Genomic DNA, 135,118 nt, shown 5'->3' on the forward strand with positions numbered 1-135,118 from the left:
TGTTGTCAAAGACAAATTTGTAAGATAGGATGCTTCACAGTACCTAAATTGTGAGAGACGATAACTATGCCATTCCTGATCTTTCAAAGTTGTATTTGGCATCCTTTTTGGGGTTGTTTTTATCAAAGTCTTTGGGGTGTGCATCCACCAAACTACTTCAGGACTTTCAAGTTCTTTCTGGCACCAGTGGTGCTTATTCCTGCCAGATCTTCCTCTGGCTTCACCTTCCCCATCTTGCCCCGTCAGTGGTCCCCAAATGCTATAACTTTTCTTTGGGTCTTTTTTTTGTCTCTCTTCTTCCTTTCTCTGGATAAAATATTATTTTTCTTTTTTATTGTATAGTTTAGGTACCAGCTTTTTCCAGTCACAGTGTTGAAGTACCAATGACATACTGTAAAACCCTTAAAAACAAATGGACCTCAACTTTTCACATAACTCCATTACAGTAGTCTTTATGTATGGCAAAACGGGGGGTGTCATGATTATGCTGATTTTAAAAATGTTCTCTTTCCTCTTGGGATATCTTACCGGTACCCTCAACCCCACATTTTCTGTGTACTGCCCTGTCATTGGTGGGTGAAATATGAAGCATCCTAAGCATCAGCGCCGACATTGAGACCGTTGGAGAAATCCTGCTAAAGATTATCCCGACACTGGAAGAGGTAAAGACTTGTTGACTTTGCTTTTCTTTTTGGTTTACATCACAGAATGTGTACTGTTACTGCCAAGGGGTCCGCAAGTCCAATATCTAAAAGCTGATTTCCAGATAGATTTCCAGTGCATGAGTTTGATGACTAAAAAAATACAGGCACATGCCGTCTCCAAATCCTGTCACATATCTGTCATTGGTCATGAATGTTGAAAGGAAGCTAATTTCAACATTCAGCTTCAAGAGGTCATAATTTTACAAAATTATGAGTTAGAAATATATGCAGACATACGATCGTCTGTGTGTCTTTGATAGATGGTTTTTCCAGAATTAAAAGAAACACATCTTGTGTAGGCTTGGTTCTGTCCGAGATCAAAACAGGTTGTGTTGAAGTCTGAATAATATTCTCCCTCAGTACCAGCAGTACAATGGCATGGATTTTGACTGTGAGCTGCGTCTACTGATCCACCAAAGCCTCGCAGGCTCCATCATTGGAGTGAAGGGAGCTAAGATTAAGGAGCTCCGTGAGGTATGTTCATGCAGCGGATGAGGAGATTTGTGTAGTGAATTTTGAACAACAAATTCAGGTGTGAATAATGTACTGCATGCATTCTCGCAGCCTTCTGTCGGGTAGTTAATTGAAACAATATACAGTATTTTCCGCACTATAGGATGCACTGGACTATAAGGCGCACCTTAAATGAATTACCTATTTTAAACCATTTTCATATATAAGGCGCACTGGATTATAAGGTGCATTGAAGGTGCACCATTCATTGAAGGTGCACCTTCAATGAATGGACTATTTCAAAACTTTTTTCACAAATGACGTCCACTGGATGATAAGGCGAACCATCGGTGGGTTTTTGAGAAAAAGGCTTTTAAGTGCGCCTTAAAGCGCGGAAAATACTGTACACACCTTGAAATGACTTGGGCCTAGCTGGAATCACCATACAGAAAGCAACTTTCTCTTGTGAAATATTTTTTTAAATTATTTGTGTTTGATTGTAAACAATTTTATTTGGTATGTGTTGGAGTAATTATTGTACCTCAAGAGATGGGGGTGGGTCTAATGTAAAATGACACAGAAGCACCAGTAATTTGAAGGGTAAAATGTTTAGAGTTTCTACATTATAATCAACTGCTGTGTCATTTGGTGGCTTTTCTTTATCCTCCCCTGTGCTCCTCTTAAATGCCCTTACCTAATGTGCCATCAGAACACAAAGACCAGCATCAAGTTGTTTCAGGAGTGCTGCCCTCAGTCGACAGACCGGGTGGTACTGGTTGGCGGAAAAATGGAGAGAGTAGTGGAGTGTATCAAGACTATGCTGGAGCTTATTGCCGATGTAAGTATTTAACAGTGGTTTATGGGCATTTTTTATATCTTAAATTGAGACTTATCAGTTTTCCGTTAAATTGTTTTTCTGATAAAAATGACTTAAGTACAGGAAATTGAAAGTGTTGACCAGAGTAGGACAGATAAATGATGTTAATATGCCGTGTCACATCTTTGAATTTTGCTTTTTATTGCCATTTCATCAAAATAGATTTTATGTTAGAAACAATTATTTTTTTTAGATTCACCTTTATTCCCAGCAAATACATGCAATACATGCCTCTGCGCAGATCAGAATGTCCCTCTCTCTCCTCCTCATTAGGCTCCAATAAAGGGCCGCGCACAGCCCTATGACCCTAATTTCTACGATGAAACGTATGAATACGGTGGTTTCACCGCGTTGTTTGAAGAAAGGGGAGGTGGTCGCAGGCTTATGGGAGGATTCCCTGTGCGAGGGAGTAGGTCCAGCGCTGGAGACCGTGGGTTCGAACGAATGTCCTCAAGCAGAGGGGCGCGGGGACCCATGCCTCATTCCCGCCGCGATTATGATGAGATGAGTCCCCGTCGTGGTCCTCCTCCACCACACCAAAGTAGGGTTTCCAGGCCAAGTGTCCGTGCACGGAACATGTCTATGGGACACCCACACAGAGGGTAAGACAAGATAAGCATGAATCATTACTGTCTGTGATTTTCGTTTCTCTGTCATCACTAGGCTCTTATTTGTGTTTCTTTGGCCTAAGTGTTTTCCCTCTAAAACATTTTACCTTACAAAAGGTATGATCATGGTGCCAAATGCAAACAAGTTTGTTTGTTTTTTTCACCTCAGCATTATGGGGCTAAATAATCACATGTTCCCATTCATCAGTTTGTAGTTGAGTCTTTTGCTTCTGTGAAGTTTTTAAGATATAATGTTATTTTAGAGTTACTATGCTCTGTTTAGTGGTCCATGCAGTTCAGATTCTCTTGGAGAGAACTTGTTCTTTTCCTTCTGTCTATACTGTACAAAGCTTAGTCTTTTTCAATGGGCTTAGGGTGTTTCGACCAGTTTCATCAGTCCTGCTTTACATTGTGTAAGTCATACGATGAACTGAGTCCAGTTATTGTATGTAATCCACAGTCACTTTGTATTACTCTTAAAACATTTGTATTCATGGTTATCATTCCATTAATTTTATGTGCTCATCAATGTATGTCTTGGTGTGTGTCTGTTCTTTTCCCATTTCCATCCTGCCCACAGAGAAGACCGTTACTATGACTCATACCGTGGCTCAGATGAGAGGTCAAAGTAAGTTTCTGTCCCCCGAACCTTTGCCTGAACCCTTTAGTATATTTTAACAGGGATACTTCGACATTCTGAAACTGTAATTTTATTTTCTTCATTTGCTTGTAAATTAGATGGAGCTCTGTAATGGTAATTCACTAAAGCAAAGATCCTCATTGATACCACTGGGTAGTGCTTCATATCGAGCGGCATTTTACCCTTTGGTCTTTTGAAATTTTGGCTAGATTTTAAACATATAAAATAATTTATGATGGATCAATAGTAAATTATAAGTGTTGAGGTATTCCTACATGTCCCACACTTCCTTGCCTTACTAGTTCATTTTTGCAGTTTTTTAAAAATATTACTAGCTACCCACTGCATAATAAAACACTTCCTTACTCATTTTGCCTTGTCTTTTACTTCCTTACTTTTTAGAAATTCATTGATTTAGCAACTCTTGGATTCAGTTGCCCTAGTCTGCATACATCCTTTACCCAGATCCCCACTCATTTATATCCACTGCACTTATTTGAGGTGCTTTTTAATGTTTTATGACTTTCTTTCCTGTAAGAAATAACCCATCTAACATGGTATTCACACCCAGAATTTTCCAGGTTTAGAGAGAGTATTGGTGGTGGTTTGTATGAGAGTCATGTGCTGATGTGACACTGATATTTGACAGTTGAGCCCTGGAAAAAATCGCATGCTTTCATGAACTGGCTTCAGTGTAACCATGTAGCAGACATACCTTACAGTAGTTAGCATGGTTAGCTGTACATGCAAATGAGTGGTATATCGCCCACCCGTTCAAAGTGACACAAGCCAGTGTCATGGATTATAACAATGCCATTTTGCATCGGTGAAAGTATTTGGTTGTAATCTGTGTACAGGTGTTTCGGTAATAGAGTCATGGCAGTGAAGTCCATATATCTGTCCAGCTAAGTTGCAATTTTCGAATTTTATGATAAATACTTAAACGTCTATGATTATGATAAGAACCACTTAAGTTGACCACAAAAATGTTTGATACAGGGTTTTGTTTTATTTTTGTCCCGGTTTCCAATCTAGAATTTATTATCATTATCATTTATTATCATATCAACTAATTGGGTGAAATACATGTTTAACACTGATTACCCTAAGGTAGATGAGGTGAATTAACATATAAATAGTTTGATCTGGAATTTAAACAGATCTCTTTGAATAGCAAATAAATACATTTGATGTGCATATATACATTAAAAAATGGAAAGCTTTGTACCCCCAAAACAAGAAAATTCTCTTATGATCTCAGGTTCAAATACTTAAGTGTGCTGTATATCCATGTTGTTAAATAGTCCCAAGTGGGAATTATGTTCACATATGCCCAGGTTATTTTCCCAAAAAAAGGTTGCTGAATTGAGCTAAATCAATTGAATGGTTATGTTGAATCAAAATAACCCTTAAACTGTATGGAACAAACAGATGACCTTAGATGAGCATCAGCTGTCCACATTTACAGAAGATAATGGTGGTATCATCAAATTCACATAAAAATAACTTTGGTGGAAAAATATGCAAAAATATACTGCAACCTTCTGTTACTCTTGGAAATTAGGGGTTAATTTTTGACATTCCTGTTTCATCCTAGCTTATGAGACCAATATATAACAGATGAATACTGGACAATGAAAGCAACAAGTGTTAGGGACTCAATTTGAGGCTATGGTTTGACATGGCATGAAGAAACAAATCCAAAAACATTTTTTAAGCTGTAGAGGGAAATCAGCAGCACTTGGCTCTGATCATCACCACCACCACCTGTCACTTCTCTCACTGTAACACTGTCAGAACTGTTCCTGTTACTGTGTGGGAAGATGGCTGTGAGGAAATGTGTTTATACTGTAATCTTGCTCAGCGTGTGTGCAGTTTGACCTAGACCAGAAATTTCCTCTGAATGTTGTCCAGGTTTTTATTCTAAACAATTTGTTTTTCTTCAAACCCAACATTTCTGTCTGCCTCTTTTTTTCTCCATCTTCCTTTCCATGTCCCAACCCCCCACCTCTTGATGTCCCTCTATGCCTATGACATGCTTTCGTCACCAGTGAGAGAAGAGGCAGACCGGATCGCTATAGCGATAACATGGTTAGTGACCCTTTGCTAAATACATGCAGCTCTTGATTAAGCATCTCATTGGCAGTATCCTCGGGGTAGCATTGGTTGGTCCCATTAAAACACAATATGTGCTAAGTGTCCATTGTGTTGTAATGATAATTATAGTTTATGGACAGTGTGACCATGGCTGGTCATTCATGCACATCCGTGTGCACACATTCATTTGAACCCTGACATGCATTCAAGTTACTGTTGGCATAGTGCAAGTCTTCCCACCAAATGACCATAATAACCACAGCTGGAGACACCCCATAATAATCAGCTGTAATTGCCCTCTTACTGTGTACTGTTCACGGTCAGCCTGTTTTTCGTGCAAAGAGATTGAGGATGTTGGGGGTGGGGAAGGTGGTGGTGGCCATGGTTGGTTGCTAGGCAATAATAACGCGTTGTTGACAGACTGGAAGGTCTTGCTCGCTCGCTCTCCCTTCCTCACTTTCTCTTTCTCGGCTGGCAGGATACTGCCTGCCGTTGCTTAGCAACAGCATTTTGAATTGCCTGTTGCCCTGGTGACAGCAGCAGGTGAAAATGGAGGCTGATGGAGATGCAAGAAGAGATGAGAAAGGAGAATGGAGGGAGGGGAGAAGGAGGAGTCTGGCTGATGGCTCAAAACTGGGTGGCTTGTAGTTTAGTGTACTCCGTGGATGAGGCGGCTATATCATCCATACATGATAGTATGGCTTACTATTCTGTCTGTTCTTTCGGAATATAGAAAGAAGGAATATGGCGGCTGTACTTAATTTGACATGTTTGTGTTTTGTTTTTTTTACAGAGCGGAGGAGGATATGGTAAGTACTAAAACCTATTTTTTGTGTCATCATATGGATGAGCTTTCAAGGCTGCTGGGGGGGGTCCTGATGTGCAGGCCTCTCTTTTTGATTTGCTGCTGCTTGCAGCATTTTGTCTGAATGTCATGTTTTCATAGCCAAAATGACAGTATGTGCAGTGACAACCTGGCTGGAAGGACAGTGCATTTCAGTATTTGTCGGATTGTGAGTTGCAGCAATATTGTGATTTCTTTGCGACTTGGATGATATTTCACTTAAAGTATCTTTTTTTTTCAATAAATTTGGACAATAACAACTTGGTCTAATTGTTAAATACTTGCGAAGATCTGGTCTTATCTATATGATGAGTACAATATTTTTTTTTCAATTTCTTTTGCTTTAAAATGTCGCGGAAATACCTTGTCTTAATGCTCATTACTGTCCATGATTTTGTTCTGCTCAGACAACAGTTCCTCCTGGGATAGCTACCAGTCAGGTCAGTCGCGACATTGTTTCAGTATGCAAATGGTGTGCATGTGTTAAACTATGGCAACCAAGTTCCTTTTTTTTTCTTTTCTTTTTTTTATCGACACACACTAATGTATGTATGTACACTAATCTTTTTTTTAATTTTTGATTGAGTCTTTATTTCTGCCCTCTCTTCTGCCATCAGGTGGTCGTGGCTCTTATAATGACATGGCGGGACCTGTCATCACCACACAAGTGACGATCCCTAAAGACGTGAGTAAATGATAACAGCTACATGCAGATACACCAAAGACATATACGTCTCCCCACCCACTGTACTGTTGTGTTAAAAGTTACGTTTAGGTCAGGATGATCAAAAAGCCAGCATTACCTATGTGATTATGTCATCTACACACTTATTATTGCATAAAGGCCATTTTGGCTTGTGTGTGGAAGCTAGATTTACAGCACAGTGTTCAGGTCCATGTCATTTACACCAAGACGTATATTTTCCAGAACAGTTTATGTTTTTTACTGTGTGCTTCTGTTTCACATTGTAAGCCTCATGTGTATCCTTAGTGGCTAAAATGTTTTTCTGCTTGCCTTTTTTCATTACCTTCTCCATCCCTCTCCTTCTCTTTTGGGTACTACACCAACAGTTGGCTGGTTCCATCATTGGTAAAGGAGGTCAACGGATCAAACAGATCCGCCACGAATCTGGAGCTTCCATCAAGATTGATGAACCACTGGAAGGTTCTGAGGACCGAATCATCACCATCACTGGCACCAAGGATCAGATCCAAAATGCCCAGTTCCTTCTACAGAACAGGCAAGTTTTGACACACTCGCTGTGTCACATGGTCTTCTGTTTTCTAGATGTATGGAGTTATTGGTAGATTTTGAGCTTATAAATAAGCATTTCTGAAATTGTATAATACCATTAACCCAGTTTTTGTTGAGGTATGCAGCTCTGGTGCTTGCTGTCTCCACTAATTCCTTTCCTTTCTTCTTCCCAATACAACCTGCATCTAGTTCAAACCTTCCTTTTGCATGAAATGGCTGTAAAAGAATAGATAAAATTAATCAGTGTACATAGTTTGTAAAGGGACAGTGTGATTGTTTTTTTGATCACATTTAGCCCTTAAATATGATTTTATAAAGAAAATGTCAATTTGTCTTCTGAGCCGTTTCACTGTGAAGCAGGGAGTGGATTGACTCTTCCCTTGGCTGCTGCTGTGTGGAAGACTAGTGATTTTGTTGTTTATAGTTAGATGAACCAACAACAAATCACAGTCTGCCAAATAGCATGGGCCCCACCTCTTCTGTCTCCCTTGGCACGCCGTAAGCACGTATAATACACACTTCCACTTCCTTTTTGATGCTATCCAAGATTAGGTTTAATGCTAATACTGCTTGCCACCATGGTCTCATTGCCACGGTAACTAACCACGCCCCCTCTTCCCCTCCTTCAGTTTGCTCCACCTGCTTGGACACAAGGACTGTTCATACCTTTTTTTTTTAACCTTGGCTCCTTCCTCACTTTCACTGTATTTAGTTCACCTTTCCCTCTTCCCGCACTTTCTGTTCTTTATTAATACTTCCGTCTCCAGCTATTACATAGCTATATATATATATATATATATATATATATATATATATATATATATATATATATATATATATATATATATATATATATATATATATATATATATATATATATATATATATATATATATATATATATATATACTGCTGTTTATCTATGAATTGTATTTTCCTCGTCAGTTTGAATAATTCTTCCACTCTTGTTTTATTTCAGTGTAAAGCAGTTCTCGGGCCATTTGATGTAGACCCGGGAGACTCGGATTGAAGCAGACACAGATTGCCCCACATCCCCACCCCACTCCATCCCCTCAACCTTTTTTCTCCTGTCCAGCGTATCCCCTTTAGACTATTACTTTGAATTGTGGATGTTTTACATTTGTTTTTGGTTATTTTCTTAAATTTTATTTTATTTTTTGTATTTTTTAATTAAACAACTGCCCAACATTCCTGTGCATAAAAGAAAATATAGTTGGTATTCTTAAAACAGTAGTCGCTTACTATATCAGTTTGTTTTTTTTCAAAATCTCACCTCACATCTATCAAAATATTTAGTCTTCTGACAGGTGAAAATCCACATAACCTTTAATTGTTGATAGTTTGGGGGTTTTTTTTATCATTTGGATGTGTATGTTTGTGTTTCCAGTTGAAATCTGTTTCATTTGTACACATGGATGAACATGTAAGTGTGTGTGGGTTGGTGTGCTTTTTGTTCTTATCCGTCTGAAAAAAACGCTCAGTTGTACTACATTAACATTGGCAACATGCAGAATGTAAGCTATGCTTCTTTTCATATTGAACCAACTTTGTTTTAAAAGACGTGGAAAATTTTACTCTTCCAAATGGATTTTGCAACCTTAGGTTTGGAGTCTTCTACACACAGGATAGTATGAATTTGTAAGAATATCCATAGTTGTGGGATTAAACAACAATTTGAGTCATGCTTCACAAACGGAAATGTGTAGCTAGACATTTGTTTTGACATTTCATTGCAGGTTTGAAAAATATTGAATTTATCTACTTTGTCCCTACAATTGTTTGCTGTCCACGCTGTAGACTCAACATTGTCAAATAGTAAAATGAATAAAGATGGTGCCACTTTATACTGAACTATTTTGCTTTTTAATTTTTTTGTATGGAACATTGTAGCTGGATCAGTCTTTAGTGCATAGAGATTAGCCATGGCTTCATGATTTATATTTTTTTCTTCATTGTTAAAGGATTGCAAATACGATTGATATTTTTGTTTAAAATATATCAATGTATACATTTTTGTTTGGCGAGCTTTTTCAGTTTGATAAATTACTTTGTATCACATTATGAAAACCACTGTTTGATTGGCAGGCGTTAACTTTAAATCATGTTCATTGGTTAGTGGTTCATCGGATGTATTTGTACCTAAAATCATGTCATACATGAGCAAACTTGCCCAGAACATAAACGACCCATATATCTTGGAGACAATTCGAAATCCATGACAGCATAAACAAGTCAGCAGAAGATACCTTTTCTGAGATTTGTCTGTAATTGCGAGATCTGGAGAAGTGTCTTGGTAAACACTTGAAAGATTTATAGCAGTCGAGCTAGTTAAAGTAAGGCTCAAAAATTCGATTTCTGATGTAATCTAGCTTGATGTCAGATGGTGATGGTCCGCTTTGTTTTGGCGCCCCCTGGACTTGGTGGGCGTTCCCATGGGAACCACTGCTCCGGAGCCTGCTTCAAACATGGAAAAACTACCTGACTGATGACGTTTGGCACACTCAAGTGCTTCGAAACGGTAAGCGCTCCATTCACCGGGTGAAGCAGTTTAGTGGTCCGAATCAATGGATGATCCAAGACACCGACGAGTCCCAGATGTGTTAGAATGGATGAAACAGTATGCTGCGTATCTTGTCAATATCCCTTGAATAGATCAGAAAAGCGTGCGGATTGCTGATAGTTTGCGTCGTAATTGCTTTACAATGGATTCCACCGGAGATCTCAAGTCTGGGAAAATTTTGAACTGGTGCCGCCGAACAAAGTAGATTTTAAATTTCTGAGAAACTTTTTTTCAGGGTCTGTTGCTCAAAGAAAATAATAAACCACACACATGTCATTTTCAATTTGCAGGTGAATTATTAGCTTTGTACAGCAACAAGTCGTCACCAATGATGAGGTGTTACCGAGCCAGACATGAGGATGAAGCCGGTGATGCTGTGATGACGTCTCAGAATTCCAACTTTTATCTCACAACATACCTTATTTTTTTCCAGTGACGCTAAACATCCTATGTAAGCCACGCACACGCAGGAATGGTTATGGAAAAATAGACTCTTTTTTTTTTCTTTTCATTTGACTCTATTCTCTGTTTAATGTCCATTGACAAATACAGTAAACACACTGTACACAAAAAAACTGGTTTTCTTGGTCGGCGTCAACCCGGAAGTTCGGGCCCCTAGCCGAGTTGGCTCCGGTCTCTACATTTGTCCATGTCTCTCACTCACGGAGCCGTTTTGGCTTCGTCAAACACAGCGTTTTATATTCTCTGATTGTAACGGACCTCACGTTGTCGTGTGGGGAATCCCGATGCTTTATTCACCAGGACCGAACTCCCCAAGCCAGCGTCTACCCGGATGGCCGGACCGTAACGCCGAAGCGGCCTTCACCTTGGCGTTCTTGTGTCCCACACACACGGAGCCGTTACGGCTTCGTCGGACACAGAGCAGCTTTCTTGTGACAGCAAAGAAAACAAACAAACTAAGTCTGATATTATTGTTTTATTGTGGAACTTTCACGGGTTCCCGTTAGTTCACATATAATGCAAACACACTGTACACATAAAGGCTTTGCTACTTTAATCGAATACATGTAAAATAAGCCTTTTACCATTTTATTTACTATCTATCTTGCTCCATCGAACAAGGTAGCTATTTATTCTTTTAATATGTTTGTCATGAAATCGTATTGTTTTATCGTGGAATGTCCACGGGGTCCCGCTAGTATGTATATATTGATGTTAAATATACATGCATGAACATGTCATCTCTTATTGCTTTATTGAACCCTGCAAGGACCAATGATCATAAAACAATTTCTTATAATGTATGGCTACAATATAGCAAGCAAGGATTAACACATTGAATTAGATTATATTCGGTTTTATTCAGACAATACATGCAATACAGGAAACGTCAAAGCGCTGTTTCCTGGTGTTATCGACCGTTGTGTGGTTGCAGTACAGTCACCCTGCCAAAGAGGGCGCCCATGTTCCCAATGAATGAGGCGCCGAGTAATGAAACAGTTTTCGGCACAATTGTTGCAAACGGTTCGAAGCCCCACGGGGCGCCATTCAGACCTCACTAGTCACGGACAAACGCCATCCATCAGCACTGCGTTAAAATGCCCGGTTGGGATGTGGCGGAAAGACCAGCGGCCACGATCACGTGACGCCCAATAAGAAGACCGGAAGCGGAAAACATTTTTGTTCCATTGGTGCTGCTTTATTAGTCATTGAAATAAAAGAATTGATGCTCACAATGTAATCGATGTACATTTTGATGTTATGTACAAATATTTTTTTTAAAAATAAAATAATGTGATTTTCCAGTTTCCGATTTTATCGTTTGTCAGCCTGTGACTTACCAGGACGAACGTTCTCATTGGTCAAAACCTGGATATCAGCTCGCGGAAATACTACCACGTGTACCAGACCTTGGACTGTACCGGTCCTGTGTCCACTGGTAAGTTTAGATGGACATCTGTTAGTATTGGAATACAATAATCAGTTATCCATAAATAATAAATTTGCATTATATGCGTTCGCATTACTCCAAAATTTTGTGAACGCTCAGTCGTGGCTGTGTTAGTAGCGATAGGTTTTATTACAATGTTCTTCAATCATGTCTCAGATTATACATAACCTCAATTTCAAGTTTCACCCTTATCACTCGATCTGACACTATTTTCACCTCTAAGACACTCTTAACTAACTCTTCTTTTAAAATGATCACTACTCCATTTCTCTTGACATCAACACCATAGTGAATTAATTTGAATCCTGCTCCTTAGCTTCTACACTTACTGCTTTTCCACCTGCTCTTCTGCACACGCAGTAAATCTTCCTCCTGATCATCAGGTCAGCCAACTCCCTCGCTTTTACTATCATAGTGCCACATTGAATGTCAGCATTTTCAGATCTTGGGACTTTCCTCTTCTCTTTCCGTCTGAGAATCCACTGATCACCTCTTCTTTGTCTTCGATGCCCTGTAGGTTAATGGTAGCTGTGGTGGATGTTTTGAACCTGGGCTACATGCGATCTAGTATAAAAATTCTTTAGATTAATGTTCATATTTGTTTTGCAAAGTTTTACTCTGGATGTCCCTCCTGCCATGACCCTCTTCATTTATCCGGGTTTGGGACTGGCCTACAGTTGATACTGACTTATGCCCAGTAGGGCTACTTTTTTTTTTTTGTTATGCCCCTTCCATTTCAAATGTCTTATTGTAACCTAAATGATAAAGGAAGTGATATTATGTCTAAAATGACTTTCACTTATTTCCACATCAGGCATATTTCTTCTCATCATGAATTCATCGCTGTCTCCCCGTGAGTCCGGACAATTCATAGCTGAGCGGAGCCAGGATGTGTTTGTGGAAGCGCAGGGAGTGCAGAAGGTGGCAGAGATTCTGTACAAGCTGAGACACAGTGACAGTCTGACTGCCAGTGGTTGGAAGAAGGCAAATCCTTTGGCTCCGGCACCAACTTCTGATGAGGGGAGTCATGCGATGTTAGTGTTGTGTTCAGTGGCAGAAAACCAATGTGACATTAAAGAAGTGCACAGTTCGTGTCTTCTTCCTGGAAAGAAGTGAATGATGTGTTGACATGTTGTCTTGAATTTTCCCAAAAAACATTTTTTAAATTAAATTAGTAAATATAGGCTATCCTATGATCATTTCTTTTGTAAGGCAGTGAATGTGAAACTTACATCCAGTGACCAACAATGTTCCAGTATTCAGCTGTCTGAAAAATCTTAAAAGAAAGCCTGCTAATTTGACTAATTTGCCATTTCAATTTCCATTATTCAAGACCTAATCAGTTTGCAGCTAATTTTTTCATTAGAAGACATACAGTATGATATACTTAGCGATATAGTGCAGGATCATTATCTCAGTTGCTGAATTAGCTCCAAATTGACAAACCAATAATGTAAAAATGATCTTGCATGTATTCAATGAGGATTAAAAAACCTGAAGAATATGCCCTAATAATATCACGTCATGAATCCCTTTTGGATTGTGAATGTTTTTAAGTATATTTCACTTATTTCTCTACTTTCTCTTCAAGTAAAACTTCAAAATCATGAGATTTAATTGTAATGGACTATGGTACGTTTTTAGACTATGGTATGTTCATCCATTTTTTTGAAGACTACATGATCACAACCGCCTTGTTCTCAGCTGCTTATCCACTTTCCTGGTCATGCTTCATATCAAGCTTTTCTGTCTTTAATATTGTCATTCCATGCTTTCTCGTGACATTTAAGACATTTTGGTGGAGCTGTCAGATTTCCAAGGTATTTCTGCTTTGTAGATAATTTCTGTTTTTCTACATTACAGGCCTTGAACTGGATTTTTGTGGTTGACACCATGAACTTTTCTTTTTGGCCAGTGAAAGAAACTCAACAGTGTGAGGTGACCTACAAAGGGACCACCTACACTGGATACATGACTCTGTGTGCTGCTATCACCAGAGCCTTGGATGAAGGTGAGAGCATCCAAATCAATGATGTGTGGGTGGGCTCAGCATTTATTGTTGGTTTAATATGAAAATACCTCTAAAGTACACAGAGACGTCATAGCCAATCCAAAATGTGGTGGGTAACATTTATGCAGAACAACATAACCTTAGACAGAAAATCAACCAGGTGCTACAAAAAAAAAAAAAAAAGCACTTTCAGTGCTAGAGAGACAAACATAAGGTTGTGTTTTAACTGTGTAATATGAAAGCTTCTTCTATCAGCTTGATCATTTAAAAGAGGGATGTATGTAGATTTTATTTTTTTGATGTCTCCACTTTTTCCTTCTTTCTGTGTGCTGTTGTCGTGTATTGCCTTTACGGGTGAGTCCTTTACTTTAATAGGAACTGTTTGAAAATTGCTTGTAGCTCTCCATGTACCTTTGAATCACTCATAATGAGCATGAACATCCCCACTTTTGAATCAATTATGTCTCATATGGAATAGTGCTCTCAGTATGTGGTCACTCTGGCCCTTGCAGTTACAAGAGATTATCTCAGAATAGCACAGGTAGCTTTTTCAAATAGAGGGTTGACAACCAATCAACCCTGTAGATCATAAAAAAATAGTCTCCTATGGAGTTTCATTTTATTCACATCAGAACTTGTTCTTCCTGTAATGTAAAAATGTATTTTCAGTCATGTTATTATGCAATCATCAGCTACCTACTGACTTAAGGTGTATCACATGGAGGTCCATGGAGAAATTGCAGCAACACTTGGGAAGATCGTCCCATCTTACAAAATGGCCAAAAAAGAGCATTGAAGATGAACCCTGCCCTGAAATGTCAGTCACCACCACCACCCAACAGGAGGCAGCTGACAAGACCCATGACATGATGATGACAGATGGACAAAAACTAGGATGGTACAATTCCACAGAACTGCATATCTTCCAGGAACATGTTGATGTTGTTATTCATAAAGAAGTCCAAAGGATCACCGTATGGGCCTGCTGGGCCCTGAAAATCCTTGAACCTGAAGAGATACGGATTTAGTACAGCATTTCAAGGCACAGTCTTGCTTTTTTGTGGCGAATCTAACAGATTTCTCCAGCAAATCATAAGCAGACTTGGGACCGACACTGTTCAACACAAGCAAAAGAGCTTTCTGAAGTTTCAGGTATCATCATCTGTGGGTTCCAACAAAGTCAATTTGTTGAGGTTGATAGGCAAGATGGTGGTATTTGTCTTTTGGGATGGAAAGGCGGCTCTGCTGGTGTGCTGACCCATAAAGGACTGCAACATTAGAAGACCCAACCTCTGAAAAACAAACAGTTTAAATAAGTCTATGCTCCCTCTTTACATATGAGCATGCATAACTTAAAAACTTGGCACAAAGATTAGTAATGCTGAAATAGCAGTAGCACATTATGTATGAAGTACGTGACGTGTTACTTGCGTACACACATTTTTGGGAAAAATTTGAATGCAGAAAAATTACTGATAAGGAAGTTTTTTTAAAAAAAAATTTTTCTTTGAGTAAAATAAAGGATGTGGATACTTGTTCCATCACTGTCCACAGGTATACCCATCACTGATCCAAAGTACTTCTCTCAGATGAGTATGGAGGAGTTGGCACATGTTCTTCGATCAGACAATGAAACAACCATGCCAATGCTTCAGCAGCGCCACCAGGTACTGGTCTGTGTCTGTGGTTGAAATGTTTTGACCGTATTCATAATTCAGACATTGTTTCAATAAATATACATTTTATTATTACTTATGTGTTAGAGCATTATATATTATTTTATGTTTAAAATTTTTAATAATCTTATTTGTGACATGTATAATAAGAAGCTGCTTCTGTGTGAAGTCAACCACTCAGCTTTCATATTATGTATGTAACAAAACAAACGCAATGCTTTCCAATGTAAAGACACTCATATATGGTTAGAGCAAATGCATGCAGCATCTCATCTCTGAGCTGTATTACATTCTTACAGAGTATGTAGTGTCAGATGATGTTTTGATTCCTTATATTTACAGTTGTGTTCAAAATAATAGCAGTCCCACATCACTAGCGAGATAAATTGCTGTTTTTGTTAGAACTTCAACTTCTACAATTAAAGTAAGTTTCTACAAGGTTTAGTAAAGGCATACAAAACCAACAGACCCATCAGGAATGACCTGCATGCTGCTGATTCTGTGAAACTAAGTCATTTACCAAAAGAGGTGTGTTCAAAAAAATATCACTGCGGAGTTCAGTTAGTAACGTCATTGATTATGTGGAAAAAATAGGTGTTAAACAGGTGGCCCTATTTATGAATCTAGGCAACTGATACCGCATATGCTGGCTGTGCATTTGTCCTTGAAAACACAGTAAAATGGGTCGTTCAAGGCTTTGGTCAGAAGAAGAGTGTTCTGACCAATGTTAATAGAAGAGGGGAAAATATATAAAGAAGTGCAAAAAATGAAAGGCTGTCCAGCTGACATATCAAATGCTTTAAAATGGCAGCTAAAATCAGGCAAAGAAGGAATAAAAAAGGACTGTTTGAATGGATCGGAGTATAACCAAAATGGCAAAGGCTCAGCCAATGATCAGCGCCAGGAGGATTAAAGAATATCTAAGGTTGCCTGTGAGTACTGTTACAATCAGATGATGTCTATGTGAAGCCAAGCTATCAGCAAGAAGCCCCTGCAAAGTCCCATTGTAAACCATGGTTAAGCAACTAAATATTAGTTTTAGATTCTCATGAAAGTTCAGTCTTCAAGCATTTCTTAGTTTATACTGTACAATTTTGAGTTTGTAAATAAAGATGCCCACATTCATATTATTATGAACATAACTGTATATATGACAGCTGTGTTAATACAGTAATACATAAATGTTGAACCATTACTTCTTCCAAGTTACATCTCTATTCTTTTAATGCATCCCGGCATTTATTTTGATGATATCTCAGTATAAATCTGTACACTTTTAATCTGCATTTTAAACTTGCTTTGTTACAAATGGAAGTTTTAATTACATTACTGTTATACTCCCACCATCATGAAAGTTTAATTTAAACAGATTTCTTATGCAATTTCTCTAACAAGGTTCTGACAGAAGGTGGTCGGGTTTTGTTAGAACACGGAGGAAGCTTCCGGAGTTTCATTGGCCAAGCCGGGAACAATGCTCGAAAGATGGTGGAACTGATCGTGGAGAAGATCCCCTCCTACAGGGATGAAGCTACCTATGAGGTTAGACTCCGACATGGTTCATGTTAAATATGTTGTATATGGACATCTCATGTCGCTGGGATAGGTTCCAGCAACCCCCGTGACCTGCAAAAGCAGAAGAAGTGGTTTGAAAAATGAACCGCATGTTTGCCAAATATTTTCCTGGCAAATTTTTATTGGTAAAGAATTAGCTTTTGAGTTTTTAGCACGGCAATGCATGCACTGCTTGGTTGTACCAATATTTAAATGTTGATGGAAGTATAAAACATCAACTATCTTAGAGGTACATAAGATGTGTTTTACGATGTGAGATAAATCAGAGACTTCGAGATTAATTGTGATGCAAGGGCCCCATCTTCTGGCCAAAGACAGTATGGCATTGCTATTTTAATTTGCAGACAGATACAGAAAATTGTATTCTGGGCACATGCAGTGATGCCTAAATGCTAGCTTTGTGCAAGAACTATATTATTAAAATAATTAAAATAATGGCCTAAGATTAAATTGTCAGGTGAATGAAAACCACATACTGCGTGATTAAAGTATGGCACAACTGTTGCTTCTTTTAGGGTATGAGAGTTTCTTTTTTCAAGCGAGCTCAGATCCTGGTGGCAGATTTCTGGGGCATCATGGAGGTGAGAGGAGAGGGGAACATCACTGACATGGACTGGCTCACCATGTTTGCAGACTACAGGGTCCCGCAAGCTCTCGTCTACCTCGGCGCACTACGATACTCTGATGCGCTGATGCAAGCACTTATGGATGGTGAGACAGAATTTGAATTTCAATTGATTGCGGCGTGCACATGCACTGTGTGTGTGTGTGTGTGTGTGTGTGTGCGCGTGTGCGTGTGTGTGTGTGTGTGTGTGTATACTATGCACCATGTGTTTGTCTACCATTTTTTTAGGGGAGCTGCTGAATTCAGGGGACAGGAGAGAGGTTGAGATCCGAGGTTGTTCGATTTGGTCTGTTGAGCTGATCAAAGATCATCTTTGCAAACTGGTGCAGGAGCGAGACGGACAGACGTGCAGCATCAACTCTGCAATCATTGACTTCTACCTGTGGCCTTATGCCAAGCAGCACCACAAAGAGATGTCTCACATTCCTATACACCACACACGCTGTGTTTACTATTGATGCGCTGTCTGATAGTACTACATAACAGTTTGTGGCACCTCAGTATGGATTCTTGGCACTCGTACCTTTCCTTGGCAAAAAGCCAATCATTTTATTTCTCAGTGCCAGATATACTGTTTATGCAAATCATGTTTTACTGTATTCAAAATAGGTGTCAAGATTTAATGTAGCTTGTTATTCTGTGTGGGCAGCAGCATTACTTGTCACTTACAGGCAGTTACAATGTTTACTTTTAATGTTGTACATAACCTCAAAGAGTGCTGCTGTAATGGAGGGCAAATGATTATATACTGTTTGCAACAAGATACAACAGTATTATGCAACATTTTGAGTTTTTAAACCAATGAAACTGAAGATAAAACATTTTTGATTTGATAGTGTATGTTTATTTTATAAAAGAAATAAATGGATTTTTTGAATTTATATTGTCTTTCACATCAGCACTGTTTCCCCTAAGAATGTCTGCACTTGTTTAACAGTCATTTTCTTTGTGTCTGCCAAGGTTCTTTGATGTTGGTTTGTTTCCCCCTTTAAGTGAGCAGAATTTCACAAAACTACATGGTGGCTATTTATGAAACTTGGTAGAAAAGACTTGCATGTGAATTGAAGAATCCTCTTAAATAGTAGAATGAATTCATACAAATGGACAGACAAGATTTAAGAAATGCTTATTTCTATCAGCATAGACTATCATTCACACTTACATTACTTTATTGATTGAAATTTAAGTTTTTGGGGGAGTTGAGCATAAATCAATACGTGAACACTGAATTGTGGAACAGAAACAGGAGGACACTTTTTTTTTTGTCAATAATATTTAACTCACATCGACCTGTGATCTGGTTCAAAGTAATTCCAGGTCTTTCCAATTCCAAGACTCTGTCTAAGAAATGTTTAAAGTGAAAACAGTATTTGGAGGTATTTGTAATATATGATTTTTTTAGGGGGGATGTTTAAAAGTTAGTAATATTCAGCATAAAATATTTAATATGTAAAACATGCGGATCCCCGAAGAATATAATAAAGGTGTGTGACAATGTAACAGATAGTACATTAAATTAATCATTAATACAAAACTTTTTTTAAATCTTAATCGTTTATTTATTGACATTATTAGTTTCCAGCCAAATACTCTGCAGTTAAATTCCTATTTTGCTTCTTTAAAAAAAATCTTTTTAACATGTTTGTTGTAACGAAGTAAAGAAAAAGAAGAAGAAACGAGTCCACCCATCTAGGAAGTTTATCGTTGCGGGGCAACGGCGGAGGTTTCCATGGTAACGGAGTTGCAAACATACGGCAGCAGGGACCAAGTCAGAAGCCTTGAGACAAACAACGGAGCGCAAAGAGAACAGAGATATATAACCCCAATATCATCCTGCTTCTTCCTGTAAAATGTAGAACTGGAATATTTTTATTTTCCAAAGTTACACCTCGTGGAGTCGTGAGCACCTTCTGACCACATTTTTGGGGGGCAGTTCAGCGACATGAGCGAGGTTTGCGTCAAAGTAGCGGTCCGTGTCCGTCCATTGCTGCCCAAAGAAGTCCTTCATAAGCACAAGGAGTGTGTGCGGTTGGTACCGGGTTCCTCCCGGGTGGTGCTGGATTTGGATCGAGTCTTCTCCTTCGACTATGCCTTTGGACAGAACGCCAGTCAGGAGGAGGTTTACGAGTCCTGCGTCCAGCCACTGGTGCGGTCGCTGGTGGCCGGATACAATGCCACCGTGTTCTGCTACGGCCAGACCGGCTCAGGGAAGACCTACACCCTGGGAGGGGAGAATCTGGGTGTGTTAATACATGATGCTAGATTGTTGTTAACTAACTATATACAGTATATATTAATATATATTAATATACTGAGTATCACCAGGCCTATCTTAATGTTAATTTCTCTTATCTATAACATTAATTTGATGACTCTCCTCTAGATGATAAGGGTGGAATTACTGAATATGTGGCCCAGGATGTGTTCCTGTTTCTTGGGGAGAAAGTGAGGAATGGTGATGGTGTAGAAGCTAAACTGCGGGTTTCGTATCTGGAGCTGTACATGGAGGAACTACGAGATCTGCTGGAGCTGCATACCATTCACAAAGAGCTGCACATCAGAGACGATGACAAGGGGAACACAGGTACTGTAGCCCCATGAAAAAATGTTTCTGACTGGTAAGCAGATGTGACAAAATTAGTATTTCACTCACAATTCCCCATTGATTACGTTAGGATTGAGCCCATACTTTAAAATTAAAAAAAAATAAAAATTACATGTTTTTTCACAAGAACGTCAGTTTTGTTACTTATCAAATTTCCAGCTATTTCTTTCTAACAAACCTGTTTAAAGATATTCTTTGCAGAATTTGAAAGGTGAACTTTGTTAATACACGGAAGCTGTGAGCCAGAAATGTAGTTTTCACCATTAGTATTTAAATAATTGAAAAATGAGATTCAACATCACCTACGTTGATGTAGATTTATTTTCCTCCAGGTGATCCAGGTAATCTAGGTAAGGTTAATTCTTCTTCCTCTGTCGTATGTCATTAGACCTCCAGCTCCGTTGCAGCAAGCCAGTCCAGTGTGTCACTGTCTAAGTCTATTAAGCCACAGTCTCCATTTGGTGGCCGGTATATGGAGCAGCTTGTAGTCACATGCTCCAGATTCTGTGGTGTAGCCCCACATTTGCAGTGGGCACTCTCTGTGAGACCGCACTTCTGCATTGCTGCACCAAAGCGTCCCACACTGGTCCTCAAGCGATTGAGGGTTGTCCACTCCTTACGGGGGAGATGCTGGCCAGGAACATCTATTGGGTCCTCAATGAATAGATGAAGCCGTGATGGTATGGCTGCCTTCCACTGTCGTATACAGCTGTGAGGTCCAGGAAGACAGCACCAGCCTTCTGTCCTGCCTTGAAGCTTTCCTCTATGTCGTAGCACAGAAGGGTCACCTGGTCTGTTGTCGACCTACCGCTACGAAAGCCAGCTTGTTCTTTGGGCAGCTGGGGGTCGATGACAGGGGTGAGGCATGCCAGGATGAGGCATTCCAGGAGTTTAAATGGAACACACAGGAGGGAAATGGGTCGTTATCCCTTAGGGTCATTACTTGGCTTGTTTGGCTTCGGCAGGGCAATCACCTTGGCACGGCACCAGATATTTGGCAGCTGTGAGTACTGGAGGCATGCAGAAAGGAAGGAACGGAGCCAGTCATTTGGCTTCTTGCCTTGATGCTTTAAGTACGCCGGGTGGACGCCTTCTAAGCCTGGTGCCTTGCCAGTCTTTAGGCGTTGTATGGCCAGATCCATCTCATGAGCCATGAAGTTGGTCGACAGGTTGTTGTTGCATTCTGGGGCTCTGAGCAGCTCTTGGACTCTTTCTGATGTTTTTCTAGTGAAGTCCTTGTCTGCATTGGGGAAGCGGCCATTACTCAGCTGGAGCGATGCGATGGAATCTGCGGTGATGGGGCATTGTGCTGGAATTGTTGATCTTCCTGTCAGTTTGTTCAGAGTCTGCCACCCCTGTCGGCTTGAGTGTGTGAAGTTGATTGATTCCACCATTTCAATCCAGGGTTGCCTACGCATGTCGTTCAACCTGCAGAATAGGTCATCTGCTGCTTTGTCCCTGCCTACAGTGGTTTGTGCTTCTGAATGGGCATGAAGAAGGTGTTCACATTCCTCGTCCTAGCAGGGAATGTGCGCTTGTGTACACCGCGGGGGATGTTTTTCTTGGCGGCGGCCAGCACCATAACACAGTAAGAGCCGTAGGCGTTGTTCAGGTTATTAGGGTGCGGGTGTGGTAGATCAGGAGCTGCCATGTTCAGTTGTTTAGTGAAGCCTGCCCAGTTAGCTTTCGAGAAGTTCCACCTCTTGTCATCTCTCCCTGGCACAGGCTGGACCAACGTTAGAATGGTGATGAGTGACGGAAGATGGTGTGACTGAGGGAACATGTCCAGGATGTGTCTCACAGGGAGGGACTGGTTGTTACGGCATTTCACAAATGCCAGGTCTGGATTGGTGGTGCTGTTCCATCGTGCAGAGAATGTGCATGGTTCCTTTGGGTCGTACAGGAGTGTGGCATCTAACGTGGAGGCCCGGTCTACCAGGAAGTCCCCATCAGCATCCGTGATGCTGTAACCCCAGTCTGTATGGTGGCTATTGAAGTCGCCAGTGTACACGGCTGGGGCTGGGACTTCTGGCAGGGACGATGGGATCAGTCTGCTGGGTGGTGGTTTGTAGACGTTGACGATAGTGGTGTCTTGTACTTTAGTGGCAATCCATTCGGTCTCTGTGTCTTCTGGGGATTGTCCAGTGGCTGACCAAGCCATGTCTTTGCGGACAAATGTGGCAAAGCTATGTTGTTTATTGGTGGTGTGGCCGGCTAAAATGTACCCAGGGAGCCTCAGGATGTTCTTGTTTTCCTGGTGTGTCTCCTGCAGGGTGATCACTGTCACATTGTTTTTGCTGGCTACTTGCTCAAGGATGTTGATCTTGGCAGTGGTGAGACCTTCGACATTGAGCTGGAGAAGCACTAGTGCTGGAGCTGTGGTTGGTAGATGTCGTGAAGACATTAGTTTCACTTAAGAGCATGCAACCTTGCAACTACTCTTTGGCTACTTGCAGGGGCGGCCACGTGGAGGCTGTCTTCTTCTGCCCCAGGTTAATTCTGGTGCAACTGCACTCACTTTTGGGTTTCAAGATGTTTTATCTCTCAGGGGGGTATGAGTAATGGTTTTCCAGAATCACTTAGAAATTTCCTAATGCAAGAAAATTTTAAGATATTAATAGATTATAGGTATTAGAAGTTATGGGTTGACTTACCACCCATTTAGAAAAGTGACAGAATCTTGATTGTGTGGTTGTGTTTGTTTTTTCAGTGGTGATGGGAGCCAAAGAGATGGTTGTTGCCTCAGCAGAGGAGCTGCTAAGCGTTGTAGAGATGGGCAATGCTCTCCGCCACACTGGCACCACTGGGATGAATGAGCACTCTAGCCGCTCTCACGCCATCCTCATGCTTCAGCTTATCCAGCGTTGCCCCAGCAACTCCTTAAAATTAATCAGTTCGTCCAAACTCTGTCTGGTTGACTTGGCAGGCTCGGAGCGAGCTGGAAAAACTGGAAATACTGGTATGCGACTTAAAGAGTCTGCTCATATCAACACAGGCCTGCTTGCGCTGGGGAACGTCATCCGTGCCCTATCCGACCCAGGTCGGAACCGTGGCCGTAACCGCTGCAACAGTGCATACATACCATACCGTGATGCCAAGATTACCCGACTCCTTCGGGATTCACTGGGAGGAACCGCTCATACGCTTATGGTTGCATGTGTGAGCCCTTCTGACCACAGTTTAACTGAGACTCTGAGTGTCCTGCAGTTTGCATCCAATACTAGGCACATTTATAACCATCCCACAGATAAATCCACACCTATTGACAACAAATCATGTCTCACAAATTGGGACTCTAGTGAGACTCAACATGGTGAGCTTGAGTATCAAGTACAAACATTGAGAGAGCTACTGAAAGAGAAGGAGAGAGAGGTAGCAATAGAAAGGGAGAGGACAGGTAGAAAACATGAAGAGGAACACAACTTCAAACAGCCCAGTCATATGATGATGTCTGATCCAGAACAGAAGGTAAAACAAAGTGAGCTATCACAATACTACATTTTGGCACAAGAAGCCTCAGTGCTGCTTGCAGACGTCTCTGGCTCCATTTCAAGTAATTCCTTCAGACAGCGATGGCAGGATTGGCAGGAGAGACTGGCTGCAGTGGATCACTCACATCAAGCTGAGACAAACTGTTCAGAGGACGATGGAGACCAACACGATCATGCCACCGTATTGACCCTCAAAGAAGAGCTCAGCAAATTCAAGGTAAGCCGATCAATACATCACTTCTGAGAATCTCTGTTCTGTCTGGTCCATCTTATGAGACATTCAAAGAAAAACTGCAGGGAATTCCACACAAGTGTGTGTTGCTGTTGTGGTTATTATTTTTTGATTATTCTTGTATGTTGTTATATTTGTTTATGCTGTTGTATTGTATTTGTGACCTGCAAGGGACTACAGATGCAAATGAACTTGAAGCTACAATCTGGTACGGTACATCAAGTCAAGTGGCAACAAATGTTTAAACTGTACACTGTCCCTTTCAAACAATTTAAAAATACAGTTAAAATGAATTAAAATTATTAACAAAAAAAGCAAAGAACAAAAACATATAGAGTCAAATAAATTTTTGGCTTTGAGTATTGTTTGTGTTGTTTGTGTTGTGTCTCTTCTGTCAAATAAATTGCACAATTTTTTGAGTGGGGAGAAATGAACCAACCTCCTCTCTCTGTCTGTGATTCTCAGGAAGCCCAGGCTTTGAAGCAACAGCTACTGGAGCAGAAGGATGCAGAGCTGAGACACATCCAAAATGACATGGAGACAATTCTTCAAGAGAAAAAAACTCATCTCCAGGCCTTACAAGAGGAAAGGGACCGAAATCGTATAATGGTGAGAAGATTCCTGAGTGTGTCTCTCCAGTAATGATAGTGCAGGTCTGTCATTTGCAGTTTAATTGGGAGGCTGCTTGGAAATTTAGTGCAATTTCTGCTGCATAATACTGTGTGAATTCTTTCAGACTGAAAAACTGGTGGACCAAGAGATCATCATCGGTCATCTTAGCAGCCACCCCCTGACCGTTGGGGATGGTACCCCAGAAGCAGCAGTTGAAGCAGAGACTTCTGGGAACGCAGGCAAGAGACCCCACAGTGTCCCTCTTATCAGACACAGCTGTAGACACGGACCCACCAGGAGGGTAGGTAGTTCCACTGAATGCTGTGTGTGCAGAATCTCTTGCGTGATTAATGATTTTACAAATTTTGAATTCTATATCTTATATCTTTTTCTCGTCTTAAGATAACTTCTAAGCAAAGTTTCTGCATTTATTAATATATGCATGTCTACACCTATGATTATAGATTCGCACCAGTCCTCCAACCTGTTCAATGGACAGGATGATGGCAGCCTTTAAGGTGCGCAGTAATCTCCTGCTGGCTGAGTCTAATGAAAAGAATAAGGTTTACTGTCCATTCATTGAGCAGCAAACAGAGATTAAAGACAGGGATCAAGAGAACGAGGTGCAGGAGGACGCCTTCGTTGGTAAAATGGAGTTAAGGTAAAATGGTGACACAACTTCCGACAAAAAGATAAGAGCTGTGGGCAGTATGTAATCATCAGTAAAGTCCAGTTGAATCATCAGATGTGAATGTATTCACTTTTTCTCTTTTAGTAAAGTTTGCATGTGCATTGCAGATGTAGTGTGTATCTCAGAAATACAGCAAGAACTGAATTTAGTTTCACACACAAAAAATTCATTCTGAAAATAGTTTTTTTTGGTTAATCTGAAATTATCATCCTAATTATATGTTGTGATGATATTCCAGGCATTCTTTGAACCGAACATGGACCAGCCAACAGAACACAGACAAAAACACTGGAACATCTAATGGAAGTCATTCAGTTCAACAGTCTCAAAAAGCCACAGGTAAAATTTTCAAAAGTCAAACTTTCTTTATTTGTCATTATACACATACACAGACAGTACAACGAAATTTCAAAGGCCAGATGGGGTGCTATTCCAGAGCTGCTGCACCCCGGGCGCGCCGCCACTACGGTCCAACATGACCTAATATTACGTAGATGCATGTTGTTGTTTTTTTTCTGATAATGGGGGAAACCAGAGAACCTGGAGGAAACCCATTCAGACACGGAGAGAACATGCAAACTCTTCACAGAAAGGCCATGTTGGAAATGATGGGGTTTGAACGCCTGACCTTCTTGCTGTGAGGCAGCAGTGCTAACCACTACGCCACCGTGCCGCCTTTTGTGTCCTTTTGTTTTGATCATGGAATGCTGACCTGTTTCAGATCTCTTTTTAGTGACTTTATAGGGAGTTAATTTAAATAGTGAAAAAGCAATTGTCACTACATCTTCAGATTGCAAGGAACCAGGAACCAAGAGAATCCATGTTGTGCAAAGCCCTATGAAGAAAAGAACAGGAGCCTGTGCTATTCAGAGAATGATCCGAGATCTGTCAGTCAATATATGCATGAAGGAGGAACTGATCAAAGAGATTGACAAAACTGGTAGGATTTTATATGACATACACAAATGTAAGTTGTTTTTTTGTGTCACATTTAAACTAAGGACTTTTGGGTTTCTCATTCTTCTTTTGGCTGAATTTGGACAACAGCATAACAGTAGTGTCATCATTTTTCAGTCCTTTGAGCAAATAATATGTGAATCATGATGTCATTTCTTCTTTAAACGTTTCTATTTATTTACCATTGTTGTTCGCAATGTTTACATGTCTAAATGTGTGTGTCTGAACTGACAGAAAAGAAAACGCAGGCAATGGTCAGATATGGCAGGTACAGCACTAACAGCAGAGAGGCTGGCGTGTTGGAAAGGTTGTCTATGCAAAGCCAGCAGGTCCAAGCAGAAGTGTTCCGCAGCCTCCAGCACATGAGAGGGCAGAGAGCTCAGCTCCAGACCAGTCTGAAGCAGCAGAGGGAGAACAGCAATGATAACCAACAACTTTACAAAACCGAGGTTGACTGTTTGACTTTTGTTAATTGATTGAAATAACAAAAGAGATAAACACATATTGTGTTAACTGTTATGTCGTATGTGTTGATATGAATTTTTAAAAGCCTTTCATTTGTTTGATGGCACAAAATCATCAAATGTTATTGTTTTTAATCACTATGATCATCGACTCTTTCTGGTACACACATAAAAATTTTGTGAAGATGCACTAGTTAAGCATTTTGTTAAAGAAGGGTAGAACAATTACTTCTACTAACATATCTTTGTTTTGTCTTTGATATTCCTTCTTTATTATAGCATTAATGTCTAACTAGGTTAACTGAAGGTATCTACTTTTCCATTTACAAACTAGTCTTTTGAAAAATCCAAAATCTTACGACACTCAACATGGGAACATTATCAGGAATCATCAAAGGAAAAGGTAAAACAAATGTGTGTGACATAAATCCTTTGCACTCGTACCCTCATCCTATAAAGTCTCTGACCTTTTTTTCTCTTACTATTCTCCTTGTGTCTCTTTGTACTTCCTCATAACTCCAGCAGCTGCATGAAGATACTTGGCTGGAGGATGAAGAGGAGCGTGTGCTCCAGAGGAGGGCAGAGCTCCAGGTGCTGGAGGAGGAGCTGAAAAGGAGAGAAGAGGTGCTACTTCACAGGGAGGCCTACCTGCAACAGAAAAACAACCTGGAGACAAAGAAGCTCCGTTCCAGTCAGGTCAGCACACGTACTGTATGCACAAACATACACATGTGATGGTGACCTGTGTGGTTTTAAATGAGCTTTTCATTGTGCCTCTGCTGAGATAGCTTAATGATACAATTACAAGGTGGTAATAACATTCATGAATGAGGACAACCTGCAGAGTTTTCTTTTTTAAACGATTTCTTTTCAGGCTCTGAGTCGGGACCTGTTACGTTCGTCAATGCAGTTGGATTCTCTGGAAGAGCAACTGCGGAGAAGCAGCACTAGAAGGCAGTCTGAAGGAGTCACCATAAAAGAACTGCAGGAAGAGAGAGACATGCTTCAAAAGAGAAGAGACATTCTAGACGCCCAGCTAAAGGACAACAGATTGCTTACTGCGGAGGTCAGAACAAAAAGAGCACTGTCTATATAAATGTAAATGTGGGTGATATCCACTGACCTATTATTAATCCTCATTTCATGATGCACTTTATTGTTCATTAGTGCGCCTCTTTTTTCTATTTGTGCTCCTTGGGTACTATATGTTTTCATGCAGGAGGAGAATTTAATTCTTCAGCTGGAGGAAGCCATTGAATCTTTGGATGCAGTTCTTGAGTTCAAAAACCGCTCCATCCGAGACAGACAAAAGAAGCTGTCAATCACTGATTCTTCCCCATGCCAATCACAAAATGCTGAATCCACCCATGTCATCAGGAAGTTGAAAGAGCTTTCTGCACCTGATGCGTCAAAGCTGCTGGTTAAATATTTCAACAAGGTAAAATAAAAATCAGTACTTATATTGTATACAGGTAGTGCTCAACCTACAAACACAAGCTGAATTGTTCATAAGTTGGTTTTTATTCAAGTTCAATCTACAATTGAAGTAATTTAAATGCTGTTACCACTGTAAACACGAAAGTACTATTTCTTAAAACTTACCAGAAACAATAACAGGACATAAAAACATTTTCAAAAAATACAGGTCTAGGTTGTGTCACGTTAAGTCATTCTTGATTATATGTCACTTTTCATAAAGAAATACACGGAAAAATATAATTCAAGTTTACGTCATTTCACTCTACTTCTTTCCTCATGTTCTTGAATGCTTCCCACTGTGTACTTAATTTTCTTGCTGTGATTACTAATCATATATGAATTATATTAATTTCCCTCAAAATGTGGTTGCACTAGTTAATACTGTTTAGATCATGATTATCTCTAATCAACTTAATTATTTTACATGATTCTTTATTTTTGTCCACATGAGGGAAGGGTAAACAAACATACATTGTTCATGCAGTATATTTGCAGTTTTTGGGTTATAAAATGTGTTTTTGTGTCCTTTATGTCATAATCAAACTCCACAGGTCATTTGTCTTCGTGAGGTTGAGAATCAATTAAGTTTGCATTGTGAAGAGTTAGAGCTCCAAGTTGGAGAGCAAGAGGTGATGCTGAGGGAGATGGAGATGGCTATGCAGCGCCTGACCCTGGATGCAGACCGTAGGCTCACTGAGCAGCACCGAGAGCATCAGAACAACATCCGGCTACTTCTACAGAAAATTAAAGGTGAAAATATTTCGATCAAAATAGGAAAAATTTGAAATTAAATTGTAATGTTATTTCCACAATATTTGTACAGCAACTGTTTTATGAATGTGGATATTTAATTTACTTTTTTCATTGTGTGTTTGTGTGTGTGTGTGTGTGTGTGTGTGTGTGTGTGTGTGTGTGTGTGTGTGTGTGTGTGTGTGTGTCTGTGTGTATATGTGTATGTGTGCTTGCAGAGGATGTTTCAGAAGAAGCACAACAGGCTATCCAAGACAGACTGCATCATCTGGAAAGAGAGCTGTTTTTCTACAAATCCTCCAGCCGGCAGCTTAAAAAGAAACTCAAAGAGTATCTTCATGACACGCCACACATTGCTGATCAACCATCAAACTCTCTAAAAACCATACAAACGCATGATGTACAGATCTGCACTAGCCTAAACAAACCCAAGATACACAGTGAAGAGGCCCAGACCGGTAACAGCATTGCAAAAACATACACTAACATACAAGCCGAGCCAACAGAAAAGATGACACACAGTGATTCCCGTATGAAGAGACATTCACAGCAAGTCTCTTGCCATTCTTTATCTTCTGACCTCCAAACATGTAAGACATATGCACCGGAAAGTCCTCAGACACACACACAGTCCCCGAGGGAAGGAGCTGGGGAGAGGTTACAGATGACACCAGTCCGTTTGTGTCTCAGACAGCTGAAGCAGATCCCTCCACCTGACCTGCAGGTCTCTGGTGTCGCCACAAGGAGGCGCCAGTCGGTTATGGACACCAGCACTGAATCAATACTCGTGGACTCCATAGAGGTTCAAAGGAAGAGAAACCAATAATTTTGCATACCTTCCTCAATATTTTGTTGCTTTATGTATTTTAGTTGCTTGGCCTGTTAGTTATCTGTTATTCTATGCATATCAGCTTTCAGCAGCATGTACAGCAGAATCCATGTAGGAACCAAAAAGCAAAGGGAAATCTGTGACAATGATACCAAACTTTCACTGAATATGAAAATACCTGTGCTCCCACCATCTGAAAGAAATTGGGAAAGTTTTCATGCACTTTTACACTAATTACAGTAATTTATTTAAGGATCGAATGACTTAGAGTTAGCTAACACGTGTCCATAATACTGTTAACAGATTTTGTGAACTGAAGAGAAAAAAATGTCTCTGGTCAATCTTTACTGTAAACTAGCTTGTTTTCTTGCCGTAACACTGTTTTCCTTGCTGGTCATCGAGTACTCTTGTCATTGCAATGGTCTGACAGTTCAGAAGAGAGGCTGTTGAGTTGTCAGCTGATGAATAAATTGTGCAGAGAACTATTTCTATTTTTCAGACTTTTGCTTCAGCTCTTAGTAAATCCTAATACAACATTCTTCGTTCCATGTCTCTGTGGTTAAAAGTTCTTATTCTTGACAATTTTTTTTTGTGATTGTTAAAAATACTTGTTAAAATATCAAATCAGTTCAGTCAATAGCATGATAATAAGCATCTTTATATGTTTAGTGTCAGAGTGGGGTGTCAAATACAAGATGCACTTTGCTGTTATTATTTCTCAAGTTATGCGGCTCAATTTATGTTCCTCAGCACTAAAGCTATTCATTAACTGGTTGTATGAGTTTAAAACTCACGTAATATTATGTGTGTCAATCATTGTTTTGATGAATATAATCCCACTGTTCAATGTAAAGAGAAATGTCTTGTCTTCCACCTTTAATTTTTTGATCTGTGTAGCACTAAAAGTGACCATATGGCAAAATATATGTATTTCACAGCAGTGATATATAAGGGGCTGTAATGTTTTTACACACTGGAATTTATTTACATGTGCAAAGCATACCATTTGTTAAAAATAAATATCTCTTCCCAATACAGTGGCCGTTGAATGTATGTATCTGTGAAAATCAAGTAATTTAATCAACCAAATCATTTTACACAATTGGCTAGTAAAAAGGATTGACTGTCACTCATCTCTATTCCAAGAAGAGATATAATCATTACTGGCCTGGCCCCCTTTGGCAAATCCTTAAGTCAGAAATCTATTTTACTTTTGACCCCTTTTTTAAATTTGATCATCACATCAATAAATAGACTAGTTACTTTAGAAATATTACAAAAGTCAAGGCAATGATCAAGCTACCACTGTCAGCCTCTGACCTTAAATGTATCATTCACAGCTTTATTTTTTCCATCTGGACGTGTCAAAACTGTTTTGCCTTGGCTAAGCTTCAGCTGGTCCAGACTTCAATAGCTATACCGTACTTTTAACAGGAAGACATTGAAAGTCTCATGTTACTCCAAATTAAACTCTCTACTGGATGTCTGTCAAATTTACAATTGACTTCAAGATTATTAGGACCCCTAATCCATGGATGGCTGGATGGATGGATGGATGGATGGATGGATGGATGGCTGGATGGATGGATGGATCATCCAAACAAGCAAGCCCAAATTACATAGTCCTCACACATATTGAAATATAGAATCAACACAACCAATGGACGATAATATATCAATGAAATCTAAATCCATCATCATCCCATTGTTTTCTAGGTGTCACTACTGTACCTATTTAATGCCAGGTTTGTACTTTTTGGCCCCGTCGGGCTGCCGTACTCCGCTCGTAGCACTCCAGCCCTGCGCGACCGACAGTAGCTGTACGAACACATTTAACTCCAGTCCTCCACAACTTTTCCACGGAGTCCTGCCGTCTGAAAACAGACCAGATCGTGTATCAAGAAGACAAGGTGATTGTGAGTCCACTCCTGTGGGTTTTACCTTCATTCCTCATTACTTTTACACTTGTTTCTGAGCTAACTGCCCGGCTAAGCGTGGTACCGATACCACGGCTAACCGTGTACTGCTATGTAATGCTATCTTATCTGGCTGTCGCTCTGCAGGTGGAATCGCATTAAATGTGTCATCACTACTGACTGCTTTAATTAAACACACTCGCCATACATGTGTTAAATAGGACTGCTGACCTTTCGTGTAAAAACGGTCAGACTAGACCACAATCAGATGCTTCATCATCACCGAGGTTCAAGCCGTCTGATCCCACTGTGTTGCTCTTCTGCCACCAGTTGTCATTCTCTGTTCAAATGGCATCGCCTGCGATGATCAACGTCCCCACCACCGCCTCCCGCTTCGCCCTGCTCCAGATCGACTCGGATTCGGACTCTGAAGGCTTTGAAACAGGGAAGACTAGCACGAAAGGCTCCTCAGGGAAGCACCGGCAAGGAAAAGACGGAGCCGCCGGGGTTAAAGCCGCTCACTGCAACGACAAGAAGAAAGACAAGAAGAAGAAGAAGAAAGAGCAGCAGCAGACTGAGGCCAACGAGGTGAGCTCCAGGAGCATCTCTGCATCCCATTCACCTCACCTGCACCCAGCACTCATCATGGCAGCTGTCTGCAGACCAGACTTCCATCTAGATGTAGAAATACTTTTCATATCAAATTCCATAAAAGGGTAACTCAGTGTCCTTTTCATGAGAATGTAGTGCAGGTAATGAATTTGTGCCTTGAACTCACACCTTCTGCTTTGCGTGTAGGTTATGATTTGTCTTATCTTTTACATATTTTTTAAGTACAAATGGGAAGTTCGCTGGTTTGCTTCTCAATGGGAATTTGCAAACTAATGTTGCAGTTTTGGATGATTGGTCTAATTAAATACAAGATGTTTGTGGGGTATTTGCCGATTATTTTTTAATTTGGGTTATCTAAAGTGATTGAAAATTACAGTCATTGAGATATTAATTGTTCACAATGTAAAAAGTTCGATATACATCCCTGTTGCATTTGTGAAAAACACCTATGTAACCTAGACACACAGACAGTAAAGAGCCCACACCCACTCCAAAAACAGAATCCTTAGATACAGACATATGATAAGTGATCATAAACCTGAGAGAAAACAGATATGATAGAGCTCCACAGGAAACTATAATCTAGCTGTACTTTTTGTTCACACATACGCTGACGGCATCTGTAGATAACAGTATGGTTCAATAGTAGTTCATAATAGGAGTAATAATGGTCATGTAGGTGTCTGGATTGATCTCTTATGTCTCTCTGTATCAGTTACGTAATTTAGCATTCAAGAAGATTCCTCAGAAATCTTGTGCCCCGCCTCCTTGTATGACCCTGTCAGGGATAGCGGGCGAGCTTCTCACTCCTGCTGCAGTGGATCGCAATACACCTTCAGAGGGCTGGCAGCAGTGGAAACAGAGGGATGAACAGGTCAGTAAACGAGTGGCAGCTTAACCGTTCTGTAGATGACGTTTTACCATTCATTACCCAATCACAACCTTCATACCAAGAAAGTGTGGAGCCTCTGTAAAACATAAATAGGTAGAATGTGATCATCTTAAAATCTTGCTTGACATACAGGCAGCTGAAAACAGATCAAACTCAATTTAACAAGCATTCGTCCTTCTTCAACTTGTTTGCAAAATGTTTGCATTTCAGAAAGGAAAAACTCTGGGAAAGGTGTAGAATGCTCAGTGACACCTGTTTATCTTTATTGTATTTCCCTGATAATAAAGCGTTACCAGTTGTTTAATGGTTTAGACAGGTGTATCATGTCAGTCTCAGGTGCATTCCTCATCTGTTTCCTTCCTGCCTCCGTAGATGACATCCGAACTTTATGAAGCCGACTTGGAAAAAGCCTTAATTTTAAGTAAACTGGAGTATGAACAACATAAACAGGTAAACTGACTTACACACACAAACACACACCCACAGACTTGTCAGAGGAAACAACTGTGTTATCTGTTTGTAGGCTGGAAGCCCCTGAACCTGAATCTCCTTTTAGTTAGCTCCTAACTGCTTCTAGCTGCTGCCCACATCCTGTGGTTGTAGGCTGTACCTGTAATGTTGTCCTGATTTTCCACAGATCACTGCTTATTCCATGATGTTATTTTCCAAACAGTGACAGGATTCAGGAAGTGAACTAATAATACAAGTTTGCTAAGATAATGTCAGGGGTCCTTAAGGAAGAAAAAAAAATCTTGGTAAAATCAAAATGGTGGAAATGCTGTGGTGCCAAATAGAATATACAGCACTTTTCAGTATCCATTGAGCTATGGCTTCACATTTTGTGTAATTAAATCCAAAAAGGACAACAGTGTACGCTTATTTTTTAAAATCGTATTCAGCCATTTGTGTTAAAAAACAACAAATTTGGTCATGACGATTTGCTTTCACTCGGCATCAGAACACAAACGCACCCTCTCCAAAGTCACGAGGAGCGAAAGAGGGCGGTGGGAAGAAAGATAAAAAGAAGAATCAGCAAGCAAAAGACAAAAAGACAGTTTCACTCCAGGACTTCCAGGCTGAAGGCAATGCAGGTAAGAGAAAGATTTTGAGCCATTTCATTTCATCCAGGCTCCAGAACAATATTTAAGCAGCTTCGTGTTTGCTTTGTCTCTACAGAAGTGTTCAGTAGGAAACAAGAAAAAGAGGTGAAGCTTTTTTTCATTTTTTTGTCCCTAAAGTCATTATCTGTGTGATTTAGGAAAGATATATTGATTACCTCTAAATAATATGGAAAAGAGTTCATTTGGGTTTAAATCTTAGGTACTGTATATTGTGACATTTCCTTGCTGTAACACTGAGCTCGTTTCCATCCAGGAGACGAGAGCAGGAACATTGGGAGTCGGGCAGGAGGAGCGTTTTTTTAACAAACTGGAGGATGATGTCAGTCGAATTATCCAACAGGAAAAGAGACGCGAGCAATACAGCAACAGCCAGGCCCCAGAAATCAACACCTCCACAGAGCATGAACCGGTGAGTAGACTGGATGGTACATGAAATTACATAATTGTATACATAAAATTTTACACGTTATATTTTGGTCCTTTTATTTGGGTTGTTAGGGAAAGAGCAGAAAAGTAATACACATTGACAAAGAATTTCCTTTTCTTGACATTTTTTTACATATAAAAGTTTCCATTGCTGATCATCAATAGTCATGAGACTAGAATGCAGTGAATTATGGATAAATTAAAAACTTATTGGAGATGTGAGATAGGACAAACTCATTTCTTGTGTTGTCTTGGTCTTTTTTTTTGGCTGTATTTTGTTGAATTTTTCCCTAAAAGTGTATGTCTCCCTGTCTTCAGTTCCGCTCCACACTCTATGTTCAGGTCACTCATTCTGTGTATGCAGCTGTCTCTGATTTCCAGTGATTGAATAAATGCAGAATTTAAAAGTATAAATTTGTCCTGATCTGCTTTCCCCGATTTTCTCTCTTTTAGGACCCCAGAGCAGAGCAGCTGAAATATGAGCTGGAAAAGAAAGACCAGGAAATTGATAAGCTAAAGAAGACTATCACACAGTGGGAGGTCAGCTAACACAAAATGTCCTGGTCTGTCAGAAGTGTGCAAAAAAAATTTGTATGAGAATATATGTATATATTTGTAGACACATTTCTTTCAACTAGAAGAAGGACTAGAAGGTATGGTATCGTGAGTCATGGTCATATTTTAAGTACAGCAGCGTACAGCTAACCGTCAGTTTTTGTTGTAAGATCAGGATGAGGCTACAAGCCTTTTAACTGGTAAGCAGGTAGCTGGAACCTCGCTTAAGTTAAAGTCGAATATTTGTATTATGTTCACCTCTCCCATGAACTGGAGACCTGCCTTTAGACATTTTGGTAATTTGTTTTTTGGCTGTTTAAAATATTGAACATTTAACTTATTCTCAAATGACCAAATTTATTAGTTGAGACATTAAATCACAACATTTAAAACCTTAAGTTGGGTTTCTACAGTATAGAAAAATACTGCAGCTGTGGATATGAGTATTTAATGTTGTCAAGTAGGCTTTGTTTCTTCATTCAAATACTTAACAAAAGATAGTATTGGTAGATGCTACCATGCACCTTACAATCTGCCAGAAGGTCCAGGCACATGGTCTCAGCTGTGTGCTCAATCAATTTCTTTTCATCAATAAGCTTTTATCAACCTATAATGAATTGCCCGTTTGGTGATAGATAGATAGATAGATAGATATATTGACGCTTATTATATTGTGCTTTTTTCTTTGGAAAATATATTAAAGAATGAACATTTAGGTATACTGTATTTTTTATCAAAGTTATTATTTCAGCTCTTAAATTCTATATATTATTTTAGCAATTACATGGAAAAACAACTTAAGCATCACCTGCTTCTCAGTTACCTTTCCATAGGCTTGTTCTGCTCCACCTTGTTCTATTTAACCCTCCATGGTCTGTTGTCTTTGTTTTTTTATCAGGAAGGCTTTTTTATGCACTTAGTCAAAACAAAATCTATATTTTCCAACCTTTCATTTTCACAAAAGAACATGATGCATATGGGTAGAAAGGTTGATGGCTTATCAAATCGATCAAAGCCAGCATGTAACACCTAACATCACACCACTCAGAGACACTTACAAATCTAAATCAGCGATGTAAGCAGTCTTTAAATGAGAGGTCAAACCACTATCAATACTTACGGTGGGTCATAACACCAGAGGACATTACCAATCACTTTTATTTGAAGAGAGCCATGAATGATATCCAGTTCTCCATTCATCACGGATGAAGTCATTCTCTTTGTTTGGAATGGATGGATGGATGGAAGGATTTAAACATATAATAATTATAAATAAACAATAATTATGCTTGTGTGTGAGCTACATCTGCAGAAGTAGAAAGTTAACATTTAAAAAAAGATTTTCTCTCGTCAACCCTGCAGGGGAAGTACAAGGAAGTAAAAGCGAGAAATTCCCAGCTGCTTAAAATGCTCCAACAGGGAGAGAGTGAGTCAACCATCACACACGTTACAGAAACACTGCTTTACTTTCCATCTCTTTCCTTTTTGTCAGATTTTTTTTATCATGTCTATGTTCTCATCTGCAGTGAAAGATAAAGCAGAAATCCTCCTGCAGGTAGAAGAACTACTTCATATTAAAGAAGAACTGTCATCACAGGTGAGTGACAATGAAGTAGAGCTTACAGGAGGAATGGGGGGAGCATTTGTATGATTGTGTGCATTTGATTATTTAGGTAACATTACTACATGGTGCTCTCGAACAAGAAAGGTCCAAAGTGAAAGGACTGCAGACAGAACAACCAAAACACCAGGTAAGATTTCAAATACATGAAACCAGATCAGTTTGAACTGCTGTCCTACATTATTCTGTGATGTGATTCATTGTGTGGAATTATCTGTGTATTAGCTGACATTCAATGGAATGTCTGAAAAGTTTCAGCTTATGTTACATCCCCAGCACAGAAGTCCAGTCATAAGGACGAGAATTTGGTTTAATACCAGATTATATAATAATACTAGAGTTTTCCAGATTGTAATTTTATTGACCTTTTAAATTAGCTGACAGAAACACTAACTGTACAGTACTTCTGACTAATTGTGTTCTCTATGGGCTTCTTGGTTGACAGGGAAACAAGAAAGGGAAGAAAGGCTCAGAGACGGATCCATGAAAGGCTCAAAAGAAAAATACCTTAAAACAAAATAATGAAGAAAAACAAAAAAAATGACTGATTGCAACCAGGGTTGTTTTTTTTTTTAGCTCATAATCCATAAAAGAATAATATGCATGCAGGTGTAATACAGACATGTACTGTCCAAACACAGGATGCATTACATGGCAGTTGGTTCTGCTTCCCATCGATAGCACATGCTGTTTCCGGTTATGAACTGTTTGTGAGGTTTAATGCCAAATGTGATATCTATGGTTCTTTGATTTGTTTTTTCTCGCTGTCAAGTAAATAAATTACTTTTTCAGTGAAAAAAAATTGTGTCAATTTTTTTGTGTGCATTTTCACAAATGTTGAAATTTTAGGGAAGTGGCTTGCCTGAAAAAAAAAAGGTACATAATGCTCCCCCCATTATACTGTATTTCAAAGAAATGCTCTTCATCAAAGTAATTAGTAATCAAAAACAAGGTCTTTAAGGTTTTCCTGACCTACACCAAAGCAGGCATGAACACTAGATGGCAGCTTGACCTCCCCAGTAACATCAGTTTGTAGAACAGTCACAAAATTTTCCAATAATATACTGTACAACATACTGGGTAATTAAACGGTCAAATTATACTGATTCTTTAGTATTCACTTATTATTTACCTTCGATTCTCAACTGAAATCCATCGGCATGTTCAGCTCCACACTGTAAAACATCAAACGTGACGGCAATTCTGTCTGATTTATTGAATTTTAAACGGTAACTTTCAGGCACCTCTTCAGCACAATAACCATGTGAGGGTGCCTCTGCTTCCCATGCCTGCCTGGGTCAGACACCTTTTGCATTAACTGACACACGGTGCACGTATTTCAAGATCAGATTTGTGTGCATATGATCCACTTGACAATCTAAATGTGTTTTTCAGTTGCTCCCTGACTGAGGGGGTTTTAATCTCTGGTGCTGTTTGTGTGTCAGCGTGTGCAACTGTGTCTGGATGTGTGAGATATGAGAGTAGCCAAGGGGTTTTTCTGGATTAGAAGCTCCTAAAATATTCTGGTTGAGGTTTGGCGATGAGTCACAGGACAGAAACAGCTCTACAGCGATGAGTGTCGCGTTTGGCAGAAAAGTATGGGGGGTGCTATGCTCTCAGTCATCTGTTTGTCTTCTGGTGATGCTTTTAGGAAACATGAACCACAAAGCTTTGACCCAATCCGACCTTCAGTATGAAACTGACTAGCGGAGCTAAACCTGCATCAAAGCAACTCAAAGCATTAAAACCCTTGATCTCCGATCGGAGATTGAAAGGAGGTTGATCAGATCAATATACACAAAACATGACTTTAAATTACTTAATTTAAAGATACTAGCTTAGGAGGAAGTTAAAGCAAGACAGTGCAGGTCTTTTTTCTTTTAGTCTCACCAAGAGAAAACCATCTGCTGTCATCTGAAAGGAAAATGAGGTAAAATATATAGAATTTGCCAAGAAAGCGGAAAATTAAAGTGATAGATCTTACTACAATTTCATTATTTTATTAGATTATCATTTTCAAAAATGTTTTTCCTTTTGAGATGAACCTATTAAATCAACTACTGTACTTGAGTTGTAGGAAACTAGAAGGTATTTGTTAATGTTTACATTTATCATGTCATCACACAAGATCGATGTTAATGTTGCTGGTTTCAGAGAGAGCGTACTCAGGGCTGGCATTCATAGTGAAAACTTATACAGCACCTGGCATTGTGGCTGACCACATATTCAGGTATAAACAGAGTACTAAACAAATATTTCCAAAATTGCCATACGATGCTGCAGTTTAAGGCATATGTGTCAACTTTAGGCACATGATGTGCCTCTCTACCTCCGTGGCCATGTCAGCGATGCTCCTTCTCACATCCAGTGACAACACGTTCTCATCATTTGATGGCAGCTCCAACACATCAAACTGAGAGCTCAGTAGGTCTGCTTTCATGTAATGTCCCCTTCGAGCCACTAGCCTCTGGTAAAGCAGATCATGGTCACCGTGTAGGAAGATAAAAAAGACATCAGGAACGGGAGGCCGGATATCTTGGTCAGGACTGGAGGAGGGGAGAACTTTGGAGCCATGGAGGAGGATTTGTCTGTACTGGTGCTTCAGGGCGGAGCATGTCACCAGAGCATCAGAGCCTGAAGACCTTTCACTGAAACAAGAGCAACATACATGCAGAAAATGAGCGAAACCATTAGTTGTGTAGAAATATCTGCTGTGCTTTAATGTCTAAAAAACTGAAACTTGAACTCTGGAGTGAACTCTGGTGACTAACAGCAAAAGGAAAGAAGGATAAACTGAAAAAAAAACCCCAGATGGAATAGTTGTGGAAAAAAATCTCACTCAGACATTTCTCCCTGCTTTTCATCTCAATTATTAAAACCACCTCTGACACTTTTGACATTTTTTCTACAATTTCATATCCCCATATTTACCTCACTGCTGTGCTCTAAAGCTCCCTCTCACCCAAAAACTCTACTGTCCATTTGCACAGACAAATCAGTTTGAATTTCTAAAAGATTGATTCTTACCTCACAATGATGTCATGCAGTTTGAGAAGCCAAGGTAATCTGTCCTGAGGAGACATAAGAAGTAATGATTTTATTTTTTCCACTAACATTGTTTCTGTAGAGATAGTTTTAAGCTAGTGACTACAACGGTGTCCACATAATACAAATCCAACATTCACACTTTTAGCTCTGTATTGGCCTGAGTCAGCTCCTGATGACAATACTTGCTCTGCTATTGCAGGCACACAGTTGGTTGAAACTTATTATGAAAGTCTGTAATTTGAGGTAATTCTTTGATAACTCAAACTAACATTTAATAAAATGCCAGTTCTAACCATTTTTAAAAAAGGAAATTAAATCCTGAAGCAGAAAAGGAACTGTCACTCTAGTATGCCTTTGCCTTTAAGCACAACTGATTAGGTAAAACTAATCAGCCATCAGAGGCGTAATCCATGCACCACAGATTATTGTAGGACAGATGTATTGAAATATGGTGGGGAAAAAAATAGAGAAATCTTCTCCTCTCCTGTAAAAATACTACATTAGAGCATTGAAATAAGTTTAAAAAAGAAGCTGTGATGTTGTGCTAACAATGTATCTGATATAATTTTCTGTCTATTAGACTTTTAGAACCCAATTAGGGAATCAAACTGTGGCTAGAGTGACAGACATAGCAAAGCAAGAACACCTTGCATTGTAATCAGAAATAGAGTCCAGTCCTAACTGGTTTCACCCAACTGGAGTCACTTCAATGTCTTGTGAGGAGCTGAACTCAAATGAGGAGTCACATTTTCTCTAATTCCATTTGCTTCTGCCATCCAAAACCTGACAACTCTTACTTGCAAAAAAGTCACATTTTTGCCCAACAGTGACAGTAATTCCAAATGTATATTTATGATTCACCTCATGCTTCATTCTGACACTGCCAAGGACACTTTATTTTTAAAATATGCCAAAACATTTGTCAGAACAAGTTCAAGTGTGATACTCCATGCAGTTCAAAGTATTTTTCCCAGGGAGATGTCTTCAGCTACTGCCACCTAAATGTGTGCTGCCAAATGCTGGCAGGTATTTACTCTGCTTGCAAGCATGTAAACTAAACTTCTAAATGTAAGTTGCTAAATATTTGGTGATCTCTTTTTTATCTTTATCAACACGGGCAGAGAAAAGACAACTATTAAAAAATTAGATCTTTGTAGAATATGTTGAAAAGCTCAGTTTTCCCCCTGCTGCTTTTACCGTCTGCTGGAGTGCAGCTCCTCCATTCCTCTGGCAGTAAGTCAGATGATCATTTTTATGATGACTACTGAAGGAAATGATCACTGTGTCAATGACTGACATCCAATGACAGACACCTTAATGACACACATACACCTGGGCTGACCTGATCTGTGAGCGGTTCACCACGAGCCATCTTCTCGATGTTTTCCTGTGGGTGGAAGTCATCTCCTTCATGCAGGGGCCAGCCCAGCTGATGAGTGAACACAAGTGTTAAGTATAATTATGAACAAAAACATAACGATGTTTGATTGCGTGTCTATATGAAGCCAATTACCTTTTCTGATAAAAAGGCCCCTAAAGTGCTTCTGTGTATAAAAATACAGAATACAGTGCAATAAAATAAATGATAGAAAAAGCTACAAAAAGACCAGTGATCTGATCAATTACTAAAAGTCAATACAGTACTTGTTATGTTTACACTGTGGTGTTTAAATATTTCATAAATTCTTTTACTAATCCACCAGAAAAGATGAATCAACAACTATATTTGTAATTAAGGAATAATGAAAACAAACTAAAAACAGTTTTTATGTTTTTTAAATTATTTTGTCCTGAGTCTTATTCATTTAAAGGTATTCCTTTTTGGACATTGTATTCAAGGTAATTGTGATGATTATTTTATTTCTTACGGACAGAATATTCAACACCTATAATCCAGTCACCTATAATGAGAAGGGTTAGTTGCAGTGTAACTGATAATGATATGTGTGTCATCACATTTATAGATGAAACTGGTTATACAGTACTTTCCACAGCCTGAGACTCCCATTAGGATATAGATCATCCTCTCTGTGACACAACTACCTCAAAGAAGGTCCAGTCCTGAAATTGAAATAATGATGAAAACACTTATACAGCAGACGACACACACGTCTCTTAAACTGATGTAGATATGCTCACGTCGCCTACCTGAAATGAACGGACGGGCTTCCGTAGCTGGGGGGTCACAGCCCTGAACAGGTGCAGTCTGAGCCAACTTAGCTTTATGCTAATTTATGATGCCAAATAGCATAACTTGCTATTGCTTGGCTGAGGGTATAGTAACATGAATATTTTGTTTTTACACTAAAACTCACTTTAATATAAAAAAAAAAAAACGGAGGTACGTGAGACAAATAGGATAAAAAGGCGACGTAATTCCACATTATTGATTATTTCTTCTTCGTGTTCTTTTTCTTCTTCGTCCTCCTTTCCTTTTTCCGCCTCCTCTTCTTCTTCTACATCTAATGCCCGCTGGTAATGTTATGTTTGGTAATAGATGTGTATTGCTGCCACCACCTGGCCTGGAGTGGAGAAGACATTTTGCAGAGAATACAAAAACAAAACAGATTATTTTAGGTATACGTACTAGTTTTTTCATTGTACTTTCACAGTAATTTATTGTAATTTCTTGATGTTTTTCATAAGCAGACAATAATAAGACCTGTTGATGTCTGAAGAAGATCATTTGCCGTGACAGAGCCAGATAGCACCTAAAACGACACTAGAGGGCCCCTGAAAGAAGCAGAACCTCAAGGAGAGCCTGATCCAGAGAGAATACCAGAACCGGTACCAAAGCTGGTGTCACGTTACCTTTTGATGTCTATATTGATTATATTATTGTTACTGTCGTTGGTTGGGGAAAGGGTCACATGTCCTTACAATTAAAGAAACCCAATAAAAACTATTCTCTATTTACACACTTAAACACACACAGAAAAATACACATTTCCATGTTTTTGCCAGCACTAATAAACAGTCGATCATGATAACGCGAGTGATTGTTTTCTTTTGGTTAATTATGAATTAAAGTATTAAAAGAAAGAGTATTTCACAGGGCGGATGATTTCTATATATAACACCACAAATAACTAGATAACTAGAATTTAATGGAATAATCATGAAATCAGGAAGTGAAAGAACGAATGAGAGAGAGAGAGAGAGAGAGAGAGAGAGAGAGAGAGAGAGAGAGAGAGAGAGAGAGAGAGAGAGAGAGAGAGAGAGAGAGAGAGAGAGAGAGAGAGAAACCAACCTCCCTCCTGTAGATCTATTAGTGTGTAGGCAGGAGACGGATGCGACCAAAGCTCTCCTCCCTCCCGCTCTGTTTGATCCATCCATCCATCCATCCTTACATCCACCCGGTCATCCATCTCTCCATCACCCCATTCATTTCGGAGGGCGTCACAGGTGTCGAGACGAACCGACCAAACGACGCATACATGCGTGCGTGTGTGTGCATGAGCGCTCCGTCTTTGTGCGTCTGCTCTCCCCTGCTTGCATCCGTCGGCATGAGGAGCTGAAACAGAACCGACAGGAGGATGAAAATGCTCCGGTTTCGCAGTCCAAGTATTCGCTCCTTGGACCAGGAGGTCCACTGCACAATCCGGCTGCTGGACGACTCCGAGATCTCCTGCAGCATTCAGGTAGAGGCAAGCCTCATCCACCTAACCCACTTCATGTATTGTTCTGTGTTTATTGCAAATATCACGAGGATGCAGCATTAATATAGGATGTAACATGAAATAGTCAATAGGTAATAACCTCTACCTAGTATGGGTAGTATCCTTATTTTCATCAATGACCTTTTGAACCTATTGTTCCTGTAGTCTTGGGCTGCTCTGAAATTGCTGTTGCATGTGTTGTCCCATGCTGCATGAGACAGTAATGAGAACAAAAAAGGCAGTGATTTGATCTATTTGACCCAAATGGAGCTTGTGGCAATGTTAACTATATGGTGTTTGAGTGATCATGATCATTTTATTTCTAACCAGCTAGCATCACGTGACCAATCAGAGAGCAGAAACTCATCCCCTGTATAAAGCTGAAAACATGATTTATGTATTGATTTACTCTAAACTACTTAGAGATAATTGTAGGGATCTCGACTATGGACAAAGTCACATAAACAGCACAAAAGTGCTTTATTCACTTCTTTTCCCCATTCTAATTATTTGTGATGTAACCTTCCCAGACTCTGACCTGTAGAGGACAGTCTGATAATGAGCATCGCTGGTAACACAGCCTTAGCCTCAGCGCTGTCATCTCAGACATGTCCTGGATTTGAACCTGCTGGATGGTGGGACTTTCGAATGCTCTGCATCCATGTATTTTCTCTGCGTGCTCAGCCTTCCTCTCATGGTGATTGACTGTCACTCACCATTTATAGTCATAGTCATAGTCAACTTTATTGTCAAATGTACCATATACGTACGACATACAGCACAGATGAAATTACAGTTCTTTGTCATGCCTGGGTCACCACTGTGTCACTCTCACTCACAGTCTGCCAAAACTGGCTTCAGGATAGGTGCAAATGTGTTCATGGTTAATAGAAAAATGGGGCATCTTGAGCCAACAAGGAACTGAAGGCTCATTATTTTCAGTTGTCGTTGGGGTTGAAGTTTTTCTTCCCTTGCATTAACGAATGAGTCCCCGTGTGGCTCCTGGGCCCTTCCGGCCCTTCTGGGCTGTGGCTGGTGTCGGGTCTCATGTTGACTTGAAGATTCATGCAAAATCCAAGGAATCTGCTGAATTATAACTCATAGATATAGAACACACAGTGAATACAAATGTGTGGATTGTGACAGCACGAAGACTTTGTGCTGTTAAATTCCATTTAGAATTTCGCCAAACCCTTCAAAGCAGCACCAACTTGTTGACGACCCAGGCAGCCGAACAAAGACGAATGAACGCAGCTTCCAGCAGCATCTCCTGTCATCCTGAGCCACCCTCAGTAGAAGTTGGCAGCTGCCTTGACCACTTGCCTGAAACAAAGAGACCCAAAAACACTGGCTGGCTGTCAGACGACCTGTCGCCAATCCTCTACATGAGGAGGATTTGTGATTTCCAAATCAGCGTAAAATGCACTAAGATTGGGGGGGAGAAAGGCAGTGGGAGGTTGTACCTGTTTCTTTGTTCTGTGTTTCCATGTATGCCTGTGTTCTTGTGCCTTTGAGAGTACGGAAGTGTGTTCAGCTATGTGTTCACATGTGAGAATATTAAAGTGTGCCCTTCCCAGGTACAGGGTGGTGACGTGCTTGTGTGCTTTTAGCAGTGAGTGTGTTCATTTGTGCCAGATAAGGAAATGGACATATAAATTTCTAGTTGACTGCATCTTCCAGGGCTTTCTTTAATGGCTTTGTGTTCCTGTGCTGAGCTGTTCCTTCCTACATATTTCATGACATCCTGTGCTCCTTCCATCTCGTACATTATCTACTTATTTTTTTCTCTGCATCGTCGGTTGCTGTCCCTCTTTTATAGTCTTCAATTCTTTTCAACACCATGGAGAAACTGAACAGTTTGTTTGATGTAGATCTGGAATGCCTTTATTTCTCTAACTTTCCTTGATGGAGTCTGCTCTTGACCACATATAAAGCATAAGGTCACAATTTTTGAAACAATGCAGGTTATTCTGATTAAATGTAACTTCTCCTTAAAATTATTCATCTTTTTGTCATTGCAAAATAACAAGGGGTCTGGACTAATGTCACAATGTAGACAATGTAAGTTTGCATAAAATATGTAAATAGGACAATGAGAGCAAAGTAACTGAAAGATAAAGTGCTAGATAAGAATGAGTCCTCTCATATTTTCATTTGACTGGATAATAGTCTTCTGTATAAAGTCAGCACTGGTCAAGGGATGTTCTGAACTCTTCAAATGTTACTAAGCATAGAAAGGTTTCAGGACTGTCAGACATTCAGAAGCACACGATGTAAGGTGCTGACCAGTGTCGGATCTTGCTTTATATACTTTGGTTGTCAAGTATCTCACTCAACCAGAGCTGTATTGTGGTTGTTTCCTTAAATAATTTGTTTATCAATATGTCTTGATAAATTTTCAGTAATTTGATATGATCAGAAATCTTTTCTGTAAAAATTCCATTTTAAAAATAAACTAACTTTACAAAAACAAACATTACAAGAGAAATACAAAATAATCATATAATAATAAGAATAACCATCCAACCATTCTATCATCTTATCAGAATGTGTCTTTCCCCCTAACGCCTCAAAAGGGACATCACCATTCTTCAATCTGACCATGAAACACTCGACTGTCTGGCAGTGGGCATATTGATCTGCCAAGTATATGGACGAGTAACTGATGTGGGTAAGGAGAATGGAAGCTTAGGTGAGGGAACAGGTGTGAGAGAGAATTGGGACCTGTATTGACGGCAGAGTTGAATGCTGGGTAAAACACAGAACCTCTATGGCAACATGATGATGGATTCTTCTGCTCTAGTTGGTTGTATGTTTTAGGTTCTGATTCTAGAGACAAAACAACAACCTACAGCATGTTTTTTAAATCGTTTGTTTTGGTCGACAACAGAAGTGTACACAGGCTACATGTGTGTGTCTGTGCAGATGTGTGTGTGTGTTTTGTGTGTGTCTACATCCTGAGGTGGTTCAACGAATGCTGCATGAGAGATCAAAGCCCAGCAACCTGTTCTTTTCAGCTGCTCATCTCACTCTTTTTCCCTGATCCTCCCATCTGTACAACTCCTTTTCCCCTCCATCATCTCATCTGTGCTCCCTCCTGCTCTCTCAGGCCACACGTATTCTCTTCTATTCTCCTTTGTTCACCTTTCATGACAGAGTTTTACATCTTTCTCCCCTATACCATCTTTCTCACTCCACCCGACTCCTTCTCTGTAGCAAATCATGTATAATTAAGGGAGATCGCTGTTCTTCACGAGGCCTACATCAGTCAGCTGTCACCGATGCGCTGCACCGCAAGTGTGTGTCGGTGTGCACATACATATATGTGTGTATCTGAAGGATGATGTGGTCATGGTTCACTTACATGAAAGATTTAGTACTAGCCAAAGTGTCACAATTATGGACATTAATCCATGTGTTTAGCAAGAAATAACTGAACTGGCTGAATGGCTTGAACTTTTGAAAGGTTGAAACATGACCCGCTGATTGTTCCGCTCCTTTTCTTGCGGGAGTCATCTTATCAATACATGATGAGTGTGGTCTAATTAAAGTTGCATATTGATACTGGTGTTGTTTTTCACTAGGTCTGCCTTTTACGTGAAGGAGGAGTGTGTGTCTGCGTCCAGGCGATTCGGTGCTGTCTTTTGTTTTATTTTTTTACCACTGCCATTTTTCCGTCATGTGTGTCTGCATATGTGTGTGCGTGTGTGTCATGTTTAGGCAGTGTGTTTCTACTGGCAGGCAAGCTTGAGAACCAGTTATAAATAGCATTATTTTTCTATTCTTACCCTGCTCACTAGCACCTCTTTGATTCTCCTCTGACAAAGACTAAAAAGAAATAATCCTTTTTCTTGCTTGCGACTTAAAAAAAACAAAAAAAAAACAAAACAGGAAGCAGAAAGATGAAATGGCTGGATAGAAGGAGGAATGAGGCAAGATGAAAATATGCTTTAAAAAAAAGGTTGATAAGAAGAGGTATAGGATGACACAGTTGGTTACATTACAGGAAACGTGAAGGTCATAAAAATGAGCGATGGACTAGGAGAGGAGAAGAGGAAGGTAGTGTGTCTGAGCCGAAAAATGGATTAAGACATGAATCAGATTTGAAATGAGACAGGTAGCCATTGCCGGACTTGTAAAAAGGAGTCAAAGTGAAAAAAGATGGATGGGTAAACCAGGAAAAAGGGGAAGTGTTAAAACTGGCCATTAGTTAATAGAGAAGAACCTAAAAAAAAGAAAAAAGTTCAGCCACTAATCATCAGCTACAAATTTATATTAAAGCTTGAGTGATTTGACAACAGTAGTTATGTGAATGACAATGCAAAACAGAATTTCATATGAGCAGTGCAAATTGTGATAAATGGCATCAGTTTTAGTTTCTTGAGAATACACACATTTTCTTCACACACAGTCTGTCAATCCTCTGACGTGGACTTTTTGTTGGTCTTCAATGACGTTTTTGAGAATCCTGGGGAACAGAGATAAGACTGCTGCTTCAATGAGGCCGCCATGCACTCACACTCATAACAGCAGGGTTGAGGCAACAGTCAAGTCATCATCATCATCATCATCATCTCCATCATCACACTCACGCCCCTCTGTCATCTGTGAGTTAGTGTTCAGCTATTAACATAATGAAAGTGATGAAACTCCATTATAATAAAACTGGTTCGAACCCGTATATTGATGATTTATGGCTCTATCTCTACACTTATCAGGTTGTGTGGCCGGTTGGGAATCCAGGGGCAAATGACATGCTTTATATCATGTGAGATCATTTGTGGGAGCCATTAAATCTGTGCATGTGTGCATGGGAGTGTCCGCACTGCTGCCTGTGATATAAGGTCACTGGGACAAGGACACAGTCACAGTAACAAGTGAGTGAGTATCTCCCACCTGCGCAAGATATATACATATATATATGTATATACACACACACACACACACACACACACACACACACACACACACACACACACACACACACACACACACACACACACACACACACACACATCTCATATCAAACATGGTTGGTCACAACCTAAAGTGTTGTTGGTGGAGGTACTGAAAGTGCTGCATAACACTGCTACTGTACATGCCTTAAATATGCATATGTAATATGCTGACAATGACGAGACCAGAATGCTGATGTTTATGCTAATTATCACTATCCTCAAGGTAGAGCTGGGGCTGATTGAAGCATGGTTATATTGGCAGGTGTTGATTTCGTAACCAAAGCACTGGGCAGATGAAGTACTTAACCGTATGATGGTGTTTGAGAGAAAGTCAGAGGATGAATAAGATTATTGGAGATCATCCTGAGGGAAATATGCTGGTGCCTGCCAAATCTCGTGGGTTATTCATCCAATAATTTCAGAGACATTTGACATGGGGATGATTAAAATAAGTAGGGTTTAACCTCTGGGGGAGATAAATGTTTGTACAAATTTTCATGTCATTTCAACTAACAGCTATTTTGTCTGGAGAAATGTGGGGGACTTCCCTCTAGAGCTTCTAGCTTGGCTAGAAATGTCACATGAAGTGATGACCTAAGATTAGGTACACTACTGCAAAGTCGATTGAGTATAGAAATGCTGACTCTCTGGTTACGGCTGACTGATGATAAATGAAGAAAGTCTGTCCATAAACCATGTCTGTCGCTCCAGGCAGGAGTCTGTTCATGTTGTGGGTCACTGGTTGAAGAGGTTAAACCGAAAAATCTGTTATGCAGCTCAAAAAAATCTATGTTATAGAGCTGTGTGTTCTTAAAATTGATATGTGACAATATGTCTTTTGCATATGTGAAATATGTTCTTCACTCTTCTCTTGATTTTCACTCAGGTGCAAAGTAGAGATAGTCTGGATTCACCAATAAAATGGAAATGAATAAGGACTAGGGCAGAGAGGCTTGTTGGCAGTGAGGTGAAACATCTCATAAAAGTTTCTCTCGTTTGGAATCTGTAATTTTGAATTTTTTCCATAATTTAGTTTCCCAACTGGAATTCACATTTTTGCATCATCCCTCTGTAGCGTACATTGGAAATATTTTTGAAGACATTAGTATCCCATCTTTCCTTTTCCTTTAACCAACAAATCCAAAGTTGTACCTGCTTTTCAGTTAAAGAGTGTTGAAAAGCCCACATTTCCAAGGATAACAAATACATCAGGTTAAATTTTGATGGACATGTGTTTAACATGAGTAAAACATTGAGTCTTGGGTTTGACTGGATGTGTGATGGTGTACGTGTGGAATGTCCATGAATTCTTCTTTAAATACATCAGGAGAACTATAAAGAGAGGAAATGTTGTTATCTTCAGCTTTTATACTTGCTTTTACACACCCTACAGCCACTGTATTGATCTGACTCTGCTGTATCCTGGTCAAACCTCTAGACTGATCATTTATTGGCTTGGGGGTTGGGTTTTGGTGGTGAATACATGAGCAAAAAGCCTCCCGCTCACTCCTCCTAACTGGCAAGTAAATTGGTTCGTTAGCATCTCTTAACTCCATTTCCCTGTGGAGCAGCTGCAGTGATGACAGGGATAATCCATGAATTACTGCAGCATTTCACTTAAAAGCAGCCACTAGGTTCATAAATTGATTCATGTGAGTCTAAAAGGGACATATCATTATATTTAAGGTCCCACAACTCCATGTCTCCTCTGCTGACCCCTCCCTGTGTCGCAGGCATTGAACGCTGTTTCTGATTAAAACATTTTAGCTCAGCTAATTAGGAACACCATGTCACAAAATGAATCCAGCTGATGTTGATAGGAACCAGTCATAATTGAGCTGCCATGCATATTAATTAAACAGCTAGTGCTTAAATGGACCAAGGCATCCAGGGTTCTCTTGCTTGATCTCGCGATCTCGAGTTACGATGAGAGTCTTTGCCCTGCTTCACAACACAATGGCTATGTTACTGTGACCGCATCAGCTTGTTGTTTCAGCAGTCTAATCACGTGATTTACACCAAAGAGCAGTTAGAGTTACATTTATTCCCAGATGATTGTCAAATACATTCTGAAGTATTTCTATCCTCAAAGACTCCTGTGCTTTTCTGAGTTAAAAATTTTCTGTCAACTGCATGATAAACTAACACACTTTTCAACTGTTAATATGATGTCGATGTTCAATGTGACAATGTTATGTAACATTTGAAGATTCTTGTTGTAAATTGTATATCTTTACTTTCCATTAATACTTCCACCATAGGTTTATGATTTTGACGGTATTTTGTTGGTGTCTCTTCCTGTTAGCAGGATTATTCATAAAGATATGAACTGATTTTGACTGAAGTGTTTGGAGAGGTAATTTATAGCCCACAGAACAATGTTGATCACCATCTGGTCAGCTGGTATGATATCAAGTAGCACCTTCCAGATATTTCACATTGAATACAGGGACCTGTAAGAGAATAATCAATTAATGTGAGGTGAAACTTTGCAAGCGCAATGAATCAAATGTTGTTTGTCCACACAGACCTTACAGTCCAAAGGTAGATAAAATTTGTATTTGTCATAAAATTCTATCTGTGGGAATGTGAAAGGGGGAGGTTGTAGTGATGGACCTGCAGAAGACGATCAGCCCAATGCTGAGCTCCCATCGGCTGTTTTCTGTGGAAAACTCTTTGTTAGCTCATTGTTTAGCTGCCTGACTGATTCTTTAGGCTTTTGGTTCACTCACTGCTTTCAGCAAGTTGTGTTGTTTTCAGCATAAAAACAACAACAACAACAACAACATTGCACAGTCCATACTCAGCACCAAACTAGTGGACAGCAAACAGAAAAACAACGAGCTGCTGAAAACATTTGGTGCACATGAGATGAAACATTCAGGTGTTATGGTGACGGAACTGCAGACAACACTCATGCGAGACAAAGATGGAATTAACAAAAAAAACCCCAAATGTCACAGAAATCTAAAACAAATCCAAGGCCTAATCCAAAATAAATTCAAAAACATTTGAATAAACAGAACCCACATGGGAAAAACAAGAGACTTTGTACAATACAGGTAACTAAACTGATGACAAGTGAACAAACATGAGTCACAGGTACTAAATACACATTATGAGGAGACTTGAACACACTTCACTGCTAAACTGAATTTGTACTACAGTAAGGTCCTGTCTAAAATGTGTGTCTGTGTTTAACAAGGGAGAGCAAAAAGCACTTTGCTGTCATTAGGTGAGATCATGTGGAGACGGGATGATCAGGTTAATTTTTAATGCCCAGCCTTTGGATATATGAAATATGTATTCAGCCCTTGTTGGACATGACATAGATTCTTTCTATTTCTCTCCCTCACTTATCTTAGTCAGTCTTGCTTTTATCTACTCTCTTTTTATTTTCGTCTTTTCCTACTGAAGGCTACACAGTGTTTCTGCCTCTCGGTATGTTTGGCTGTAGTTCACTCTGTCTGGTCGGGATACTCTCACTCCCGTTTACTTGGCATTGTTTGGAGTCTCTCCTGCTTATGAGTGTCTGCCCTGAAAACGCAGACAGGATGTGTTGTCTGATGATCCTCTGACAGCTGGCTGACAATGTGGCTTTATTTTATTCTGTTCCGTCTATTTTTCTACTCCCTCGGTCTGTTTGTATGTCTGCTCTTCAGATTTAATGACGTAGCGTGACAATTATCGGAAGTCTCCCAAATCCTACAGGCACACAACACAAATGCTGACTTTTTCCCTCAGTCACACTCAAACACAAAACAGCAACATAAAAACGTTTTGCTGACCTTGTACTTTTTGCTGCTAACTGCTACAAGCTTCTGCGTAAAACTCGGGGTAGGGCCTTAAACAAATCAAATGCCATTGACATGTTGTCACACCCTGTCCTGTCCACCCAGGTACTGTTACTACGTCTGCTGTCGACTCAACTGTCCCTCAGTTGGGGAGCAAGTGGTGAGGCGCACTACAGACACATTGGCCCTTCAATCCAGTTGAGGGTGTCAATTGGTCTTGTGTTTTTTTGAATGCATCCAAGGTGACTGAATTGTGACATCAATTAATTACTAAATAAACATTACTTACTAATATGTACGAATTACTGAACAGAAAAAGTTAATAGTGACTTGCTAAGTTTTGCTCCTCATCCCAGGTCCTCAGAGGTGTAATAGTCTGATGCCCTGTGATATTGTTTTCATGTGTATAAATAGAAAGTAAGTATATAGAACAGATCTGCAATTACAGACCCTCATCATCAGCTATCGTAACATTAGCTTCAGTGACCAGTGAGTCTCAAAGGCTAAAACTAGCCATGTCCTTAGAAGCCACAGAATGATGCAACTTTGCTGGGTGCTGTTAGTTCTACTGTGGAAGAGCCTGTCTGCCTCTTCATACATTTAGATACTGCTCCATGTTAGCAGACACATCTGGCAGCAGTGGGTCTGCTGATCACAGGCCTGAATGAAATCTGCACTTCTATTAAAACAGCAAACAAATACATTTATATTACTATAATGCAACAGGAACTAAGCCATGCTCTTTGTGTCTGGTAGCCAGTAAAAGTAACAAACAGCTGAACAAATGGAGGTTAATTCATTATTAATATGATAATGTGTGCTGTATAGTATGTTCATGTAGCCTATATATGAACTCCCACTGTGTATCGTGTACAACATGCTTTATATTTACTTCTTGTGTTTTATTGCATTAACCTCTGATGGGGGAGTCTTTAAAAAACTGTGTTCTTGATGTATTTACTGAAATGATGATTGATATGCGTACAACATAAAGCTGATCCGTTGGTGCTTTCCTGTGACACAATGACATCATCATCTTTCTTCTCTGTTATTTTCTGTTTGCATTATTTCTGACTTTGCTGTTGTTCTTTTTGCTTTATAGCAACATATAACTGAAGTTATAGCACACCGAATTTACTGAAAATGGAGCATAATTTATCAAAAAACATACTTACTTCACTGACTTGACACATCTTCAGCAAATGCAGACCCTTGAGGAAAAAGTGCGAGGACAGGTGGTTTAGACACTGTTGGTGGAGAAAAGATAGAAGGGGGAACTCTGTTAAATCTCACCAGATATCCTGAAAGACCTGGTGGAGAGGTAGGCGGTGCAGAAATGATTATAGGATTTCAATGATCAGCATCAACTGAGGCCACTGAGGGTAGGTAAACAGGTTTGAGGAATCTGTAGAAATTTATGAATTAAGGGAATATTGAGGATTTGGCCTAAGCAGAAATGATGGGGAAAATTAGCCTGAAACAGAAATTCTCTAGTGAATTTTTTTTTCTCTGATATCATAATGGGTTTGAGTGTTGCGTAACAAAGTGCTCTTACACTGTATGAATACTAGCAGGACAGACCCATTTCAGAAAAAAAGTGATCTTCTGATATCATCTAAAAAGGCAGGCCTTAATCTTGCTCTATAATAGACTATTACCAGACCACCACTACTACAATACAGAGACATTCACACCTGTGATCAACAGGCACAATAGAAAGTAGTTTGTTTAATCCACGTTAAATGTACCAGTCTATGTAACAACATGTGATGGTCAGTGTTTCCAAAAGCAAGATAACAGAGCTAAATTTGATAGAGGCCCACCTCCAAATTTGTTCAGTGCACCTCAAAACCTGACTGGAAATCGTCAAATAGAAACCTTCAACAAGTAATTTATCTGATTAGCAATGAGATTGTTTTCAGATCAAATCAAAGGGAAGGTTAGACATATATGTATTGTGGACTAAAGCCACGGAATTAAGAGATTTTGTTTTTGAGAAGAGGTTTAGCTGCAGCTGTAGGGCTGTGGTACGTTGCTTTAATAGAGGCAGATTGGTCCTAACTAATGGAAAAGTGATGACTATGGATCAAATGTCTTTAAACAGCCTAGTTTAGATAGGGGGGTTACGGGGTCGAGGTCGAAGAGGCAGCTTGTTAAAGAAGACAGTTGTTGAAGGGCAATGACAGGAAAGCATTTTAAATATACAGTATATTTTATTTCTAAGGTTCCTGTGTAGAAAGATAACTTTAGGCCAGCTGAAGGCAGGAAATTATTCATTTTGTTGCAGGAGCCCAGAGAAAATTACAGTGTGATATTTTCTTTGCAAATTTACTCAATATCAATGACTTCAGGCTGACATAGTTATGTTCCATTTTCAGCCACTGCTGATTCTGACAGAATCAAAACAACATGGAAAACATCGCTACATCGCGTGCAAATTCTGTATCATTTTGAAGCCAAAAGTAAACAAGATGAAATAAGACGCTGAGCTGAAAACATGAGGAACTGGTGACAGTGATTAATGTGAAATGAAAACATCTAGAACAGGTGGCTCCTGCAGTTTAGTGTGTCAAGTGCAAATCAGATCAAGTGCATCAAATGCTGATGCGTGTGTGTCTCCATATTTAAATGAATCACAATGAGGCAGCCTCTACTGAATCAGTGGCTCCTGCTCAGTCAAGCACAGAATCCACTCATGTCAGCAGATTTCTAGATGGGACACACACATATAATTATGACACTTGAGGCAACCCATGATGCAAATAACATTGCATATTCTGTTTTATGCATGTGGATCAATGTAGAGTCACACCACCCATACAAAGGAAAGTGATGTTGCTCGGCTGCATACACTTAACCCTGAGAATCCATGTGCATCCGTTTGTGATGAGTAGATGTTGACTGATGAGCGTGTAATACATACAGAGCGATTATTGATTTCTCTGTGCATAATCTGTGTTTATCAACGACATATGAACTATAGGGTACTTACTGGCATGTGAAAAGACCGGAAGACAAGTGTTTCACACATTTAACATGTTTAATATACGTTTTAATATGTTTGTTTTCTACAGAGAGACACTAAAGGCCAGTTCCTGCTTGACCATGTGTGTAACCACTACAATCTACTTGAGAAAGACTACTTTGGTATTCGATATGTGGATCCTGAAAAGCAGAGGGTAACTATTATGTATACATAAAACTATACACTAACAAATGTTGTCATTATCTTCCAACTATCTATTTGTTTCAACAAGAAAACTAAAAAGAAAAACACTGCTGTACAAAACGTGTACAGCAGTTAACTACACAAAAGTGTGGTTGAATATGATACTCAGCAGCAAATCCACATATGCAAATTAGCAGTTGATAGAATAAGTTAATGTGTGTTACAGTAACTCTTATTATTTTATCTTGACGTGTGCATTTACTCTTTTTGATTATCATGTCATAGATTCTTGATATATTAAGGTTGGAAACAATAGAATGAATGTCAATCACTTTTCTTTTTGTGGATTTCACGCTTTTGGATTGCTTTACCTCTGAGAGAGAACTAGTAGGGCTACGTTTGCATTTATAGCTCCTGTAAATTAGATAACACCAAAAACTATTTTATGGCTGCCCTAAATCAATATGAACAAGATCTATTTCCACCGTTCACACAGCATACACACACATGTGTTGTTTTAACCAGAGCTGAACTGACTTCTAGCTGAATTTAGAAAGTAAAATAAGTCAGGTATAATTACATTTAAAACTCTCTCTTTCTCTCTCTCTCTCTCTCTCTCACACACACACACACACACACACACACACACACACACACACACACACACACACACACACACACACACACACACACATACACACACACAGCATTGGCTGGACCCCAATAAGCCCGTGGTGAGGCAGATGAAGAGTAAGTACGACTTTTCTTTTTTTTCTATTCTGCAACAGTTTGTGTGGTGTGTGTGTGTGTGTGTGGGGGGGGGGGGCTTTTGTATGAGTGTCACACACACTGACCACTTCAGTGTGGAGGGTTCAAACATCAGCTGTATCCTCAGGACACATGGTCAATCATTTGCCACAAGGAGAGGAATAACCAGATAATGTTGGACAGTGACTTTTCTTGGAGTCACCACAGGCAATCAGAGACACGATGAAGACAGGCAGAGCTGCACATCAAGTTTCTCAGACACAAAACACACTGCAAGAGAGACAAGTGGAGAGGCACCAACAAAGAATCATGTAACAATATAAAATATACATGTCATGATATCATGTGGCTGTGAACATCGTATTTGTACAAGTCTTTTTTGTCTTCCTGGAAATGAGTGAGTTGAGATTGCACAATAAAAAAAAATATTAATGAGGGTAAGTTTTAGGTGGCATTATCTTACACACATTTTTATGTCTTTTAAAACTGCTTTGTCCAGCTGTTATAATGAACCCATGACAAATATTGATGTTTGCAGTTCTTGCTTTTAGGTCACTGAATTAAGAAAACCCCCAAAGGAATGAGAGGGTGGATGATAAGGAAATCAGTGAAAATGAGAATGAGAAAAAGAGGCAGAAAGGAAGAGGAAAGAGTGATTAAAAGGAAAGTGTGTGTGCAGTGGAGGGATTCAGGGATGTGGAGAAGGAGACAGTGATAGATCAGGGAGCTAAAGCGAGAATTCAGATTGGTGAATCAAAGAGGAGAAAAAGATAATGGAGAGGAAGTTTCATGTAGAAAGAATGCCAGAGAGTGACAGAAATAAAGAGCGATGAGACAGACGGATGAAGGAAGAGTGTTGAATGGAGCTGAGGTCAACATGTCTGTTCACACAGTGACATGTTTTCCTCATAAATTAAGTATGACTTGCATTTCATATTCTATTTATTGCGCTCAGATTCTGAGCTTTATAACATTATAGCACAAGACATGTACTGTAGCTCACCAGAACTACGTTTTGTCTCATGCTGTCAATGCTTGGAGCTCTTACTCCTGCTAAAATGCCGTTTATCCAAGAAAGGAATGGCAACAGCATCAAATGAGAAACTCCCAGTAAGATTAATTTATTCATTACAGATGCTTGAGTGTCATATTGGACTTTTTAGGTTAACTTAAACCTACTGGTGTTTCTTTTACACTAATGTTGAGTTAGTGTCTCAAGTCTTTGGTTTGAGACTAATCTAAATCACATTCATGATCAAGTAGCTCATCCACTCTGCTTAAGTACAAATTTAACAAGGTGAAGTTATGGAGGATTTGTATATACATGTGTATGTTTGTACATAATGCAAATTTGCATTCACTCATTAATCTTTTTCCCTTTTAAACCATCTACATGGCATTAATTTGTCTCTGCATTTTATTTGTCACTTCCATCACGTTTCATTTCATTTTCATGCTGCTTGATGTCTTTGAAAATTATTTTTTACTCTGATTTTTTTGCCTCTCCTTTGTTTCTCCTTTGTTGGCTCCGGTCTGATTGTCTCTTACTTGTCTTTAGCAGCTCAGCAACCATATACGATGTGCTTCCGTGTCAAGTTTTATCCCAATGAGCCGATGAAAATCAAGGAGGAGCTCACAAGGTAAAATCACAAACAGTGGAGGGTTTATAGTGATGGAGTATGATTGAGAGCTACACAAAATACAGAAGAAACAGACACCTTTTACCACAGATCAGTTTTGTTGCTATAGTAATTTCACTAATGTACTTTAAATTTGAGCAATCAATGTGAAACACATTAGTGTAATTTTCATTTATTCTTTATGTGCATGTTGCAACTCGTCTGCAGGTACCTTCTATACCTCCAGCTGAAAAGAGATATCTACCACGGGCGTCTGCTTTGTCCTTTTGCTGAAGCTGCATACCTCGGAGCCTGCATCGTTCAAGGTGAGACCTGGTGACAACTAAATATTTTTATATCTCTTTGGAACAGCAGATCGAGATGTGAATCTGGGTCAGAGCAACCTCAACTGCGATTGTCACACAATGCAATACAAAAATTCCTCTCAAATATTAATAACAACCTAAACCAACCTTGATGTAATACAGATTAACATAGTCCACGTTGCAGGACCTGCAGAGGTGTTCAGAAGTGGACTATTTGTAGCGATTTTGAGTCTCCATCACAGCAAACACTAGTAAGCAGCATGATGAGACTAAGCTGATGGTGTCCATCTTCTACCAGCAGTCAAGACAGCTGCATTCATTGAGCTGGGAAAGACAACTGTGGCCAGGCAACAAACTTTTTTTTTTGTTTTTGCTTTATTGTCTTGGCATATCTATAATTATTAGAGCTTGTCTTGTTGGGGCTGGGGGGTGGAGATGAATCTAGTCATGGGACTGTTCTGAGAAGAACGGAGGCCAACATGATCACGAAAATGGTGTAACTCCTTTGAACCACCAGCTGAATACCTGCTTCTCTGTAACTTGCGTGCACCTCGGAGGGATCACAGTTGCTAAATTTAGTTAACACATCAGTCAATACATTCAATGCTCAGGAGGCCATTGGAATCCACTAAAGAGAGCAATAGCACCAGCTATTAGTCAATGGAACCATCAGCCATAGGGATAATAAAAGAAAAGGGCTGTTGGTGCTTTAAAAAATTTTTTTTAAAATCCCAGCTGATAAAAAGAAATAGGAGCAGAAGAGCAAAAAGTATCATCCCATGCAGGAACAGCTGGAGCAGACGTGGTCTCAGTGGCTCCATCAGATTCAATTTACAACATGGGAGGAGTGCGAGCTTCCGATGGAGGACGTGTGCTCGTGGATGACACAGACCACTGCCACCATCTATATTTAGAGGAGAGAGAGGAAGATTTAGAGCTGTATTATATAAATTAACCCTTCTGGCAGATCCACAAGTTGGCCGACATCTCTGGAGAGCAGACTGTGGCTGACTGCATTAGTATCGCTGACTCGTCCGTTTAATGAGGGCTTATCCTCATCCCTCTGTGTCAGGTGTTGATATCAAAGCTGGAGATTCTAATTAAAAAAATCTCTATGCGAATAGCAGTTTAACCTTAATGATTCAAAAATTATTCAAAAGTAACATTCATTCATTTTCCGCCGCGGGTCTCCGGGAGCTGGAGCCTATCTCAGCTGGCTTAGGGCGTGAGGCGGGGGACACTCCAGGCACGACGCCAGTGCACCGCAGAGCCACACGCAATGACAGACAACCATGCACACACACACTCACTCCTACGGGCAATTTGGGACCAGCCAATCAATGTGAAGCGCGTGCTTTTGGAGGTGGGAGGAACCCAAACAAAGCAAACTCCACACAGAGCGGGACTCGAACCCGGACCCACCGTGTTGTGAGGCTGCAGCGCTACCCACTGCGCCACCGTGCCGCCTCAAGTTTGCACGAGTATGTAATTAAATCATCCCACTGATTTCCAACAATATTAAAACCCAAATAATCTCTTTTGTCAAGGTAACGGTATTTCATTCAAGAATTTGTCAACAACTGCTTGGAGAAAGTGTTGAAAAACAGCTAAATAATGTATAGTACTGTATGTATAAGTTTATAATTTTTTATGTGCCAGATTTTTTTGCTGATAACACAGTTGATAAATCAGATTTTGAAGGAATAAGTAAAGGATAACATAAAACATCTAATTAGCATATTGTAGATATAAAAACAGCAGGAAAATGAAAGTTGGCACCATCTAAAAGCAACTTACTGATTAAAGAACTAAAAGTCATTTTTCAATCAAATAATGCTCACTGTATTTAGCGCTGTGTGTCATGTAGACAGAGCCTGGCTAGCTGTCACCTTAGTCTGTTTACCAGCTAAACTGATTGCTGGCTCCAGCATCATAGCAAGTTTCATTCTTTTGTATTTCCCAAAATTGACTGAAAGTAGCAAGTGAGACTTTCTGTATATCTTTAAAATGTTCTTCTCATTCATTTTTACTATATTATCTTCTCTCCTTAGCTGAGCTTGGGGACTACGACCCAGAAGAGCATCCATCAGACTACATCAGAGACTTCAAGCTGTTCCCCAAACAATCCCTCAAACTGGAACGCAAGATGATTGAAATACACAAGAATGAGCTCAGGTAAATAAAGATGTGTGTCTGGTGTTGTTATTGTCTGGAGCTGAATCTTTACTGTCAGCTTATGGCTTCGCTTTCCTAACAGGCATGGAGGACTTGCTTATGGTTTGCATTTTTCAAAGCATGCCGGGGAGACAGTTTTCTGCTCCACTGACTGTTAAGTGATTTCTGCTGTTCGGGCTAGTGACAAAATTGAATAAGATATTCAAGGCTCATTGCACTAGTGAATTTATTTCAGTTTGCATTAAATTGCGAATTAAAAAGGGCTGAAATTTATTAGCATGGATGTGGGCGTGAATTATTTATCTGAAGCTTGTTTTGGGCAATTTGGTTTCTACTGCAGGCTAAAATTCAACCTCACAACACGAATATACAGTGGTACTTCTACTTACGAAATTAATTGGTTCCGGAAAAAAATTACGTAAGGAGAAAATTTCGTAAGTAGAGATGTGTTTTCCATGCAAATGCCCTAATCCCTTCCAAGCCCCCAAAAATTCCGACATGCATAAAAATGCATCAAAAACATGTAACAAATACATGTTACAATTAGATTATAACACAATAAATGAGAGTTATACACAACGTAAAAAACAAAGAATAAAAATGATGGTCATACCTTTTAACTGCTATCCTCATTGTTTTTTGCCAACAGAGTGACAACAGAGTGAATTCCAGTCCTCCTTTTGAATTTCTCCAACCACCCACATGATGCCTTAAACTACTTAAACTCCATTTTGCTTTAATAACGTGGCGACTGTAGATGAATTACGGCCATATTCTTTGGCGAGATCAACCAAACACATCCCTTGTCATGCTTTTCTATTATCTCTCATGCTTTTCAATTAACTCTTTTCTCCGTCACTTTCTTGGGGTCCATAGCGAATACTCAAAAAGTTAATACAATATATTTGAGCAAAACTATCAGAACACCTCATGGGTCGAGAGCAGAATGAGGAGGACCCTGCATAAACACCGATCTAGCTCCACACAGAAGTCCCTCTTAGCCAATGGGATACCAGGAAGATACTAGGTAATAGCCAATGGCAGAGCAGCTATGAGAATGGTGCGTGGGAGCTGCGTGTATGAGCCGATACTGCCTTTTTACCTTACGTAAGTCGAAATTTCTTTCGTAACTAGAGGCAATATTTTCCTGCTGAGAAATTTCGTAAGTGGAAAATTTTGTGAGTAGAGACATTCGTAAGTAGAGGTACCACTGTATTACATTTAGTGTTAAACTAGTACCTGATAAATCATAGGTTCTCTAATAAAGAGATAAATTGTCTGTGGAATAAAATGAAATGCTAGAGAGCATCTGATGAAAAAGAGGAGATCCATAATGCACCCAGGCATGTACAGGATTAAAATATGTTCAAGTTGATGCAACCTTCTTAGTCTTGCGCCATACTCTGTAAAGGTAGAGAATGCTTCACATGCTTTATGCATAAAGCATAAAGCCTCTCTTCAGGTTGTTTATGTTTAATTGTATCATCATTGCTACCGGTCCCAAATTGCCCGTAGGAGTGAGTGTGTGTGTGCATGGTTGTCTGTGTCTCTGTGTGGCTCCGTGGTGCACTGGCGTTGTGCCCGGAGTGTCCCCTGCCTCATGCCCTATGCCAGCTGAGATAGGCTCCAGCTCCCCATGACCCGCTACGGCGGATGAAGCAGCAGAAAATGTATGTATGTATGCTACTTGTAATTAAGATTTTAAAGTTTGTGACTGTCTCACTTACAGGGATTATAGAACATCAAAGCCGTATCCATCATTTCCCACAGCACACAGGCAGACACTAAATGTCCTGCATCTGTCCCGGCGGATGTAACGAGCTGGATTAACAGTGTGTAGATTACTTCTGTAGAAGAAGGCTCCAGGTGGTTTACAAATAGGGCAGGCTGTGAGCTGCATTTGCATAATAAAGTCGTTACAAAAAGGGTTTTGCATTTTCATTTTCCATGAAGTGAATGTAGGCATATGTATGAAGTTGATTTATTTTTCTGACATTTTTCAGTTTCTTGACTTTGCAGCACTTATGCTAATGAACAAGGAAAACTTTAACGGTCATATATTTCTGGAAAATGATATAAGATATTTTAACCAGGTCAAAAAGCTGGTTAAAACTAATAGTTTTAATTTGGGACACAAACACAACCCTCAATACTGATTCACTGTCAGTATTAAGGGTTGTGCATCTATGCTCAGGTTGGACACTGAGAAACCAGTTGGGAACAACTGCTGATTGTTTTTGTTTTTTTGAGAACAGTTTGTGATTCACAATTTATTATCAATCCATGCTGGTGTCGTAGATCAGTCTACAACCTAGATTTTTCGCCTCAGGTAATTTCTCCCTTCTTTACTGTTAGGGGCCAGTGTGCTGCATTTGCAGAGTTAAACATGCTCCAAAGGGCCCAGAGCCTTGAGACGTACGGAGTTGACCCTCACCCATGCAAGGTAATATTTAGACAATGTATGTTTCTGGTTGTGACAACTGTTATCAAGGTTTGTCTCATCAATGGAATCTCTCTCTGAGTAGCCATCTTCCCAAAGTGTTGCATTTCAATGATTCCAATCAATTAAAAATGTATACACAAAAATATCTCACTGTCCTAGAGGAGCGTCACCAGGGCTTACTTAGTTTCTTTAATTAAAAGCCTTTTAAAGTCGCTGATATTTAGAATCGTTCATATATTTATATGAAAGTACTGGTTTCATTAAGAGGACAAGCATATACTCGCCTCTTGCTGTCTGTTCATTTGCATATCAGATAGACAAATATACACACAATTAACTCCCAAAAGCCCTTTAATTGAAGGTCACCATGAGAGTAAAAGATGAGACAGGGATGAGTCATGTGAGAGAAGCTGAATGTCACTGGATCTGAGTCAGGTTCTTGTTGACATGTGATCGTTTAGGTGACAGATTTAGAACTCTACCCAAAAAAACATCGCTTGCAGGAGTCAAGATTCATATTGACTAGTTAGAGAAAAGCTTCAGAAAAGAAGCAGCGTCACTGTCAGTAGGTTTGTTTAACACTGCCTGCACTTTTTTTTGTATTTATCTCGCACTAGTGTGATTGTTGAGATGACAGAATCTGATAAATAAAAGCAATAAAAATTCAAAATCCCAGTCTCTTTGTTTTCACTGTCTGTCGATCCTTGAAATGGGGACACCCTCCCAATGACAGGCATACACTATGACAGCACTCTTCACAGATCAGTAACAACATTTATTTAGGTTTGTTGGAAACGGCTGTTATTGTCATGCAGATCTGTGAAGATCACAAATTAGTGAAAATAATTAAGGAAATATGGAGAGTTACTCAAGACTGACAATGTTGTGTCATCTTCAGAGTTGATACTTATTTAGTTTTGCCTCTCTGAGTATTCTTTACGTGTGTGTGTGTGTGTTTGTGTGTGTGTGTGTGTGTGTGTGTGTGTGTGTGTGTGTGTGTGTGTGTGTGTGTGTGTGTGTGTGTGTGTGTGTTTTTCAGGATTTCACAGGCTGCACAGCCTTCCTCGGGTTCACAGCCACAGGCTTTGTGGTCTTCCAGGGAAATAAGAGGATCCACCTCCTCAAATGGTACGATGTCGTCCTTTAATCTGGATTATGAACCTACAAGCATAGAAATTATGGGAATGACATTTGTATCTCTCCATACATCTCATATCAAACTATGATATTTACAAAATTTAAGGATATTCTCTGTATCAAAAATTTATTGTTGCGAACGATATTACATGATTGATACTGTAGTCTATTACTTTATATAATGTAAATACAGCATTGATTTTTTTTAAAAACATTGGATTTTATCAGAGGATCACATGCATGTATTCAGAAAAAGTTTTGAATACTACCAGGAAGTACAAAAGAACAATATTTAACTGGAAATACAGGTAAAGCTCATGCACAAAAACTGAGTTACCCTCCAAAACTAGGGACAATATCTAAAGACATTTAAAAATATTAAATACTGCAGTACCTTTTGTATCCTGTATTTTATCATTGGTCAACAAAAGCAAGCACCTTCAACTATGATACGTCATACGCCTTTGTGTATTTGTGCAGGAATGATGTCAGCAAGCTGAAGTTTGAAGGAAAAACCTTTTACGTCATTGGGATCCAGAAAGAGGTGAGTGGAGTGACCTGCGTGCACTTTCTCCTCTTGACTGTAAAATGAATAATACATTATTTTTAAAAATGTTTTTTATAAAGTTTCCCCACATTGTTAAACTGAATTTCTTGCACGCACATCATCATTATTGTGCCTACCTCTCAGAACCCAAAGAAAACATTCAGATTCAGTTTTTTCTTGCTGTAAATCCATTAACATAAAAACCAATCAGGTTTGCACATGTTCTAAACTTGCAGAGCAGTGAGAGCAGAAAAGCATCCTGGGAAGAGAATTTTTGTTTGTTGATCGACTGGCAATGACGACCACATGCTTGACCCTTCTTACAAGTTTGCAAGTGGGCAGGACATTTGCAAACTTATAGAAGGGTTTTCATCTGTTTTCTTCTCACTATGCTCACTATGAGATTGACTTTTGAGACTTTACAGTTAGAGAGAAGTTAATGGTGTCTCCAGAATGTTGTAGAGCAATAGTTCAAAATGAGAGGATATACACCACCTCATCTGAGGAGAATATGTGGACATGAGCTCTAAGACACAATGGAGAGTTCAGTTCAGTGTTAATAATAATAGCGTAGCTCATCAATAAACTGTGTGCATATCTAGATAGGAAGCCTTTAGACATGTAAAGCACCATATCCTCCCTCCCTCTAACTGTTCATTAACCATGGCCGTGTTTGGGTGTTTGCTTGCCTATCCCCTTCTCCTAAGTTGCAAGAGCTAACTTCATCACATGCAGACAGTTTAGTTACTGTTAAATATGCTCACATCATGTGCACACATTTGGTTTTTATGTTACCCAGATGTCATATTAGTTTGTGGTTATGAGCTCTTTCCTCCCACCTCCCTCCCTCCTGACATTTACCTTCTCCCTATCTTCATCAGTGTAATTGTAACGTCATACAAGTGTTCTATGAAAATGTACTTTTTGTCTGTGTAATCCTGTCCCCCATCATACACACTCTGTGTGTCACTGTTTCAGATCTCCTTAACAGGCAGGATTCAGTGTAACAGGATGGTGGGTGTGCTACGACTAACCTCCTTACTAACATTACATGTCGACTGTGGCCCAAATATGAGACTACGTCTCTACATTGATGTTTGGACATGTCCAACATGATCATAATTTTTTTTTTGGGTGACATCTCTGTTTAATACCGACACAGAAAGAATTTTGTGACTTAAAATACAGCAGCACATTACAGCTATTCTTGTATTTGGGACACATTTTATTCCAACACTGAATTTTTGCCATTGAATCCAAAGCTTGGTAGATTCTGAGCAGCTATTACCTGACGCTTTATTCCTCGCATATGTGCATTTGACCTTTCTTTGCAAAAATCAAAGCTCGTCTTTATTGAATAAACTCACGTTCATTCTTCAGCAGTGCCTTAAAACTCCACAGTCTTTAATTCTAGTTAAATACATGTTGCTTTTTAATCTACCAATCAGCTCATTAATCATTCAGTCACATAACCATATTCTCTTCAGCACATCCTAAACCAGCACAGTCATCTCTGCTTAACCTGTCAGTCTGTCCACGTGTTTTTCTGTTTGGCAACTCATGAATGTTTGAAGATGCAGTTTTATCTTTGTGTTTCTGTCTCTTCTTTCTGTGTGTAAACACAATCATCACTGGTGAGTAAATAAAAAGTAATAATAGCAGCACAAAGCATTACTTCAATTCCCAACTTGATGCCCCTCCCCACGACCTACTCCCCCCCCCCTTTATGATTGTCAGAGGAAACGTTGATTTTCTTTTCCCTTATTTGGTCGCTCAGTGTTTGTTTTATTACCTTATGTAGATGTTGTCTGCATTTCCAGTTCATCCAATTTGATTCATTTATTAATTTTCTTTTCAATAAAAATACATCATTTGTTAGCTTTTTTCATTGTTCTGTTTCAAAGACAATGATGTCATTGTTAAATTAAATTCATTGTTCTACTTTAAGTAGACTGTAGATTATGTTTCATCCATATCGTCTTGTTATTGTTGGTAAATTGTTGATCTCTCCCTTCTGACTGTGTTTTTTTTGTTTGTTTGTGTGTGAGTCAAATGTCCCATCAACATTTTTCCTTGCTTCATCAGGATTTTTTTCACGTACTGATCTGTAGTGTGTTCTGCTATGTGACAGGTCACTGCATGATTTCACTCGTCCTCACCTCTGACATTTACCCTGCAAAACATAAATTCCCTGTCCTGCTTTGAGCTGATGGCAACATCCATGGCTTTATTACTGCAAGACTTGCTTGAAACAAAATCAGACAGCAGTTTCCCTCCTTTGTCACATTTTTTTGAATTGAGATTGAGCACATGGCAGCTTAACACCAGCACTATGAGACACCATATACTATTAAAGTGTTTTTGCATGTCAGCCAAAGTGAAACCAAAGCCAATTTCACACACAAACACACGCACACACATACACCTATGGCCAATGCAACACGTGTAAATCACAACTACCTGTACATGATTAATGTAACTGACATTGAGGGAGTTGAGCAATGTAGCTGATGTTTCCCGGACCTGTTCAACATTAAATGTCACTATTTAAAACACATAACTAGATTTTTTTATCATATATTTAATTGTGTCATTATATACAGTGTAGTTGTTACCATTTTACAGTAACTCACCTTATTGATCCCAGTTGTCTTTGTCGATGATCATCATTGATCTTAGATGACTGCTTCAGTCTAACATGTTGCTAAGGTTACAGCTTTTGGTCTGTGGATCAGCATTGTGCACAGCTCCCTCTTACATTTTTAGCACTTCTCTTGCCATTTTTCACATGTAGTCTAATGTGTCTTTTCTCTCCTCTTCTTTCTCTCCTCTTCTGTGTGCCTTTGTTTTTTGTGCAGAAGAAACTTGTTTTGACATTTCACACCTCAACACCTGCAGCGTGTAAACACTTATGGAAGTGCGGAGTGGAGAACCAATCCTTTTACAAGTGAGCCTACACACACACACACACACACACACACACACACACACACACACACACACACACACACACACACACACACACACACACACACACACACACACACACACACACACACTCATGATTCAATAAAATTGCCTTTCCTCAATGTTGTGCTTTGATTTTTCCCTCTTTACTCTTTATGCTCCTGCTTTTCTTTTTCCCTACTCAGTGTTCTATTGTCCTTGACTGTGGTGCCACTGAGTGCTGTAATGCCATTGCTCTGACTATTGAGTGGTTATTGACACAAATGCTCTGAGTGAAGGCAGAATGGATAGTGGACAGGCTCCTGAGCTTGTTGGTCTGTGATAATGGTAAACATGACAGATCTCTGAAATGTTGACTGTATCAGAGCCTATAATCTTTCAGCTGGCATGAGGACTCAAATGATCCATCAAATATTAATCACCACTAATTGACAAACCGTTATGATAATAAACATTATTGTTTGTCATTTTTCAAGCAAAAATGCTAAATGTTGGTTCCAAATGTCTTTGTGTTCTATTGCAGTAATTTCATGATTTTGTTTTTGGGTTAGTTTGCAGACCAAATGCCTAAATTAACAGATCTCCTCTTTAAGAGTGCAACACTTTCAAGATGCAATCAAATGAAATCGTATCTGTGGACAGTCCTCAAGAACACAAACAGCGTTTTAAAACAGAATTGAAGTTTTTGGTTTAAAAGGGATTTTGAAAAATTTAGAAGCAGTGTTTAACATTTCCTAATAACCCCTGCTTTGAGAACCCTGACCACTGACTTCCTACTGACAGCAGCTGGTGTGTCTGTGAAAGGTGAACAGAGGGAGAATGTCCGTCATCTCAGATGTCGAGCATCAGAGAGCCTAATAAGATCAGGGGAAATTGCATTTGTAAATGGAAGCCAAGCAGAGCTTTGATAGCATACGCTCTCCGTCCCTCATACTCAGAGCAACTCAGACGTGCCCTGCCATTTGTCCTGATAAATGGTCTTAAAACAAAAATGAAGGGTTGACCTACAGCATGCAGCAAATGTTTACATTGAAGCAGTTTGTATTGACTTCCTCTTTTGCTTTGTTAATGACTACTTTGTTCAAACAAACACACTTACACATTTACTATTGGTATCTCTGTTCCATTATTTTAATATTGAACTTCTTTTTTTTCCACCCATGTTTTTCCTTCTTCCCTCTCTCTCACAGGTGTGCAAAGTCAAGTCAGATAAAGACCGTTTGTAGCAGTAACATCTTCTTCAAAGGTAGCAGGTTCAGATACAGGTGAGAGACGGTGTGAATACTGGTATAAGAGAGTGTACAGAAGCAATATAATGACCAGGAAACAGAATCATCAAAAAAGGAGCACCCAGTTTTACAGTCACCTTACAAATGTCACTAACACTTTACTGTAGGCTTTGTACTGGCCTCAGAGATTTTCATGAAATAAAACAGATAGATCTTTGATGAACTCCTTTGGACCAGCTGATTATTGTTGCATAATGAAGACTCACATTTGAAACTACACAGTTGGTATTGATGTCCTTGTACAACCCTGATGGGAAGAAATTTGGGATGCTGTGTAAAAAGTTATTCAAAACAGTGTAATCATGTGCAAACGTTAAATGTGTTAATTGTCAAAAGGTATTAGCTATTTCGTTTTAATCAATATTTTAAATTTAGGCTGAATTCTCTGACTCAAATTGATTTTGCCCCTTATTTGTGACCAAACTATCAGTCTCAGCAGCAACAGAGCAATGGATGAAGTGTTGAAGCCTGCTGCTTTGTGGCTGGAATCCAGAAACTCTGGTTGCCTTAACATCAGACTAATGGAGCTACAGACCATGCTGGCAGGATAAATGCTTGGGACACAAATAGCACTAATATTAGCTACAACTTCAAAATGCAGAGGAAACTCTTCAACATACTTTTCTCCTCTTATATCATCCTTTCAATTGGATTCTCATATGTTTGCTGCACACTAATGACCCGTCAGTGTTACTTCACAGTTGTTGCCCCTCTTTTTCTTTGTTACAAAGGCTGTGTTCTTCTTTTTAGTGGACGAGTATCCAAGGAGGTGATAGATGCCAGCTCTAAGATCCAGAGAGAGCCACCAGAGGTGCGCAGGTAATACCAAGTGACTAATCACCAGCACTTTTTCACACACACCAAAAAATATTAGGAATGAAGCATTACATGTTATATTCATGCTCCACCACTGTGGGGAATTTTCTGGAAAAATTAAAGGCTTTGGAAAATATAGCAAAATGTAGAACAGACATTTACTATGCAACACAAGACGACTGAACGCACCTGAATGTCACACTGAATGGAGTGAGTGTGGTTGACGTTTGTGTTTTCAGAGCTCAGTTTGGTCACAGTCGAAGCTTTAACTCCCTGAGTCATAAAAACCTCATCATGAACATGGAACCGCTGGTACCTGCACTGCCCTCCACAAATGAGTATGATGAGATGACCACGGACAATGGTAGGTTGTTATATAATCTATACGCATACATATATCCATGCCTTCCTGCCACAGACCTCTGCAAAGCCACATGCCCTCTCCCTTTTGCACATGCACACACATAACCTTCAGACAGAACGTATTAATTGAGCAGCTGATGCTCCCATCCCTCCATCAGTCTTGTCTCCCTGGAGACACCAATGGAAGCGTGCTAAAAATACTCTTCCCATGTTCCTCCCTTAGTCTTTCATCATGCCTCATTTTCAGCACATGTTAGCATTTTGTAGCTAAGTAAAATATTGGCACGTTCTAAGCAAGCTTAGAATGTGTTCTTCATCTGTTTGATCTAAAACAAATACTATATTACACAACTATAATTCCAATATTTATCTTTATACAGAAATGATGTCCAAGTGTGTAGCTTTTGGTGAGGTGTATAATGAGATTGGTATTTTAGTTCAGACCTCCCTCAGCTGGACCGTTGACATGTGGTTCACAGCTGAACTTGGATCAGCTCTCAACCTGAGAGATTTTATTCTGCTCAAGGGAATAGATATTGAAGCAGAACAGAGTGGTACGTATTTTAAGAGACATCATTGTGGGTTTCAGTGTTTCCCTTATGACTTCTTTTCCCCCTTGTTATCAGTATTCTTTGCCACTCTCTCCATCTTCTATTTTTCTGACACTTTCCACTGTCATCTATTATGTAATTAAAGCATAAATCCTGCTATAAGGGAAGAAACCAGGTTTAAGATGACACAAGACAAACCCAGGACTGAGATGGAGAGAATATCAAGAGAAAAAAATGGAAGGCAGAGACGAGGAACAAGGGTTAGAAATAAATTGAGGGTAAAGGCGTATGGGGTGGAGTGTACACAGCAAAGTCAACCAGCACTGCTATTTCTGGTGAAACAGTCCACAGGGATTGACTGAAAGTGTGGAGATTGTTTCATATAAGGGTGAATATTAGACAAAAGGACAGTGAAATAAAAAAATGACAGCAGCTTGTACTGTCTCACATCTTAATGTAGCGAGTAGATGGTAATAGTGGTAATAGTAATAAATATTTACACCCTTCTAACCATTTGTGAGCACCTGAATTTGTCAGTTTTTCAGGATTTTGGCCAAAAAAAAATTCAACTGAAGGTCACATGTCCACTTCATCCTGACACTAAATCATCTTCATGGAGAACAACTTAACGTTCCAAACAGCTTGTCCCTATGAGAGTCATTACTCATCTATCCACCCCCTCTACACCTTACAGATGTGGAGTCCTTCTTCCCTTTGCATCATCCAAAAGCTGTTGAGTGGATCCACTGGACGTTAGGAAAGTTCTTGAAAATGTTTCGTCTTGGATGAGAGATGAAACGTTTTCAAGAACTTTCTTAACATCCAGTGGATCGACTCAACAGCTTTTGGATAACCATGACCTGGATGACTGAGAACCTACACAGACTTCCCTTTGCATCCTTCACACCTTCTCCCCTCCTTCCTCACACATCAGCTCAGGCCATGAACTGCAGGCCTTCACACGTGCACAGTGCAATCAGGTTGTGCAGTCACTCTACACAAAGTGCTGTTGGGCTTCTCTCACGCCTCTTCTGACAGAATTTATGGCGATCTCCGCTTTGGCCTTTCCTCCTCTCACTTGTTCTGTCTTTCCTTCATACAACCTCATTCCATTTAGAGGAAAATCAATTCTTCTTGGCTCAGGGTCATAGATCTGCAGCAGTAAGCATCTCGTCTGTCTGACTCAGTTAGTTTGGGAGGAGCAGGAAGTAGTCATCAAATAAAGGGCCTCATGCACCACTCAGTCTGTACAGGATGCAGACTGGGCGATGGCATGAGATTAGTTTTGAAATGCTGTTTCTCTGCTGCTGTCAATATTACATGCTCCTCTGTATGGTAGAAAACATCTAATTGTGTATTGTTGTGCGCATCATTGAACCCACTGAATAAGGGGTGGTTAATAAACCACTGATGGAAATGTTTTGGATCTTAATGTATCTTATTTTCTGCTTTGTCTTCTGTCGAGTTCCGTTAGATTGTCGCTACTATGAAACGCTGGAATGTATACTGATCTGATTGATGAGATAACCACATTTAGCCTCTGAGTAACTTAAAAACAGAGAATAAACCATTTTCCTAAAAAGTCAGTAAGATATTACTATTCATCTGTAATTTTGGAAGAGCTCAAGTGAAGGGAGATTAAGGTTGGGATACGGTTTTAATAAAAAACAACCATAATCTAAAGGAGAGGGAAAAGACAGTCGTCATGAAGAGTGACTAATCTATGCAGTGAATTGTATAAATGTGGGTCACAGCACTCACTTTGGGATGGTTTCTCCTCAAGCTGTTTGTCTCTCTCCTTCTCTCTCTCTCTCTCTCTCTCTCTTTCTCTCTCTCTCTCTCTCTCTCACACACACACACACACGTACACACAAAATAATGGAAGTCATTACTGAATAGTGTAAGATTTCAAAAGGGAGCTTGAGAGAGATGTTCACATCTCCTCTACTTTTGGCACATATCTAATCAATGGAGGAAGAGGATGTGCTTGTTGGATTGTGGTTTCACCAAGGTTGAGAAGACTGGTCTGCCTGGTAGATTTACAGCCTGGACCTACCAACATTCCAGCCTGCCCCGAATCCTGTGGCCCCTGCTGGTCAATGCAATCTCAATGAGTTGAGACACACACTCAATGTTGAGACACACACTCAATCTCAAGCAATTGAGACCTAAAAAGGAAGACCAGTGGTTTCATCCAAACATAACTGGGACATCCACGCAGTGTTACCAGTGCTGCACTGTATGGGACGAGCAGCTCCTGCTGCTTCCTTTCAGTAGTCTCACTGAAGAGTCAATGGTGGTTTGCACCAGAGAAGCCCTACAGTGCAAGGACTCCAGGGACTGCAAGGTGTCATCAGTAGGCGTCTAGGTGAGGACAGGAAGAAAATGACAGCCCTGGAAAGCTTGAAAAAAAAGGCATTGGTGGCATCGTGGCCACAGACAAAGCAGGCGTGGGCTACTTCCCAAAGACCCTGAGCAGCAAGGAAAGATACCATCTAATCCAGGAAGAGGTCCGAGCAGATCGTGGAGGACCAGGGCAGTGGGACTCAACAGGGAGTGTGAACAAGGTGGAAGAGCGCACTAAAGCGCAGGATCACATGGACAAATATCTTGCAGGCACATTTCCATCAGCTCTGTTTCTTGATACAAGCAGTGTCTGATGCCCTGCCAAGCCCAGCGAACCGGCAATGTTGGGGAAAGAGCGAGACACCCTCTTGGCTCCTTTGCTCTGGAAGAGACTCTTCACAGAACGCTCTATGTCAAAGTCCAGAGTCGCATTAAAGGGGAAGCATAAAAGAGGGCCATTAAATACGAAAATGACGCCACAGAGAAGGCCACGCTGATCTGTAATCTACTCCTGAGACTCAAATTGGGTCACCTGGCGGAATGTGTGGGATGTTACGAGACTTGAAATACCCAGTGATACCACAATACATCACTGAGGATGCATCCTAATGCAACCAGATATTTCTTGCATAAAAAAAAGTAAAAACTACCTGTCCCCTCATGAGGGGCAATTGGCCAGGTGTATGGATGCAGTGTAAGTGTAAGAGTTTGAACTCTTGACCCTCACTTCTTCATTGTTGCACAAATGTTGCTTCTTTTTATGGACACAAAACAGCAGACCATCCAAACTAACAGGTTTTTGAGTATAGCCCCATCTTTAAGCAGTTCACCTCTGACTGTTTCAAGAAGACTGTTGGGATAAAGGACCTTGGGATAAAGTGTCGTGAGCTGGTTTAGTTTCACCGTCAACATTCGAAGCACTAATCTCAGAGTTAGAAGGGAAACAGGAAGCTGACCCAAGGACACTGCTGACCTTGTACTGTGTGCATGGCCTCTCCTCTTCTTACACGTACACACACACACACACACACACACACACACAGACACACACACACACACACACACACACACACACACAATGTCATATTTTTGGTATGGACTTCTTTTTCCTGTCTCAAATTTTCCATCAGTGAAATATAAAAATTGCAAAATGCAGCAAATCTTTCTTTTTTTTTCTCAAGCAAACTGCTTTGTGGTTTGTTCCCTTCACTTCCCACACTTTACTCTCTTTGATCAAAAATGGGCTTGAAGGGATACATCTGACTTCAACACTGTCACTGGTGGAGAGCAACATATTTTCGGTGATTCAGAAATAAATGTATCTGATAAAAGAACAAAGTAAAACTTGCAGAGAGGAAAAGAAAATGATCCCCATCCCACGATAGCACAAGGCTGACCTTCTATAATCAGAGTTAGATTAGCAGCCCCACTGCAGCCAGGACCACCTGGTTAAATTTAGAACCACAGCTTTGGACCTGATCCTCATCTAAAGCCCTCCACTCTTTGTTAGCATCGCTGACATTCACAGGAGGGTCCACCATGTGTATCAGAGAGAGAGAGACAGTGTCTGGTATATGTCTCTCACCATCTCTCCCAGTGTGTAAGTGCAGGCATGTGTGTGTTTGTGAGTGTGTATGCATTTGCGCGTTCATGCCCATTCCAGCCTCAGAGCTCAGCTAGCAGCCCGGACAGTTGGGGAGTGAAGTCGTACCACAGACAGCTGAGCTTGAGATTCATCATCAGCCTGAAAGATGGAGGTTCTTGAGCGTAGAAACAACAGTGATGGTGGATGTGGCCTCGTGCAGAACACTGTGGAGTTGGGAGTTAGCAGCCACACCAGTGTGAGTGACAACCTGGGTTATGGGAGCCAGGTCAGGGCAGGTGAACTTGGACTGGACATGACTCCAGAGAAGCTGGACATTGAGGGAATGGAGGCTCCACAAGCTGGACCGCTTGAAGTGTTTCATGCAGGAGCATCCACAGATGATCAGGCCTCCTCACTAGTAATGGCCGAGGCCTTAAGGTGTCAGGTGAAGATCACAACACAGCGCAGCCTTCATCTACGTATAGCCAATCACACTGCCAGAGATGTTTACGTACGACTCGTAGGACAAGGAGGGAACATTGCTGAAATCAATGCCGGGCTTCCAAGGAAAATGCTGGAACAGAGTAAGATTGTGTCTCAAAGGCAAAATGTTTGTCATGAAGAAAACATGCATGTTAACTAGGACATATTTTTTCATTGTGATTTGAAAAAGTTTTGTTGAAAATTCAGTCTCTTTGAATTGAAGATTTCTCCAATACATCAAATGTAGACTGGAGATAAGCTTTTTCTATCTCTCCAGAGTGATACTGATACTTTAAATACTGTATGTAGGTCTGCATTTAAATCAGTATCAACGTGAAGTCTTCCCTTATTTGTAAGCTAAACGCCCAATAATTTGGTTGCCATGTTTGTTGTGGCAACAGCACATTGCTAATTATAAATGCAATCTGTCAAACACCATGAGGCTTGAATCTCAAGTCTTAATGTGAATGTGTGTGCATGCGACAGAAAGCATTTACCGTATTGGCCCGAATATAAGACGACCCTGATTATAAGACGACACCCTCTTTTTCAGGACTCAAGTTTGAAAAAAGACTTTTTGAACACCAAATTTACTTTTTATACAGAAAATAATTACAGTACATCTGAAACAAATGATTATAACAATATATTCGAGAGAAAAAGCACGTTATTTTGGCTCATTCAATAGTTTGCCCCACCTCACGCCGTAAGACAGCTGGGATAGGCTCCAGCTCCCTGTGACCCGCTACGGCTGATGGAAGATGAATGAATGAATGAATATTATTTAACCTTATTATATCACATTTGTAATTTTTAACTTGACTCTGGCACAATAATCAGTAATCCATAATAATTACTGTCCTAATATTCAGTAGTATTTGCATTGAGAGGATCTGATGAAGCAAAAGACAGTGGCTCTCTTTTTGTCTGTGTAGGTTCTCAGTCATCCAGGTCATGGTTATCCAAAAGCTGTTGAAGTCAATCCACTGGACGTTAAGTTCTTGAAGACGTTTCGTCTCTCATCCAAGAGACTTCTTCAGTTCTGAAGGTGGCTAGTCATGTCCCAGCTTATTAACCCTGTGGGGTGTGGTCAGTGCTATTCACATTCCAACGACCGCCGTTGACACCCGTCTGGCTCCTCAACGATTGTTGGTGGGGGTGTCAAAGGGGGTCGCTGAAATGTGAGTTTCACCTTTGTATGCTAATGAGCGTCATTAGCATGGGACACATCACCTGGGTCAATCTGCTGAGACAATATTTTTGGGAGTTTTGAAAGGACATGATTGTAAATGGGAGAAAGGTGATGTCGCAGACCACCCCCCCTGTTCAGAGATGGCTTCTCCACTTTGATGTGTGTGGCCTCTTTCACTCCTCTCTCAAACCTCTCTTTTTGCAAACACAGTCGTATTATCAATTTGTTTTGGAGTTGTTCTGTTGTTCGGGTTGTATGACAAAGATAAGATAAATAACTGTCAATGAGAGAGAAAGAAAGAGAGAAAGTGTGCGCTTGTGTGTGTGTGTGTGTGTGTGTGTGTGTGTGTGTGTGTGTGTGTGTGTGTGTGTGTGTGTGTGTGTGTGTGTGCAGGAATCTAGCGCCTTGGAGTGTGAGGCACTTCATGTAAGGAGAGACTTGTGTCTGAGCTAATAGGACTGAAAGCAGGCTGTATTTTCAGTACTTGTTCCTGTCTTCGTTTGTCCATCCAACCATCTGATGGTAAAATTTGTTTGCTTTTCTGTGGCAACTTTTTGAAGTTTGACTTGGTCTCAAATGAGAACAGCGTTGATATCAGGTCATGTTTTCCATGTATATATGTACATCAGGCAGGATGTAGGCAGCTGATGCAACCTTTCTAATGTACTGTAATCGAGCTGGGGGCGTATTCCCACCCCTCAGACTGCTTGTCCTTCAGGGTGGACTCATGCTGGTCGCAGCTGAGAACAGCCTACAGGTCGCTTCAGGGAGCTTTAGTTAATTGGCATCTCAAAATTAGCCGTAGGTGTGAATTTAAAGTGGACAGCTTGTCTCTCTCATTGTATCAGATGTGTGATTTACCGGTGACATGCCCACATTATGCCCAGACACTCAAACAAGGCCAGATGGGATCAACTCCAGAGTATGATCATCTTTTTGTTAATTTCAGCTTTGTTAACACATTAGGAGTGTCTAGAAGCAGAAAAATTCTTACTCGGGTCATATTTTTGGACTTTGATAAACCGTGCTGTATGCTTTACTCATGCATCGTATTTTTATGTTCATTTCTCATCCTGGAGCTTCCTCATTTCTGAATACTGTTTTGCTCTTCATTTCTCTTGTGCTCCTGTTCACCTGTTTTAAAATTGGTCCATTTCTTCATTGTAGCTTTCACCTACTACTTCCCAACCATTCTCTCTGTTCTTCTACTTTTGACTCATACTTGAATCAGTTGACATGGCAACTGATTAGTCAATTTGGCCCATAAATTTCTGATGACGCTGACTGTAAGTCTCTTGAGAATTGGATCAAAAGAATATAGTGAGGACCACTCAATCTCTGAGTCACTCTATTTCAAGTATTTATTATTAATATTAATAAATATTGTTAATATACTGTTGCCCGTGCAGGAACTGTGCTTGTAGTGTTCCATTTAGTCACAAATAAAGTGTGATTTTTTTTCTTCTTGCACTTAGTACAATAGTGGCTGTAACTGTAACAAATACATGAGCGCCATCATGGGGCTGGTGTTTGGCATTGCAGCTAACATACAGCTGATAGTGGTCTTGTGACCCGGATGCATACAAAATAAATGTTGATACTTAAGCTCCACACAGGATAAAACAACAGATATGTCAACTTATAGAGAGGTAACGTACAGAAAATGTAAATGGAATGGTATTTTTATTCAGTTTTATGTACAGTACTTTTAAAATAGCAGTAACATCAGACATCCTTCAGGTTAAGCTTTGTCGATTATTGTTTAAGAAAGTAAGAATTTTTTTTAACACACTGTGAACTGAACTATAAATGTTGTATGTGGAGCATATATTATATTGTTTTATTCGTATATACATTAGCATGGAATATTTTCTCTGAGAGAGTGAGAAAGATAGAACATTAAAGGTATACAAATAAGCTGTGATTTGTGGAATTATGATGACCTATATTTTCCTTTTAATGGAAGTTGCCTAATTAATAATCTAATTAAAACAAAGTCTGTTGTTCTATTGTGTGTGTTTCCCTTTCACCAGGTGCTGTTGCTGTGAAGGATTCTGTCTCCTTGTCACCTCTCAAACCTTCAGAGACGCCCGCAGATGCAGATCAGCAAAGCAGCGATGGAGGAAACTCTGCTTTAGGCAAAGACCTACAGCCTCCCTGTGTTTCCATGGAAACCTCAAATCTCCGACGTCAGACACCTAAAGCTGAAGATGAAGTAAAGGAAGATGATGAAGCCAGCGGCCCTCTCACCATTTCGGAGCTTGTCTACAGGTCAGTCAATTTTACGAGCGCTTATGTTTTATGCTGCTGCAATTAGTGTGTTCGTACTTTACTATAAAACTGATATTTATAGCCTCTTTTTGTGTTGGAATAAAGCACTGCAACTTTATATATCAGTACATTTAAGAAATGATGTAATTGGCTGAGACATGTTTGTTGGCACAATGTTTGTGACTCACGAAGTTATAGATGTTGCCAGGACAGGACTGAGCCTGAGGATTTGGGTCAGGATCAAAAAATGTTCACATGTGTTTAGAAAGTCCTGATATGTTTATTGTTAACAGATCGAAACTGTTTTATGTGACTGTGACGTGAGAATTAATATGTACTGTAGTTAATGAACACACAATGAACAGACTAGGCATTGAGACACATGAAGGTCCCAGGATTCAAGAAACTTTCTTAAAGTTCAGTTGATTGATTTAAACATCTTTGGATATTATTATTATTATTATTATTATTATTATTATTATTATTATTATTATTATTATTATTATTGAAATGAAAAACACTATATCTAAACAAAACATGCTGAAAGCGATTTTTTGCTGTAATGTCACCATTTGAAACTTGTTCTTCTCCTCCAGTCCCTGTGCCAGCATGCTGCCCACCCCAGTGGATGACAGTCAGGGAGGGGTCGACCTTCTCTTCTCCTCTGCAGTTCAAAGCCCTGCCAGGCTGCTGAGGGAGCTCCACGCTGACCCTGATATCCAAGCCCAGCTGGAGGCTGAGAGGGAGCGAGACCGGGCCTACGAACGAACCCGACTGGCTGCCAGAAGACAAATGGGTGGAGTCCTAAGCTTGCTGTCGTCCAATGACAGAGTAAATGCATGTGTACTGAGCGTGGCCCGCTTTGTCGCTGTTGTAATGGGTGTTCTGCTCGTCACTGTACCCACACTGCTGCTACTGCTAGAGTCAGACATCGATGTGTCATTCCTCCACGAGATTCGACAAACACCGGAATTTGAGCAGTTTCACTACGAGTACTACTGCCCACTTCGGCGCTGGATCCTGTGTAGGATCAGCATGGTCATGGAGAACCTCTGGTCAGACTGAAGAGGAAAAAGCAAAGGCAGGATAAAGGAAAGAGTGTGAAGTCACAAGTAGATACGGCCAAATGTCTGTCTAACATGAAATTAGATCTTATATTCCCTTCTAACAGTATCTTAAGACAAAAGAACTTGACTGTCAATAGGTAAATTCACATGTCCCACTTATTTCATGATAATATTGCATGAGATTTTGCAAAACAAATGTCATTTGTATTAAAAGAGGCCTCAAATGGAAACGCTCAATGTTCTCAGAATGAAGATGCCTGTTTTCAATAACAGGCTGATTTCAGATTGGTTTACTGAAACAAAAATTTCACAGCAATAATAATTCACGCTCTTAAAGTAAAAGAATAATTACTTATAGTCACTTGTTAAGACTGACATTTTGGCAGTGATGAAAAGATAAGAAAAAAAGTGTAAGTGCTTGAATATGAAACTGTGGGAGCGAGAGATTCATGAAAGTAAAAGAAATGAAGGAAACCATGGACAAGGTGGCAAAACAATTTTGGTTTTTGGTTTTGAAGAGAAATTTTAAGGTCTGTTCACTCCTGATGCTGACAAGCTGATGCAGTAACTTTCAAGTAAACATTACCAACCATGTTGTATGATTCTTGGCCTTAAACTTGACGACCTGATTTGTCGCAGGGCTTGTCAGTCATGACGGAGCAAGCTGGGAATACAAATCCATTCAAGAGAATGGATTTGACACTGAGCGCAAAAATAGTACAGTCAGAGGTACATTATATATATTTAAAAACAAAACTGAAATATTAATTATTAATACGAATCTTCAATAAGTTGTTTTTAATATTTTGTACATTTTTATCTGATCCAGAACTTTCAGGAATTTTTCAGTCAGAGGATCGACTTTGATCTTATTTTGAAATTAAGAGTTTACAAAAGATGATAAAAAAAGCTAATTTATTCATGTTTATCAGGGTTATGGGTGTTGAGAAAAAAAATTAAGATATTTTTTTAAGCATTTGCTGACCCGGTAGCACCCTGGGTTTTTCCTGCAGAGGCTATAGCACAAATCTTTTACACAGACCACAGATTGCATCTGCATAAGATTATGTGATGTCATTTTGGAAACAGGAGATACACAGTGGACAAACTTTATTCTGTTTGTGATGATAAAATGTGTGTGTTAAGTTGACCATCTAAATGTCTTCACAACTAAATGTTCACTCAGAAAATGAGGCATCATTCAGTGTGCTTTAATAATTAGAATAGAGAGAGAAAAAGGATGTAATGATTCAGATCTGTCATCCAGCTCGCTGATGTTGATCAGACTGAATACATTCAAATGCAGGCATTAAACTAAAAGGAGTAGATCAGTGTTCATGTCACTTAATGAAAAAAACCTTTGTAGCCGTGAAGTAGCATCCTGGGATCATTGCTTCACTGATTAAAACTGTTTACACCATAAACAGCACATAGAAATATCTTCTCATTTAATGTGAGTGACTACAAAGTTATTGGGGGATGGAGATAGGTATAGAAGTAAGGTCTGAGGTATGGGATTCTGGTTTGAGTAAATATAGGGACGTATTCATTGTAAGGTTGGGGTTCCCGAAGAGACAGTGAGATCATCAGAAAAAAAATTGTTTGGAATAGAAAAATAGAAACTTTTCTTTATGACTTAACTCTGGTTTTACTCTGAATTTATTAAGGTATTATGTATTTATTAATGTGTTGGGAACATTTGGGAACTTACAGCCATCACTGTGTGATTGTTCTTAACACTGAGTGCAGTTTGGCATTTCTGAATGGAAAAGAGAACAGAGAGGTGCAGCATAGAGAGATGACTTTTGAACAGAAAGGTTCTGTTGAAAATCTAGTTTGATGTTGAATTTCTCAGGAAGGGATATTAAAAGTGTACGTTCAAAAATCAGTATATGTCTTATAAAAATATCAAAAGTACAAATAAAATCATGTAGTTTATCCGTACCATTCATATATGTCTTGTGTTGAAACCAAGTGTGTAACTAGTCGTATATATGGCTGTCTGTGTTGTCGTAGCCTCTTTTCCCTTATCCACGTATGCATCCATATCATCCTGATGTGAACATTATTGAAAAAGATCTTCACTGCTGAGAGTCCAACATGGTGGAAGCTCTGTACAATTCTGACCCAAAGGAGACACTTCTGTCACAATCTGTTTGGCCATTCTGTCTAAAGATGTCATGACGCAGTATTCAAGTTCTGATGAGGAGGAACAAGACCACCCCTTTAATCTTAAGTCACTCTTCATTTAAGTGCATGTCTCCATCAAATCCCCATTCTAATAAGTCAAATGTTGCTGTCTCATGTTACCAGTTATGTTGCAAAGTAAGTGTACAGATTATGCATTTACAAGCTGTATGCATATAAAAAAATATTCCGTATAACAACGAAAGCATGCTTGGGACAAATAGTTTATTTTCTTACATGCACTGAGTTTCAATTTTGAAACCAAGCAAAGGGCCAAATAACTCTGAAGACAAAGCTTGCATTAAACACCACTGTAGAAAATTAAGCTTACCGATACACACAGCTCAATAATCACCAACTAACAGCAAGTAATATCATCATGAACAATAACACTGTCTTCTGGCATTGCAGATTTAAAATAGATATTTTATTCTTGTGCTTCATCTCTCTCTGAAATGATCTGGGATCTCTCAGTCTTCTGCTTTTGCATGACCTCATCTGTAAATACTATGTTTATAGTTGTGGAAAAAGTCCCTAATCTGAGGTTAGACTTCAAAGTTTTCTTGCTTCTGCTTGTCTTGTCTGTCTGATTGTGATGTAGGCTTGGCTGTCTTGACATTTTAGATGTTCTGTATCTTTTAATCAAGATGAGGTAGAGAAACAGTTTGGTTTCATTAAAGTGTTTTCTCCATTGAAACTACAGATGTTTCAAACCCAGTTTGCAAGACTTGTGTGGTAGCTACTTCTGTTAGCTTCCTTTCAACTAATTCAGATTCAATAATTAATTTTTTTTTTCAGCACATAAAGAAAAATGTTATGATGGCTGCTCTGATCTAAATTGTTTGACTAATTATCATTGCTGTGCTTTTGCGCTGTGTTCATCATTAAGTTAGTCGCTACATGCAAACAACTACATTAACCTCATTTGTAACGGAGCATGTAATTAGTTCTATTGATCCAGATTTGTCAATTGTTTAAATGTTTAGTTTTTGAGATGATTAAAAAATAAGCAAGCAAGCAAAAAAAAAAAAAAAGACTGAACCGGGGAGAAGAAACACACATTTCAAAAGGCCTTTCAGCTCTGTAACAAACAGATATTTGGCCTCCATATGACACTGTAGCATTTTATTGCGTTGTAGCTCATGAATCAGTTTTGCAGAGTTCAAAATTGATTTTTTTTTTATAGGTGTGACTCTTGTTTTGACCTCTTGAACTTAAGTTTTTGTGCCCTACAAAACAGCATGCACTGACTTTTGTTACATAAAACTGTGATGTAAAAAAAAACATCATCACAGATCAGATGATGTCATATCTGAGGTGTACTTCATGACATGAGTCAAGTATTTACAAACCTTAAATTTAATTACCTGCTTTTAATTATCAGTACAAATAAAGGAAAAAAGAAAATATACAGCCAACAAACAACTGGAATTAAAAACTACTTAAACAAATACACTAACACCTTTGAAATAATTTATTTAAGATTTTAAATATTTGAACTCAGGTCTACTATATGCAAAACCTATTAGATATCTCATCATATGATGGGAAATTAGATGTTCTTTTGTGTATCATTTCAGTGTTGTGCAGTGAAGTAGCAGATTCTTAGGCACGGTCACTTTGTTGCTTTGGTTTGTAGGTCAAACTTGTTCATTGATGAGATTATTTTTTTGTTTATGTATTGCAGACTCTTTTAAAACTCTGGGGTATTTAATGTCAGAATAATTATAAAAAATGAATAAATCCGTCTGTAATGAACCCCTCTCTTCTGGGACAACCAAGCCTTATGAACTTTGTGCAGTGAAAATTTTGAATGTTTGTATGTTATAAAAGAAAACACAGATTGTTTTATATGTTAATACTGCCACAATAAAACTCCCTAACTAATCTTAAATGAAATATTGTGTTTGTTTGAAGAGGTTTTAAACAAGTTGAATATCAAGGTTTGGGTTTCTATTCTATGCCAGAGTTTATTCACCAGACAAACAATGACGACAGTGTTCACCCTGGACAACCATATGAATGACCCAGAATCAGGACAGGCACATCACCCTGATATCAGCTGGCTGTCCCCCCCACCCTTCAAGCCATTAGTCAGGCTTCATCAGTGGTGTTTCTGCACAACAATGTTCTCCTGTAAGAGTCTAATGTACTCGGCAAATGTCTGGGAGAGTATGACACCACAGTTATGGCATCAGTGGCATTGAGCCCTGACCCAACCCACATTAAAAACCAATGGGATTGTTTCACTGGCAGCAACAGCATGAAAGACAATAAGAGAGAAAGAGAGAATATAAATACTTTAGCAGGAAGAGTTATGTCAAATAAGCATGTATTGAAATCATATTACTTGTTTTTTCGGAGCTCATCCAGTGGTTTTAATCTCTTTTTCTGTTTTAACAGAACAGTGTTGTCAGTCAACAGCTATGTCAAACACATGTATGTGCCGTGAGTTTTGTGATGCCACACAGAAACAGAAAATAACTTCACCGTACATTTCAAACATTCACTGCTAAGTCAAATATTGTAACACAATGAATACAGTACATATAAAAAAGAGGATCTATTAAAAGCAGTAAATTCAACTCCAGAGACAAATAGAATTAGAAGAAAAGGAAGTACTGAGTCTGACCCTCTGGAGGACTCCGGGAATTGTAGGCAAATCATCAGTAAGGAGCAGTGACATCTTCTCAGTGACTGTCTCTCCAGTGAGCAGCAGAAACTGAAGCATGTTTTGGACCGGGCTCACTATGAATTCTGCAGAGCTGACAAGTTGACAGGTTGATATTAGTTGATATGTGATTCCATTGTCTTGTTTCATGTACTGGTGGTGATAATTGATTGTGTGGCAGAGTAGAGGGCTGTATGCAGAAAAAGTAGCACCTTGAAACACCAAATTATCACTTCTTTGCATCCAAATCTCAAGGGACCACAACATCCCATCCTATGTAACCCAGGGACAAAGATATTAAGACCAAGATTCAGAGACACACCTGAAAAAAATCACAAGGGTGGAACTACAAGCCAGTAATAAACGCACTTTCATCCAGGACACCACCTGCTCAACGAGAGATCAGCAGATAAATACTCAAAGATAACACACCACGCACAGTAACACATACCAAACATTTGCCTCTGAATGTGCAGTGACATCTGTCAGTGAATCATATTGGAGAAATTCCCATCACAAGAAAAGCAAGCTGTCTTACCCGACGGGTAACTTGAATCGGGATAATAACACAGCTGGCGTTCTAACACAGGGAGACACATCAGAGCGTCATATGGAGATAAGCAAAGTGGCTGAAGGGAATGTAGGAGACGGAGCATGTACTCTGTTTTTATGATGCAGGCAAAGAGCAACAGTGAGGATGACAGGATAAATGAAAAGAGAGAAAAGCCTTTACAGGTCAGTTTTACATGTGATTGGAAAACAAAACCACCAAAGAATGTATATGAGCAGTAGCAGCCCTGCATGGACAAATTGCATTACCTCGAGCAGCGTTTCTCAAATAGTGGGGGGCGATGCCAGGGGGGGCACCTATGACCCTGTGGAACATGCTTTTTTTGCCATACTACAATAAAGTGTAATTACACATCCACTACAGTAGCTAGCAGTGGTGCTCTCATTGTCAGGTGTGCTCAGGGAGTATTAGCTTGAGGAACTATGAAGTAGCGTCTCTAGTACTGGGCTAGTGGGCTTCGCTGTGACGACAGTGTGAGACAAGGAGAGACAAGAAGAGTGTTTATTCTGTCTAATAATGCTGGCAGCGGACAGCAAGAAGCCAAATAAATTAAGGCGGGACTTAGAGACATCACAACCCAATCACGCTGATGAGCCGCTGGCAGCCAGAACTGGTCAGAGTACAGAAGGCCTCAAGGTAAACATGACAATTTGACAATGAAGGTACCTGCACCACTTTGTACTGTGAGTGTTCCAGCGACACACATTTGGACCTTGGGGGCAACAAATTTCACAGAACTGTGGGAAACAGGATCTCAAATAATAAGGTGACTAATGAAGCTCCTGCAGACTGCACCTGATGATAACACTCCTGCTCTGAAGTGGAATGCTGAGCTCACTGCACAAATAGGAATCAAACAACATTTATCATGGTAGTAGCAATGCCACCTGTTATTGTCCAGAGTTATGGTTGCCAAGCTGAGGTTCACATCACCTCCAGAGAATCATAATATCAACATAGTTCAGGACACAAAAGCAAAATATGCACTTGGACTGAAAATGGACTGTGAAATATTTGATACATTCTTTATTTATTTTTCACTGTGTTGCATATTTTTCCCTAAACCATCAAGAACATACAGAAAATGCCTTTTTTAAGCATTTCCTCAATTCAATTTTGACAGCAACCACTTTTGCTGCGTGTATTTTGCCCACTGGAGGAGTATCCTTGCATTGCATGAATCTGATTATACTGTATAAGTTATTTAAGGAAATAAATTGTCAAGTTGATGATGAAGAGATACTGACTTATCAATTTTATCAATGAATGCAGCATGGAATATTAAATATGTTTGGAAATTTATATCATGCTTTCAGCTTTAAGAGATAATCGTGGCAACAGCAGAACAATTTATACTGAGAAAGAAAAATTCACAATTTGGTGGAACTATTGGTGGAACTATTCACCAGTCATTTACTTATTTTAACACATCAAGACATTTTCTCATAAAACTGAACTGATTTAGACCCTTGTTTACTTTAGTTTGCTATGTTCACACAGATGCAAAACAGGTAATACAGTTAAACATGGTGACCAAAATATGTCAGTGTTGTTGTTGCATGATTCCCTGTATGTCCTTGTGTAATTTGTCAGATTAAAGTTTGTTTCAAAAGATAGAAAAGATGCAGTGCCTGTTTGATGGATGAGCAGAGTCAGGTCAAAGGTCGACAGGAAACATTTGTGGGTGAAGATGCCTCATTAGTTCAGAGATCAGAACATCAGCAACAAACACTTCATGAAGTGGTGCCTAAAACAAAATCTACAGTCACCATCAAGTTATTTGAATGTTTTCATTTTAATAAGTGTAGATAATTTCTGGTAGAACCAACAGATTTTCTTCTATTCATTTTAAGAAATTCTGTAATGATCATCTGTTCACTGTGGAAGCTGCAAGTTATAGTAAAATAGTCTCATTTTGCAAAATCATCTCCATGTACACAGTAATAAATCAAGTTCTTCAAATGATAACTATTTATTTTTGGATTTCTTTTGGAAATCAGGCAAATGCACAACTTTTGTATGACTTCAGCAGCATCCAGTGAGAATGAGAAGAAAGAGAGCTAAAACTCTTATAGTCAACATAGAACTGTTTATGCATTTTGATTGCATATAAATATCAATATATAATATGATTATATTTATGTTAGTTTAACTTTTTTTATTACACATTATGTAATCCAATAGCAGTTTCTAATCATGAGAACCCTCTGACCTTCTCACAATGTCACGGTTCGGCGTGGCAGTGCTGGTGTGTGGCAGGGGGAGGCCAAGCTTGTGGGTGGAGCCCCGGCTCCATACCTGTTGGTCCTCTCCACACCTGAGACTCATCCACACGGCCTTTCTGATTACCACACCTGAACTTGTTTTGGTGCTAATGACCATAAGGCTTTTTAAGCCTGGCTCCATGAGAGCTCGGTGCTGGTTCGTTTTCTCTTGTTAGATTCCTGGAAGTCTTTCTGTTTTTTCCTCTTGTGAAGTTCCTGGAAGTCGTTCTGTTTTTTTGTCTTGTTTAGTTCCTGGAAGGATTTCTGTTTTGAATAAATCATGGATGGAAGATTTGCTTTCGGTGTTCTGCATTTGGGTCCAAATCCCTGCCCCCGTGACACACAATGTGTTTTGTATGACAGGTACAGTATTTTCCGGACTATAAGGCGCACCTAAAAGCCTAAAAATTTTCTCATAAACCCGTAGTGCGCCTTATAATCCGGTGCGTCTTGTATATGGATTAATATTCATATTAATATTGGTTAAAAACATGATCGCTGGGAGAAAAAAGACGGCAGTCTGGCCGCCAGTCATGCCGCACTCCGCCACCAGGGGAGCCCCCTCACAAGGCACTCGGGCCCACGCCCCCTAACAACGGTAGTCAAGGGGCGTCACCGAAGTCCTGGCTCTGACTGAGCTGCTCTCAGAGGTAGAGCAGACTGTAGGAGCACCGGTGATAAAGGAGCAAAACATAAGGAACTTTCAACAATTCTATTAATAATGTTTGACTGACTTAACTTAATTGGTCTTAAAAATGCCATTGTGCTGGAATCTAGTGACGGTCCATTCTATTAGTCTGTGGAAACACACGGAGAAACTGGCATAAAGGTGAATGAAAGACCCTCAAAGCTGAACTTCCAGCCTCTTCTGAAATTTCAAGAGCAGTCACTGCTAGACAAAGGTGTCTACTGTACTGCATTGATTTACAAATGTAGTTGATAGCTCTGGGGGGCGGCGGAGGGGCGCATTCAGGCTTGTGTTTTCTGTCTGGTAGCGACGTGCGGTGAGATTCACGGCGGTGAGACACCGACGTTAAAGTCAGTTCTAGGAGTAAAACAGCGTCATATTTGCCAGTAAATTAGCAGCCAGACATTAAAAACTAGTTAAATTGTTTAGGACACACAGCAGCAAATAGCTGCACCTCACCTCCGACTGGACTACCGATCGATCAAACAATATTTAATTAATAAACGAAGACGAACGTCGGAGCTTAAATATCTGCTTCGAACTTCAGATCAGGAAATAATCCTCTTCGCACTGACTGCACTCGTAATGAATTTAACCAGTTTTTTAATATGCGTGCTGACTTATTTCCAAGATTGGCGAAGTGATCAAGTGATCAGGTTTCTTTGATGAGGCTCAGAATGGCTTATTGACATAACAATAGGGGCCATTCAAAGGTAGTCAGGCAGTCATGAATACAATCATGACTGCCTGAGCAGCGCGGCTCTATCTAGTGGACAGATTGCGCAACTACAGCCGCTGCAGTTTATCAAACACATTTTATGTATTTTTTATTGTGTGCGCCTTATAATCCGGTGCGCCTTGTATGTGGAATTAATATAAAACAAATTATCGAGGGTGTGTCCTATAGACCAGTGCGCCTTATAGTGCGGAAAATACTGTATTTGTTTTCACTGTGTTTTTTCACCGACTAGCCACTAGGTGTCCCTCTATGTGATCAATGTATGTTTCTACGAATGAGGTGGGGCTTTCCATTCCTTCTGTCAGGTTTGCAGCCACCTTCACATACTGGCCACTGATCACACTCTCTTTGAGTCGACACAGTTTGGCTACACAGTCAGTTTTAGACTTTAGTTTTAGGATTTAAGATAAGGGCTAGGATTAGGGTTTAAACTTTAGGTGAAGGGTTTGTGGTTTGGGTTGTGGTCTAAACTTTAGATCTAGGTGTTGTGATTAGAGTTACGATTAGGGTTTAAACGTTAGGTTTAGGGTTAAGGTTAGGGTTATGGCTGGGTTTATAGGGTTAGGATTAGATTTAAGGTTAATGGTAATGGATGCTAAAGGAGCCAGACAAATTTAATGGAGTTTCAAAATATAAGTGCCTCTGACATTGCTGTAGATGTATAAAATTACATGGTGTGACCTCTAATTTTCTCATATGTGGAGTAAAGTAAATATTCTTGGTTACATTCTATCTCACACTAAAGTGTTTGCGTGTGTGTGTGTGTGTGTGTGTGTGTGTGTGTGTGTGTGTGTGTGTGTGTGTCACAGCACATGCTCTATTCTCATTACATAAGGGCGTCCTGTGCAGAGGTGTACTCTACCACTCCCTGGACAAACACAAGATAAGATAGCCCAGACCGACGCCATCACATGGTCTCATGTGTGTGCACACACATCACCAAATCACCAAAACAGGTTCACAGACTGAACTCAAACTCCACAACATTAACACACACTACACTACACTACTACACTTGATCTTAGCGAAAAGGCCGACACGCACGCATGCACACACACACACACAAAAGCTTAAGCTACTTAAGATGAGATGCTCTTTCATCCTTTCTTGGTTTTCTGCTAAATGATACCCATGTAATGTATGTCTTATTTTGGGTGGTAGGACAACCAGTCAGTGACGTGCGATGAGGTTCATGGCTGGTGAGACACTAACTTCATCATAATCAGATGAAGATGTTTAAAAACATATTAACCTACAGTGTAGCTTATTCACCATTTACAGTTTTTTTCAGTCGCTAACAAGCGCTTACCCATACTTCAGATACTTTTTCTAAACTCTTAACACAGACTCACACCTAGAAAACCACAATTGACCAAATGGTTGATTTTCTTCTCAAAACCACATTTTGTTAAATAAACACTAACTCTTCATTTCAAAATAGGATGCATCTTTTTCTGTACACACACTTTACCAAAACACTGGATATTCGACTCAAAATGAAATCACTGTGTGAAACAATAATTCTTGTTTTCACTTCATAAGGTGCATGCAGTCAATCAAAGTACACCAGGTTTCAAAATACTGGGTATTGTTGACATTATAAAAATTGCATGGACTTTTATGTTTCAGTTATACTGGTATTTGCATGCAAAATGTACACAAAATTTCTTGGTTAGGAACTGTATGTCCACATGTAATGTTCACATTCAAAAGCATTCCAGTAAAGAGCAAATCATTTTTTTCCTTTACAGTTTATTACAGGAGGTACAGTAAAAATACTGTTGACAATATGAAAGAAAAGAAAAAGCTTACAGTGAACAAAATAGCCAAGAAACACACAAGAGCATTCTGAACAAAAAAAAAACAACAGCAAAAAGCCCAGAAAAAAAGGGGACGGCGGGCCTACGTAAAAAAACACAAAATTACTGTCTCTAATGTCTACGATCTCTGATATCATCCAAGGTGATGCACCTGGGGTAGAACCGCTTGGTTGTCCGGATCCACCCTTGGCAGTGATCAACTCTGTGTCAATGGGGGGGCAGTGACTCAGCGGTAGGGCGGGTCGTCCAATGTTCCAAGATCGGCGGTTCGATTCCTGCTCCCACCCAAAAATACCCGGAGTGTGAGCTGAGAGTGAGAGGTGTCAGCTAACCTCCGGAGCACTGCCAAGGCGCCCTTGAGCAAGGCGATGTCACCCTTACAAGTTGCTCATTTGGGTGCACCACAAAGGAGCAGCCCATCACTCTACCTCCTCCTGTATGCGTACAGGACCCCTGTGTGTGTGAGTGTGTGTTCAGGGCCTGTACACACTAATATATGCACGTATGAATTACTAACACTAGAGTGTGCCACTAATTTCCCTTTCGAGATTAATTGAGTATGTAAAATTTCAAAAAAATTTTTTTAATTAAAACAAAATATTTAATTGTTTATCAGCTGCGATATATTGTTTTTGAACTGATATCATTGCAGAAGCAGAGGTTTTTATACTGTAAGGTTTGGAATACTGTAGTTGTTATTGTGGGATGTGGTGTGTTAACATTAGTAAGGTCCTGATCGAGATCTCAAAATGGGTGGAACAACAGCGAATCAAGGCCAACAACACTCAAGCCCAACCGCTGAAAGGCGTAGCCTTCATCAGGGAAGGATCCAAGGCTCACGGAAGGACCGGAACAGCAACCAAGACCCGACCCAGTACCTTGCAAGGCGCTTCAGATTGGGAGTTGATCGTGGACCTGAAGAAGAAACTTGTTTTCCCACAAGACGTGGCAGTGACTTCCCTCCGACCAGACTTGGTATTGATATTGAGGAGCACAAAAACCATCATTGTTGCTGAACCTACGGTACCCTGGGAGGAGAGGCTGGCTGTATCCCACCAACTGGAAAGAGACAAATACCAGGACTTGATCGACTTGAGTGAAAGCAACATGAAATGTGTGAATGGTATGGCCACAAAAGACCGATGCTGTGCTAATTGTGTTTAGAGTTTTGAAAGTGTGACTGCTGTTTGGAAAAACGCTTGTTAACGACTGAAAAAAACTGTAATAAGCAACAGTGAGTGGGTTATTTTGTCATAGCAAAATTATTTACACATACAAACTGTAACACACAAATAAGCACATTTGATTAAAAGACTTGTTATGTTGTCACCTACACGTTTTTTTTATTATCTTTACTTATAAAGGACGTCCATGCGCAGCTCCTTCTGAACAAAAGCATCGGAAAAAATTTTGAGTTGAGATATGTAATCCTCCATTTCGTAGGAAGGCAAGGCGAGGGGAAAACAAATGAGTGGCTGCACTTGACTTGATGACTATAGATTGTAGTTTACTGTCACTTCTACAGCCGAGGAAGAAGAATCCTTGGCTGAATCCTTGGGATCACTTGCGCCCCCTACCATGAGGCACGAGAACTGTGTTTCTCACCTAGTGCTTTTTCCCAGTGGTTTCAGGACCGCTCAACTCAAGAAAGACGTTACACACATAGTTGTTTACACAAAAATACTGTATATTATAAACATTACTTAAATTACGGAAATTTAGTTCATAGAGCAAACATGTTTGAACATTTTATTAGTGACATATAGAGAGATAGCATTACACTCTCACTGTATAACATGCCAGCACAGCTAGTCGAGCCATTGTGCAATCCATGGTGAGGCTTGGCTGGCTGGTGCCTCACCGCAGGTCTGTTGTCAGTATTCCACCAGTAGATGTGAAAATTCAGCGATTTTGAGTAAAAATAACCCAAAATTGCTGACTTTAAACAGAAAATAACTATATAATTCACATCACTGGATAAATATAACCATTTAATTTATTTCTTCCATTTTCCATTTTTTATGATGGCAGGTGAGGCCATGCCTGACCGCACATCATTGCAGACAGTTATGGTCTGTTTGTATATGTGGGTTAGTGTGTCAGAACCACACAATTGAGTGTCTGCAGGCAATAACAGATGAAGGAGTTCAGTCGCTGTCTCTGGTCTGTAGGAGGATTCAGAATATCAACCTCAGCTCCAACGGCACAGCACACAAGTGGTACAACACATGGACTGGTTGAGCTTCAAATCTGATCATAACGATCCACTGATAAATTTATAACTATGATACAATCTTGGATAATAAACAAGCATTTATGTGTGTGTTTGATAAAGGGTTACTCTTCTGGTAAAATAATGTGGTGGACAAACTGTCAAACTTAGTTTCTGCAACATCACATAAGAAAACATACTGAAGCTCTGGAGATGCTGCAAGAGGTGAACACGTTTACTTTTGCAACTGGAAAGTGAGTGGAAGCACTTGTGCTAATTTGCTTAACCTTAACCTGAACCGAACCCAATGTCAACTCTAACTCTCTCTGTATGTGTGTGTGTCTATATACAGTATATAGACATTATATATATATGTGTGTGTGTGTGTGTGTGTGTGTGTGTGTGTGTGTGTGTGTGTGTGTGTGTGTGTGTGTGTGTGTGTGTGTGTGTGTGTGTGTGTATATATATATACACACACATATATGGTCAATTGTGTGTTCAGGTGAGCGTAGCGGGTTCCGATTCAATAAAGACGAAAGAAAAACTTATTTCGGTCCGCTTATCATTCACCACGCAGATTCCGGATGAGTAAGTCTGGTATCGTAACAAATTGGCATATGTGAACGTTGGACAGGGAGGGGAGGAAGATGGATGTTACTGCATTTGTTTCGAGTTTGACTTCCAAATTTTGTTCGACTTCTAAGACAAAAAATTTTTTTGGTCGAATTCCGATTTGTACGATGTCTAAAGCGGTCGAAAACCAAGAAGACTCCTTGGCCGAATCCCTGGGTTTACCAGCGCCCCCTATCAATGAGGCACGACAGCATCGTGCCTCACCTAGCACCTTGTCACAGCGGTTTCCAGACCGCTCAACTCAAGAAAGACGTTACACTCATGCAGCTGTTGACAAAAAACACTGTACATCATATACATTAACTAAATTATGGAAATTTAGTTCATAGAGCAAACGTGTTTTAACATTTTAATAGCGACATATAGAGAGATAGCATTATGGTCTCACCGTATAGCTACCAGCACAGCTAGCCGAGCCATTGATCAATCTATGGTGAGGCTCGGCTGGCTGGTGCCTCACCGCAGGGCTCTTCTCATTAGTCAGCGTTAAATGGGAAAATTCAGCAATTTTGAGTACAAATAACCTAAAATTGGAGATGTTGAATATAAAATAACTTTATTATACTCATCATTGGATAAATATAACCATTTAATTTATTTCTTCCATTTTTCATTTTTTTTCTCACATTATGGCAGGTGAGGCACGGCCTATCAGAGACGCACGTCACTGATACTAAGGCAGATCTGGAACTGATGCAGTGTCACCATCTTTTTATTTTCTTTATCTTTACAAGACACAGTCTTTTTATAGACTGAGCTGATCCTAAAATAATTAATAATCTAAATAAAAATACCCTTGAATGGACGACTCATAATTTTCCACCACTGTGCTCAATTGGAACCAGATCTGTGTCATAATCTAAATCATAATTTTGACAGACAGCTAAACTAGATGTATGGATGGAGGGAATGTATATTGTGCCAAAGTACACTTACTGGCTACTTTATTGCACACACCTGTTTAATTGCTTGTGAACACAAATAGATTAACAGCCAATCACATGGCCACAACTCAGTACATTTAGGCATGGTCAAGACAACTTGTTGACATTCAAACTGAGCATCGGAATGGGGAAAAAAGCTGATTTAAGTGACTTCAAACGTGGCATGGTGGTTGGTACCAACTATTTCAGAAACTGCTGATCTATTGGGGTTTTCACACACAAGCATCTGGTGTGTGATGAAAATGCCTTGTTGATGTGAGAAGTCAGAGAAGTATGAGCAGATAGGTTCGAGATGATCGGAAGGCAACAGTGCCTAAAACAATAATCATAGATAAGCAAACAACAAATATGCAGCAATTGTGTGATGCTATCATGTCAATACGGACCAAAATCTCTGAGGAATGTTTCCATCACCTTGTTAAAAGTATGCCACAAAAAATTAAGGCAGTTTTGAAGGCAACAAGAAATCCAACCTTTTACTAGTAAGGTGTAATAAAGGGGCAGGTATACTGTATACAAAAATAGAGAGGTAGCGACATGGCCCTGCCACCGATGTCTAGCAGAGCAAATGCAGATTAAGAGTTATTCAAATAGGTTACATGCATACCATGATATAAAATAAATCCACCTCCACATCATAAATCCACTATCTGTAACAATCCATGTCAGATACAGAAACAAATTTACTGACAAACTTTATGAGATTATTATCATGCTTTGAGGCATAACAGTGGAAGATGTACTATTCATAACAGGACAAGCCACTTGTGCCCAATGACATCATAAACAATCATTTTTATGGTAATATTTCACTCAATTCCAATAAAGCTCATCAAGTTTTAATGTGGAAGGTTTTGTGCAAAGAAGTTGTCACTAAAACTATCAGAATTTTACGTCATGATGTTAAAATAACAAAATTGTTATAATAATATTAAGTACATTTATATTAAAGTAACACAATATCACGTTATGAAATGACATTGATCTATACAATACCGCAGTACAAACACAACAGGACAGGTTTCTGTAATAAGTAATGTCAGAGAGAAACAAATAAGAGTCTGAGAATAAGCGGTCGTAATCACGAGTGTTAAACTGCAGTATTACCACTAGTTAATCTAAATATTTTTTTTTTTTTTTTTTTTTATTTATTTATTTTTTTTTTTAAAATACACAGTATTATACACAGTATTATACACATACATAATAATACACAGTATTTTTATTTTTAAAATACACAGTATTTTAAAAAAACAAAACCCAAGGGATTACAAAATGTCATACAATATACGGTTAATTCATAAATATTTTTGAGTTTTCCCACAAAGAGAGCGTTTTCATTTGGCTAGAAGCCCAGACCTTATTACAGAGAGAGGGAGAGAGAGAGAGAGAGAGAGAGACAGAGAGAGAGAGAGAGAGAGAGAGAGAGAGACAGAGAGAGAGAGAGACAGAGACAGAGAGAGAGAGACAGAGAGAGAGAGAGAGAGACAGAGACAGAGAGAGAGAGAGAGAGAGAGAGAGAGAGAGAGAGAGAGAGAGAGAGAGAGAGAGAGAGAGAGAGAGAGAGAGAGAGAGAGAGAGAGAGAGAGAGAGAGAGAGAGAGAGAGACAGAGACAGAGAGAGAGAGAGAGAGAGAGAGACAGAGACAGAGAGAGAGAGACAGAGAGAGAGAGAGAGAGAGAGAGACAGAGACAGAGAGAGAGAGAGAGAGAGAGACAGAGACAGAGAGAGAGAGACAGAGAGAGAGAGAGACAGAGACAGAGAGAGAGAGACAGAGAGAGAGGGAGAGGGAGAGAGAGAGAGAGAGAGAGAAAGGCGCAAAACACTCATGCGCGCGCACAAGCACTCGTGCACACACACGCACGCGCACAGGTACCGTTTCACCTGAGCCCGACAGCAGGTACTCCACTCTGATCATTGGGCTAAATCATCCGGTCAGGACCGACACACACACGGATTAACAGGATTAACGCCTTCAGAATGCGTAACAGCTGGAGACGCGCAGCGAACAGTTGTGGAAGTTCGACGTTTCCCCTGCAGTGTGCAGTAGTCTGGAGAACCGGCTGCTGACAGCTGCGCTGCTGGACTCAGTGGGAGGTAGTGAGACGCCTTTGTTTCTGCAGCCGGACACATCCCTCCATCGGGGGATGAGCGCGGAGGGACGGGGAGGGCTGCGCTCACTCTTCCACACGCACGACGTGGACGACTCGGGGCGGATCGAGAGGAGCGACTTTCTCACCATCTGTGCCGGTTTGCAGGTGTCGACCGTCGAGGCCGGCAGGATATTTAACCGATTGGACGTCGACCAGGACGGAACTGTCACGCTGCGAGAGTTCATCAGTGGATTCCACGATCGCCACATGGAGGTCATGGAGCCAGACGGAGGTGACGGTTCCGCTGCGTGGGAGAACTTTGAGCGGAGGATGGGCGAGCAGGCTAAATTCATCCCCAGGTGAGGGCGCACACCTGTCTGCAGTCACTGTTAGGCCTCCCCTAGAATACAGATCAGTTAACTTACTGGAAATACTGTACGATTATTACACGACACGACGCTCGAACCCAGTAAAGTTAAGATCGCTTGGAAATTCACGCAATTTTACAGTAAAGTTTTTTTTTTTCCAATCCATGTTTGAACACCGAAGTACCGTGACTTTCACATAGAAACACACGCGTGCACACACACACACACACACACACACACACAGTGTTTGTTGTGGTAGCTGTGTGATTACACATGTTAAACACGCTCCCCCTCCTCTGACTGTGTTCCCTGCCTCTGTCCAGTAGCCTGTTGGGATAGGCTCCAGCAGACCCTTGACCCCCAAAGCGGGTAAACGACTCAGAGAAGATGGATGGATGGATGAGTGGATGAGTGGATGGATGGATGGTTGGATGGAAGGATGGATCACAGGCTTCATTTACAGTAAAGAAAAATGTAAAATTTCAGGGCATCGGCTTGATAGAGTCAGTATCTATTCATATTGAATCAATATGGTACCTCAGTACTATGTTCACACTAGCAAACCAGTGTCAGCATGAAAACACATCAACGTGTTTCCATGGCACTCAATGATAACTATACACTGCCCGACCCCCCAAAAAATTTATAAAGTCGCCACTTAGATTTAACTAATCAAATAGATATGAGTTTATTGGATAATTACTGCATGGTCATCTTTCAGATTATTTAAGCCAAACTGGCAAAATGAGTTGCTTCTCTAAACAATCCTGTCCGGCGGTTGTGGAAAAGATGTTAGTCTGTCCAATGCATCATTAAAAACTGGAAGGAAAGTGGGGACCCATTGTCTTCAAGGAAGGTACATGGCCAGATAAATATGCTAAATGATCTTGATCGGCAATCATTTCAACGTTTGGTGAAATCAAAGAAAAACAACAGTAGAAGTCAGAGCTATGTTTAATAGTGAAAGAAGAGAATGTAAGAGCATTTCCACATGCACAATGTGAAGGAAACTCAACGGATTGGGACCACACAGCTGTGTAGCCTGAAGAAACCCACTAATCAGTGAGGCTTCAATTTGCTGGGGAGCATAAAAATTGGATTCTGGAGCAATGGAAGAAGGTCATCTATAGTTGATGGAATATTTATGTATTCACTGTCAATCTGACTGTCAAAAAGAAAGACCATCCCTTTCATCCTTTAGACATTTATTCAAAGTCTATTCAGAAATGTCTGCAAACTCTGGATGCCTTCAAGAAAGTGTGTCTCATCTCATTTAGCACTACGTAAATCCTTAACTGACCCATCAGCATTCATTTGAGGATTGCTGGTACCCTTTGAGGCAGCTAGGGTTTCATGTCACTTAATATACACACAATAAAGTGAAATTTGGGTTTTTCTTGTCCAGAATTGGATAAAAATAAGTTAATCAATGAGATCCATTCACACCCATTTAATGAATTCCATGAGAATTATTTGCGCTGTCTGTGAATAACAGTTGGTTTCAGTATTTAAATAAATAATTGATAATTTGATACGAGCTAGCTTTGATCTTGTTTTTGACTAGAAAAAAAGGTAATCTCATCAACGGTTTTGGATCTGTGTGTTTTTATCCATCCATCCATCCACCCATCCATCCATTTCCCTCACACTTACTCACCTTACAGGTCACAGATCTTAGATAGATAGATAGATAGATAGATAGATAGATAGATAGATAGATAGATAGATAGATAGATAGATAGATAGATAGATAGATAGATACATACATACATACATACATACATACATACATACATACATACATACATACATACATACATACATACATACATACATACATACATACTGTATTAATCCCGGAGGAAATTGTATATATCCACTGCTCAGGCATTACATAACGAATAATACTGGATAAACACCAGGAGAAAAGGAAACACTGACATCACAGGACATACCACTAGACATACATTACACTAACAGACACATGCAGCACTAACAGGACGTATATACTAAACTAACTAAAATATAAACAGTATTAAATTAAAATATAAACAGTATAAAATTAAAATATAAACAGTTTATAAACAATACTCAACCAGCTTTTCTCAGCTGGTTATGGGTGAAAGGTAGGATACACCCCTGATGAGATGCCAGCTCATTTTGGGGCTGCTGTTCAACATTTTAAATTGTTTTGTGGAGATGTGAGGGAATACTCATACGTATGAACAGATACGTATGAATACTTTCCTCACATAAATTTCCCCACATAATATTTGTCACCTATTGACCCTTAACTGGACTCAGGAAGAGCCAGTTGAAGCTAAGCTATACCATCCACAGTGATGGAGACACACTGAAAGGTTAAATGCTGTATTGTGATTCATAATATTTGGCTCAGCTAAGTGACATTTTTTTGTATTGTAGTTTTCAAAAATTTTTGTAAAGTTGATCCCATTATTATTTTAAGGCTTTCACTGTAAAATAAATGTTCTTCTTTTACATGAACAAGTAATACTCAAATATTTAAAATATTTCTACACTAGTTTTGAATTTTTGAGCTGACTAGTATAGCTCTGAAATCAGAAAAGAGAACCTCCTCCGGACTTTCTAAAATAAAATTGTGCCCTACTGCCACATGATAAGTCTTTAGTCTTTAGTCTTGAATCATAGTTTAAAATCATTTGGTTGAACAACACAAAACTGAAATATTATTTTACAGAATAATTTTATTCTTTATGTAGTTAAACCAAATGACTCCAGAAAACAAAATTGAAACATTATTTTGTGAAGTTCAACTGTCATTCTTTCGACATTTGTACAACTTTTGCTTGTTAGTTTTTGCAAACTCAAACATATTTGTCTTTCTCTGTAACTCAGGGAGACTGGATTTTGTCTTTCAGGTCCATCTAGTTCCTAGATGTTTGTTTACTATGTAAGCCTTAGCCTCACTTTGAGTCATTTATGTTTTACATCTTTCATGATTTTTTTTTTTTCAGAAGAGGAACAATTTACTGTCAAGATGACAAACAGGACACCTGAGCTGTGACTCAGATACACAGTTTGATATCTATAATTATTTAATCAACTTCTTAACTGTATCGTTTCATATTTCTTTACTTACTCTTTTTCCTACTGATGAAACTTTTGCCTATCACCCGACAGTCCTGTGTAAATGTGCTTTAGAATACGACCAGTTTTAACAACTGATACTATTTCGACGATGATTAAAAGCATTTAATAATGAGTCAGTTTCAAAACCTTGATCATTTTGTTTCACCCAAAAGTTTCCAATGTAATCAAACAAATTGCAAGGGAATTTTCAAACATTCAAACACTGTTAAGTGCACTCGTGGTTTTGTGCATGTGTGTGTATGTGTATGTGTGTGTGTGTGTTTGTTTGAGGCTTCAGGCCAGACATGAGACTCATCCTCATGCTGCTGTTTTGCTGCTCTTTCGTGTCACTATAACATTGATTGCCACAGCGGTGCCATTTGCTGAGTACACTCTTATCTTCAAGCAGATACTGTCACTGTTAGAACAGTCAGCTGACAAACGGCATTTTGACAGAAAGAGGTCACTTCTAAACAAGTTTCTGTTTTTCCAAGACATGAAAGGATGGTTTGTGTAGATATGATAGTATCAAGAACACAAAATCAATTATATTTCTATTCCTGAGTGAAGCAGAAGTAATCAGTCTCATTTGCTAATCTGAAAATAAAAGTTTTGTCCCCCTCTACACAAAAAATTCACAAGATGCTCCATGTTTTCTCCATTTGGGTTGGTTTTTAAATGCTTGAGAAATATTTTTGACATCCAGCATTTTTAAACAAGGATATTTTAAGAATTTCATGTTAATTCCCACTATTGTCTATTGAGAGATATTTCATAAATATGTATATGTTTTTTCATAAACGTTTGTGTAGGAATGGATCTTAAGTACATAATTTCGATTACATTTATATCAGTTATAAATTCAGATTCTGTACGGGTTTTTCCACTTTCTTCAGCATTGTGAGAGTGATTAGTGATGATGTGGCAGATTTCCATCGTCTTGGACTGCGGTCAAGTTATAATTGTGGATATAATGTTTTAAACATTCACAGCCTGATCTCATCTCCCTTATCTTGCAGCTGTTTCAGAATTTAAGTGTTTGTGGGTTTTGTGTCAGTAAATAAATATTTGTAATATTTTAACCACTCAGTATTGTTTCAAATCCATCACAGACGCTAGTTTCCTTTGACTGAGACCTCGATCACCTGATCATATCAAAACAGTTTCAATTTGTGCTAATCAGTGTGTGTATTCCTGTCATGACCAGTTTGTGTCACTCTGTGGCAAAGAAGTAATCTGTGTGTGTGTGTGTGTGTGCGTGCGTGCGTGCGTGCGTGTGTCTGTGTCTGTGTGTCACAATGAGGCAGTGATAGATGGGAAGCTGTGTCTATATACTTTAGTAGCACAGCCAGTCCACCCTGTCAGAAAGCAAACTCTCACAGACACACACGCACGCACACACACACACACACACACACACACACACACACACACACACACACACACACACACACACACACACACACACACACACACACACACACACACACACACATGCACAGAGACAATAAACACTGGTTCACAAGATGCTTTATGAGCATAATTGTGTAATGACTATATTTTCTGAACAGAATGTTGTGTTATTTGTCTCTTTTTGGTTTTTGTTTAGTTATCCTCTGGTGCAGTCGAGAAATTAACAATTAGAATGTATACTTTTCAAATGGTTTTGATGAAATAATTCCAAATTTGAGAAAATATACCAAATACCACTGTGGTAGAAGTTCAAGCTAGCCTAACTACGTAGGCCGTATATGGTTAGCTTGGATATTTGAATTGAAGAAATTGGATATATCTTTCTGATGAGTCAGTTTTAGAGATGCTCTGATGTGTATTTAATAATTTTTAAACAGAGAAAGACTAGTTGTTCCTATGTTTCAAGTGTGCTTAGTTAAACCAGCCATGGTTAGGTTCAAATTGAATTCATGTAAATGTAAATCTGTTATTTTGAACTTCAGATAATTAAAATCTGATATAGTAAAGTAATTTTAATTGAGTTTCTGACTGGATCTAATTAAACTTCATACCTGTTAAACAGTTCAGAGATGATTGATCATTTTTCTTGAGTTAATATTAAAATTGTTAAAATTTTATCAGGAGAACAACAATTGATATAATTTCCTGTTTGCCTTCAAGAAATGAACAAGCAGCTGCATTGTACCAGAACATCACTCTCAATGAGCCCAGACTGATTCCTCAACTAGAGAAAGTCATTATAAACTTCGTCAAAGAGATCAAACAGCAGAACTCAGAGATGGAGAACCTGGCCCTGGCTATCAAAAGGTGAGAAAAGCACACACAAGCGCTCACTTATTCTCTTATATTGGTTGTGATGTAAAGGTGCTGCAGTCTTTTGTCTGAGAGTGTAATACAGTATAGAGCAGGCAGGTATGAATGAACAAGCTCATCTGAAAGTCTTTACATGACAGAAGAGTCACTGCCATGCTGTGTGTTTGTATGATGTATGTACCAAGTCAAGGTGATACTCATCATGAGTTCCTGCACAAGTATGATGAAAAGTAAAGCTTTACTTAGAGGATGAAAGGCTGGGATCATCAACAATAAGGTTGTCTCCAGAAAATATTAGGTCTGAGATCAATTCTAGGAAAGAAATGCTTTGGAAAAAAACATTTTTAGTTGAACATTTTGATACAAAAGGTCTGCAGAGCCGAGATGATGCTTAAATGAGAACGTCTGCTTCTCCTTTTGGCTTTTCCTTTCAGGGGTCACCACAGTGAATCAGTTGCCTACTTCTAACCCTGTAAGATCTCTTAATTCATGTTTATTGGTTATTTCTTAATATTATTTCACAGAGCGCAGGACCAAGCATCAATGCAGCTCAGTGAAATGGAGGAGGAGATGGATCAACGCATCCATACAACTGAGAGGAAAACACGAGATCAGGTGAGATAAGTTCATAAAACACAAACAGTAAACTAAGACTCCCTAAAACAGAAAAAAACACAAATTCTAAATCTTCAATTTTCTGGACTTGTGTTTGTTCATCCCTTCTCTTATGTCAAATAAACGGCTGAAAATCAGCTTCAGGCTCTGACATGCCTGCTGATCAGTGTGATACCAGCAGACGGATCCAAGGCACTGTGTCATGCTTGACCTCTAGTGATTAAATGATACGGCTGCACAGGATGAGAATGGGTGGATGAAAATAAGACTTTATTAAAGATAAGGCTGCTGATAATGCGTCATTAAAATGTAACCAACCTGAACAGTGACTGAGTTAGAACATTTTTTTTAAACTTCACGCTGATTCCTGTCTGTAAATTTACAATGAGATCAATCACATTTAGGTTTGGCATCATAATGTACATATTACTTTTGATGTATTTTTTTATTACGTTTTTTTTAATTTCTGGTTTCTATTTTCTAGCTTTCCCATCAGGTTGGATCATTTTTCTAAGACATTAGAAATTCATTTAGCACTTACCAGAATGGAAAGACTTGATAAGAATATTTAGTCTTCCATGATAAAACACCAACTCAGTGACAGAATGGTGCATATCACTTACTGGTCAGACTGTCGTCTTTATTTAACTTGCATTCATTGAACTTTATCTGTAGTCCTGATGTGCTTGTGGGAACATGAATTCTTTCCTTTTTTTTTTTTTTTCTTTACATAAACTTGACTCAGCTTGGTCAGGAGCTGCTGTTTATTTAGTGTAAGAAAAGCACACAGGAATGGAGGGCACTCATCTGTGTTCTCTCACACTGGGCTGTTTCTGCACACAGTGATGTTCTGGCACCTTTAATGGAGGCCTTCAACTCTGGTTCCAAACCATAACCAAATCATTAGAGATTAGTGTGTGTCACAGTGACAGGAATGATGTGTGAGGACAGCAAACACACACGTACTATATTTACATGTCATTCTCTTAATGCAAATGTTTTTTGGGCATGTGTTCGTGTTCACACGTGTCTTTGACTTTGAGCAGGAGAAGAAGCGGGCAGAGGCTGCACTGAATGAATTACGAAGAAGTTATGAAACAGAAGTGTGTGAGCTGCAATGTAAGATCCAGAGGATGCAGATGGTAAATGTTTCTCTCAACTTTTACTTAAATGCACCCAGAGGTGAAAACAGATTATTATAGTCATATTTACAATTCTCACTGTTTAGGCACCAAAGTCTTAAATGAATGAACATCAAGCCTGCCAAGAAAGATCTGAGCCATGAATTGTTTGTTGAGTAATAGCTCAGCCTAATTGTTAGCGGAATTACGAAAAGACTGCATGTGGTAGAGAAGATCTTTACATTATACAGTATTTTAAAGTGAACCTGGCTATAAGGGTGATATCAGGATTTTCCATTTACTGTAATTAAACATTAATAGATTGAGCATTTTTCGTTATATTTATGCATTTAGTACCAGATTTTGATGAAACACAGTTGAAGGGTTGGGTTGAAATCAACAAAGCATTTAAGAGTGGATCCAAATAAAGAAGCAGGTTTAAGAGGTTTATGGATATTACAAGATAGGACTTTTTAACTGCTATGTGAGTTATGCTTAAACGTCTTAACAGATTTTTAGAAGTGAAGCATAGTTCATGTGTCACAGAAGTGACCATTTGATGATGGAGTGGATCTCGATCAAGAGGTGGATCCATGATTTTTGTGAGAACCCTGTGGTTAACTTTTTGAAGGTGTATTCAGGTTTAGTTTGATTAAACTTGGCTGCTGATATTTGTGGTTTGTCCTTGTATTTAATATATGAAACCAAATATTTATCTACCAATGTAGTCCCTTAAAAAAATATCCAGAACAAAACAATCTAATCTTGATGAAGGCATTGACAAACTCGCTGTTGCACTGTTTATCTGAAATGACGTGACCTGTGGGTTCAGTATGAGGAGCCTACGGTTCACTCATTCATTCACCGTCATTTCCCACTTCATCCGCTGTCATGGGTCGCAGAAGCCTACGGTTGTTCTTTTTTAATGAAAATGCAAAGCACCCTTTGCTGTTTGTGAAAAAGTTTCAGCTATATAATTTAAGGAGCAGCCCTTGTTGACAAGACTCACTCATAAAGCAAGAAGTTCAAACAGAACTAATTTATCTTTTCCACCTCATGGAAACACAAATATCAGTGGCATTCAGTGGAAAATGCCAAATTAAACCAAAATGTTTTTTGTGATTTTGTGTCTAAGTGTACAAAATGTACTGTTAAACAACAACAGCATGAGTTGTCTGAGTGTGTGAACTATTCCATCAGATAGAGGAGAAGTACAAAAGCATTACTGTGAATAATGAGAGCCCCGCATTGAAGAAGAAGATCAATGAGCTAACGCTGGTGAGCTTCAGTGCATCCATGATGAAAAGAATGTTCCTGTCATTTCATCTCCTTCCAGTTTATATCACATTCATTTAATCCATATGTCCTCTTCCTTTCTAAAGGAAAACCAGCGATTAAAACAAGAGCTGATGAAATCCCAGACCAAAGTTGCTTGTTTGCACAGTGAGATGGACTCACTGAAGACAGAGCTGACTGATCAGAGCATCAGTTCTGAACGGTGACTGTATTATAATTTGATCTAGTGATGTTTCCTTATGTGTTGAAATTATGTTTTTATTAATTTTTATTTTCAAATTTAGCTGGCATCTCATTCAGTTTCTCTTTCTTGTCTGTTTTTGCAAGACATTGATGTGAAATGCAGTCTAATCTGGACATATTAGATTCAATGCAAAATAGGCAAAACGTACTTGTAGTTGCAGAGCAGGTTTTCTCTCCTTTCTTAAAGATGAAATGGAATTTGAGAATAATCCCTATGTGCTCTGTTATACATCTGATGTAGCTCTAAATTGTGTACGTACATCAAAAAATGCCTGTAAGTTCTGGAAAAAACCAGGAGAATCAATATCTGACCCCAGTTTGCTTCTGTTAAAGTTGAGTGGCAGAGACAGAGATGAAGGCACTGCCCCCACTGACTGACTGACTGACGTTCGTTCCCAGAAGGGTTTTCTTTTTTTCACAACTGAAACAGGATATCCTGGAATGACTTCACACACAATATGTCCTTCCAAAGCGTTGCTTAGCAACCGAAGCAGCATTACAACAAGCCTTTATTTCTAAGATAATCTCAGTGATGGCGTCTACGTTGTCTGAGTTTATTTGTCTAATCACAAATTAGGATTGATAACTTTGAATAGATCAGCTGAATATATTGGTACATGTATATCTCTTTCTGTTAATTGTCAGTTTTCAACTTCATCATGATTTAATAATTTGAATTTAACCCTCATGATGTATGTTTGTTTAAATGTATGTGCACAAAGTTCTCTGTGGTTTTAGGAACACATTTTTACTCAAGTTAGTTGAAGGTTTCATCACTGTGATTTTTAGGTTAATATTTATTCACTAACATTTTATGGCTGTTTATCTTACAGAGATGAGGAGCTCATGAAACACTTCTCTGATGAGCGAGACATTCTGGAAAGCCAGATTGAGATTTTACAGTAAGACAGATGTCATAAAGAAGAGAAAATAAAATTGTAGATGAACCTGAAAATGAATAGATTTATACTGTGTGTGTGTGTGTGTGTGTGTGTGTGTGTGTGTGTGTGTGTGTGTGTGTGTGTGTGTGTGTGTGTGTGTGTGTGCGTGTGTGTGTGTGTGTGTGTGTGTGTGTGTGGCAAAGGTTAGCTAACAGGAAGCTCCATGACACCAACGATGGTTTAAGAGCAGCTCTGGAGAAGATCACAAAGGTAAAGGTGCACAGTTCAATTAAGAATACAGATTGCAAGAGGCTTAAAATCATGTTTCAATGGTTCAGCGCTTTTCATATTTAATACATTTTTGGGTCGCTTTTCTGTGCATCACTATATAAATTATCAATTACCTATATATGTATCTGTGATGATGTATATATATGAATCAGCTTTATGTGTATATGTATTAACTCTGTGTGTGTGTGTGTGTGTGTCTGTGTGTGTGTGTGTGTGTGTGTGTGTGTGTGTGTGTGTGTGTGTGTGTGTGTGTGTGTGTGTGTGTGTGTGTGTGTGTGTGTGTGTGTTTGTGTGTGTGTGTGAGTGTGTCACAGCACATGCTCTATTCTCAGTACATAAGGGCTTCCTGTGCAGAGGTGTACTGTACTGGTAATTATATAAATGATATGTGTTTCAGTCTGGGAGTGGGAGCTCACAACTAGACATAAAGGAAAGAAGCAGAAGTAAAAGTATCTGCTACACATCACCTTATGCACTGATGGATAGGTAAGACCATCAAACAATGCAGACTGTCCATGCTATGCTTTTATATCCATCTACATAGTCCCATGCTTTCTGCCCAGGGGTCATAGTGCAGCACTTTCAACATCCTCTATTTCTGATTATTTTGCTAAGGATTTTATTTCTGCATTTTGGAAACAACAACTTTCACAAACTGAGTGTGAAATATGTGAAACCTAGTCCGACCGTTTTTATTATTTTTCATTGCATTAATACATTTATGGTTAAACAGGTGCATTTTTATTTCAGACTCGTCATTTTGTAAGTAGATGACTAACATCAAACATTAATTCTTATGCTTGGGGTTTATTTCCTAGAACACCTCTCTGTGTTTGCAAAATACTAAAGTAAACATTGAATGCACTCTGAGATATTTATTTTGAATTCTTCCCAAGCTTAGCAATTTAAGCACACATTTCCCCAGTCTTTATCACGGTGACGCAACCTATCTAGGTTTATCGTCTCTGTGATAAAGACTGGGAATGTGAAGAAGTTGACGTCAGAATAACAAGGACACAACTAACTTATAATGGGTAACTCTCTGAATAAAGCATTTTAGTGTACAATTAGATGCAAATCCATGTGCTCTTAAAATTGCTCACTTTGCAAAACAAGATAAATACATTCTAAAAACAAAATATATACATTTAGATAAATGTAGATGGTAGTTGGTGGAGCTCTTTTGGAGATTAAAAAAAAAAGTCAAAAATCAGTATGTTCACTGTTTAATGCTGCTAAAGGGTCCGTTATAGAAACACAATCCTGGCGATAGAATAAACACTTGGACTAACTAGCTACATCGGGCTTTTTGTTGTTTCTCAGAATCAGCCCTTGTGGGATATGTCTCAGATAAATCCAGTGATTCTCAAGTAGTGGGTGCCTGAGGGGGCTGCGTGCAACCCCGGTGAATATGCGTGGCAGAACTACTGTTAGCTTTTTCATTGACATAGCAGAATAAAGTGTAATTGCTTTCACATCTACATGTAATGTGCCTTTAACGGTAGTTAATAGAGCCTATGCAGATAGTATTTACTCCTCTGCTGTGATGTGCAGTTTTTTTCACTGAGTGCATATGCACACGTACACTTCCTTCTCAGAGGGCGTTAACAGGCAGCATTTGAGAATCACTGGTTTACCCTGACCTTTTCCTCAGGTTCTGCCAGCGTATGGATGACTACCCTCTGTACAGCCGCCGGCCCAGCTGTGACACTCTGGCTTTGGCCATGTGTGACCCTGGCCTGAGGCGCAGACACAGCAGTGAGTGTGAGGAGGATAGCCTACCCGAGATCTATATGGACAGTGGTCTGTCAACACTCAGAGGTTCACATGGGGGCTATGACTCAGAGCATGATGTCAAAGGTCAGGATGAAGATGAAGTGGATGAGAGGGTTAAGACGAAAGAGCAGGATGAAAACAATCACAGCATGATGGGAGAAAACTCTGACACTGAGGTGAGACTATAAAATCACACGTTCACCTATCAGATAGACTGTTGTTCACCAGCTTTAGTTTAAGATAAGAGATAAGATAATCCTTTATTGTCCCACAGTGGGGAAATTTGTGCGATCGTGGCAGCGGGGGGATGTACTGGAAGCCAGTGGAGGGAGGTCAATGTTGAGGACAGATTTATTTGAATGCCATCAGCAAACAATGAAAAGAATATCGTTTATTTTGAAAACTGGCCCCAAGGACAGCATATTCAATAGAACCTGGACATACGAGGGACTCGTCATACAAGTTGTTTGAGATAGGAGTCGTCACCCAGTCCATAGTTTTGTTTGATATACAGTACAAGAAAAGTTCATACTTAATCATTGTTTACATAACTTATATGTAATGAATTATGCACAAGAGTATGAATGTCTATTGGTTGATAAAAAATGTGTTTTTAATAACTTAAAGGGGTTTGAGGCTTTTTTACAAGGCTAGAACAAATTAAAATTATTTTAGTTATCTTTGATAGGAAAAATTTGTTTGAGATATGAGTAGTTTGACTTCTGAGGTCAATCATCGAATAAATTAAACTCATATCTGAAGGTGCTACTGTATAATGAAAAAAGGATTATGTCTAAAATGGAGCTTTGTGGGACACCACAAGTGATTGGAACTACTGTTAAAAATATTGGCCAAGTTAGACAGAGAAACTAATACCTATCAGGTATTCAGGTATGATGGATACCATTTATTTAACTCTAATTTAACTCTAAACCACAAACTTGAGATTAAGTCAGAAGACCAGAAATATCCATAGGGTTATTGTTGGGATATAGGGTTCATCTGAATCATAAATGTCAGATTTCAGATAGATCAACAAACATAAATTACCATTCTGAGAGTGTCAGCAATAGAAAACCTTATTTGAAGAATATTTCATTTTTCTACACAAATATTTTTTTCTTTATTTGTTTTTGATTTTTTAGGGAGGGGTAATCATGTTCACAACTACATGACAGCTACATTAGCGTGGATTCTGTGTCAGAATAGATTTTGTTTGTACACAATCAATATGATACAATGCTTGGTGTTGTTTTTACATCACAGCAAGCAGAGACACAGGATGGGGAATCGTTGTTCGGGTCAGACAGCACCTCAGTGTTGGACTGGAAGCCAGTCGAATCCATTAGTGTGCCCAAACCCCCGGCTCCAACTACTAGAAAGGCCCTCAGTGCTATCAGTGTTAAGGTAAGAGAGAATGAGGAGGATAAGGCAAAGCAGAGAGTACGTAATAGAATGTGTTATTAATTCATTTGTCCAAAGCATGACAAAGTTCAAAACGTACATTTTGAAAATCAACCGTCAAAATTTCATAAGTCATTTACTTCAGGTAAATTTAATTCATTCCTCAGAACAAAAAGTGCACCCCTTTTACTTAGTTTAGTAAACTCAATGGCTGTCTTTATGAAGTCATATTTACTAATGGAGTTTAAGTATCTGTTTACAACCTGAGCTATAAATGCCTTTTCTAATTTCCTTAAATAGAACTGATGATGCACAGCAAAATACTCCTGTCGATAAAAATATGTTCAACATGCTGAAATATGCAGAGAGTAAATATCAGACATTATCAGTGCTTCATGGGTGCTTCACTCATCCTTATCTTCACCTGGCCTCCCCAGAAGGAGGACAAGGACAGCACTAACCTGGGTTACATGACATCAGAGAAAGCTTACAGGATCGTATTGGCTGGAGATGCAGCTGTGGGAAAGTCCAGTTTTTTGCTGCGCCTCTGCAAGAACGAATTCAGATTAGGCTCTAGTGCTACACTGGGTGAGTGAGAGAAAGTCAGCCTTCAGCTGACATAAAATTATTTTTCTCTTTCAAACCAAGCTTAAGTTGATCTGTCTGCCGGATCAGATGCAAACACTTGGCGTTAACTTCTTAATATTTTAATTTTTCTTTTCCTTTACCGGCTTAGTGGTTTAACAGAAAGGGTTTTTTTTGTTCCTGTGTTCAGGTGTGGATTTCCACATGAAGACACTAATTGTGGATGGAGAGCCTGTTTTACTACAGTTATGGGACACAGCAGGACAAGAGAGGTGTGTGGTGATGTTGGCAAGCATGAGAGGTTTTTAATAAATTCTTTGTAGAGCTGATATTTCACAGTTTAATCTGATATGTATTGTATGTTACTTTAAACCTGAAAAAGATCTAGCTTTTTTGTATACAGTACTCATTGGACGCAAAGAGACCACATTTTACACAGCAGGACCACATACAGTATACTGTATATGTACGCCCAAGATCTATGCATATTTATTTACTGAGAAAGATCTATGTACATTTCTTTCCATCTTTGCCATTGGCTGAATAGCTTTAGGAAAAGACAAACATAATTAGGTATATTTTACATAAATTTTGTAAATTGACATAGGTTATTTTGACACGCAGTCTAAAAAGGCGATTTTGTTTTTGAAGTCTGTAAAAGTCAAAATTGTACTTTTAATTTCAAATCTCTGACTCTAAATATTTACTAATCTCACAAGTCTGAAAGGAATTGATATCCAGTTATATCAAAATCAGAAACATGAGAATTCTTCCATTGTAAGCTTCCCTCCCACATGATATGAACAGGCATCACTATGAATGAATGAATGAATGAATGAGTGCTTGGCGCACCTCAACGGCCAATCACATTTCAGCTAAGGTCAACGCTGCTCTGCCCTGCCCTTGGATCCACCTCTAGATCTACACCTGTTTTGTATCAATTTACAGAAATATTATACAAATCAAGCTAATTACCTCTTGAATGGGATTTGTAAAGATTAAAATCATGTTCAAAACCAATACTGTTTAAACAAGGGGTATAGTGTAAACTGTATGTCTGTGTGTATCTGAACCACTTCCTTCTGTCAGGTTTCGCAGCATTGCTAAGTCTTATTTCCGTCGGGCGGACGGCGTGTTGCTGCTGTATGATGTCAGCTGTGAGAAGAGTTTCCTTAATGTCAGAGAATGGGTGGACATGATTGAGGTGAGCCACCAGTCTCCTCCTTTAAGACATTATTGACAACCACTAAAACTCAGCAGAATATCTTGAAGGTGGAAAGAATCAAATTTTTCTCTAACATATATAACATACATTGATAGTGTTAGTTTCGCACATTAATAAACTCATTGTCCTGTTAACCTGTTAAAAAGTATTAAACTAAGTGATCCTCTTTCCCTTTTTACATGCAACAGATATGTAAGTGTTGAATGTATATTGCATTTATGTGTTGTGTTGTGTTGTGTTGTGTTTTCTGTAGACATTTCTGTGACTTTTTATCTGTGCACTTTCTATTACATATGGTTTGATACGATACCCATTACATACATTGTTCACAGTGAGCAGTAACAGCATTACTTAAAAAAAAATTTTTCAGAGATTTGGGATTTCAAGGTTGTATACTACTGTAAGTGAAGTAACTGATACATGGATGTTATTCAAATTTAGAAGTTTTCCTATTTATTCCACAGTGTTTTTGCAGCTCATAAATTACTAATCTCTGATTGATACACTGTTAATTGTAATGCCAATTTTTTTTATTCATTCAACACATTATCTATTTGATAATCGCCATGTATTTAACACATAAAGCACTCATTTAATTCATTCCTGTTTTCAACATATTTTTAATTTTAATTTTTCTTTATATCAGGATGTGTCCCAGGAGGATATTCCCATCATGCTTGTTGGTAACAAGTGTGATCTAAGACAAGATGGAGTTAACTGTGTTCCTACCAGCTATGGAGAAAAACTGGCTATGGTAATGACAAAATACAAATATTAACCCCAATATATATCTAGGTCATGATGCATCACTCGGTAATGGCTTTACTAAATGATATATTAACATAATTTGTTATCTTCATGCAACAGACATACAACACTCTGTTCTGTGAAACTAGTGCCAAAGATGGCTCCAACACCCTGGAGGCTACTCTGCACCTGGCCAGGTGAGACACGACTATTTCAGTCAACAGCTGACAAAAATACTTGATTACGAAGAAGTGTTGGGACAAATTCTCTCTGTGCCAAACTGCTATTTGTGATATTTGCTGCCCTCTGGTGTTTTTAAAAAATGTAACAGAATGATTAAAGTTCTTGAAAGGTGCCCTGTGGGGTTTTTTTTCTAATTTAATATAAGTCATGTTAACTTTTTTTACAAATAAAATTATTGCAAATCAAATTCTGTCACATGTACATGTGGGGGGAAAAAAGAAGGACTAACTTTCAGTTTTATGTAGCATCTTGATGTTAAACACTTTTACATTACAATAAAGATGTATATGTTTGCTGTATTGAATTCACCGTGTTAGCTGTCATGAAACTTTTTGATCCACGAGGTGGCCATATGTTGCTGCCTTTCATTAAAATAATCACCCTTTAAATGTTTCAATGTGGGCTTTTGAACTGTTGTTTTGTTTCCGCTCCACAGGGAAGTAACCAAACAGGCTATGTATGATGAAAAAACTCAGTCGCTGCCCAGCTTAAATGCTCCCAGAAATAAAACCAACTTCTCCTGTTGCAACTGATCAAATTCAGCAAATGCGTACCTCCATGTCTGATTTATCATGAACTTAACCTCGATGGAAAACTCACTACAAATGCAGAACCCACACAGAATCTGTGTAGAAGGGGAACAAATCAGCATCAAATTAATGACAAACATTCAATGGATTAAATGACCAAATGAGTGCCATGAGATTACAGCAGAAGATCCACAACATCAGTACGTTGTTAAAAAAGGATGCATTTGTCTGCATTTCAGCTGAAGCGTGAAGCCTTCCCTCTCCATACTAAATGAATTCAAGAAATTCTTGCCACGTGAAAGTAATGTTTTTTATGAAGCTATTACACATTTTTACATTCCTTCTTTCCACAATGCTGGTTTTAAGTTTTCCCAGACAGTGAGAGTGAAATCTAATGTTACAGAAGGAGCTGAAAACGGACATTAGGATCACTGACAACTGATTGTGATAAAAGACAAAAAATTATGTTGTATACTGTTAGGTTGAGAGCACGACATAAATAAAAAATGCATGCAAACTCCCTACTGGTTTTATGGGTTTGTTTGTTCGGACCTGAATGGAAGATTAACTTTTTTTGTTTGCACCCATGGATTTGGAGGAAATGAGATATATGGGAAAACTTAAAACTCAAAATGCTGAAACTCATCTTTTTCATATACAACAGATCTTGGCGATGTGATAATATAAATAATCCATAATATCACCCAAGGTCTTCATCCTTTTACTCCACAGTGTTACAGTGCTGTTGTTTGACTTTCCGCTGAGGATGGCTATGTTTTATAGACTTATTGTTTGCATACAAAAGATAATTTTATTGTGCACAAATGCTTTAAAGACTGTAAACACTTTAAACTGTAATTTCAGCAACAGGTATGGGAAATGAACGTTCAGTAGATGTAGAGAGAGGTCTATGTATCCAACTGATACGTAGAATCATAAAAAATGAAAAATATATGAGAAAAATATATAGCAGGTGTATATGTACTATATGTAGCATGTAGATTTAGGGTTACACTTCAGATTTTGAGTACAGCTGTTGTAAAACAGAGCAGATACAAGACACCAATGTGGGTATAGCTGCATGGTTAACAAGAAATGCATGTACAGTATACAGTATATGATAATAATACAAATATTCATCCAAATGTTATTGTGTGCATATTTTTATTAGGAGTGACATAGATTTATTCCTGCTTTGACTTGTTCAGGTGCCACGTTGTATAAACACTTTGTTTGAAGCATGCGTATGAGAGTTGTTTGTGATTTTATCGCATACCTGACCCTCTGCATCATATTTCTTTATCTAAAAATGCATGTGGTATTTAAACTATTTATTTCTTCTCATATTAAACTCATGTTTGCATAACCCTATTTGCAAATGTCATTTGGAGTACAACTGTAAAGTCATAATATTTGCAACTAAGGTCTGTTGAGCAACGTTTATGACACAACATGATAAGACTGGTATGACCATGATAAATCATTGAAGCTTTATCTTGATATTTTTTTGTGATAATGGATGCTAAATTTCTCATTTGATGAGTGTTGGCAGGTTGGCAAACCACTTGCAAAGTGCAAAAGGTTGCTGAAATATCAGAAACAGACTTTATTGTAATCTTTTTGTTTTGATAATTTAACTCAACATCAAATTTCACTTTCTGGTGAATGGCTCACGTCGGATTAAAATAAGTGTTGCATGAACACAAGTAATATAATAATTAAGATTTTTATATAAAATATACTGGTTTTAATATGAATCCAATGAGCCAGAGGTTCCCAACATAGAAGACACTGACCGTTTGCTCAAGGGCAATGAGGACTAGATAATATATTCATATATATTTTGCAAAAGGTTAATTTTTTTGATCTTGTTAAACTTTGTTAAGTTTTTCCTTGTCCATGCCTTGACAACAGCAAAGTCGATCTTCTTTTCCTTTCAGCTTTTCCCTTCAGGGGTCGCCACAGCGAATCAGTTTCCTCCATCTAACCCTGTCTTCTGCATCCTCTTCTCTCACACCAACTACCTTCATGTCCTCTTTCACTACATCCATGAACTTCCTCTTTGGTCTTCCTCTAGGCCTCCTGCCTGGCAGTTCAAAACTCAGCATCCTTCTACCAATATATTCACTATCTCTCCTCTGGACATGTCCAAACCATCTCAGTCTGGCCTCTCTGACTTTATCTCCAAAACCTCTAACATGTGCTGTCCCTCTGATGTACTCATTCCTGATGCTATCCATCCTGGTCACTCCCAAAGAGAACCTCAGCATCTTCATCTCTGCTACCTCCAGCTCTGTCTCCTTCTCAGTGACACTGTCTCTAGACCAAACAACATCTCTGGTCTCACCACAGTTTTGTACACCTTTACTTTCATTTTAGCTGAAACTCTTCTATCACACATCACACCTGACACTTTCCTTCACCCGTTCCATCCTGCCTGTACATGCTTCTTCACCTCTTTTCCACACTCTTCATTGCTCTGGACTGTTGAGCCTAAGTACTTAAAATCCTCCCTTTCTTGATCTCTTCTCCCTGTAACCTCACTCTTCCACTTGGGTCCCTCTCATTCACACACATGTACTCTGTCTTACTGCGGCTAACCTTCATTCCTCTCCTTTCCAGGACAAACCTCCACCTCTCTAGCTTCTCCTCCACCTGTTCCCTGCTCTCACTACAGATCACAATGACATCTGCAAACATCATAGTCCATGGAGATTCCTGTCTAACCCCGTCTGTCAGCCTGTCCATCACCATAGCGAACAAGAAGGGGCTCAGATCTGATCCCTGATGCAGTCCCACCTCCACCTTGAACTCCTCTGTCACACCTACAGCACACCTCACCACTGTCTTACAGTCCTCATACATGTCCTGCACCGCTCTAACATACTACTCTGCCACTCCAGACTTCCTCATACAATACCACAGATCCTCTCTGGTCACCCTGTCATAAGCTTTCTCCAGATCTACAAAAACACAATGCATCTTCCTCTGGCCTTCTCTGTACTTCTCTATCAACATCCTCAAAGCAAATACTGCATCTGTAGTAATCATTTCTGGCATGAAACCATACTGCTGCTCACAAATGCTCACTTCTGCCCTTAGTCTAGCTTCAACTACTCTTTCCCATAACTTCATTGTATGGCTCATCAGTATTATTCCTCTGTAGTTGCCACAACTCTGCATATCTCCCTTGTTCTTAATAATGGGCACCAGCACACTTCTCCTCCATTCCTCAGGCATCTTCTCACTATCTAAGATCCTGTTGAACAACCCAGTCAGAAACTCTACTGCCACCTCTCCTAGACACTTCCAAACCTCTACAGGTATATCATCAACAGCAAAGTCCACAACAGCAAAGTCGATAATGTGTGTTATATCCATGGGATGGTGTTCATCCACTCACATGATGTCATATTTTAAAGATTTCCAGTGATACAATATGCTTCCCTGGACTTTGCAATTAAGTACAAGTTTGTGTAACAGAAAAGTAGAAGTCACTCATGTTGTTACGCATTAATAGCTATTGTGTGTGTCCTTTCTGAAAACAGTCTGCTGTGCCAGACAAAATTCACAATATGACATTCTGATGCATCAGGTGATCAATGAAGGTAACGACATAAGTAAACTCAATTATGTCGAGTGCTTTGCTCAAGGGCACATCGGCAGGGCTCAATGAACTGGCACCAGGACACACCAAACATTTTTGGTCCACATGGGCCTTGAACCAGCTAGTGCCGCCCCAAGTGTGTCACATATGAAATTGTTCAATTGTTTGACACTGTACCTCCTTGGCCACTCCAGCAATTCAGAGGGCAGGTTTGAAGTAGATCAGATGAACGACACTTGAGACAGTTTGATTTCAAGCAGACAGACAGAGATTCTTTTCACTATGGGGAATGTGATGAGGCCTCTTTTAAGTGCAACAGCTGTTATTTCCAAATCCAGTTACCTTAAGGTCTGTCTGTCTATCACTCATACTCAAACACCCCCTTTGTAATGTCCTGAAGAGGGAGGCTAATCAATAAATCAGATAACATTTCTGGGGCTGCTGCTGTAACAGACTCTCCTGTTAGCCATACTCCCTTAGCGTCTGTAAGTGTCTCAGAGCATTGCTGAATGAATAACTAAAACATATGTTAGGCAATGCGTGTGTGTTCGTGTGCGTGTGCGTGTGCGTGTGTGTGTGTGTGTGTGTGTGTTTGTGTGTGTGTGTCTAGAGCTGGCACAGGGCTGTGTCTCCACCTCCCATCTGTTTACATTGTCATCTGCTTGATGAGGCGAGACCACTCATTTGTCAAACATGTGGGGTGGTGGCGGTGGAGATGGGGTTTGTGGGGAGTTGCAGCTGAGAACAGTGTGTGTGTGTGTGTGTGTGCGTGTGTGTGTGTGTGTGTGTGTGTGTGTGTGTGTGTGTGTGTGTGTGTGTGTGTGTGTGTGTGTGTGTGTGTGTGTGTGTGTCAGTCTGTTTGTCTGAGGCTGAATCTGTGTGTAGTAACAGGGGGATAATTAGATAAGGGGACTGTGTAGCAGAGAGGTTAATGACAGTAATGAATATATTAGTGTCGGGGGGGGGGGGGGGGGGCAGGTTCTATTTGCTGTTCTGTATCTATAGGTTCAGAAGATCTAAAACACACAACATTAAACTAATTCTGAGCAGCTTTGTGAGCAATTCTTCCCAAACAATAACATTTATGATGATTTAACTTTATTATATCTGATGATTTCCTGAGTATTTTGCCATTTCTCACTTTAAAATTAAACCTATTGATGCATAACATTTCAATTTATTCACACATTTTCATGACTCATGTGTATAGTCACTAAAAGTAGGCGTCCCCTACAGCAACCTTTCTTGGTTCTGTCAAGTTTTATTCTTCACATTCGGTAGAGTAAAGGAAAATGTATTATTAAAATGAACTAAAATACACACACACACACACACACACACACACATACACACAATGAAGTCATGACGCAAACATGGTTGTCACCATCTGGTAAGGTCAGAGGTCAGAATGGGACTACTGGTCACTCTGATGACATCTGCGGCGACAGACGTCTAAATCCTCCTAGAAGTCAGACGTACACAAGTGAAGCACATCGTCTGATGCCTCTGATGGATGTCGTGTTGTTTGTCTCAGCTGCTTTTAACAATGTCATCAAAGTAAAAATCAGTGTTTGCTATCTGACTCATGTTCTGTGTGTTTATTGTTGTTTTGTCTCTAAAAAATAAAAGCAATTGTGAACTCAACCTTGGAAATCATGCCTCCTTTTGTCTTCTGGTCTCTTGTAATCTACATGGTTAATGTAAGGAGTGTTTGTATGATGAATGCTGCTGGTGTGCTATTCCACTGCTGGAAGCAGGAGGGCAGCAGCCTCCTATACTGGTTTGTTTGGCTCTGGATGTACGTTTGTAGCGCATGTATTCCTGCAGCATTACAGCAAGGAGGCTTCTCACCAATACATAGTAAACCTGAATAATTGAAAAATACTCGAAGGAAAGGGACAATCAATTGCCATAAATGTTTTGAGTTGATAAACTAGAAGAACATAATAAAGTGTATTTGATTTTATAAATCTGGAGTTATTGGTAAATGTTGTTTGCATAAAATAACACTGAATTACAGTCATCGGTACACCAACTGCAATGTTTAATAACTGTTCATTCTATTGTTTTATTGTTTTTAAAATAAAATATTCTTTATCAAGCAAACTTAAAATTAACTCTTAATTCAATTCAAATACAATGAAATGGAATGTATTGCGCTTGTTTTCACTTAATGTCCAGAGGGAAAGAAGAACGGCATTTTTGTGGCTGAAGATTTGTTGAGTCCTCCAGATGCAGATCAGGATCAGGTTTTCTTCTGTTCCGGTATCTTCACCAGGACGAGGTCCAGTTTCACCCCAGGAAAGTTGGGCGCTGTCTTGACCTGACCTTTTTGGTGCCGTCAAGTCTTCATGCTCTAACAGTTATTTTTGTGTGTGTAAAGGGCTGCTTAAGAGTAAAGATTGTCTATCTTGACTGTAGAACTAAACACAAGTAGATTTTTCTGTACTACTACGGCTACTACCACTATTACTACTACTACAATTAGTACTACTTCTACTACTACTACTACTAATAATAATAATAATAATAATAATAATACAACTACTACTACCACTACTACAACAACTACTACTACTAATAATAATAATTTTTTTAAAAAAATATACAACTACTACTACTGCTACTACTACTGATAATAATTATGATAATAATAATAACAATAATAACGATAATAATAATACAACTACTCCTACAACTACTAATACTAATACCACCAATACTAATTCTACTTCCTCTGTTATGTGCTAGCAAGGCCAGGAACCCGGATGCAGAGTACAAGAGCACAAAAGTTTATTAAGTGCAATGTATCAAACAGAAATTCACCTTCAAGGGAAAAGCTTGAACAGGTAACTTCCTGCTGCTCTGATGTTAAAGTCAAGATGGTGCAGAAGAAACTCACCAAGATTGAGAAAGCTTTTCTTAAACAAAACAAACATAATATGAAAGATGTGGAAAGACCACAGCCTTCTTATCTAGCCCCGCTGGATGAAACCAAGGCAAAACTGCCCAATTCCACATTGGCTGGAAAATCAAATGATGTTTCCTCCTGTCTCAAGGATGAAAGAACTTCCCAGTTGGAAGAGACCAGGAACTCTACAGCTTAATGAGCATAAGCAGGAGCTGAACACCCTTACCACTACTTTAAAGAAGGCTGAGCATCAGCTTGAGAGCTGACAGATCCACAAGCATCTGATTCAGAAGACATGGACTCTGAAAAGACTGCTGGATAAGAAGCTGGAATGAAAGAAAGAGAGCCCAGTGATGTCCATGGTGGAAAAGACAGACAAATATGAGGATCATCTTTAGGAGCAGAAGAAAGACATGAACACCCTTGAGGCTATTCTGAAGGAGACTGTCAGTGTCACTTTGAGACTAATCTTATCCAGTCTCCTTCAGGAGACCGGGGTTCCAGGAAGACTCTGCTGAGGAAGGAACAGGAATCAATACAGGAGAGCATCTTGCTAGTCCTGTTGGATGGAACAGAGAGACTCAAAGCCTCCAATGAGTCTCAGACTGGGAAAATGAATACTGTTAAGGCTCAGGAGACCAATGAAGCCAACTGAAGAGTCTTCAGGAGACTTTAAGAAGTCTCTGTAGGACAAGACAAGAGGGCCTTGACATCACAACTGGAAGAAACCAAGGCCCAGATCCAAAGTAAGAGGAAATACGGGAAACTGATTACCTCACTTTGAGTATTACTTAATAATTTGGGTTTGCAGTTTAGAATCTATGAAGTTTCTGCATTAAGTCTGTGAAAGCAGCATCTTTATTATGATTACAATGTTCTACTTAAATGTTCAGATATTTTATTGGTGATACCAGGCTGTGTTTTAAAGAATTCCTTAACATTCTTTTTGAGCTCCACTGCAGAAAATTACATTTTATTCACTAAAAATATGATTTACTGAGCTTTATCTGTCTTAAATCCTAAAAAAAATCATATCCTTATTTGATTAAGCTATGAAATCCATTGGAAGCCCACTGGTGTCTTTATAGAAAGCAGATGCCTTCTGACACCATGACCCTCCAAACCTACACAGTATGGTTTTGAGGGTCAGGAACAGAAACAGTAATATAGAGATCTTGACTAGAACTGCATTGACTTATCGACCAAACCGATCACGTACATCAGCAGCCAATGTTGACAAGCAATAATATAATCAATATTTATTTCAAAGCAGCTTCCACAAGCTTATATTTGTGTTTATGTTTCTGGATTCAACAATATCATAAGAACAATTATATATTTTAGTTCTTACATTATTAAACCAAATATAGGTGGATTATTTACTGAAGACGATGGATGTTTCCAGTTACGGCTGAATTTGATGAATTCTTCTTTACAGCAGCAGGATGATGTATTTTGGATTGGCTAAAAATGTGCCACAAGGTCTGTTTTCACAGTAAAGCAGGTTTTTTGCTTGAAAGCATGAAAATACTTTGGAAATGCTTTGGATATTTATTATCTTGAATATGGTCAGTTTAGACATAACTTATAATTAAATTCATAATTTAAAAAAGCAGCAGAACATATATGGAATTTAGTTTTATGGCTCCGACCTCATTGCTGAGCACCCCCCAATAAGTTATGTTGGGGAGACACAGCGTGAATAAAGTGGCGGCGGAATACAGTGTCTAGCAATAATGTTGGCATCGATATTTAGACTGAGATGAGAATTTTTGTTAAGTTAAATTCACCACGTACAGGGTGCATATGTTTGGTGATGACCACAAATAATGAGACATGTCAAATGAATTGAATCTTTAAAAATTTGTAACAAAGTGCTGTGCAAAATGAATGATACAAAAATAGCCGTAATCTTAAAAAAAAAAAAAGGGAAAATAGCCGTATGAAAGGCACACTAACAAGAACAAATGGAATTATAAAGCACATGGCAATAATTGGTATGGCTAATTCTGGTATGGATGTTCACACCTGCATATTTATAAACCAGATCTCGGAGATTAAAAAGTGGAATTGTATGAGGATAACATCAATCAATTCACATCATGGTAACAAAGAAAAGACACTACCAGCGCCATGTGGATTCAGAGTCATTCAAATGGATTTAATGTATCTGTGAAATGCAAAATGGAATGCACCCACACAAGAACAACCATGTCTTCCTTCAGAGGCCTGACAAAAGGGCTCACACACACACACACACACACACACACACACACACACACACACACACACACACACACACACACACACACACACACACACACACACACACACACACACACACACACACACACACACACACACACACCTCCATCTGTCTATGTAAATCAATCATGACCTTTAGCGAACTCTGGCTGTGCAGTTTGACAGTTAATCACTTGCTAAGTGTGGTGTGTGTGTGTGTGTGTGTGTGTGTGTGTGTGTGTGTGTGTGTGTGTGTGTGTGTGTGTGTGTGTGTGTGTGTGTGTGTGCGTGTGTGTGTGTGTGTGCGTATGTCAGTCCCCTCCCACACTAGTGCAGACACATGTGCATATGCTCCCCTGTGGCATTGGTCTGTGCAGCTAGTTCATGTTACCATGGAAATGATGAGCCTGCTGTAGATCATCTTGATGGAATTGAGGCTCAGTGAAAGGTCAAAGTTCAGGGATTGCACTGCTGTATGGTGTGTTTGTCTGTGTCAACAATGTGACAGGGATTTGAGGTCAGTTCAAAGATATTTACATGTCAAAGATACAGTTAGAGATTGTGTGTGAATCCACACAAACCATTCTTGCTGTTATATTGTGAGCTGGGCATTCCGGTATTCAGTCTATCCAGAGTGTACTGAAGGCTTCAAGTCTAGTTAAGCTTAATGCTTATAGTAGTACCGCTCATGTCATGTTCATTTTGCACTTTTGACCATCATGCTTTCAATGTAACATTGTACATGAGAATTAAAAGTGTGATGTCACAGTAGGAAGAAGTCAGTTCAGTTACAAATAACATGGAAGCTGCACTGTTCAGCTTAAAAACTCAATCTATCCATCCATCCATCCATCCATCCATCCATCCATCCACCCATCCATCCATCCATCCATCCATCCATCCATGCTAATGGATTCTACCATACAGCTTTACTGTTGGGTGTTTGTGTGTCGGTGTGTGCTGGCTGAGAGACTGTAGAGGGAAAATAGTGAGAGAAGAGAGATAAATGCTGCTGTCGTGTTGTGCGGCGCGCTCCGTCACTTTGATAAATCTCACAGCAAGCTGATGACACCTGCTGATAGCACACTAAAATCTGATTGGCTGGAACAGCTCCAGGTCAAAAGGATGCTAATGGAAATGATCTGGACAACAAATTGCACACAGTAACACAGACACACACACACACATGCACACACACACGCACACGCTTGCACACACTTGCACACGCACACACACACAGAGTACAGACACACTCTTACAGTATGAACATCCTCCTTGTCTGTCTTTAAATATATCATTAACATGGAAATTAGAGTTAATGATGAAGTTGATATTCTGACTGACCTGATAAGCAATTAGCTCATTAGCAATTCTACATTGTGACAGTGAAACTCGAAATAATGTCTCCACGAAACACATGTTCACTTACATGTGCACGTTTACATACAGGTCATGTTATATGCATTCTCACCTTTACATCCAAATACATGCGAACATTAAATCATTCTGTTTTATTATGTAGACCATGTATATGTTCATGTGCCTCTAGTGAGCATCACAGAATGTGATGCTCACTAAATGTGATTAAATGTGATTTTAATTCAGCGGATTCAAATCACTGCTGACAGAGAAAGAGTGGTAAAATGAAGGGGGCGAACATAGGGAATACAACATGAGTGAAACATCAGTAAGAGTGTTGAGGAGATGAGGAAAGGCATGGTTGGGGAAAGGGGGCTGATGAAATGGCGTTGCAGTCTCGGCCTTTGAAGAGCCAGTGGAAAATGTAGAGACGACTTCAAAAGAGCAACATAAAATATACAACACACCGGCGCTGCTGCTGCTTCAGCCTCGGCTTTAAAACCTCGTAGCTTCAGGTCTGGTGTTTCTGAACTGGCTGTTTTCTGCTCGTGCTCACCTTTGATATCATCTTTCAGAGTTCTGATAAAATGCGCTTTCCCAGAAACCCCTGTGAAAAAGACATGTTGGAATAAAAATTGCTGTCTCCGCTAACAAATACAAAGCCGAGGGTATTTGTTGGTGGTGTCAGTGAATTCTGAAAAGTGGTCTAGGATCAAGTTTTACCACAAGTTTGTAGTATTGTACAAATATTAGTTTTATTGTTTGAGAGAGGAGACCAAATAAAGTAAAGCATGCAAGCAGACAACTGGAGCTGTTGTGCACACACAATAATTAAGATAAGCCTCATTCTTTATAAACCTCACAATACCAAAAAGCCAACTGTGTCTATGTGCTGCCCTCCTTTTTAACCCAACCACCACCCTAGCATTCACCTGATGGCTCCAAAAAGGAGGTTCATGTAGTTTTCTCATCACTCCCCAGTGCCCCATCTCCAAACTCATTCCCACAGTGCAGCATCACCTATACTCAACTCTCTTATTGCCTGTTTAGGAAAAACTATTTCTGGTATCTGGTGCAACAATTTTAGTGGCACCTTTGTTGATTTTCCAAGCTGAAAAGGTCACATGGAACATTACAGACCACTAATCGGTCAATGTCCGGCACATACGGAATATCCTGCACAGAAGAAATCCATTTCACCACATTCAAACAGTGAAACTACTTTAACATTTTTTCAATGCATTCTCTATATTAAAAGCATTCTCATCTTTGTAAGCTGGCATGAGAAGTGGACAAGAGGTGTGCGTGTCACACTGAAGAGTGCACCACGTCATTTTCACTCTGTGTCCACACACCCTGAGGATGCATTATAAAGTAATGGAAAACAACATGCAGAAAAGCACTCAATACAATTAAAATCGAGTCAGCTCAAGCCGGTACTACAAAGAGGAAACGTGACTTATGTAAACACATCTGCAGGGAGTGATTACGTTCGGGACCAAATCCAGGCTGTTGCATGTTCTGCTGCTGTATAAATATTTCCAACTTGTGGGTGATCTGACTACAATTCATTTGTGAAGCCAGAAAACACACGTTTGTACCGAATTACATGTCATTGTAGTTTTTGGCTATTTTTTTGAAAATAAAATTAGGTATTATATTATTTGCTCTGCACAAAAGTCTCCTGGAGTATTTGTCTAACAGACTATTATATTAAATGTATTTGACAGATATCACCAAACCGTCATGACTCCAGCAGTGTTCCTTACTTTGCCAGCTTGTCATTTCCAGCTGACATTAACATGGCTGAGTTGAGCTTCGGCTTTGCCAGCATTACCTCCAGTGGGTCAAGAGCTGATTCCCAGCATGCAGATACATCTTGAATGAGTGACTGGTCTCGTCTGGATCACATGATAGCACTACTGCATAAATGTTTTTGAAATGTTTTTGACTTTCTTTTCTGCATTTGGCTGAAGCACCATCATTGCCACACAGGACAACTGCTCCAGCGATACACTCCTTCCAGTCATACTGTGAGTTTATCGGAGAGGATATTTAAGACTTGTTTTGCTTTGGTGGAGGAACAACTCATGTGCACATAGATAAACTTTCATCTGGAAGCTTTTCGAAGTGATTTTTATCTGTTTGTGATTTTTGTGTTTAATATGCCTGCTTTGAAAATCTCCCTGGACTTATGGAAATAAATTGGAATCAAAATTTTAGATTGATTTGACTAATTTCATTCAATTTTTTTTCATTAAACAAAAGACGTTTGCAGATTGTGAGCACTTTTCTGTTAATATCGATAGTCCTAGTTTTTTATCTGTTTTTTGGGAGAAATACGGTAGATTCAACCAGATGCAGCTCGTCATTGTGTCTCTCGTAAAATCCATCACTCTCTCCATCTTTCCATGCTTGACATCCTTCACTTGCATTTCCTCACTCTTACTCTCCCGTGTGTATGTGTGTGTGTGTTTGTGTGTGTGTGTGTGTGTGTGTGTGTGCGTACATCTGTGTGTATGTGTCTGTGTGAGTGAGAGACTGTGCCAGACTGATGCAGATGAGACAGTGATACATGATTTGCTGCAAGCCTTTCTGTCAGAGGACATCAGATCATCAACCCCACACACACACTCATGTGAGTCTGCAGGCAAACGCACAACACGTACACGAACACACAACTATGTACGTCACACACAACAACACACACAAACACACACACTCACACACACACGGCGTCTGAGGAGATAACGAAGCCTTTGAAGGTGGAAATTAGTTTTGGCGCCTGGCTGCTCCTGTCTTGCAGGTCATGTGACTAAATCCTCGAGTCACACCAACATAAACTGATAAGGCAGTTACTGTGTGTGCATGTGTGTGTGTGTGTGTGTGTGAGTGTGTGTGTGTGTGCATGTGTGTGTGTGTGTTTCATTTGTAAGTGTGTTTATAGACCACATCCTCCTCACTGTATATTTTGCAAGCATATGCAAGCAAATGTAGACTATGTGAGTTATACCCGAGGCTGTATGTGTGTGTGTGTGTGTGTGTGTGTGTGTGTGTGTGTGTGTGTGCGTGTGTGCGTGTGTGTGTGTGCGTGTGTGTGTGTGTGTGTGTTAAACGCTGTTTATCTGGCACCAATTACATTGCTCACTGGATAAATGGAATCTATAACACACACACACACACACACACACACACACACACACACACACACACACACACACACACACACACACACACACACACACAGTAATCAGAGGGGATTTACAGTGTGTAGTTTGGAGCCTAATTGCTCTTCAGGTCCCTGTGAGAGTGCTGCCAAAGCCCTTAACCGCTGCTATTCTCAGAGTATTCAGTGTGTTTTGTGTGTGTGTGTGTGTGTGTGTGTGTGTGTGCGTGCGTGTGTGTGTGTGTGTGTGTGTGTGTGTGCGTGTGTGTGTGTGTGTGTGTGTGTGTGTGCTCGTTCCACTGTGTGCATGTCCTGTATTTGCTTCTCATCGGTGTGCGTGTGCCAGTGGCTCTCAGTGTTTTTCCCGTCCACTTGGCTCCCCTCCAGGCCTGAAGAGCTAATTGGAATTAGAACAACATTCCTCAAAGGCCGCCCGTCCAGTGCTGCTGAGCGCTAACGATGGAGCGGTGGGTGCGGGGGGGTGCGGGGGGTGCGGGGGGGGACAGAGCGCCCTAACGATCCGCGCTAACAATGTTTTGTTCTGATTTTTAATGAGGGGTAATCACTCAGCTGGAGAGGAAGAGCAGTGAAAAAAAAAAAAAGAGAGAGAGAGAGAAGTGGAGGAAGAGATGGAGGAGGTGGAGAGGAGGTGGAGAGGAGGGGAGGGGAGGAGGAAACAGTAATTATCTCCTCTCTGAGCTGTGAGTCACAGTCAGTCTTGCAGACTCTCCCGGGGAAATGAAACATGCACGCAAACTGCCTTCATTCAGAGTCAGTGCTACCTGACGACACATAACAAACACACGCCTTTCTATTTTAGTTAGGATATTACAACACTACAGCCAACACTGCATTATTTTACTTGTGGATTAATCTAGATTTAACTGCATTTGCTTAACATTACATTCTAATGTTCCTTCAAAAGAAAAAGGAATATTTAAATTTCCCTTGGCAGCTGCAAAGTGAAGGATGTCTAGAATGGGAATATATAGACAAGCTCACCTGGGGTGGAAGTGTATTGGGGTTGGGTTTATTTTTTGCCATTTTTGTTTTGTTATTTACAAGGCTCTGCTTGTTGGCATTAAATGCAGCTGAGATACACAGTATGTGTCCTTTTTTTTTGGTGGAAAGCATGCCGTCTGAAATCAAACACTGGCACAGCATCATGCTACCTGTTGGTTTGTTCAGTGTAAATAAACAGAGTCGTCCCAGAGAGTGGCGTTTGTTGCAGCACTATTGTGCAGTATGTGTAGTTGCTGCTCTGTTTAATCCCAATTACATGTTGACTAAACTGTTGCTAGCCACCCCTGGTGACAAGAAAATACAGTATTGTCAGCATCATAATGACATCAGTCTTGCCAAATGCAGCTGCAATGTATGACCTATTGTGTTTTTGGAAACATGTTATTTACTCGGTGTCTCTGCTGTCCCTAAACTTTTCTGTCATGTTCTCAATGTTCCTTTTTTATTCAGCTGCAAAGGGGAAAAAATGCATCATCAACTGAAAAACATTTCACTTGAAAAAGGTTTTTTTACCCTATGAGTAGTACGTAAAGAAAGATTAACCATGTGGTTGTGTTTAGGTTCTCAGGGCATGTTGTGGAGAAAATGGTTTAAACAGGTAGCAAGTAACATGACAGGTAAACTGTATTCCTGTGAACTAGATAAACCTATCACGGGACCATGAGCCCATGAGCAATTAGGCTTACACAGTAAATGCAGGATACCTTCAAAGCCCTTATTATCAATATACTGTATTTGAAACTCTACAGATTTTTCACCAAGTGAAACTGACCCTTAATCAATACAGAGCAAGTGATCGATTGTAGAGGATAACAAAGAGGGCTGGCAAAAATAAAATGACAGGTGTGTGAATGAGGGAGGCACTAAAAGACAAAAGAACAAGGACTGACAAGGACAGAGAGACACATGAATCCAGTGAGAGAGAGAGATGGAGTGATATGACATACAGCAGTAGTGGAGTGTGAAACAGATGCTGCTCACTGAAGAGTGAGAGGCCAATGGTGCTTGTAGAGTGCTTACAAAGGGCAGAGGCTGAATCGATTCACACACACATATACACACATTGCTCTGTTTGTGTGTGTGTGTGTGTGTGTTTGTGTGTGTGTCCAACGTGGGAGGAATGGGTGTGATAGAGAGTGGACGGGGGAGGAGATTAAGGTGAGTGGTAGTGGCAGGGGAGACATCGGGGTGGAGATGGATCAGGAGAAAGATAGAGACTGATTATTGCTGAGAGCTGAGACTAAAGGCCCTGTGGGGGAGATACGAGCAGACACACGTTTCACACCAACACACACACACACACACACACATGCAGGGTGCTCACGTAAACACATGAGCTTAACCACAAAGTGATGGAGGTGCCAGAGTGTAACACATTTAATGCCCATTTCCACCGCCGTCACCACTGATAGTCTGCACTCCCCCTGCCCGACATCCTCTCCATTGTCCTCTTACCCATGATCATATTCCCCTTCCACCCTAATTTTCAGTCTTCCTTCAACATCCCGGCCCCTTCTTCTTCTTCTTCCTCTCCTCTTTTACCGCTCCACTCCTCCTCCTCCTTCTCTCCCTCCCCCATGTTTCTCCTGCTTACTTTATCATAGCTTCTCTCAACATGATGGGATTCTCCAGACCCTCGGAGCAATAAATGGGGGCTAGTGGAGAGAAACGGGAAGAGATAAAAGAAAATCAAACTGGCAAATATGTTGCAAAGACACAAATGTACACACAGATACACAAACACATATCTACCTTGTTATTTTCAAGGAAAGAAACTGAAAGTTTGTATATGTCTGCTATTTTCGTCATGTGTAGAGAGTAAACCTTTAATCTTTATATGTTTATCATATGCATAAGAGTCAGATTAACATGTCTCATTGATTAATACTAAAAGGTTGGTTTGTCAATTTTCTATCATAAGTAATTACATTAGTGAAAAAAAACAACAACAACAGAGACCTAACTCAGCCAACATTGGTCCCTACGTCATTTAGCTCCTACAGGGACACAACCCCATCAAATTTTTTTTTAAAAAGTGAAATAACAGGCAGGTTGTGACAGAGTTTTCTCACAGGTGGCCTATATTCTACTTTGCTGGCACTAACTCTCAACCTGACCCAAACAGCACTTTCATACTGCAAGATAAGGAAATGGTGGAAGAAAGGAAGGACAGTGAGCCTTAGAATGTCATCATGGCTTCATGATGATTTCCCAGGCTCCTTCACATTAGGCTGCTGTTTTAGAAATAAAAGTCCATTTTATTTCACTTTAATGATGATAACCTTGAATCTGTAGAAAACACATTTCACCACTGGCTGCTGACAACTCATTTCAGTCGATCAAGTTTGTTCCTTTTTTCCAAGTGGAGCTCCAACACTTGTACAGTACTCTCCTGGCAAAGTATCAACAGATGGCATTGATAAATGGGTCCATATCCAAGAAAGAGGCTAGATAGCTTGGCAAATCAGAATTGATGCACTGAATGAGTAGTTTGGTTTATTTATTTTCAACATTTGATTATCTAAAGATTTATTCAATCAAAATTATCTTTTTCTAAACCTAGCAAAGGAGTTTTGTTGCCAAAATGTAATCAAGTATTTCTGTACTTCTGTTGTTTCTGGTGTCATATGACCACAAACATTCAGTTTTCATGTTTGCTATATGTTTTCATGCATCATATATGTTATTTTGAGCGGTCAGTGTTGTTTTGATTTGATCATTAGCAAACCATTTACTCAGGAATTTTGGGTATAAGGACATGTTGTCTTTAGTAGGCCAAGTTATTTGATATGATTTATTTTTAGCACACATAATTGCTCTAATGACTTATGATATATAATGTATTTTGGGTCATATGAAAAATACCCTAAATAAGGGATTTGGTGTAATAATAACGTCATCATTTTCCCTGAGTCCATAGTAACTATAATTTTTCACAATGTGAAAAATCAGTCTAGTAAAGGAAAATCACATAAAAGGTTCTCAAAGTGGGACAATGGCTTCAGAGAACTGCACCAAATAAATCAGTGAAATAAATGGGTGACGTTTTAAAGTATGACAAAAGGACAGGATGGGGAACAAACAGAGATTTGTCAGACGAGAGGGATTATGGAAATCAGGTTGCGATCTGTGGTGCGGTAATCCGTACCGCAGTGAGCAATCCCATAAAAAGTGTTTGAGAGATTAAGCACCAGTTTAACCACGTAGCTTTGCACATATTTAACTGATTAAAACCCTTGAAAATCCAGACTCTGGGGAGGGACCACACTATTTAGGAGTCATATCCACTGTTATCCACGATTTCCTTGGTCTCAACTATGCATTTTAATGTGTTCCATTCCGATTGTGTGATTCACAGAGTAAATGGTAATAAAGACACTAAATTACATGACAGCAGCCTTCATTCAATGAGGATTGGTGGGAAAAGTATTTTTTCTTCTTCAGTCTGTGAACAAAAAGTATAACATTTGGGCTGAAAGGGGAAACGTACTAAAGAAAGCATTATAAATCATATACTCATGATTTATAGTAAAGTTTACAGCTAGCACATGAGGGGATCAATACAGGAGCAGTCATCAACTCATGCAGTTGTGGATTATTTTTTTTTTAATATACAGTACTCAATCAATCCCTGAAGAGAAATTGGTGGCACACTCTATTGTTAGTAACATGCATATATGAGTGTGTACAGGCCCTGACCACACAAACACATGCACAAGGGGCCTGTACGCATGCAGAGCAACTTGTAAGGGGGACGGCGCCTTGCTCAAGGGCACCTCAGAGAAAAACACTCTAGATGTTTTTTTGGGCGGGAGCAGGAATCGAAACGCCGATCTTGGAACATTGGACGACCCGCTCTACCGCCCGCTCTACCACTGAGCCACTGTCGCCCAATGACCACATTTCACTCAGGGAACATTAATAACATATCAAATTAAGGACAGACTTGACACAAATTAATATACAGGTCATATACATACGTTATAAATCACATTACGACCACAATTATTTATTTTTTCTCATAAATTAACTTCCTTGAGAATCAACCATAACAGCATCAAGAGCTACTGTTGGGTCAGAATGAAACAGCTTTCTAAATTTACAAAGACACTGATAAGTAGAGCTGAACCTGTAATAGTTTCCTGAACTTTATTGTAATTTAGACCTTTCCATTAACTCTGTGATACAAAAGAAAACCTTGTGTTTGCCCAGACACTTGAGGCTTGCATTTTTTGGAGTAATCCATGTCAGAGGGAATTGATTTTTCTGATTAGCAGATGCTAATGAGCAGGATCATTGAGTCACTCGCATCTCATTGGTGACTGTTTGCTGTTTGGCTAGAGATTTTAAATGATTCTCGATTCCAATTTTTGAGGGGCAGTGTTGAAGGCTGCAGCAACAAACTGGCTACTAGTGTTAACAATCATGATGTTGGCATTAAACACTCACTGATTTATTCGCCGTATAGGCTTTGGTGTTTGTTTCATCAAAACGCAACGAACAGATTCAGAATTGTTTAGGGAAAAATATAACCACACCTTTGAATGCTACTTGCTGTGATCCAACTGAAATTAGTTTAAATATTCCTGAAAAAGCAGAAGTTTTTTGTTTTTAATTTTAGGATTCAGATGGAATCAGACTTTCTGAATGGTTAGGATGTGTTATCTAAAATCAGTCACTGGAATGACTATATGCAACTTGTTGCTTCAGTGTAAAATAACTACGGGGGTGTTGCTGAGGGCTTACAAGCAGCTCTATTGTGTGATTTCTGTGTGTAAAACTGAGTTTGATTATAGACAATTACTTTTTATTAAAAACTTTAATGAAGATATCAGTTAGAGGCTGTGACAAGTAAATATAATGCTGTATTGCGTGCTGTTCCTCTGACTACATTAGGCCTGTTCTGCATGCAGTTCTTAATTAATACTCAGGCTGGGAACAATTCAGACAGATGCAGGTTCTATGAAAGCGTTCAGGGCTGATGTTTAGCTGATGTTTTTGACTGATGTTCATTTATTTCTTGTCCAATAACTCCAACTGACTGTCAGCTTCAGGTGACAATACATATTAAAGATGCAAAAAGGCTCACACACATATACACACACTGCTTTATCTCTGTCCTATTGAATAACTCTCTGATGCTTTCCATATTCCATGCGAAGGATTATTACAGCTTACCCACAATCCCCAGCTGCTGATTATCCTGCATGTTGACAGGACAGAGTTGCGCTATCGTCCTTGTGCAGAAGTCAGCTGTATGTGTGTTTTGTGTGTGTGTGTGTGTGTGTGTGTGTCTGTGTGAATAGTAGAAAGAGGGAAAAACATACTGTATTTAATGTGTGTTTTTATGCTATTTGTATACAGAAAGTATGTGAATATTTATTCTGCATTTCTACGCTTATGGGAGAGAGATTAACAAGAAAGGGAATTATTCTCTTGTGTGTAGGTGTATGTGTCCACATGAGAAAGGGTATGAGGAAATAACTTTGTGTGTGTGTGTGTGTGTGTGTGTGTGTGTGTGTGTGTGTGTGCGCGTGCGCGTGTGTGCATGGTAGTGTGTCTATCTGTGTAAGTGTGTTACCACTGAACCTGGCAGGTGTTTGTGGTTGATACCTGCAGCTCCAGCTGTGCTGATCACCTCAGCATGGCACCTCACCTTGGGAGAGAGACAGCTCTAAGCTCATTAGCACGCACAGGCGTGTACAGGCGTGTGCGCGCGCACACACACACACACACACACACACACACACACACACACACACACACACACACACACACACACAGGTGGACTACCTGGAGCTGTTTGGACTAAAAAACGAAATTGAGAAAAGGAGAAAAAAAATCAGTTCAACGGAGCTCTCAAGGAGAGGAGAGAAGGGGAGGGTATATTCTTGGGTGTGGGGATGTCTTTGGTCTGCTAAGCAGAGGTAACGGAGGAATGTTTGGAAAAACAATTAGAATGTTGAAGGAAAGATGAAATGCAGGGTTCCTAGTAGAGGAATTGTAAACCTAAGAAGAAGGAAACAACTTAGACTGTGGAGGAGTGGAGTAAATAAAAGAGGAGGATGAGGCTTGATGAGAGCAAAACTACGTGGGATGGTTTTAAAGCCTTGGAGCGGTACTCCTGTTCTGTGTTCACATCTGTGTGAATTTGGTTTAATCTTGGTGCAGCTGTTCTGATCTCAACTATCTTAACTTATGTGTTGGCTGTGGGCCAGCATGTTTAACAGCAGAGGAACCTCCAAAAGAAAAAATATCATTTCAACTTGATGAGTTTGTCTGAAATGATCACAATATTAGTAAACCTTTAACTTTACTCATATTTCAATAAAAGCTGTAATCACCTGGGTACAAAGATCACCTTTCGGCGATGCCCCTTGACTACCGTTGTTAGGGGGCGTGGTACGGCCTGAGTACTGTCTGAGGGAGCCCCTGGTGACAGAGTGCAGCATGCGATCTTGTTTTTAACCAATATTAATATTAATATTACTCATATACATTATAAGGCGCAATACGGGATTATGAGAAAATTATAGGCTTTTAGGTGCGCCTTATAGTGCGGAAAATACTGTACAGTTATTTTTTGACAGTCTTTAATGTTAATGCATGCATTTTATTTGATGAGGAAATGAATCCATTCAGATAAATTAGCTGAGCCTAAAGTATTCTTTTCCATTTACTGTAAGTGAAGTCTATTTATCAATCCAGAATACTTACCCCAGACTAAGGCGGCAGTCAGAGAGCATTTCAAATAAAATAATGAAGGAAATTTAGATAAAATTGCATCTCAAACCCTGCCCCATGCGCAAACAATCCACAATTTAACTTTCTTTTAAAATTCTTAATGTTTTTTGGTCCATAGAATCAAAAATCCTGAATAACTCTGAACCCAAATTCTACCATTAGATTAAAAGTTAGCCATAAATCCAGAAACTTTTTTTAAAAAATTGTCAATATCTCACGTCCCAAACTGGTCCTCATAAATGCTGAAATACAAGCATACTCACATCCATACTGTACACATGAGCTGAGCAGTGGGAAGAGAACTCTTTTTTGTGTGGCGTTGGGATAAATAGGATTAGGGATTTGGGAGATTTAGGGGGAATAATCCATCTGTGTATCAGAGAGAGGCAGCAGTGGTGATGATCAAAAGAGGACGTGTGATTCATAGCTAAGGAACCTCCACACAGACTGTAAACTTGAAGTCAGATTTTCTTTAATTTCGGCTTTTTTCTCTAAGGATCAGCTTTCATTTTGTTGCTGTGACTGCTGTAATTGCCACATAATCACCCCATACTGTACAACTCTATGTGTGTAGAAGAGCCAGGGATAGACAGAATTATATATTCACAGTAATTAATCAGATTTACAGTTTACATCAAGGGAGGGAGAGGGATAGTCTGTTTGTTGTGGGTGTTAGTATTAAGCAGGGGATTGGACTTTGGTTATTTAAAAAGCAGATAATTTGAACAGCTGCTCTGCTTTGCCACTATCTATACCTCCATATCAATAGACTCAAAAAAATATCCACAGAAGCGTTACACACTGGGAACTTCCCTGAAACATGCTTGAGTGGGCAGCCC

General features: G+C 39.5%; 7 protein-coding genes across 19 annotated transcripts in view; 6 read left to right on the forward strand and 1 right to left on the reverse strand.

Annotated features, from left to right (window-relative positions):
• Window positions 1–9,350, forward strand: part of hnrnpk (heterogeneous nuclear ribonucleoprotein K) — a 13,472-nt gene extending 4,122 nt beyond the window's left edge. For both annotated transcript variants that reach the window (XM_068310765.1, XM_068310766.1), the window contains exons 6-16: window positions 590–662; window positions 1,065–1,178; window positions 1,867–1,995; window positions 2,308–2,636; window positions 3,223–3,270; window positions 5,334–5,373; window positions 6,173–6,188; window positions 6,631–6,663; window positions 6,841–6,908; window positions 7,295–7,464; window positions 8,458–9,350. In XM_068310765.1, the coding sequence (XP_068166866.1) occupies window positions 590–662; window positions 1,065–1,178; window positions 1,867–1,995; window positions 2,308–2,636; window positions 3,223–3,270; window positions 5,334–5,373; window positions 6,173–6,188; window positions 6,631–6,663; window positions 6,841–6,908; window positions 7,295–7,464; window positions 8,458–8,488 (1,051 nt within the window). In that variant the 3' untranslated portion in view covers window positions 8,489–9,350. The remainder of the gene's footprint in view (window positions 1–589; window positions 663–1,064; window positions 1,179–1,866; window positions 1,996–2,307; window positions 2,637–3,222; window positions 3,271–5,333; window positions 5,374–6,172; window positions 6,189–6,630; window positions 6,664–6,840; window positions 6,909–7,294; window positions 7,465–8,457) is intronic.
• Window positions 9,351–11,832: 2,482 nt separating this feature from the next.
• Window positions 11,833–18,736, forward strand: qng1 (Q-nucleotide N-glycosylase 1). Its single transcript, XM_068311308.1, has 7 exons — window positions 11,833–11,959; window positions 12,786–12,989; window positions 13,833–13,982; window positions 15,537–15,649; window positions 17,054–17,197; window positions 17,746–17,941; window positions 18,084–18,736. The coding sequence occupies exons 2-7, from the start codon at window positions 12,803–12,805 to the stop codon at window positions 18,311–18,313; spliced, it is 1,020 nt and encodes a 339-aa protein (XP_068167409.1). The 5' UTR covers window positions 11,833–11,959; window positions 12,786–12,802; the 3' UTR covers window positions 18,314–18,736.
• A 1,061-nt stretch (window positions 18,737–19,797) lies between these two features.
• Window positions 19,798–30,082, forward strand: LOC137592551 (kinesin-like protein KIF27). Its single transcript, XM_068310815.1, has 14 exons — window positions 19,798–20,095; window positions 20,239–20,439; window positions 23,171–24,168; window positions 24,649–24,792; window positions 24,920–25,096; window positions 25,260–25,456; window positions 25,725–25,825; window positions 26,277–26,468; window positions 26,663–26,892; window positions 27,430–27,603; window positions 27,782–27,973; window positions 28,127–28,345; window positions 28,938–29,136; window positions 29,355–30,082. Exons 1-14 carry the CDS (start codon window positions 19,798–19,800, stop codon window positions 29,960–29,962), a joined length of 3,930 nt encoding a protein of 1,309 aa, XP_068166916.1. The 3' UTR covers window positions 29,963–30,082.
• Window positions 30,083–31,736: 1,654 nt separating this feature from the next.
• Window positions 31,737–37,690, forward strand: gkap1 (G kinase anchoring protein 1). 2 transcript variants are annotated; one of them, XM_068311478.1, is made up of 12 exons: window positions 31,737–31,875; window positions 32,212–32,469; window positions 33,209–33,367; window positions 33,758–33,835; window positions 34,344–34,476; window positions 34,562–34,590; window positions 34,760–34,915; window positions 35,386–35,472; window positions 36,850–36,913; window positions 37,014–37,084; window positions 37,161–37,238; window positions 37,554–37,690. In XM_068311478.1, the coding sequence occupies exons 2-12, from the start codon at window positions 32,230–32,232 to the stop codon at window positions 37,593–37,595; spliced, it is 1,137 nt and encodes a 378-aa protein (XP_068167579.1). In that variant the 5' UTR covers window positions 31,737–31,875; window positions 32,212–32,229; the 3' UTR covers window positions 37,596–37,690. The 2 variants fall into 2 exon arrangements, with proteins under 2 accessions (XP_068167579.1, XP_068167578.1); XM_068311477.1 differs by having other exon boundaries at window positions 31,740–31,881.
• A 464-nt stretch (window positions 37,691–38,154) lies between these two features.
• LOC137592968 (probable gluconokinase) lies at window positions 38,155–42,601 on the reverse strand. Of its 10 annotated transcripts, none has more exons than XM_068311484.1 (7): window positions 42,305–42,601; window positions 42,142–42,217; window positions 41,670–41,700; window positions 41,499–41,585; window positions 40,136–40,174; window positions 39,438–39,756; window positions 38,155–39,022 (listed from the first exon to the last, which is right to left on the reverse strand). In XM_068311484.1, exons 4-7 carry the CDS (start codon window positions 41,567–41,569, stop codon window positions 38,942–38,944), a joined length of 510 nt encoding a protein of 169 aa, XP_068167585.1. In that variant the 5' UTR covers window positions 41,570–41,585; window positions 41,670–41,700; window positions 42,142–42,217; window positions 42,305–42,601; the 3' UTR covers window positions 38,155–38,941. The 10 variants fall into 10 exon arrangements, with proteins under 10 accessions (XP_068167585.1, XP_068167588.1, XP_068167583.1 ...); XM_068311487.1 differs by having other exon boundaries at window positions 42,113–42,217; XM_068311479.1 differs by having other exon boundaries at window positions 38,932–39,022; window positions 40,136–40,179.
• Window positions 42,602–43,514: 913 nt separating this feature from the next.
• On the forward strand, window positions 43,515–80,513 carry frmd3 (FERM domain containing 3). The gene is made up of 16 exons (XM_068311187.1): window positions 43,515–43,797; window positions 55,642–55,746; window positions 56,444–56,486; window positions 58,063–58,144; window positions 58,352–58,449; window positions 60,501–60,624; window positions 62,980–63,067; window positions 64,107–64,195; window positions 64,685–64,748; window positions 65,730–65,765; window positions 67,610–67,698; window positions 68,909–68,983; window positions 69,758–69,826; window positions 70,063–70,187; window positions 78,377–78,614; window positions 79,211–80,513. The coding sequence occupies exons 1-16, from the start codon at window positions 43,693–43,695 to the stop codon at window positions 79,677–79,679; spliced, it is 1,899 nt and encodes a 632-aa protein (XP_068167288.1). The 5' UTR covers window positions 43,515–43,692; the 3' UTR covers window positions 79,680–80,513.
• Window positions 80,514–96,323: 15,810 nt separating this feature from the next.
• rasef (RAS and EF-hand domain containing) lies at window positions 96,324–114,591 on the forward strand. 2 transcript variants are annotated; one of them, XM_068311186.1, is made up of 18 exons: window positions 96,325–96,507; window positions 96,669–96,862; window positions 102,116–102,262; window positions 102,793–102,883; window positions 103,930–104,025; window positions 105,205–105,282; window positions 105,387–105,502; window positions 106,377–106,445; window positions 106,628–106,694; window positions 107,113–107,201; window positions 108,370–108,667; window positions 109,758–109,898; window positions 110,333–110,483; window positions 110,671–110,752; window positions 111,570–111,684; window positions 112,352–112,459; window positions 112,573–112,649; window positions 113,132–114,591. In XM_068311186.1, the coding sequence occupies exons 2-18, from the start codon at window positions 96,771–96,773 to the stop codon at window positions 113,226–113,228; spliced, it is 1,914 nt and encodes a 637-aa protein (XP_068167287.1). In that variant the 5' UTR covers window positions 96,325–96,507; window positions 96,669–96,770; the 3' UTR covers window positions 113,229–114,591. The 2 variants fall into 2 exon arrangements, with proteins under 2 accessions (XP_068167286.1, XP_068167287.1); XM_068311185.1 differs by having other exon boundaries at window positions 96,324–96,862.
• Window positions 114,592–135,118: the final 20,527 nt, after the last annotated feature.

The sequence above is a fragment of the Antennarius striatus genome, chromosome 3 (assembly GCF_040054535.1).
Source record: "Antennarius striatus isolate MH-2024 chromosome 3, ASM4005453v1, whole genome shotgun sequence".
NCBI classification, from domain to species: domain Eukaryota; kingdom Metazoa; phylum Chordata; class Actinopteri; order Lophiiformes; family Antennariidae; genus Antennarius; species Antennarius striatus.

Bases quoted from the DNA above. Each gene is read 5' to 3' on its own strand.
- qng1 (XM_068311308.1), top strand. From the start codon at position 12,803: ATGAATTCATCGCTGTCTCCCCGTGAGTCCGGACAATTCATAGCTGAG. The intron at 15,650-17,053 runs GTACTGGTCTGT...TTCTCTAACAAG, and splicing joins TGCTTCAGCAGCGCCACCAG to GTTCTGACAGAAGGTGGTCG. The intron at 17,198-17,745 runs GTTAGACTCCGA...TGCTTCTTTTAG, and splicing joins GGGATGAAGCTACCTATGAG to GGTATGAGAGTTTCTTTTTT.
- LOC137592551 (XM_068310815.1), top strand. From the start codon at position 19,798: ATGAGCGAGGTTTGCGTCAAAGTAGCGGTCCGTGTCCGTCCATTGCTG. The intron at 27,604-27,781 runs GTCAGCACACGT...ATTTCTTTTCAG, and splicing joins AGAAGCTCCGTTCCAGTCAG to GCTCTGAGTCGGGACCTGTT. The intron at 27,974-28,126 runs GTCAGAACAAAA...GTTTTCATGCAG, and splicing joins ACAGATTGCTTACTGCGGAG to GAGGAGAATTTAATTCTTCA.
- gkap1 (XM_068311478.1), top strand. From the start codon at position 32,230: ATGGCATCGCCTGCGATGATCAACGTCCCCACCACCGCCTCCCGCTTC. The intron at 33,836-34,343 runs GTAAACTGACTT...ACTCGGCATCAG, and splicing joins AGTATGAACAACATAAACAG to AACACAAACGCACCCTCTCC. The intron at 34,916-35,385 runs GTGAGTAGACTG...TCTCTCTTTTAG, and splicing joins CCTCCACAGAGCATGAACCG to GACCCCAGAGCAGAGCAGCT.
- LOC137592968 (XM_068311479.1), bottom strand. From the start codon at position 42,179: ATGATCTATATCCTAATGGGAGTCTCAGGCTGTGGAAA. The intron at 40,180-41,498 runs GTCAGCCCAGGT...ATGTCTCCTCAG, and splicing joins GTGAACCGCTCACAGATCAG to GACAGATTACCTTGGCTTCT. The intron at 39,023-39,437 runs GTAGAGAGGCAC...TTTTCCTTTCAG, and splicing joins TCGCTGACATGGCCACGGAG to ATGACAGCAGATGGTTTTCT.
- frmd3 (XM_068311187.1), top strand. From the start codon at position 43,693: ATGAAAATGCTCCGGTTTCGCAGTCCAAGTATTCGCTCCTTGGACCAG. The intron at 64,196-64,684 runs GTACGATGTCGT...GTATTTGTGCAG, and splicing joins AGGATCCACCTCCTCAAATG to GAATGATGTCAGCAAGCTGA. The intron at 68,984-69,757 runs GTGAGAGACGGT...TCTTCTTTTTAG, and splicing joins GGTAGCAGGTTCAGATACAG to TGGACGAGTATCCAAGGAGG.
- rasef (XM_068311185.1), top strand. From the start codon at position 96,558: ATGAGCGCGGAGGGACGGGGAGGGCTGCGCTCACTCTTCCACACGCAC. The intron at 110,484-110,670 runs GTGAGTGAGAGA...TCCTGTGTTCAG, and splicing joins AGGCTCTAGTGCTACACTGG to GTGTGGATTTCCACATGAAG. The intron at 112,460-112,572 runs GTAATGACAAAA...TTCATGCAACAG, and splicing joins ATGGAGAAAAACTGGCTATG to ACATACAACACTCTGTTCTG.